General features: G+C 45.5%; 1 pseudogene; it reads left to right on the top strand.

Annotated features, from left to right (window-relative positions):
* The first annotated feature begins 68,863 nt into the window (after positions 1-68,863).
* On the top strand, positions 68,864-119,642 carry LOC123822686 (annotated as a pseudogene).
* Positions 119,643-144,179: the final 24,537 nt, after the last annotated feature.

Below are 144,179 nucleotides of genomic sequence, written 5' to 3'. Positions count from 1 at the left end.
AAACTGGTTTGTGGACTTGCCGAGGAGAAACAGCTTCCGAGGCCTGCTGCCGCGGTAACCTTGGGTCCGTGAGCCGTGTGTGATCCTGCCGCGGTAACCTTGGGTCCGTGAGCCGTGTGTGATCTTGCCCCTTTGGCTCGTGTCTGCATGCCGCCTGCCCAGACCAGCCTGCCCAGACCAGACGCCCTCCTCCCAGCCCACCTTCCTGCCTCCCGAGGAGCTGGATCCCGGACCGGAGTGGGAAATGCGGATTCTACTTTCCCAGTCGTCCCAGTGAGACCTTCTTTACATTCGTGACACATAGGAAAATGGAACAAATAAAAATAAGGATGAAAATCAAATGGAAACTTTTACCTCTAATAGGGTGGACTAGCTAGTATCAGATCAACTCTCACCTTGAGAACTAGAAAACGGGGTGAAATATTTTTAAAGACTCTGTTGAAGGTATCGGAGAGCTGCCAAGACAGCCAGGATTTGAGGAGCAGAACCGAGGAGAGAAGGGGATTACAGAGAGGAGGGCCCTCAGCTCCTCCTCTCCTGTGGAGCGTGTGCTGAGATCTAAGTGCCCTTTAGAGGCTGAGAAAGGGAGCAGAACTTCGGCAGCTCGCCGGCCTGGGAAGGCAAACTGTTGAGCTCAGGGCCTGCCTGCCGAGGAAGAGGGGGCTGGTAAACACTCTGGGCTTTGGGTCGGGGGGGAACTGAGGGGTTACTGCCGGGTGTGAGTGTGAGTCACAAATGGACCGGCCTGCACCAGGACTGACACCAGCTTCGAATCTGCGCATCCTGCTGGAGTAAGATAGTCTGTGTCCGGCCCAAGTGCTGACAAAAGTCAATCCTATGTGGAAATCATGTCACCTAGAACCTCAGATTATCTTTATAATTTTATATGCAGAATAACGAGCATTTAAAACAGGCAGGTAAGTGTAAAATCCACGTTAGAAAGCCGCTGGGGTGCTGGTCCCATGTTTTCTGTGGCTGTGCGCGCTCTGTGCGTCTCCTCGGAGCGCGGCTGCTCAGAAACAGGCCCTTGGGCTGTTCACAATAGCAACGGTGGCTGAGCTCGGTGTGAGCTGTACACATGCTCTCATTTACTCCAAACAGCAACCCTGGGGTGTCGAGATTATTTTCCTTATTGCACAGATGAGAAAACGGGCTGGGGGCTTTCCCTGAGTCTGTTTGGCTGCATCGCCTGAGCTCCGAACCGCAAAGCGGTCCGGCCTCCCCTGATGTGTTTGTGTTCAGGAATGCTTGTGGGGTGACTGGCTCATGACTTGCCAGTGCAAACACTCATTTATCAGGCCCTGAATGTGGGCTGGCAGCTCCTGTACTGAAGCAGTGGAGGGACACTGTCTGCAGGGACACTCATCAGACCATTTGGTTAGGGTTCTAGAACATCACCTCTAAACAACTGTTAGTGCTTGCTCACAGCCACCTGAGCAGGGAATGAATTCCATGGCCTCCTGGGGAGAATTCCAGGAGAGTGAAGGGGGTGCTACCACACCCTTAGGGACCCGGACATCTCCCGAGAGCCCAAGGTGTCCTGGAGTCCGTCCTACCTGCAGCCTCTTGCTGTGTCAACATTTCGTGCAGGAACCTGAGAGCTGCTGGAGGGAGGTCATTTTTTTTATTTTAAAAAAGTTTCCTACTGTTTAAAAAAATATTGGAAGACTGCTTTCAATATACTTACCCTCTTACTTGAAAGTTTCATGCCCAGAGAGAGTAACCGGGATGGACTAGGACTGTAGGGACTGGCAGACCACCAGCCTGGTTTCCCTGACAGCAGACGCTGTCCATCCAGGCAGTGCTGTAAGCTGTCCAGTGCGTGTTCACACTGACCTGGAGGACTCAAGTGATGGTCTTCTATACCCGACAGAAATGAATGACTGTAAGGCCCCCTTCACAGGTGTGGGCCAGCTAGTTACAACTCCATTTGAAACCTGGGCTGGGATGAATGCCAAGGAAGTTCCCTTTCTCTGGACTAGTTGGCTACATAGCAAGATGCCTACCAGCTCTGTTCTAGAACGTTCCTTGTCTTCTGTGGGGAGAAGGTGGGGAGCCCCTCCCCCAGCATGTGGCCACCATCACAGCTGCCCCTTCATGTTCGAGAGCTCTCCCCTGAGCTTGCTGGTACTCTCAGCAGAATATCACAACTTTAACTTTGGGGTTAGTGCAGACAGCTTGGGTAAAAAATTCTATTTTAGGGAAAAGGGAATTTCAATTTGCTCCCCTTTCACTGAGTTTTGCTCCCTGCTCAGTGGTCATTTCATGGGCAACACCATTGTGGTTTCTCAAGGAGAAACAATCTCAGACTCTTATGAATCCCAACAGTATGTTTGTCCCTGCTTTTTTCTTTTTTAAAAATATTCATTTTAGTGGGATGACATTGGCTAATAAAATCATATTGTTTTCGAGTGCACAATTCAAAAATACATCATATGAGCGGTGTGTTCACCAGCCCACACCAGGCCTTTGTTCACCACCACTCACCGCCTCACCCTCTTCTGCCCCTTTTTCCTTTTGGTGGCATTTGCCATGAATTGTCTTGGACTTTAAATATCCAGGTTTGGATGTTTTTCCTTTACTAGACTTTACCCTTCTGGAGCAGGGTGCAGCTTCTCCTTTTCTTTCTTTTTTCTTTTAAAAAAATATTTTATTGATTATACTATCACAGCTGTCCCATTACCCCACCTCCATCTCCCTCCACCCTGCACATCCTCCCCCACCCACATTCCCCCCTTTAGCTCATGTCCATGTGTCATAAGTTCTTTAGCTTCTACATTTCCCATACTATTCTTGCCCTCCCCCTGTCTATTTTCTACCTACCATCTATGCTACTTATTCTCCGTACGTTTTCCCCCTCTCCCCTCCTCCCACTCCCTTGTTGTTAACCCTCCATGTGATCTCCATTTCTGTGCTTCTGTTCCTGTTCTAGTTGTTTGCTTAGTTTTTATTTTAGGTGTGGTTGTTAATAATTGTGAGTTTTCTGTCCTTTTACTATACATGTTTTTTATCTTCTTTTTCTTAGGTAAGTCCCTTTAACATTTCATAAAATAAGGGCTTGGTGACGATGAACTCCTTTAACTTGACCTTATCTGAGGAGCACTTGATTCACCCTTCTATTCTAAATGAAAGTTTTGCTGGATAGAGCAATCTTGGATGGAGGTCCTTGCCTTTCATGACTAGGAATACTTCCTTCCAGCCCCTTCTTGCTTGCAAGGTCTCTTTTGAGAAATCAGCTGACAGTCTGATGGAACTCCTTTGTAGGTTACTGTCTCCTTATCTCTTGCTGCTTCTAGGAGTCTCTCCTTAATTTTAACCTTGGGTAACATAATTATGATGTGCCTTGGTGTGTGCCTCCTTGGGTCCAACTTCTTTGGGACTGTCTGAGCTTCCTGGACTTCCTGGAAGTCTATTTCCTTTACCAGATTGGGGAAGTTCTCCTTTATTATTTGTTCAAATAAATTTTCCACTTGTTGTTCTTCCTCTTCTCCTTCTGGCACCCCTATAATTCAGATGTTGGAACGTTTAAAGATATCCCAGAGGTTCCTAAGCCTCTTCTCATTTTTTTGAATTCTTATTCCTTCATTCTTTTCTGTGTGATTGTTTCTTTTTTCCTTCTGGTCCACTCCATTGATGTGAGACCCAGCTTTCTTTCCATCACTATTGGTTCCCTGTGTATTTTTCTTCATTTCACTTATTGTAGCCTTCATTTTTTCGTCTACTTTGTGACCAAAATCAACCAATTCTGTGAGCATCCTGATCACCAGTGTTTTGAAATGTGCATCTGATAGGCTGGCTATCTCTCGGTCACTTAAAAGGATGGGTTCTGGGGCTTTCATTTGTTCTTCTGTTTGAGCCATCTCTCTTTGTTTTTTCTTTTGGTCTAGTCATGCCTGTTACATATGAGGGGCAGAGGCTTAGGTGTTCACCAGGGCGGGGTAACTCAGTTACTAGGTTGTGATGCTGTATGTGGGGATGGGGTCTGAGAGGGAACAATGGCGCTTGCTCTGCTCTCTGCCAATTTCAGTCCCTTCCACTGCTCCCCCCAAGAAAACTGGACCTTTCTGGTGCTGATTCCCATGTGGGTGGGCTTGTGACCCCCGTAGGTCTTTCCAATGGCCTCTACTGTGATGGTGGGAGTCTCTCCCTGCGCCTCAACCCCCAGAGGTGTTTTTAGTCAGTGCCCCAAAGCTCTATTTCCCAGTGCTGGGATCCTGGGTTGCGCGCAGTGCCTGGCTTCACAATCGTCGCCTCGCTGGGTCTGCCAGTTGCCACCCCTCAGTCGGGGTTTGCTAGCCGCTGCTTGCGCACCCAGGGTCCACCCGCTGTGGTCTTATGCACCCAATCCCAACACTCTTTGTGCCTGGAGACCCCTCTCCACCCAGCTTCCCAACTCCACCCCTCCTACTGGTCTGGATAAATGTGTCTATTTTAACTCCTTGGTTGTCCGACTTCCATACAGTTCAATTTTCTATCAGTTCTGGTTGTTATTCTGTTTCTAAATTGTTGTTGTCCCTATCTTGGTTGTGCAAGGAGGCACAGTGTGTCTACCTACGCCTCCATCTTGGCCAGAAGTCCCATTTCTCCTTTTTATCCCAGGCCTGAAACCCAGGCATCACCTAGGACTTGCCAGTCTTGCTCACTTCCCACTCGCGACCACCTGCCAGCTCCTCGGTGCTTCTGGAATCTGTTCCCTTTTCTCCACCATCAACACTGCTATTGATATTGCAGGTGGCCATCATCTCTGCCAGCACACTGCCCCTCTCTAGGCAGACAGGGATGATGGGAGCCCCCCACCATGGGGTAGAGATGGGCCAGACACTGAACTCCCACTAACTGCATTGACACTCGCCCCTCTCCTGTCTGTCCCGTAGATACAAACACCCCCACATGGCATTGTACTGTGCCAGTGTCAGTGTGGTGAAGGAAACAGACTTGGACATGTCCTCAGGGTCTCTTTGACTTGCTAGGGAGACTGGTGATGACTAGGGAAGCAGGCAAATCCCTGTGTTCTTACAACACTGTCATCCCCTGGGCTAGGTGTTCAGGGTATCCTCTGTGAGGAGGTGATGTCTAGGCAGAGAAGGGCAACGGGGAGGATTCAGCCAGGTGGCAGGTGGGAGGAAGACCTGGGTGGAGGGACCCTACAAAGGCCCCGAGGTGGGCACGTCGTGCTCAGCCTGGTTCGGAAGGCCTGACTGAGTGGGCACATGGGCACGTGGACGAGGGGCACACGGTGGGAGCTGAGGCTGGCGAGCCTTTCACAGGAGCTGGTGCAGGACCTGGAGCCACACCTGTGGGTCTGACTGCCTACATCCAAATCTGGGGTTTGCCCCTCACTTGTCTGTGATTTGGAGCAAGAACCTTAACCTCTGGTGACCTCAGTTTCCTCATCTGTAAAATGGGATGGCATGATAATAGGATCTTACCTTGCAGGGTTGCTGTGAGGATTAAAGGAGTTAATGTATGTGTAGAATTTAGAACAGTGCCTTCTGAGTGGAAAGCGTAATGTTGAGAACTGAAGGATTTGAAACAGACAAGTGACCTGGCAGCCTACTTTATGCTCTCAAAGCTCATCTGATGGTCTTGTGGAGAATGCAGGGCAAAGAGTGGGAGCTGGGAGACAGTGGTCAGCTGGTGTAGACTCCAGTAGGGGGCAGTGGTGACTGGCACAGGGTCGTGGCGGTGGGGTGGGGGGGGGATGCAGGGAAGGGGGCAGTCTGGAGAGATGTCTGGAGGGAAGAATTGGCACTTGCCAATGGATTTGGTGTGGGGTGGGCTGTGGTGAGGCGGTTTGAACCCTAGGTTTTTGGCCTTGGAACCTGCGAGTGTGAGGAGACTGCATTTGGAGAGTTTCTGTAACTTGTGCAGGTCACAGAGGGTATAGACAGTGAAGCTGGGACTCAGATCCAGGTCGTCCTGACCACAGAGGCACAAGCCAGGTCCTTGAGCTCACAGATCTGCTGGTCAGAAGGACCTGGGGAGAGCCCGATAAGCCATCTGCCTTCCGCAGGAGAACAGCGACAGTGACCATGATCTGGAAGTGACCTGGTCATCTCCCTGTTCAGGCCAGCACCCTCTGTTACATGCCACACAGAAACCCTCTGCCCAGAATAGCCCACAAGGCTTTCTGAAAAGCCCTTCACAGTTCTTCTGTGACAAACAGCCTGCCTTCTCAAAGGCTCTGGGTAGGAAGGCTCCAAGGGGCCGCTCCCCTACCTTTTGGCACAAAAGTGACCTCAGGGTTAAAGCACAATTCAACCATTAGCCAACTGGGAGGGACAGTGGGAGCTGGCAGCGCAGGAACAGCTCCTTGAGGCTCAGAGGGTGCAGCCTGCTCAGCCTCGGACTTCACAGGTTGGGGGAGGGGGGAAGGGGGTGCGGGGTGCGGGAGGAGAAGCCCCTGTCTGGGTAGTCCTCGCCCCAGGTCTCCATTTGTAAAATGGAGTGTGACCTTCCAAGTCCGCTGGGGTGTTGTATTCAGAGCTGTCTGAAAAGTGAGGACAGACTGGCCCGTGTCCTTCACCACAGCTCCCTCGGTCTCGCACGTGGCCTCGTCCCTGTGCTCGGCGTCCTGCGGAGCGTCCTCTCTCCAGGTTGTCATGACAATTTCCACAGAGAAGCTGTTTCTGGAGGAGCAGGAAGAGAAACAGGGGTGAGAATGCTTATTAAAGTCAGACCTAGTGGATCTCAGGATTTCAATGGTATTAATGCATTTTGTAAAGGTTCCTTATAAAAAACAGAATTTTTGCCTTCTCCCAGCTTGCTGCTGGAACTCTGCCATTGTGTAGTAGCAAAGCAGGAGGCCCAGAATCTGTTAGATATTGCTAATTACAGCAATAATGACAATAAGAATTAAATGCGAGTCTCAAAGCCAGGGTCCCCTCTGGCATAATCCATTGAAGAGAATGGTGGAACCTTGGCTGGGTGGCTCAACTGCTTGGAGTGATATCCCATACACCAAAATGTTGTGGGTTCGATTCCTGGTCAGGTCACATATCTAGGTTGTAAGTTTGATCTCGTGGGGTGTGTGTGGGAGGCAACTAATTGATGTTTCTCTCTCACATCAATGTCTATCCCTTTCTCTTTCTATAAAATCAATAAACATATCCTTGGGTAAGGATGAAAAAAAAAGAGGTCCTGACCAGTGTGGTTTCAGTGGGTTGCGTGTCATTCACGTAGGAGAGGGTCACAGGTTGGATTCTCGGTCAGGGCGCGTGCTTGGATTGCAGGTTTGGTCCCTGGTTACGGTGTGTATGAGAGGCAACTGATCAATGTTTCTCTCTCACATCGATGTTTCTCTCCCTCTCTTTCTTCATCACTTCCTCATCCCTAAAAATAAATACACAAAATCTTAAAAAAGAGAGAGAGAGAGAATGGTGGAATTATTCAGGCAACACAGGCAACAGCTTGATTTTGCAGGGTGGTCAGTGTTCTCCTAATAACTGGCCCTTTGTCACTGGCCACCTGGCCTTACAGTGTCTTTCTCCCCGTCTGAGTTCCCACCGGCCAATCCAGAATGTCTCCCTAATCCTTGCAAACAGATCTGTGTGAGACCAGGAGCAAAAGTTACCCACCTCCATTCCACAGATTACTCATTTAGTCCCTCAACAGCTGCAAGGGGACTCAGGGGAAGTGACCCTCAGGGGAGCCTCAGCTTGTCCCACAGAAGAGCAGGACTGGGGCCTGGGGCCTGGTTTGGACCAGCCATGGTTACAATTACAAACTGAGTAAGCTTTATTCTATTTTACCCTCTTTTTCTCTCACCGCTAAACAAATACGTGTTCATTGTGATAAATCTGAAAAACATGAAAAAAGCACCCCCCTCAAAAAAAGTCAAATTCATCCACGATCTTAATATTGGTTTCTCCTACTATGGAGGAAGGAAGGGTTTCATTTTTAATCACATTATCTTTGTCCACCCAGGCTTGGCAATGGACATGATCAAGGCAGGGTGGGTCTGGAGGAGGCTGAGGACCAGCCTGGGCACAGCTGTGTGTTAATGGCCCTGTCTGGTCCCTGCAGGTCCCTGAAAGGTTGCATCTACACCCACCCAGCTAGAGCCCACCCCGTCTCAGGCTGTGTGCAGCACAGCTTCAGCTTATGAGAACATTGGACGAAGTGGACACTGCACTTTCCTTGCCAGACAATATCCAACCTTTCAACCCATTCATCTAATGTGTGTTGAGACATTGTGAGGAGACAGATATGAAGAAGCTCATGAACTAGCCTGGAAACAGATGCTTACGTTCACTAGCTAGTGCTCAGTAATGTCCTTCATTTTCACAGAGGAGCAGATGGAGGTAGAAATGTAACACAGATCTCGAGGTCTGGAAAGGGCAATTGCCAATTTCAAGATAGAATATCATGTGATGTCAGTGGAACCTAGACTCCTGGGTGGCCCCCCCTGTGGTAGCTTCTGCCCTGTGGAGTCGGGGCTGGAAGGTGAGACAGCAGGGCTCGGCAGGGTAGACGATTTGTGGCTTCGGAGGCACCAAGGCTCCTTTCTACTTGTTCTCTGGATCACTCACTCTAAGAAAAGCCACCAGCATGTCCTGTGGACACTCAGACAGCCCTGGGGGAGGATCACGTTGAGGAGAGCTGAGGCCTCTTGTGAGCAGCCAGCACCACCCCACCAGCCATGTAAGTGAGCCACCTTGGAAGAGGGGCCTCTAGACCCAGAGGCCCTTCAGATGGGACCATGGCCCCGGCTGACATCTGCCTGTGGCCTCAGGAGAGAGCCTAAGCCAGAACCCTGCAGGCAAGCTGCTCCTGAACTCTCCCCAGAGATACTGTGAGAGGGTATAAGTTATCCCCTTTGCTTTGAAGGCACTGCATCTGGGGTGATTTGCTACATAGACTTAGATAATAAATACAGTATCTCTTGTGGCTCTTTGGGAAGAAATCCCACGTAGCTTGCATTTGTATAGTACTTACTTTGTGCCATGCATTAGGCCGAGGGACTGACATTCACAGTCCTCACAGCAGTGAGGCAGCGATGCTCACCAGACGTCGTCTCTCTCTGCATCTAACAGATGAGGACATGAGGGCCCGGAGCGGGGAAGGAATCTGCCCAAGGTCAGACAGGTGTAAGGTGGCCGTGCCAAGATGCAAACACAAAGCTCAAGGTCTTAACCACACATGGTATTATATTTCCTTGTAAATGCTCAATCCAGGAAATAGCGAGACCCTGCTATGGGCCAAACACTCTGTCGGGCCTTGGAGGATGCATCCTGCCCCATAAGGCCAGGAGGTTGTCCTGGCCACATTAGTGTGGCCCTCAGCCTTTCTGCTGGAGGCCCCAGGTGTCCCCACAAGCCCATGATCTTCCTTACAACAGGCCTAAGAACTCACCTGTTTCCCTACCTTCAGGACCCCTTCCCCTCAGCATTTCCCCCATGGGTAGCAGAGAGACAGAGTCTCAGCTATCCACAAAAACACACCCCAGGCCCTGCTCTTGCTAAGCATTGCCAGGCAACACGCTGATAGTGAGCAACAACTAATAGTGAAAATAATAATAGTGAGAAGTTACAGAGGTCACAGATGCTCATGGTTTTTGAGTCCTGATCCCTCATACGACAGTGTTTGCTAAGCATCTACCGTGTGCCAGACACTGTTACCACAGTAAAAAAAAGCAAAGATCCTGGTCCTGAAGTAGCTTGACAATAAACAATGTACTGAATTAAATAGTATGTTAGGAGCGCATACTAAATTAGTAGTATGCTATGCAACCAAGAAAACAGAGAAGAACTGAAGGGTTTGGGAATGTTGGGGAGGATGGTGGTGAAGGCCAAAGTGTTCATGGATCGATCAGCGTGGGCCTCAAGTGGAAGAAGGGGAAGGGGCTGGCAGGGGTACCAGCTGTCCCAGCTTGCCTGAGGGGATGGCAGAGTTTTAGTACTAACACCCTAAAGTTCTGGGTAAACTGGGAAGAGGTGGCCATCCTAGGAGTGGGCCCAGCAGATGCAGGGGAAGATAGCTCCAGGAAACACAGGAGGTCAGCCAGGAGGGATGGTCAGCCAGGAGGGATGTAGGCCCCAGGGGACACTTGGCAATATCTGGAGACATTTTTGGTTGCCAAAGCTGGGGTGGGCAATGCTACTGTCATGTAGCAGGCAGAGGCCAGGGATTCTGCTGAACACTCCCCAGTGCACAGGACAGCCCGACAACAAAGGGTTGGTGAGCTGACCCCTCATGTCCAGAGTACTGATGCTGAGACACCTTGAGCTAGACTCTTGGTCTTTCGTTCTAGATTCACTTCTGAAATTTCATTTGCCTCCGCTTCCCTTTCTGTTCCTGGAGGAGTAGTCCTCTGATCACACCTACAGTAAAGGTCTTGTTTCCTCATCCCCAACAGTGTGCCCCCACTGTGACTGCCTCAGGGCAAGGGTGTGAAATGCCAATCCAGACAGGCCAGCAGAGCCTCCTTGCCTGGCACTGTCGCCATCTTTCCGTGCCTCTGTCTGGACATGGACAGATCATCTTCCTAAAGAGGATCGCATAGGTTACCTCAGTATCAGGCTAGGTACCTCCAGTCTCCAGGAGGGATGGTGGTGGCGTGGTGGCTTTGCTGCGGCCACAGACATGAACTGGATTCTCTTTTGCACTAGGCCTACCTCCTCTGAAATGGGTGATAGCTTTACAGTGGTGTTCTGAGACAGCCTGTGGGTTCTGGAGGCGACCAAGCTCTATGGAGAGAGTAGATTGCATTGGCCCTTTTGCTACATTGGGAATTTGAGACATCAAGATATTTTCTTAGTTCCTTAGAACTTAATTGGGGCCAAGATTTTCTGGCACCAGACATTTGAACATAACCCTTCCCCAGCACCTCGCTCCCACATTCACGGTTTCATTACAGCTTTGGACACACCTTCCTTCTACCTCTGACCAAGCCTGTGCTGCTGGCAGGTAAGGGGAGCAGGTGGGACAATGTCCTTAGGGGCGAGGCAAACTGAGTAGTTTGTCTGAGAGCCAATTTGTGAGGCAGAAGCTGGTTTTCATAGATCCCCAATTTCACTGGAATATTTTCAAGTCAAGAAGGATTTTAAAATACTCAGATGGCAGATTTCAGATTCACTGGGGTCTTAATATAAGTTCTGTGAGGGCTGAGATCTTCCTACATTCATCAGTGAAACTCAAGTTCCCAGAAAGTGCCCAGCCCGTTGTAGAGGTCTGATAAAGTCTCGATGAACAGGACAGCCCCACAACAAAGGGGCTGTTAATGAGTGTCATTAACAGACTCTGACTGGACTGGTTCCCTCCCAAGCCTCCCGAGGATGCTCCCTCAAAGACTCCCTGTACACAGAAAGGCTCAGGGAAGCTGGCCCCTGGCCTGGCATCAGTGGCTGCCTCTTCATTTTGGAACTGGGTCTGGCTGGTTCCTGATTGTGCTTCTAAAGACCCCCTTCCCCTATTCTTGACCATTCTATGTCACTGGGTCTGAGCACAGCTCTGGCACAGAGTAGTTGCTCAGTAAATACTGGGTGATTGATTGAAGGATGAATGAGTGATCTGAGCTCTGGTCAAGCTCTCCTTGCTCTATACCCATAGTCAAGGGCCAACCAAAATGGACAGGGACATAGCTCTGTGGGTTCTGGAGGTGACCTGGGGCTTAAGAATTGGTGGATTGTACATATTTTCTGCAAATCCTGCTTAAATATGAAACCTGAGACTAGCTTCTGGCCCCTCACTCCCTCACCTCTTCCCATGGTCAGGCTGGAAATTGCCACTGGTAACAAATACTGGACAGCATGGCTGACAGGGTGGGCCCATGGCACTGACGCTTCTGAGTGCCAGGTTTTTGCTTTCTGTGCATTTGGGGCCAGTGTTTGGAGAAGAGCCACCACTTAGCAGAGCAGTGCTGCAAGAGTGACAGGCAGCCTCCCTGAGCCAGGAGGGCTTTCCTGCCCAGAATGTATGGTGCATGTCCAAGGGCTCTCAAGGTGCCTGAAGCCATGCCAATTTGCAGTAATTAAGCAGTAAGACCCAAGTGAATGGGTTTGCAGTCACTGTGTGACAGCCAGATGCCTGGGGTGAGAATGGAAGCCCAGCACACAGTGACCAGCCTCATGCTGAAATCCAGCTTGTTGAAATAGTGATGAATTGATGGGAAAGTAACGATGATGATTTGATGCTAACGTGGCAGCTCACTCCAAGGGCTTTCACACATCATTTCTTTCCCCAACAACATCCCAGGAAGGCAGGGATTTGGCTTGGCCTTTCCCTCAAATTATTCAGAGAGACAGTCTGCCTCAAGGATCTCGGGCCTCAGGCAGAGTGTGTCAGCACAGGTGGGCGGAGACACCCCTGCTTGCTCCGGTGCTCTGGACGGGCCCCCCCGGGAGCTGGGCCCTGGGGAAGTGCTTCTCAAGTATCATCTGCTTCAAGCCTCATAGCAGCTCTATGGAGTAGGGTGTTAGCACCCCAACCTTACAGATGAGCTAACTGAGTCTCAGAGCTGTCACACAGCCAGTCACAAGAAGGGGTGGAATGCAGCTCCACCTGACACCCAAGCCCACACTCTGGACAATCATGATCACCACCTCCTTTACACAGACGGAGTGGACATTATGACTTCGTTTGTATTCATTTCCAGGGCTGCTGTAACAAAGGACCACCAGCTTGGTGGCTGCAGACAAGAGAGTTTGTTCTCTCCGTTCTGGAGGCAGAAAGGCCAAATCAAGGTGTCTACCAGGCTGTGCTCCCTCGAAGGCTCTCGGACAGGCTCTGTCTCATGCCTTTCTTGTAGCTTCTTGTGTTGCCAGCAATCCCTGTTCCCTCCATCATCATGTGGCATTTCCCTGAGTGTGTCTGTCATCACAGGGTCATCCTCTTTAAGGGCCAAGTCATACCCGCTTACTCCTGTGATCATATTTTAATTGAACCAATTACATTTGTAAGGATCCCGTTTCTAAATCAGGTCATATTCAGAAGCACTGGGGGTGAGGACTTGAACACATCTAATTTGGGGGACATATTCACTCCATAACAAGTGTTACAATTCTCTTCAGTCTGCACTGAACATAGAACAAGGAGGAGCTAACTTGGATTGACAGCTGGGTGGAGGTACCTGACCCTAAAGAAAGTCACACGAGCAACCCAACTATGAACGGCTATTTCTTAAAAGAGCTATGCCATCCCTTCCCTGGGCTTTACAAACACAAGTGCCAGCCCTCTGTCCATGGCCCTCAAGGGCCATCTGTCCTGGAGCCAGGACTTACTTGGACCAGGGGTGTCCAGAGGTTCCCTGGACTCCCCAGGTTCTGCAACATCTCCTCAGGTTAAAGTTAATGTGCTGGCCATGAGCTCTCTCCCAAACAGTTACTCCCCACTCCCCCACAAAGAAAAACCCTTATGAGGACCAGGATGACTTGCAACATAAGGGAGACTTATCAGAATACCTGTTTGAAGAGAAGAAAGGGATTACATGTGGAGATTTGTCACAAGTAGAGACAGGAAGGCTTGTTGGTGACACCTGTTTACCCTACTTAGGAGTAATAACCAGTTTTGCTTGGCAGTTAATCACCAGAGCCTTCTCCCTGGAGCTAGGAGAAGTGGGAAACACCAAAGTAAAGGCACGTGGGAGAGAGTGCTGAGAACCGCCACTGCAGAGGTGCCAGCACACAGGAATCATCGTGGGGCTTAAAAACATCCCTGACCAGTGAAATCAGGATGATTCCGTTGTGCAGCCTGGGTTGAACTGCTGAGCTGCAGGGTCCCATCCAATGTGCTTGGCGTTCCTTCACCCTCATCCAAAGGCAGGAAGAGTCCGAGTCAGCAGGGCCAGAATAACTGTCACTTGGTCTCTGTGGAGACTGGCACTTTTGCTCATCAGGGGACAACCAAGATGGTACTCATTGGCTTGCTCCATTTTTTAGCCCTATTTCCTCACATGTTGGGGTGAAACAGTGAGTTCTGAGAAAGTCATTTGGTTGAGTTTATTTTCAATGGCGGTTCTATTCAGAAAGACCCATAACAAAAGTATAAAAACAGGTTTTTACTACCAAGAAATCAGCACAGCAGGCCTTCCTGAACTCCAGCCCCTTCCTGAGCCTTAGGCATCCTGAGTGCAGAGGGTAGGGGGTTTGCATGGCATGAGGCGTAGGTGAGGCCTCAGCATGGCTGCACAGGGTCTGTTTCTCTTGCTACCTGGTCATAAAAGCAGTTGCAAGCTTGATGGTCTCTGTCCATATCAAAATGTCCTTGGGCCAAGAGTAAAGCAAGTGTGTTGGAATGTCCCTGGTAACAAGATGACTGTGTTGAATTGTCAAGAACACTCTTGAGAGAGTCTGTGCCCACAACAAAGAAAACCACATGGTCTATGCTGATCAAGGGAACGTTTCAAGAGCTGGGCCTGTGCCAGGGACCTACAGAGTCAACTGAAAGCAGCCAGCTGGTTGGCATGAGTCTTTGTCAACGAGATGAGACATAGTTGCTCAACGTGCACACGAAGACTATGGTCAGCCTCTATGCGTACCGAGGGTTGCCCATCACACCTGAGCCCCTTTTATGACAAGTGTCTTGTAGCTTTCCTTTATTCTCCTCAAGTTAAACTCGTAGAATTTAAAAAAATCCATGCATGTACTACTGTAGAGAAAAACCAAGGACAAGTAACTTACAACAAAATATCACACTTAGAAAAATGTAAAGGCTCAGTTACATCTGCCCCTGGAAACCTGACGAGGGACGCAGAAACTTACAGAAAGTAGACTTAAGTCGTTACCTGTGAGGCCAGACTCAGGCTGAGCTTTCCCAATGGCAAGTCGCGTGCTTTGAATGGAGATGCCTGGTTGACATGTATTTCTGAAACTGTGAACAACCCTTCGTAGAATACTGAAAAAACTTGCCAGTAGCATTCCCGAAAATTTCAGTATGTATTTAAGTAGATCAGAAAATGTTACATGTATGTTTTGGTAAATTATGTAAAATACAGTTCTTTCCTAGACTGAGAAAATGATAAACATCAATGTCTTAAGAGAAAACCCTTCACTCTGTGGGACTTTCCCCACATTTGAGGATCAGGATGTCTAACATCACAGGTCTCTACTTGCCAGTAACCCACAATGAGGTATTGTGACCGTTAAAAATGCTCCTTCTGCCAACAAATGATAGCTCTGTCCCCATGGGGAATGCACTCACTTGGACATCAAGTCTTTGCTTCCTAAACCTCAGTCCTGTGAAGGAAGGCCCCGGTGCTCCGGTTTTCATTTCTGTTTTTGTTCTTCCTCTTCTTCATTTCTCAGAGGGCCCAGCAGCTCTCTGGCTCCACTGGAGGTGGGTAGTGCTTACCTGATCTTGTCCCCTTACTGCTCTCCTTTGGCCTCACCATCGAGGTGCCCCCTGCCTTCACTGCAGTGGAAAAGGTAAGAGCAGAAATCCCTCCAGTGACAACTGGTTTCCATGTGGTGACCAGAAGATAGCAAGCCTGCACTTGAAGGCCCTGGACCAGTTCCTAGAGGTGGAGCTAGATGATTTTTGAGTGGCACTACTGGATGTCACCATTGACAATCTCCTAATCACCTTCCTTTCCTAACTCATTGATTAGTGTTCTGATATTCTTATGTTTGGCCATCTCAGATGTTTTCTTCTTCTAGTTTCTCTGAGATGGACTAAAGAGTGAATGTGAAATTTTGGTGTGCATAACAATGACCTAGACACTGTGTATAAATGTCAGATTTCTAGGACTCACCTCCCCAGAGATTCAAATCCAATGAGCCTGGTTTTGGGCTCAGAAACCTGCATTGTAATGAGCAGACCCAGGGGTGCCGAGGCAGGTGGGCCACAGGCTGCACCTGGCTGGGGCAGGAGGTGGGAGTGGAAAGTGTTTTCATTAAAACAGCTCCGTGAAGGAGACAGTATGATCACTAAGGATTCCCAAAGTGGGTATCCACTTGGGTCTTACATTCTCTGGGGGCACTGATACACGACAGGAGGAGGGGGTCTGTGGCAGGGACTTCTATCCACTCTCTCTCCTGTTAGAACTTACTTCAAATGTTTGCCGGGCACAGTCCATGTGGAATGAAGACTACATTCCCCAGCCTTCCTTTTAGCCAGGTATGGCCATGTGACCAAATTCTGGCCAATGGATTATAAGCAAAAGTAGTGACTACAACTTCCAGGAAGAACCCTTAATAAGAGGGATGCGCCTTTTCTGCCCTTCCTCTGTGATGCTGGCTGGCCTGGGGAGGAAGACACCAAGGGGAGCTTGGGGACTCATCACAGAGCCAAGCTGCAAAACAGAAGTAGCTGGGTCCCTCATGGTCCCTATTAACTGCATGGGACAAACTGCTTCAGCTTCTGTGGATGCAAGAGACCCAAGTGACTGTCTGGTATAAGCCACTGTTTTGGGTCTTAACTTCAGATTAGGCAGCATTCAACATGGGACCCTGCCCTATCAGGGGAACTGCCCTGAGGGAGGGTCAGGGGTTCCTGCCCAGAATCCCAGTGTGTTCTGGCCACACTTCTCTGCCCCCACCCTTACACACCTTAGGACCAAGTCAGAGCACTTGGGTTGGGGGAGGTGGTTAAAAAAGAAAGCAAGCCAGAGACCCCTGGAAACCCTTGGCTCAGGATGGTGGTGAAGCTTTGATTCATCAGCAGGGCCTCAGCTTCCTATGCTAATGGAGGCCAGTGACCTCCACAGATCCAGCAAGGGCCTGTGCCCCTCACCTGGGTGGTCGCCTTGGGACAACAGCTGCTGCGTCAGAAACCATAGGAGCTGAATCCTCGGAGAAAGGGGAGGGTGGACTCCATGTGCCCAGCAGACTGGTGGTGAGCACACTCACACGGCCTTGAAGACCCCTGGGTGCGGTGGTTCCAGGTCCTGCGAAACACTGGGGACCCAGAGCAAGGGAAGCCGCCAGCTGGCCCCGGGACATGGCCTGGTGAACTTGGCTCTGTGAGAGAGCACGCAGGGACCATCTGCAGCGGGGACTCACTCACGCACCACATCTGGGGGCTACCCACAGGCGACACCCGGTGCAGCTCGGTTCCCTCCCGCCACACGCTGTGCAGGCAGCGCGCGCCCCGTGCCAGTGGCGTATTTAAAATGAGCAGCTAGTTTCCAGGCCACTCTCTGGGGTGAAGAACATGGCTGTTTATCGAGGGCTTTGCGTGCCCTGGGTACTCAGGAGGTAATTTTCCTGTCCCCTCTGCCCAGGTCCGTACTCTGGGCGCAAAGCCGTGCTCCCCTGGGGGGAAGTGTTTAATGACTCATGGAGACACATTCCTGGCAGCTTCCTTTCTTCTTTCCAAGTGAAGAAAAGACCCCATGTTTTGTGAATGGAGGCCTTATAATATTATAACTTCTCCTGTTCGCTTTCTGGGGACTTACAGGCATCATGGAGCTGAATTCCAGGGCAAGGTTGCACATGGAGCTGCAGAAAGAGGTTGCTGCGAAGTGAGGGTAGGGTGTGGGGAGGCTTTGCAAGCAGGCTGGTTGGGAGCACTTTTGTGGCTCTGTGCCAAGGGCAGTGGGCTAGATGTTGCTTCTGGAAAAGGGGTTGGGGGTTCTGTGAACATTTCAGGAAACCACTGACTGCACCTCATGGCTCCCTGGCTGAGTGATTTCAAGATGAACCAGCATTTGGGCTGATGGATTCCCCTGCAAACACTCAGACAACAGAAATCTGCTATCATAGCTAGAAAAAAAAAAAAAACCCAGTACGTTCTTACATAGCCGGCCTTCTCCTCCTTAGTTCTTCCCTTCCAGCATTCAAAGCCTGGGTGGTATGCTGAGGTCACCCACTCCCTTGCAGAGTAGTCCCTTGAAAAGCCATTCCCTGGCTTTCTGAGCATGTGACAGTAGCATCTGGTGAGGATTACTCTTTTCTTTCTTCCAAACTGTCTTTTTGGGGGTTAAACGTCTAGGGAGTTGCTTTCCGGTTGACTGGGATACCAAATGATTTCATAACCCTGATGAGGCCGAGAAGGTACAAAACGGCGATCAGAAGGAGCATCTGTCCTCGAAATGCCCTCAGAAGACAGAGGAGCTCACATGCCCACAAATGCAGCCTCACGCACACTGGCTCGCCGCTCACCAGAAGCAAAGGTGTGAACGAGACTGGGCCGGCCAGAAGTCATTCTGAGTGCGAATGGGGCCACCACATACACGGAGGAAACGGGAGGCACAGCCAAGTATCTCTGAAGCCCGCAGATGTCCACGTGTGTGGTCCCCCTCAGCTCCACACGCACACATTCTTTTATCCACCCACACACCCGACTTTTTACAGACTAAAGGGAAAGATTATCTTGGTTCTAGCAACAATAAGCTTTCACTCAGGGCCAAGCACCTCTCTCTCAGGTTCTCCATTTCTTCAGGTGAAAACAAGGGTATTTGAGTAGGTGTTTTGTGGGTTCCCTCTCAGTTCTGAATGTTTTACGGCTCCAAGATTTTTCAGATTGATTTCTTGAAACAATCACATATTTACAAAGTTAAGCATAACGATAAGCATGGTTGAAAGACAGTGAGTCAGATGTTGACCCTGCTTCCAGTGAGCCCAGCTGGGGAAACAGACACAGAAATAAATTCTTTGAATACAGTGCGTTATAGAATATGCTAGACTTATGCTCACGGTGCCATGGGAACGCTGAAAAGAAAGTGGCCAGCTGTTTTTGATGAGGTCAGGGCAGGCAGTGTGTGCTGGGTCTCGAAGGACAGTCAGGCATCCTGAGGTTGTGAGCCCCGCGGACTGAAGGCCACAGGGGAGACAGGAGGTGGGGGAGGGCAGGGAGCATTTGGGACTGGTACCAGCTGGGTGCCCTACAATCCAGCTCAGTTCTGACACTGTCTACCCAGATAGCATCAGATTCTGAGAAAGGGCTCAGTCCCACAAAACCGCCCTCTACTTCGGATGCCAATCCTACTCCATGTCGAGGTTCTCACAGCCCCCTTCTTGAGTTTGGTTGATTTACTAGAGTAGCTCTCAGGATTCAGTACAACTTTGATTACCAGACTACTGGCTTCTTATAAGCTATTAACGGATTAGAATTAACAGCCAGATGAAGAGGTACATAGGCAAGGTCCCGAACAAAAGAGCTTCTGACCCTGTGGAGCCTGGGGCCCAACCAGAGAGCAAGCGCTGTCCTGGTCCCTGAGCACAGGAGGTCTCTGAACGCCAGGCTTTGGGTTTCTATGGAGGCTCCACCTCGTAGGCAGGATTGATTACATTTTCAGCCACTGGCGATTGCTTCAACCTCCAGCCCCTCTCCCCTCCCTGGAAATCCGTGGGTGGGGCTGAAAGTTCAGACACTCCAGTCCTCTGGCTGGTTCTCTTAGTGCCCAGCCCTCATCCTTAGGTAATTTAGGGGCTTTCCAAAAGTCACCTCATTAACATAACAAAAACACTTTTATAGTTCTTCTCTCATCACTTAGGGTTGAAGAACTCTGCCAAGAACAGGGTAAGACCAAATATATATTTTTATTATAAATCGCACTGCCACATAGTGGTTCTGAGAAAAGTCTGTTATGACCAGAATGAAGGAAATACCAGAGCCTGAGGCTAGGTTTGGAGGAACCTGAGGCCCCACAGCAAGGTGACAGGGCCAGGCACGTGTTCTAAGACCATTGCCTGGGCAGTGGGGGAGCTATTTTGGAGAAAGCAAGACTGAAGGTATGGAGACCCCCTGGCAAATTGTTTCGTCTATATGGAAACTAGTAAGACTTGGCCTTAAACAGTGGGCAAAGCTGGAGGGACAGACGTGACAGGTACTTAGGAAGTGGAATCCCTGGGATTTTGGTGGCTGGTGGGACTTAGGAAATGGTGAGGTGGCTGAGTCAGGGTGCTGTCTAGGTTTCAGAAAACCAGCTGGGTAGAGTCACCATCAACTTGGAAAAGGTACAGAGGAGAAGAGCAGGTTCAGGAATGGGATGGGCAACCTGCCTCATTAATTTGGCTTTGCTGGGTTTAAGGTGACTGGAGGGCGTGTAGATGGAGGTGTCCATCAGAGATCTGAGGCCCCACGCCTGCATATTGGGACACCACTTGGGACCAAAGACATAGTTTCGAGGGCAGACAGCACATACGGCTTTGCAAATGATGAGATTGCCCAGGGAGGCTGCAAAGCATGCGGCGAGGGCACTCCCGTGTCTGATCCTTGGGAAATGTTAAAGTTTGGGGGCAGTTCGGATAAGAGTGGTGGGTGAAGGGGGCCAGAAGGCGCAGCCTAGAGGAAGAAGGGAAAAAGGGTGACATGAAACTTAAGGGCCAGCTTCAGAAGAAAAAGGATTTGGCAGAAGCACCGTATTTTGCCATATATAATGCACATTTTTTGTCCAAATTTTTGAGGGGAAGATAAGGATGCACATTATACATGGGAGGAGCTAATTCTGTATCCATGTAAATGTTTTTAACTCTTTTATTTATGCTTATGTGTTAAAAGTGTAACTCTAGAAAGCAAGAATGATATCTGTAGGCAAAACAATACCCTGGAATATGATCATTGGTTTTGTTTCTAAATATAATTAAATAAAAATTGAATTAAAAAGTTAAAATGAAAGATTTTTTTTCCTGAAAGTTTGGGCCAAAAATCATGGGTGCGCATTATACATGGCAAAATGCAGTAGCTGATTTGAGTCACGGGCAGGGACCACTCTACACTGCAGTGGGTTGGGAGGAACTCTGTGCAGAGGAAAGAGAAGGGAGGGTGTTGATCCCATTTGAATGGGAAAGTCTGCAGCTCCAGTGTCATCCAATCAGAAGGCTGAACACCCGCCAGGCCTTCTGCACCAGCTCTCCCTAAGCCAGCCCCATGCCTATCCGTTCACCTGCCCCTGTCCTTCAGCCCTGAGAGCTCCCCTGCTTCCACCCCGTGGAAACTGCACTCAGGAATGCAATGGGAGTTTCCCTCCTTAGTATTGAGACAGGAGGCTTGATCTCTTCTCTCTGGAAATTCGTGTCTAATCGACTCCTGCCAGGGAGAGTCAAGGCCAACACAGCTCCAATTCTCACCCCACCTCGATGTCCCCTCACGTCCACATTTATTTTGAAAAAAACTGGAAACAGACAGAAAAGTTTTAAGAATAGTGCAATGAATATGTTGCTCACCTGGATTCATGAACGAACACTTTGCTGCATTTTCTCTCTCTCTTCTCAGAGAGCCCCGCAGGAGGTACACAGTGCTATCTAACCCATTCTTGGTGACGCTACCTTTTGATGGCAAGTAGGGGCAGCCAAATTTGTTTTTACAGAAAGGACATCTTTTACATCATGCAGTTCATAAGAAACATGAGGAGTGTGATTTAAGGTGATGTGAATATTCTGTTCTCCAACCTTCAGCAATGGTCTTAGCACCCACTGGTGATCCTTGCCTCAGCTAGTCATTATGTTGGTGGGCCGCAAAATTCAATTCCTTCGCTTTGTTTTGAGTATTACCAAGGATTTGTGGATTTTTTGTTCCATGTGTTACAATCTGTTACCATCATTATTGTTTTTGATGGACTCAGGGTCCCAGCCTTGGTCAGGGGGGCACTTTCAAGCTAGCTCCTTATACTTTTGATATGTCCCTATTGGTTGAGTACTTCTTTGCTTTATAGAACAGAAAAATGTTCTAGGCCCTCCTGGTACCCTTCTTGCTCTCATCTGGAATGGGTTACTTCTTTAAGGAGATTCTAGGAGGGAATGATATTTAGAAAAGAAAACATGGGTGCCAGTGTGTTTATTGCTATTGAAATATTACTGCTTTTAGGTCTTTCAGTAACTTAAAAAATGATCATGATGATAATAGCAAAAGATATTTGTGTGTATCAAACATGTAACTCTAACAGCAACCCTGTGAGGTAGGCACTGTTATTATTGTCATTCTACACTTAGTAAGAGCACACCTAGTAAATCAAGTTTAATTGTATGAAGTAACTTACCAAAATCAGAACCTAAGTGCCTGGCTCCAGGATTCACTGTCTTAACTGCAGCCTATTTTTCCAGGGCCTGAGATCTGCCTGGCGCTATCTAACTTTCAGTATTATTGATCTAACAATGACTCTGTAAAAACAGGTGTTCCCGTTTATAGATGGGAAACCCGAAGCCGTCAGCTAGTATGAGAGAATGGATTATGGCCTCTGGTCAGGGCCTCGGTGTCTCCTCCCCACTCAAAATCTTCCTGTTGTCTCCCACTTGGGCTCCGGGAGGAGTGTGGCTGGCAGGAGGGGGCGTGGGGAGGTGTGGCTGGGACGGTGCCCTTGGCTTGGCTCTGGCACTCCCGGGCTTCCACTCCCAGCCTTCCCAGCCTCTCCCACCTCCAGGACCACAGGCGAGGCAGAGATGCAAACCAGCACGGCCACCTTGTCTTGTCCTGATCAGAAACCTGCACCTGGGAAAATGATTCCTTGTGTTCTGGTGGCCGCAGCTGAGTAGGATGGTTGGGAAAAGAAGTTGAGGTAAAGGCTTCATTCTTTTCCTTTCTGGAGCCGCTTCAGATGCCTCGGCGGGCTTAGATCTGAGTGGGAAGATCCCATGCTGTGGATTCTGGACTTGGGTTTGAATCCTATCTCTGTCCCTGACTATCTGTGAGATGTTGGGTTACTTATTCATTCAGTCTCCAAGCCTTGGTGACTTCATCTGAAACATGGGGACAATAGTAATTACCCACCTCCCAGGGTCCTTGGGGAGAGAAGATGAGAGAAATCATACGAAGTCATGGGCACAGGCCTGATTTGTTGCAAATGCTCACATCGATGTGACCTGGCTTTACTATCACTTCATCAGGGGAGGGGCCCCAGACAGGAGCAGCAGGAAGAAGACCTGTTACAACAGTCATTTTTGCTGGCTAATGTCTCCCTGATTAGGTTGGTTCTTCTACAACTGAGCCAATGGCTTTTTAAAAAATTAATTACTTTTTAATTAAGCTTCAAGGGAAAAGCAGTTAGGAGTTGCCTGGTGCCCTAGTGTATGTAACTCGCTGTTGTCACAGGGAGAGAGGCTGAGGGTGGAGGGCAGCAGGGGCGCGTGGGGAGAAGGGCGGGAGAGGGGCGCCTCTGGAGCCCCAGTCACTGTGGGGGACAGGCCCCCATCCCTCTCTACTTGAGCAGTTTCTTCAACTTCCTACTTGACGTCTCCCTTTGGGGTTGACAGGCCTTGCTAATGTAAATAAACCGAACCCTTCAATTTTCCCCCAAATGGTGCTTCCCTTCCCCCAGTCTTCCCTGTTTCAGGAAATGGTCCTCTAGTCTCTGCTTGTTTAGGTCAAAACCACACAGGCATCCTTAAGCTGCTCATTCCTTGTCTCCCACAAGAATCAAATCAGCTTGTCCTGGCTGGCTCTCTCTCTGATATCTTTCCTAAATGTGTTGAGTCTGGTGACTGTTAGGGGCCCATCAGGACCTCTGCCTTCCCTTCCCAGTGCCGGTGGCAGGCAAAGGGGACAGACCATCAGCGGAGCCCAGAGCCTGGGCTGCGGAGAGGACTTTGACCAGCTTCCCTCGCAAGTTATCGCTCACTCAGACCCACGTGTCAGCCTTTCTCCAGACCGCGGCCAGAGTGGCCTTGTGAAAACACACATTGATCAGTTTGCTCCTCAGACTCACAGCATTCCCACCTGGGGTCCTTGCTGGCCCTTTGTCTGGAAAGGACCTGCCCCCCGATGGTAAACATTTTCTTGAGGGACTGTGAACAATAAATTTAGATTCGGCTCCACTAACTGCCCTAGAAGGCTGTGCTGCACCACCCAAATCAAGGTGGCCCACCCTGCCCTGGTGTTCTCTGTAATGTCACCTTGTTTTCACAGCATCTGCATTTACTGGATTTACCTTGCTCATTTATTCACTAACTTATCATCCGCCGCTTGCTTCCTAGAGCACAAATTCATCAGAGTCAAGGCTTGGTCTTGTTCCTGGCTGTTCCTGGCATGTAGTAGGTGCTCAGTTAAACATTTGTTGGGAAGGCAGGTGCACAGCAAAAAGGGCAAACATCATCCAAGGTCTTTCTTCTTCCAGGGGAATAAACAAACTACACCTCAGAAGATGGGTTAGTGTCTTCCATTAGGAACAGCTTTAAGGCTTGGTTGCCCTCCAGATTGGGAAATTCTTTCTGCTGGTTGCACTCATGTTCATTTTCACCACAGCCTGGTTTTCCAGTGAAAGCAGCCAAGCACAGAGTGTGGGAAGACAGTTATACTTCAGCTGCAACTCACTGGCCTTGCAAATCTTGAGAAGTTACTTAACTTCTTAGAGCCTCTATTTCCTTGCGTACAGAGTTGTGGCAATTCAGCAAAATGATACAAGTAAAGCACTTAGAAATGCTGTAGAATTTCTCCCTATTACATTATCTTAAGGGGGTGGTTGCACTGACTCATTTCCTGGAGGATCACTGGAGTATCTGTGATCACTGCTTTAAAATAACCTCATGGGTGTCCTTCTCTGCTAACCCTGAGGAAGCTGGGCCTCCAGGGTAGCCCAGAATGCTGCAGGGACCCTGCCCCTCCTTGTGGCATGTGGGACAAGCCTTCCCGGCTGGCTGGCAGGAGCACTGTCCTTCAGGAGGCTGTGTTCCCTGTGTGGCACCACGCCACCTGCCAGCCTGCCAGCCTGCCCGCCTGCCCGCCTGCCCGCTGGCGTGTTCCCGGCCTGGCTAAAGCAGGTCTGTTTCAGTCATTAGCTGCTGTTTTTTCAAGATAAAGAGAAACCACAATCGAGTCTGCTGCTCTTTACAGGAACTATTTTTAGATTTCTGGCTTCATAACAACCTTGGTATTTCCTATTTTCTCCCACTCTTCTTTTTTTTTTTAATTTTAAAAAAGGACAAGTCAACATAAAACACTGAATAACTAACCCACCAGAGATGGAGAGGTGGCACAGTAAGTATGGAGGGACAAGCTCAGGATCTGGGGCCAAGAAAGGCCTGGATCCAGTCCCACCACTTATAACTGGTGGTCCAAGGAGGTTAGTTAACCTCTTTGGTGACAGGGGTCTCGGTTGTTCAGTGACACCTCCAGGATAGTGGGGCCAGCGTCCAGGTGGGCAGTGGGGTTTGTGTCCAACCTGCGCTACCTCACCAGGTGACAGAGAAAGGCAGCCACTTGAGGCCCGTCTCTCCAAGGACAGAAAGCAGCTGCCGCTTCACAGGCACTTGGGCAGATGGTGCCAATTAAACAGTCTGTGAGTTCCGCCTTCTCACTCAAAGGGGAGATGAGGGACAGTTACTCCCCAGGATATTAATGCCGGCCCGGAGCCACCAGGCCCTGTGCCCTCACCAGGCCCTGTTCAAAGAGTGACAAAATAAAAAGAGAGGAGACCTTCAGCTCAGGCAGCCAGGAGAGCAGGGGCCTCAGGGCCTCTGAGGCCGCGGGGAGCCAGGGGGCTTGTGGAGCTCGCCCTTGAGCCTGATGGCCAAGCTGCCTGCACTGGGCTATGGTCTGGACGGTCACAGCCATCGGTGGCTTGCCAGCCTGCCCCGGGCGGCCCAGGGAGAGAAGCAGAATCATGGCAAACCCCCTCCCAGTGGAAAGAAATCGACAGGGTGGGAGGAGGGGAGAAGAAAGCGTAACCAGCAAACCTCACCCGTTGGCTCTATTAGACACAGGTGCTGATGGCAGCCAGGACCTTGAGGACATCTGGCATCAGGGGAAAGCAGACATCTGAGGGAAGGCAGGGGAGGTGGGAAGGCTGGGGGGTAGGGGACAGAGAGTAGTGGAGCCCTGGGGTCCTGCCCTAGGCAGGCTCACCCATGGAGGGGATGGACACGGTGCTGTCACGTCGCCTCTGGGCTCCCCTTGCTCTGTCCATGACCTTTAGCCCTCAGAGCAGGGCTGGGCCCATTCATCTTGCTGTCCTCACACCCCACCGCACAGCCAAACCTCAGGGAGCTCCAGCAGGAGCTGAATCACAAATACATAAGGGTCAACAGAAGCAAAGACTAGGAGGAGATTTATTTACAGTTGGTGGGAAGGTGTCTGCTCTGGCAAGCTTCCTTTAAACCTGCATTTTCCGGGAAAAGCAGTTTCCAGAGCGTGGCCAGGCTTTCCGCCTTAAACAAGGAGAAGCCGCCCTCTGCTGGTCATACTCGGTAATACCACACAGGACTGCGCTAACCAGGCTTCCCAAAAGAAGCTGGCCTGGGGGATAGTGCACAATTCCTTAGGTTTTAAAAGCTGCGACCTTATATCCCCATGGCTATTTTAATAGGGAATATAGTCCATAATATTTCAATAATTACGTCTGGTGCCAGGTGGGTACTGGCAATATCTGGGGAAACACTTTGTAAAGTATCTTATTGTCTGATCACTATGCTGTACATCTGAAACGAATACAAAATAATATTTAGAGTAAACTGTAATTGGAAAAAAAGCTGTGAGTTTCCTTTCCCATTTCTATTTTTTTCATTTTCTTTCCTAGTGGCAGGCCTCCCATCTCCTGCCAACTCCAGCTATTGACAGGTGGTTGCCAGTTGAAAGCTGACAATGTGTGCTGGATGTGATTCCACCTCAGAATACAAGAAAAAAAGTTAAACAGTGATAGGGAATAGAAAATAATCACTAAACTCGCAAAAATCAAACTCACCACCAGGGTTATGAATTTTTAGAATGATCATTTATTTCTATGTAACAGAGAAACAATTATCCTTTGAGGGCACATATCTCCTCTCTAACACAAGTGATCGTGTTTATCAGTAAAAGAGGTTTGCCAGAAAGGCATGTGCATTCTCATGCGTGGGTTTGTGGGTTGAAGTTTAATCTTCTGATAATTCTGCTCTTCCAGTTTGGGTCCACATGGCTGGAATTCTTTGGAAGAACTGTACGCCTTTCTAGATTTTATTTAGTGAAAGGTGTAAAAATTGTAAGCAATTGAAGTGGTAGAATTGTGTATTGGAAGTTTAAGAGATGTGGAAATGGTAATTGAACATTGGAAGAGAGATCAAATCAGCCATTAGAGCAAAATGCTAGCGTCACCAGCAGCATGGAGGAGTAGGAGAATGACCAGCAAGGAAAACAATGACAACTGCAGGACTGACCGCACTTTAGAAACACGGGGGTTGTCTAATGTGGACTTAGAGGATCCACGACAGGAGCTGAGGACCCCAGGCATAAGCAAGGCGAGGTATTGGGGAGAGCCTGACAGCTGTGGAGTACATACAGTGGTGCTTTGCTGTATAGCATGAGGCCGTTCTGCCAAGCCATAGGCTGCCGATGTACAGCTGCTTAGTGTTGCTATTGTCATTATTATGACAACTGCCACCTTGAGAAGTTAGGGCCTGGTAGGGAAGATATACATGTGTGTGTAATAAAAGTCCCCTGCTTTCACTAATATAATAGGTGTTTGAACAACTGGCTATGTGATGCATGAGAGGAAATATCACTTGGGGACCAGAGGTGGTTCTGGAGAAGAGGGGACATCTGAGCTGTGTCTCAAAGAGAAAGCAGGAGTGCACAAGGCACTTAAGGGAGAGGTTCTGGGTAGAGGGGGCAGCGAGTGCTGAGGTTCAGAGCCTGGGAGAACTTGCAGGTCCTGGAGAGTGAAGAGTATAGTGTGAAAGGAGAGAAGGGAGAGTGTGTGAGTCAGATCAAAAACAAGTCTAGTAAAGTAGGTTGTAAAAAGGTCACGTGTGCTGTGCTGAGGCGTTCTGCCTCCGATGCGTGGGCAATAAAGAGTAATGCTGAGGGTTTAAAGCAGGGCAATAATGGGAGCGGCATGAGCACTGGCCACCTTCCAAATGCAGAGGCTGCCCCGGGCACGTGGGGCCACCACTGCTGCCCTGGACAGGCTGGCGTCACTTTGGGCATCAGTCCCAGTCACCCATGCTCAGGAAGTGGCTTACATGTGCAGTGGGATTTCTGCTGGAGGCAGCCCCACCGTAATTCCTCAAGCTTCAGTGGTTGGCTTGCAGGAGGCCTCCAGCAGCATTTGTCAGGATGGCCCTTAAAATCCCTAGAGGTTCCAGACGTGACTTGAATCCTTGGTCAGATCTTCTGTTCCTTCTGACCAGTGGCTGGCCACTTGGTCTCTGGGGAGTTGAGAGAGGGAGTGAGGTTGGTTTGCCATTTGACTTGGTGCTCTGCTCGATAGTTGGGCCCATCCTGCTGTCACAGCCAACTCTGCTGGGCAGGACAGATGGCCAGATACTTCCAGACCACAGTGTTCCCAGGGGGTGGAAGGAGGGAGAGGGGGTGGCCTCCCTCTGCCTCAGGGAGGGTCTGTGCAGGAAGGAGCCACACGGGATAGTGGCTCACAGACTTAAACCGGAGAATCTAGATTTAAATTCTATTTTAACAATTTACTGATGACTTTACTCATGATTCCTCCTCCCCGTGCCTCAGTTTCCTCTCAGTAAAGTCATATGACAATAGCTTCCTTATTAGGTTTTGGTGAAGGTTAATCGTGACTGACTTCTTTAAGGGACAGTCTACTTAATGACAACCTTCCTCCCCAATCTTGTGCCCTTGCACCTGGCTTTGCTCCCTCATGTGCCTGACAGTGGGCTGTGATCCTGTGTAAGTCCTGGCTGCTCTGTCTTGCTGCCTGGACAAGATCAGCATGGCCTCAGCCCCTCACGAGGCTCTGATCAGGTTTGAAAGCATGAAAGGTCAAGACCTTGACAAGGAGTCCTCGAGCTTGAGTGCGGCACAGATGCTCTCAGGAGTGTTCAGCCTTCTGCTGGTCTTGACATAGGGGGCTGGGTGGATTCTGAGCTGGTGGCCATGCAGGGAGACCTCTTCAGGGGCCTCTCCCAGGGGTCCTGGTTAGGAGCTCTGAGCCAGTAAAATCAGCGGGCAAGGAGGGCAGAGACAATCCCTGTCTTGTGTTGTACCCTCTGCCCAGGCATAGGAAGATGTCATCCACAGCAGACACTGGGGTGAGCTCAGGTGGTGACATTGTTTTTGGAGGTTATTCTCAGCAGAGAATCGGACAGGCATCTGTAGGCCTTGGAGTTACATCAGCGTGCTTTTTGTTGCCTCTTCTCAGCCTTGCAGTTAGCCCAGAGGCTGCATGGAACTTACAGAAATGCCAGACTCTGAATCTGCTAGTTTCCAGCAGCAGGCAGATAAGAAACAGTGATACAAGTGAGAACCACACAAGATCAAATTCTGATCAATAAAAAGACTTTAAAAAATATAATCAGAGCTCCTTAAAGATGCACAGGACTTCTGAGGGCTAGTGAGCTCCCAAACTGCACTGATTCAAGCACAGAAGGTAAAAGAGATATGAATTTGGAGTGGGGGTGGGGAGGATGGTGTTTAATTTGGTGTTGAAAGAGTTTCTGATCTGAGAGAGGCTCTGCTTCAAGAGGTCGGTTTCCTTTAACTGGCTGTGTGTCGTTGGCCGAGTCCTCCCATCTCAGGGCCTTGGTTCTCTCTCCAGACTAGGAAGAGAATGAACTGATGATGTCTGCAGTTCCTCCTAGCTCACAGATCTTGTGATTATGTGCAGGAGTCTAAGGGTCAACAAAAGGATCAGAGAATCCTGTATTTTCCTAAGACGGTTTTTTTTTTTTAAATAGAAAGATGAAATACTTTGGATAATGAATGCTTAGAATAGCCAATGAAATATTTCAGCCAAGTTATTTATGTTTATTTCTAGTCTTGATTCTACTCAAATCACTTTGAAAACACTCAATTAGAATTTTTTTATATATCAGACCCCACAGTCCCTGGGCCCTGGGAACATTGCGTACCACGCAGCCCACAGGCTTGAGAGCAAGCTGCGTTTCTGTGTGCTTTCAAAAGCTGTTCTCATCGTCCTGCCCGTGCCCTCACTTTGCTCTGACTTACCCTTGCCAAAGCTAGTAGAGTGACTCACACCCAGCCAGCATCCTTCATCCATCCATCCCACAGGCCTTTCCCAAGCTGTGTTTGTGCAGGGAACTTGACACCCTCCTTGTGCAAGACCCAGGGTGGGAGAAGCAACTGGCAACATAGAACTGTTAGAAGTTCACGCACGTGCACACACAACCAACCTGGGGCTCAGGGCAAAATGGCTCACCAAGGCAGTTGCCCACCAGCCTTAGTTTACAAAATGCAGGAGAGCCTTTCTCTAGAGGACCCAGTACACGTAGGGCTGAGAAGCTGACAGGATGTAAGGAACAAGTGTCGATGGAGGGTGCGTTCCACACCAAGCACTGCCGGTGCCCTCACAGAAGTGAGCGGAGTAGTGGGCGGGTTTCCTGCTTGGGGACAGGAGTCATGCTGACTGTGACTTCCTCGATGCGGGGCCCTGAGTAAGTTGCCTCACTTTCCTCATCTACCAAGTGGAGGTAATGATACAGTCATCCCAACCTCACAGGATGATTGTAAGAATTAAACAAGACAGTACGTGTAAATAATTTAACACAGTGTCTGGCCCATACTAGGTACTCAGTAAATGCTAGCTATTATTTTTACAGTGTTCAGGCTTTGCAGAATCCCTATGAAGTTGGCAACATCAGCCCTACTTTATAAATAGAGAACCTGAAGATCAAGAGAGTGGGCCGAATTACCCAGTAGAGCCCGGAACCCAGAGCTTCCCATTCAGAATCCCTTCTGTGTCCACAGCACCTGGACGGGTCCTGACTGTCCGAATGGCGCAGTGTTAACAGGTCAGCTCAGCCCCTCAGTGCTTTTCATTTCTCTTCGGGGCTTGTAGTTTTATTGTTTCTCAAGGAAGGGTAAACCTAGCACCCAATGATGTTTGGCCACCTCCTCCCCAAACCCTGGTTTGGTGGGAAATGCATTGAGCATCACAGAGAAGGCTTTAGAGATTATTTCAAAAAAACCTCCATGTTTTCAGGAGAAGGAAATCAGGGCCCAGAGAAATGCTCTGCTTCAGCTCCTTCTCATGCCAGGTCCAAGCTGAAGGGGGTGACCGATGAGACACAGGGACGCAGGTCCCTCCCAGCGGATACCGGAAGCCAGAGGCCTAGCCTCGCCCAGTGCTCACGCTTAGCTTCTGCACATCCATAGGCCACAGTGAGTCAACCACATTGGCCAGAGTTGACGGGGCAGGAGGCGTGGTAACTGCATAATAATCCCACCCATCCAGGGAGGGAGGCCGCCCTGGGAGACCAACAAGGAGGTGGCTGTGGTGGCTCAAGGGTGGATAATGGTGACCCATGCCAGGGTGATGAGTGTGGATATGGACAGAAAGAGATGGATTTGGAAGATGTTCAGGAAGAAGAGTTAATATGCTGGGTGTGTGAAGGGGTATTGGGAAAGAGAAGAATCAAAACTGACTACTGGACTTGGGGACTGAGTGGACCCACACACTGAGGGAGGTTCACTGTGGGAGGTCAGTTAAGTTGCTGATGAAACATCCACTTGCAGACATCACAGGGCAGCTGGATCAGGAAGCTGGGGTTCTGCGGAGGGTCAGGGTTGGCGATTAGGAACATAGCTGTTGCGTGGGTTGTAGTTGATACTGATGTGTGCAGGCGGCGGTGGGGGATTTATCAGCATCCCATGCCACAGAGGTGGGAGAAGCTATACTTTTAAAATCAGAAAAGTAAAAATAAAAAATAGAAAAATAGAAAAAGTAGCAGGTAAAGTAAAAAATACATGGAAAGTTTTTAGAGTTATTTACAGTTTGAAGGTCTCTTTGTAGGCTTACAAACAAACAAATCAATTAGGTAAGCCTCAAGGCAGGGGGCAGCCTGCTGCATAGTGAGGGTCAGAGCCTGGCGGGGTGGTGGGGGCAGGAGAGGGGCCTCTCACAAAGAGATCAGCCGGATAAGTGAATATATTAAGGGTACTGAGAAGTCAGTGTATCACAGTCAGAGAAAGCTAGAATTCCTAGTTGAATTGGAATTGGAGGTATTTGCCTGAAATCAGTTTTCAATAAATAGATAGCTACAGAAATAAATATAGCTATATTTGTGTATGTATCTATTTATATCTACATCACGCATATTTACATCTGTCTCTCTGTCTCTGATTGTGTCTCCCCAGCTCTGTTCACTGTGAGGTCTGAGAGCAGAGCAATGACACTCAGCCGTGAGCACACTCAGTGCCCGAATCTTGGTTGCTAAGTCTTGGAAGACAGCTCGAAGGGGCTCCCAATGGCCAAACCAGGGACAGTGTAATATGATCAACGTATAAAATGCTCATAGCAAATAACTTGCTGAATAAAATAGGAAATGACGAGTGTATGTAGATATAAATAAATGAAAGAATAAATGGAAATAATATACATGAAAAATACAGATAAATAGATGAAAGTGTATTGGTGAGGAACATGGTATTTGTATAGTTTTAAAATACCTCCCTATGAAGTAGTTGTTAATGACAAAGGGGAAATCGTACAAAGGAGAAGACTAATCAGCTGATCAAAGTGAACATCATCAATAATGAAACAATTCAAAATTTTGTGCTACCTAATAAGACATAATAAGAAAAGTACAGTGTCACACTTGTGACACTCCTTCTGAAGATGTGTAACCTGCATGTAATCACAAGGAGACATCACACAAACCCACCTTGTGTGACATTCTACAAAAAAACTGCCTTGTCACCCTCAAAAGTGTCTAGCCCTGAGAGTCAAGGGAAAGCTGAAAGGGGGGCGGGGGACAGGACAGCTAAGTACAACTCATGATTCAGAACTGGATCCTTTTCATAGAAAGGGCAATTGGTGACACGTGAACAAGTTCTGAGGTACTGATGCATCCACAATGATTTCCTGATTTTGATGTTGTATTGTGGTTGTGTAGGCAAAGTTCATAGGAAAGACACAGTAAAATAGTCAGCGGGTGAGCTTTAGGCATGTGGCTCAGTTGGTTGGAGCATCATCCATATATCAAGAGGTTGTGGGTTCGATCCACAGTCAGGTGTGTATGGGAGGAAAATGATCAATGTTTCTCTCTTGCATAGATATCTCCTTCTCTCCCTTGCCTTCTCACTCTCTCCTTTCCTCCCTCTCTCTCTAAAAATCAAGAAATATATTCTCAGGTGAGGATTTAAAAAACTAGTCAGTGAGCTGTGCATTGGGTGGACTATGGTTACTTATTCTCAAACTGGTTCAGGAGCCAAAGAAGTTGTTTGACCTGTACTTATAGTTCATGACTCTTATCCAAAGTTTAAGGATATTTCCTTCTGATTTCATAAACCCTGAAGCTGGAAGTTCACTTAGTCTGAATGCCCTCAGTTCTATAGATGAGGAACCTCAGGCTCAAGAACATGAGTGCCCTCTTTGGGTTCCATGGCTACTTAGTGATGGAGCCGGGTCTGTGTCCTGTGGCTTCCTGATGCTGGGTCACCCGAGAGGAGAGGGCCCAGGGAAGATGGTTACTGGGAGCAGTTTGCAGGGGAAAGAGCAGGCATCCTGATGAGACTCCAAAAGAGGGTCCTTCAAGTTGACACAGAAGCCCAAGAGTCCTTTCGTGAAGGTCTGCTAATTGAGTTCACCTTCGTTCTATAACTTGACATCTAAATTTTAAAAAGTAAAACAAATTCAAGCAACCCAGAAAATGTAAAGAAGAAAGTTTTTAAAAATCACCCCAAGTCTCACACCCATGAAGAATAACCATTTTTGATTTGGGGCAAATGTCATTTCCGATATCTCTGGAGGCATGTACAGTCCACACATGGTTTTACATGACTATCACAATCCACATGTCAGCAGACACAGACCTCGCGCACAAGTCGACGCTCTGCCCACCTCTGCACAGGCCTCTGCCTGTGGCTGGTCGGTGCTGCTGGCTCAGTGCTCCTGCTCTCCCAGATATCACTCTGGGCCTACATGATCATTTTTAATGTTCATCAGTGTCACATTTAATGGCTCTAGATTAGCCTGTTATATGAATGCACCATATTTATTCAACTAATCCCCTATTGACAGGATTTAGGTTGTTCCTTATTACCTAGTATAAATAACGCTAAGATATTCATATACATTTATACACTTATCTTTGAACACTTGCCCAATTACTGAGTTTTCTTTAAGAATTTTTTTGAGGCAATACTAACACAAAGGTAACATAGGTGCCCTTTTGACTTTAACTCTAAGAAAGCTAGGATTCTAGAGCTGGGTAATTCATCTTCAGTTATTTAGACTAGAAGAGACATCAAGGGCTAGTCCTACTTCCTAATATCACTCTGCATGATTTTATAATGATAAAAATAAGACACAACATAACATTGCCTTTTGTTGTGGTTCTCCTCTGTACTGGGCTCTGTTACAAACATTTAATTCAGAGAAGTCCACCCTCTGAGTTAATGGCTTTTTTCTCAGATTTATGACTAAGGATGCCCAAGGTCACAGAGCCAGTAAGTGGTGGATCTGGGACTCAAACTCAGACCATCTGTCTTCAAGTCATCACCCTCCAAGGGGTGAGTCATGGATCCCCGAGTGTCTGATACAGTGGGTGCCACCAGCCTAGGCAAATCTTCTGAGGTGACAGGTATAAGCCCTTGGGAGCAGCACTTACAAGACTAGGGGGGTGGGTCTGGTGCTGGTGAAGGGTCCGAGAAGGGTACCATGGGGGTGATTGCAGATAAGAACTACATCTCCCACACTACCTAGAGTTAGCAAGTTAGCAACATCCCAAGGAAGGACTGTGACTGGCTTGGCTCATGTCCCACCTTTGTATCAATCTGGGGAAAGGTAGAAATACAGAAATTCCTAGGTCCAAACACAGCAGAATCTCTTGGGAATGAGGCCTAGAAATCTGTCTTTTTGCAAAAGGTCCTCAGGGGATTCTGATGATCAGCTAGCAAGTTTTGATCTATTACTGTAGCTATGGATACATATCAAGACAACCTGGGGACATTTTAAAAACACAAATGTCAGCCCTAGAGATTCTTATTTAGGTCACAGTGGTGGATATCTCTGCTTACAGACTTGGTCCTTGAAGTTGGTTCTCAGCCTGAGATATCCAGCCCCAAGGGCTCACCCTCCCCCGACCCCAACGGTGAGCATGTGATTTTGTAGATGCCTGTGTATACTTTTCTGGGAAGAGGGGCTAACACGTCCACAAGATTCCCAAAGAGTACCACTTGAAAACTTTTAAGAATCACAGCTCTAGGCAGAGTTAAACAAGCTTAGCTGGACTGATTTGCTTAACTAGCTCAAACAACATATCCCATACTTTTTATTCTGTCTCCATTTCTTCGCCTTTCCCACAAGGACCAGGACAATGCTTTGCTGAAAAATGCAATGCTATATTTAATTACCTTCCTTGATCTACCAATTTGGTAGCTCTATACATTAAAAAAAATTTGTGTGTCATGACTTCAACCTTATAGCCCATAATAGTCTTCTTGTGGCACCACTTTCTTTACTAATGCTCATAAAATCATCTGTTCAATATTCATGTCTGGAATTGTGTTAATAATTGATATAATGCTTAAGAGTTTTAATTTTGCTCTCAGAAGCAGAAGTTTGGGTTAATCACACTGGTCATGCACTTCATCCTTGGTTTCTGCAGAGCCCCACCTCACTCATTCACTCATTGCCCATTCTCTTCCCCTTCCCCTCACAGGCACCCATTATAACGTGATGATGTATGGTGCTATCAGTATGTGCCCTACTGACATGTGGTTTCGTAGGCATGTAGCATTAAATGCACACAAAGTCCCATAGCCCTCACTGTTTCCTGCTTTCCCGATGCACACTGTACATAAAAGCTCTATTCAAGTTGTCGTGTGTACATTTACTGCATTTCTTCTCACTCTGGCAGAGTGTTTCAGAAAGTGCTTCTACCACATGTACCCACCCATTCCCAGAGATGGACACCCACTGCCATAAACAATGGTAGCAGAGCATCTTTGTGTGTGGCCCCTGAGCACATGTAGGTGATTTCTCTGCGGTTCATGCCTACAGTGGCATTGCTGGGTCACAGAGTATCCATATGTTTATGAATCTGACCAAGTTCTGCTCTCCAGAATGTCTACAGTAGTCTACAAACCTCCAGCAGGACGGGCTCAGGAAGTCCAGTATCTCCAAGTCCTGGCCACCACTTGGCATTATCCAGCTTCCTAATTTTAGCCAATCGGACAGGTTTAAACAATAGTTCATTGTTATTTTAATTTGTGTTTCACTAATTACTGGTGAGTTTGAACATCTCTTCACATGGCTGTCATCCAGCAGGGTCTCCACTTCTGTGACTTGCCTCTTCCAATCCTTTGTTCATTAAAAAGAGGTGACTTCAAGCCTTCTGGCTGATTTGTAGGGTTCTTGCATATTCTGGATGCTGGTCCCTGGTTAGTGTTGCCATTGCAAGTATCTCCTCTAATAACCTTGTCCTTCTGTGACGTATTCGAATCTATAAGCTTTGGCCTTTTGCTTCTCACATTTGAGGTTTTGTTTAAAAGGTGCTTTCCCACCTCTTGGTACAGGGCTACCAAGATCCTTTCTGGAGACTTTGCAACCACATCCAAATTGAATGCAAAAGCAACAAAATGTTGGCTGTTTGCATCTTTGCAGCCTTTGCTATAAGTCTAGCCTTTGCATCTGGGCCATTTAACAGGATCCAGGCTATTTCTGTCATTTTCCTCATAAACCTGACTGCTGTTCACTGCATTGTTTCACCACAGACTACTTCCTCCCCTCACCCACCCCTCCACCGTCACACTGTCGGCTCTTTCCACAGTGCCCTTTCCTCTTCTCATAACTCGTTCTGGCCATCTTTCCAAACCCACTTCCTCAAAAAAAAACCAAGAAGTTTTCTGCATCAGGCCTTCTCCAACTCTTTCCTGTCTACACTGCACTGAAGGTGCTTCATCGCATGGGCACTGCTCTTGCCTTGCAAATGGGTGTCCATCTGACATTTATTTGGCTGGTGGCTCCCTGTTCAATGGAATCAGTAGGCACCTAATAAATACTCATCTCTCTCCAAATTCGAGCTGCTGCCAAAGACTGATTACTTAAGCCTCCAAATGCTTTTTAAAAATGCATTCCTTCCTCTCCATCTCCCAAGCCACATCCGTGCCTGGGTTTAATCATTGCACGCTCAGACTTTTACAACCGGTTTGTACCTTCTTTCTTCCTGGAGGCCAGGGCCCCAGTGAGAGCAAAGAGCTGCTATAAAATCACACAGGCTTAGAGTCTCTAGGTTCAAAGGGACCTGGCCTAGCATCTAATCCACTCTGCCTCTGGGGCATGAACTCCCTTTACAATGTACACATTCCTGACAAATGGCTGTTCAATCTTTGCTTGAATACTTTCAGCCACAGGGGAGTCACTATCTCACAAGGCTATTCATTCCCTCTTTGCCCAGAGAGTACTCCCTTAATTAATTGCAGACCCTAATTAATTTGCGTTGGTGCTACTGGTTGCTTGGTCCTGATTGCAAGTTAAGCCAAAACTTGTCACCTAGTAGCTTAAAACTGCTGGTCTCAACTTTCCTTCTTGGGATCATTCAGAGCAACTCTTAATGTCTCTTTTGGTTAATGTATTCCCAAAGTGTGGTGCCCAGAAGCAAGCACAGTACTTCCAAGTGAAAAATAGAACAGAACTCTTTTGTTGTTGTTGTTGTTGTTGTTGTTGTTGTTGTTGTTGTTGAACTACAGTTGTCTTCATTTTCCTGCCACCACTCCCCCAACACCCCACCTATCCCTACCTCCTACCCTTGATCCTACTCCACCTTTGGCTTTGTCCATGTGTCCTTTATACATGTTCCTTGAAAAGCTTTCCCCTTCTTTTGTCTTTTATCCCCTCCCACCTTCCCTCTGGTTACTGTCAGTTCATTCTTTATTTTAATGCCTCTGGTTATATTTTGCTTGCTTGTTTGTTTTGTTGATTAGGTTCCACTTATAGGTGAGATCACATGGTATTTGTCTTTCACCTCCTGGCTTATTTCACTTAGCGTGATACTCTCCAGTTCCATCTATGCTGTTGCATAGGGTAGGAGCTCCTTCGTTCTTTATGCTGTGTAGAATTCCATTGTGTAAATGTACCACAGTTTTTTGATCCATTCATTTACTGATGGGCAGTTAGGTTGCTTCCAGCACTTGGCTATTGTAAATTGTGCTGCTATGAACATTGGGGTGCATAGGTTCTTTTGAATTGGTGTTTCAGGATTCTTAGGGTATAATCCCAGCAGTGGAATTGCCAGGTGAAAAGGTAGATCCATTTTTAGTTTTCTGAGGAAATTCCATACTGTTTTCCACAGTGGCTGCACCAGTCTGCAGTCCCACCGACAGTGCACTAGGGTTCCCTTTTCTCCACAATCTCACCAGCACTTGTTTGTTGATCTGTTTATGGTGGCCATTCTGACTGGTGGGAAGTGGTATCTCATTGTGGTTTTAATTTGCATCTCTCTGATGGCCAGTGATGCTGAGCATCCTTTCATATGTCTCTGGACCCTCTGTATGTCCTACTTGGTAAAGTGTTTGTTCAAGTCCTTTGTCCATTTTTAAATTGGGTTGTTTGTCTTCCTGGAGTGGAGTCCTCTGAGTTCTTTATATATTTTGGAGACCAAACCCTTGTCCAAGGTATCATTGGCAAATGTTTTCCTATATAGTTGGTTCCCTCTTCATTTTGCTGATGTTTTCTTTAGCTGTGGAGAAGCTTTTTATTTTGATGAGATCCCATTTGTTTATTCTTTTCTTTATGTCCCTTGCTCTAAGGAACATATCAGTGAATGTATTGTTGCATAGAATATCTGAAAATTTCCTGCCCATGTTCTCCTCTAGGACTTTTATGGTATCGTGACTTATATTTAAGTCTTTTATCCATCTTGAGTTTATTTTTGTGTATGACATAAGTTGGTGATTGAGTTTCATTTTTTTGGTATGTAGCTGCCCAGCTCTCCCAACACCATTTGTTAAAAAGGCTATTTTTACTCCATTTTATGGTTCTGCCCCTTTGTTGAATATTAGTTGACCATAGAGACTTGGGTTTATTTCTGGACTCTCTATTCTGTTCCATCGATTTATGTCTGTTCTTATGCTAGTACCAGACTGTTTTAATTACTGTGGCCTTGTAATATAGTTTGATGTCAGGTATTGTGATCCCTCCTACTTTCAAAGAGAACTCTTTTCTCTCTCTCTGTACCTGTTTCCTGTGGCTGCTGTAATGAAGTACCACAAACACAGTGACTTAAAACAACAGAAATGTATTCTTTCACAGTTCTGGAGGCCAGAATTCCAAAATTAGTATCACTGGGCCAAAATCAAAGTGTGGGCAGGGCTGTGCTTCCTGAAGAGACTCTACAGCAAGATCAGTTCCTTGCCTTTTCCAGTTTCTGGTGGCTGCGGACATTCCTTGGCTGGCTGGTTCCTTGGCTGCATCCGTCCAAAATTCAAAGCCTGTGTCTTCAAATCTCCTTGTTTCATCTTCACATCATCTTCTCTTTTGTGTATAGTCAAATCTCCCTTTGCCTCTCATTTAGAAGAATTCATATGATTGCATGTAGGGCCCACCCAGGTAACTGAGGATAACCTTCCAGTTTCAGGATCCTCAATTTAGCCCTGGCTGGTATGGCTCAGTGGATTGAGTGCCAGCCTGTAAACCAAGGGGTTGCTGGTTCAATTCCCAGTCTGGGCACTTGCCTAGATTGCGGGCCAGGTCTCCGGTAGGGGGCACAGGAGAAGCAACCACACATTGATGTTTCTCTCTCTCTCTCTTACTCCTTCCCTTCCACTCTCTCTAAAAATAAATAAATAAAGTCTTTAAAGAAAAAAATCCTCAATTTATTCATACCTGAAAAGATCCTCCTCTCTGTAAATCCCCCCTCAAGATAACACTCACAGGTTTGAGGAATAAAAATATGAATATCTTTCTTTGGGGGAGGAGCATTTTTCAGTCTACCACACTCCCTCTTAAAGACAACACTTTCTTTAAGACAGCCTAGTATTTCATTAGGTTTTCAGACGGTCACATCATACTATTGGCTGTTACCCTGAATCTGTGTCTTTCCAGACCAAATTGCATTGGTGCTGTTGACTTCTTGGTCCTTCCTATAACTCATTATCCCAAATAAGTGACATGCTGTTAGCTTTAAGCCATTGTTCCAATCCTGTTGCTATCTTCTTACATCTATCAATGAAACATTGGGATCTCTTTCAAGCTAACTAAATCTGTACATTTTAAACTTGGTAAGCATTTGTTTATTGTATCAGCGATAGAGAGGTTCAGTGGGCCTGGCTGGAAGCAAAGCCCTGTGACATATCACCAGAAGCCTCTCTCCAGGCTCCACGATTCCCTCCTGTTTCATCCTCTCAGTTTCTTCTCACAGGCTCTCTGATGGCTTGTGCAAGATGTCTTACACTGCATAGAAGTGGGGAGTGAAGATTCCACATTTTTTCAAATGTAGGCATGCATCGGGGTCATCAGAGGGCATGTTTAAACAGTGCTGGCCCCAGGTCCACAGTGTCTGTAGGTCTAGGGAGAGACCTGGGATTTGCATTTCTAATAAATCCTTGGGTGATGCTGATGCTGCTGGCCTGGGAACCACACTTTGGGAACCACTGATGTAAGTTCTGTTACAGCTCAATGGGTGAGGTAAAGTATAATTCCATTACACCTTCAGATATATAAAGGTGTCAGGACCTCCACTGCCTCCTCTAATAATGCTTGGCCACACGTGCTTAATATTCACTATATAATGACGGAGAGATGCTGGCTGGCTGGGGTGTTATATCGCCTCCATTAGATAAGAAACATTATCCTTCCACCAATATATCCATAGCAAGGTAACTTCTTTCCTCAATTCTTTGTCTTCCAATTATTTTACATTCTTTTGAATTAAAAAACACTTTCAAACACATAATGACTTGAATAAGGGCTTAACACAAAGGCATAACGTGTACCATTTTTCATCCAAATTATGTAGATTTATGATCACTCTCTTCCCCACTTCTGAGAGTCCCTACTAACCTAGATCCATTCCAGTGCCCCAGGACCTTCTGTTTCTCCCACTGGTCCTGCCCCCATGACTGCCATGTGCAAGAGGGAGCGTGATGGCAGGGGAGTGGGCTGGCTGCTTCCAGGTGGGAAGTGCAGCCCTTGTTCTAACAGCCATGATGGAAAGAGAGCCTGGCGTTGGGTGCTGGTGCATCTCAGGAAGGGCAGGAGACGTCCCAGGTCCCCAGGTGCTGATGGAGAGGCTGCCTCCAGGCACGCACAGCTTGGTCACCCCAAGAGATCTTTCAACCGTCTTAACTTCACCCCTTCTCCTTCCCTGAGGCTTGAGGACCCCAGGCCTGAGGGACACATCCCAAACTTGTTAAATTTTGCCCAAAATGGATATGTCTGTCAATTCATTTTGCAAAGTAAATAATTATATATCTTTCTCCCCCTTTACCTCCTCCTTATCCTTCTTTTTCTCCTTCTAGTGCCAGCTGTACAGCACACCCACTGCTGCTTCAGCTTAAAGGCAATCCCACAGGGCACAAGCCACAGCAAATTACAGGCCAGGGGCCACTGCGCAGGGCTGACTGCCTGACTTAGGTGAAATTCCCGGCTGTGTTCCACATTCGTTCATTGTATTTAGGAAGGCTGGATTAGGGTTGCCGCTTAGAGTTATAAGCTTCTTTAGATGTTTGAATAAAGACATTTTACTTACCAGTTCTCTTTCCATCACACTAACTAAATGAACATTAAAGTTTATGGTGCTTTAATTTAACTCTCTTATTCATTGACTTTAGAATATGCAGCCCGTTTTCAGGCAAGTCTTTGTGAAATTCAGTGTATTATATTCGATATGTTTAAGAAAGCCAGCGCATTTGTAACACATTCATTCCTTGTCAGTCTACGAGATTCCAGGAGAGAACCCTCGGCTCCTGTTTGCAGGTACAGGTTTAGAGCATATTCAGCTGCATAGCATTCTCTGTACTTTTCTGGCCTTACCCATTTGCCATTTTTCTTGCATTTCCGCTCCTTTACACCCCAATTCTTCTGAGGCCTGCAATGGGAAATCCCACCCTCCGCCCCACCACTGAAGATGACGAACTTCAAATGGCCTGGGCAGCGTTAGGGAGCTGTTGTCCGCCAGGGGGAGCTGTCGTTTCTGTCTGGGGTACGCGAAGAGCGGGGGCGGAAGGAGGCACGTCAGGGGCGTCAGCACCTGGATGTGACAGCCGCGTGGGGACGCGCCGTGTGCACTACATTCACTACCAGGGGACTGAGGCTTACAAGGACGAAGTGAGCGTCTCCGGCCTCGGCCCTGCAACCCGAGCGCGGGGATGCCGCCAGGGGCCCGGGGCCTGCGGGAGAGCCGGGCTACAGGCGACAATTTCGGCTCTGTTGCCCGCACTGCCCGGGACAAACGGCGCGTTGCTGGGCAGAGTGTGCCGGGTGGGGGTGGTGGGGAGACAAATTCTGTGGGCGGGTTACAGAGTCGCAGATGGCCGGTGCAGCCGCGGGGCAGAGGAACCGGACTGACTTGATTTTTGATCAGGCTTGGAAGTGGGTGACTTGGCGCTGCGGTAGCGGGAGACTGGCCCCGTGCAGATGCCCTTTGCACGTGCACCAGCTGCAGCCCTGTGCTTCCTTGCCTTTAAAAAGAAAAATCGTGTTTGGGGGTGGGGGACGGTGGAGAGTAGGTGGTGGAATGATTAGGCAAAAAGGAAAAAGGACTCTTGGACAACACTATGGTGATGGGGGGGTGCGGGAGGCGGGCGGGGGGGGGTGCGGGAGGCGGGCGGGGGGTGGAGGGTGGGGGATGGATGTACAAGGGGACTAAGCGGTAATGGGAAAAATAAAACAAAAAAATAAATACAACTAAAAAAAATTATGTTTCTAAATGCCCAGCCCAAGGCCCCTATCCTCAATAGGGGCTCTACCTTTCATTGGGGTTCTTGAAATAAAAATCACTGGGAGCAATTTCCTAAACTTGATTTTCCCCCCCTGGGATGTGCAATGGGGACTGCGGCCCAGGGTGAACAGGGAGATTTGAATATCCTCCAAGCGGGAGGGTTCTAATGTTCATGTCCCCACTCCCGAGTGGCTGGCAGAGAACTAGCAGTTCTGTTCCAGAAGCTGCGCTAAGTCTCAGATCAAATGAGCACATTTCATTTTCCTGGCAACCCCTCACCCTCATTTTACAGAGGGCAAAGTCAGGGCTCACAGAGGCCCAGTAACTTGCCAATGCTCACACCCTGTTGTCAGTCACCGGCAGACCTGTCACCCACTTCCCCTGCCGAGAGAGGGTCTTGGTTCCCCTTATTCTGCAACCAGAAGCCCAGTTTCAGGAGAGATTTGACCTTTACTCTTAATGGTACTGGGAGGAGTGAGGAGTGGGCATAGGGGCTCCAGAACTACCGCCCAGCACTGCAGGGGTCAGGACTCGCTGTGTATGAAATGAAAGGAGGCAGCCCCAGTATCCTCACCGTCCCTGTGACGAGGCTCCCCTCCTGTGTCCTAAAATTTGCCCAGCTTCTGGAGGAAAGGGTTCAGGTGCTGTGTTAGGGTCACCCTAACAAAATACCATGGACCGGAGTGTTACACAAAAGAAATGTGTTGTCTCATAGTTCTGGCAGCTGGAAGTGCGAGATCAAAGGCTGCTATCTGCAGAGGCCTCTGCCCTCGGGCTGCAGATGGCCGCCGTGGCCTCCCACAGCCTTCCCTCTGTGCCTGTGCGGTCTATGTCCACATTTCCTTTTCTTCTAAGGGCACCAGTCAGAATGGACTAGGGCCCACTTTAAAGATCTCATTTTAATGACTTCATCTCCAAATTCGGTTACATTCTGAGGTACTGGGTGTTAGGACATATTCTAACTTCATTTTAACATTTTTGGGGGGCAAAATTCAGCCCATACTAAGGACTCAAGTATGATTCCCCCTCCAGAAAGATACACACTGCTCTTCCACATGCAAATAAGGCAGCTTTTTATGTCTGCACACAGCCCTCTTTCCTGTAGACAGACGGCCATGAGAAAACTGCCCAAAATGCTCTGTCCTCTGCTTATTCATTGTTTTTAAGAGTCATGAGTTTTTGGTTTGGCCCAAGAAAAATCATGTGTAAAATCCAATAAATGGGAAGTCTTTATTGCTCAACCACTTTTGAAAATGTCTATTATAGAGGCCAATTTTTTTTGTTTCTCTATCAAGTCTCCTGTTTCTGTATGAAACCAGCACTTTACAAAAGGCCCAAGAAGCATTGAAACCACAGTACAGGCTGGCGGCCACTAGAGGGTGCATTCAGTCATGCTTGACTGGCTTCCTTCAATCAAAATGAAACCAGTTGCTCTGATTCTAATAGAAGAGTCAGTTTTGTTTGTTCATCCGCTTGCTTTTCCGTGGTAATGAGCCTTCTGTAATCTAGGCATCCTAACTGAGTGAAGCTGAAGCGGTAATTATTATTCGTATTTTTTACTCCATCAGAAAAGCAAGGCATCTTCTGTGGCTGTTCTCAGATGAAAAGTGTCTTTGAAATGGATGTTAAGGATGTCAGAGTCTCCAGGCCGCCACAGCCGAGCTGTGAGTGCGATATCACAGACTCACATTCGTTTGTACTCCTAGGGGGCTGCAGGTGGGCCGGTGGGGGACCCTCGCTGGCAGCCACATCTCATCCGGCTGGGAGGATGGTAAGAAAGGACAATAGGCAGTTTATGCACCAACTGAAAATATTCTCCTGGACGGGCCCAGCCGGCAGGGTCTGAGCCCTGTGGGGCTCACTTTTCCACACCCAGTGCTCTATGTCCTTACGTTCCCAGGGGAAAGCTGGGTGCTACACTCATTTCCAATCCTGGCTCCACTTTTACCATCTGTGCTGCATGGCCTCCTGTGGTTCCCCAGCTCCCACCTCATTCTCAGCCCTTGTCCACTTTGCTCAGTGCCCCAGAAGCTGTCTGGCCCTGGAACCCCAGCTCTTCTGCCCTGCTGCGTCCAGCTGGCCTTGGCCATGGGCTGGAGGAGAGAAAAGTTCCTCTGCTCCTTTCCAGCTGGTAGTGGTGGGCGTCCTCGGGGATCCCAGCTTCTGTTAGGGGCTAGCCTAGACTGAAACAGCCTGCCTCATTGGAAAGCAGGTTGGGAAGTTCTAGACCCGAAGCTCAGAGTCTGCACACAGGCCAGACGGAATGGCAGATAGGTGGCAGGACTAGATGGCTGTCACTCCTGTTTGCAGTGTGGAAATGATACTGAGATAATAGCTTTTTTGTGGGTTTGTGACAGGGTGGTGGGACTGCTCCGCAGATGAAACTTGCGTTAATATGTTACCTCAGTGCTTTACTAACTTGATCTCCCAGGATACAGTCCAGAAAGACCCCCGAGTGGCACAGACTCAGCAGCGCCCTGCCTGGAGTGTGAGAACACTGCAGTGCTCTGAGCACTGGACCCGCTCACCTGCTTCAGAAGTGCAGGTACTTCAGAATTCCTTACCCCATCTTCATTAGTCTAATTTTCCATCCCGGTGGTTATTTGTTCCCTCTTCACGGGTCCTGTTTAATTTTTTCATGCCTTTCAAAAATTTATATTCTTAACTCCAGAAAGATTATTTCTTGGTAAATTCTTTTATTTTTAAATGCTTTTGCCATAAACACACATTGATTATGCTGGAATTTGTCTTTGTTTTGTTTTAAAATAGTATTTTTTTACCGAGTGTGTTTGATCCATTATTAATAATTGGTGTCTCTAGCTTTCTGCACGTTCTCCTAAGGGCTGCCTCTCCTTGTCCTTGCTGAATGTCATCTTCTTTTTTTTTTTTTGTTAAGATTTTATTTATTTTTAGAGATGGGGAAAGAAGGGAGAAAGAGGGAGAGAAACATCAATGTGCAAGAGAAGCATCAATCAGTTGCCTTTTGCATGTGCCCCAACCAGGGACCTGGCCCGCAATCCAGGCATGTGCCTTGGCTGGGAATCGAACCCGTGACCTTTCACTTTGTGGGGCAACACCAAACCCACTGAGTCACACCAGTCAGGGTGTCATCTTGTTTTACACAAGTCATTCCTCTGATCTCAGAAAGTCTTTGGCATTTCAGCCCCTTCTCCTTGGGCTCCCTGCAGTGGAATGGTCCCCGAGTCCCTTACTTCAACTGCGGATATAAGTACAAAGTAGCTCATGTTCCAGATCTGAACCCTCTGTAAGGACCCCCCAGATCAACTCTCTGGACTGAGCCCTGTGACTTGACCTTTCCTTCTTGCTGATGGCTCCCTCTGTGGCTCCCTCTGACTCATTTCCCATCCAGGCTAATCCTGGGGCCTGAGGCTCAAGAGAGCACCACCTCTTGAGTTGTGCCAAGGGAAGTGTGCTTCCGCTGGGGTTTATTACCTGCTGACACCTGAGGGAGGAAGGCCAGATATTTCCAAACGTCATGGAGCTGAGGCCTAGGTGACTGAGCTAGGTCAGAGTCTGCAGCGCAGCAGAGACCACAATTGGCAGGTAGGCTCTGGGAGGGAGGCGTGGCCGTTAATGAGGGCCTGCCTCCTCCCAACAGGCTTTGTATCTCTGCCCCGCCTGTGATTTCATCATGCACACCTTTGTAAACAATCCATTTAGCAACCAAATTACACACTGGGTAATTATAGCTTCCAGCCTAATGTCAGGAGTCCCCAGCACAACAACCTGCTCCCGGCAATAGCACAGCTGGGAGCAGGGCACCTCTGCTTCTGCTAGAGCCCTGATGAGCTACCCTGAGAGAGATGGGATGGTGGGGTTGCCTTGACATATGTTAATTGTCTGTGTCAGGTATGCAGGTCTTGCTTTGACAGTCCCCAAATCGTGTTTGGACTCCTGATTAGCTCTGCGTGGGAAGCTGGGCCAGAGCAGTTGTCTTTCAGGAAAGAACAATCAGTTAAGATCAGATCCCATGGTGAGAAGGAGGGAGTCTCTCTTCACAGCCCCTCTCACCTTATCTCTGTGAAACTTCCCTTCTGTGCACCAACCTCTTACAATGGACCTAGGAAACTGGGCAGAGGGTATGAGCTATATAGGTGGGTGGAGTAACAACAGGACAAGATGTCTTCATTTAAGGCCAGCCCATGCATTAAAAAAAATCAATTCAAATGTTTATTCTGAGCCCTCCACAGGAAATTGTCTTCATAAGGCATGATGGGAAAGGGGGGGCACAAGGTGGGAGATGGCAGCAGTGGGGGTGGCTGGTGGGAGTAACTGCTCTGGAAAGGAAACTTGGCTACGGCCCTGTATTTCTCAGATCTATAAAAATCATATCTGCTGGTGATGCTTTTATTGACAACCTTGACACTCAAGCTTAGATCTGATGATTCTTTACACCTCTGGAGACAGAAAGATTTCCTCACAAGAGCACAGAGAGCCCCCCTGCTGTCTGACTTGTTGCATTCCAATACCGCACCAATCTAAGCAACCTGTCAGTCTGTGGCTGGAGTGCCCTCTGCAGACCCAAGGACCACCGCCCCCCCCCACCCCACCCCACTGCACAGGCTCCTGGTCTGACACACTGATGAAAAGTAGGGGATGACACAGTGGGGATGGGATGGAAATGACTTATGAGTGTCCAGGCTTCCCTGCCCCTCCCCATCTCAGAGGGCTCTTTGCTGCAGGCACCTGGCCAGCCTCAGCCGTCATCGGAGCGTGTTTGTGCTTGCTCATCCTGTGGGCTGGGGAGGAGTTCTTCAGGACAATTTGAGGAGAAAGATGCTGGAGATCAAGGAAACTAGATAGGAAAGGAAAGAAGATTTTTAAGAATCCTTCTGTGGGCCAAGTATCTCTATTACTGAGTTTAAGAAAAAGAACGTCAATAACTTTGAAGTTACTCGGGTTGCTGGATAGAGTTTCTTGACTCCAGCGCTGGTTGGTGATGGGACCTCATGGGTCCTGGCTTCAGTGGGGTCATGGAAATATCAGTGTGAGGAAGCACATGAAAATTCACATGGACAGCAGCCATACTTACTTGTCTTTCTGGAGAGCCTGGGAATCACGGTCTTCTGGCTCAGCCCCCCTTGGGTCCTTGGCAGGTGCAGTAATCCAGGCTCTGATCTGAATCTAGAAGGCTCAGAAGGAACTGAGGGTGAATAATCATATCTTTTCAAAGCTCTCAGCACACATTCATGAACTTCCTCCGACAGCTGTGTTTCTAGGGCCACGGTGACCGTGCACTTAGGGGACTTTGCCCATTGTTTCTCAGTGCATTGCTGGAAGTTTTTGACAGAACTGTGATCGTATTTTAAAATTTGCTGGAGTGCTTCCTCAAATGCAATGAATAATTTGCTTAGCTATACTATTAGCACATATTTGCATATTTGTGTCAAAATTAAAAGAAGCAAGAATAAAAGGCCATGTGTATGAGTCACCATGGTTAAAACAGTATAGAATAGTTTTACTTACTGGTTTCAAAATCCTGAGTAGTCTGTTATTTGTCCTTGCATACTCCCTCTTTTCATGCTTTTACTGTATCCTTAGTGCTGTGGTGGAAACAGCCCACGTGCTGTAGAGTTGGAGTTTGAAGGCATTCCTGGGCCTCAGGAAGACTAGACTCAAATGGAGGAAAGAGTCATCTTATGGATGCATGCTGAAATGACACCTGAACCAGCAGAGAATGGAGCACAGGCAGTGTCAGTGGTCTTGCTAAGACTCTAGGTCTCAAGGTAGGTGGTGGGTTTTACTATTATGCTTCATACTAACATAATATTATTGGATTTATAATCACATAAAAATATCCTTTGGAATGTGCTGAATATAACTCACTTTTTGTTAAAGGATTCTGAATGCAGGTGGACACAGCCCGAGTCAGTGGAAGACATCCCAGTGCTCTGAAATCACTCTCTTGTCCATGAGCGAAAACTTGGGGGCTTGGTGATCTTTCTTCCTCGTAAAGGGCCCCATTTTCCTGAGAGTACAGAGTTCTAAAGAGTTGGCTTTAGGGGTATGGAAAACTGAAAGTTAGAGTTGGGACACATTTTTCAGGAGGTGCCTGGAGGAACTGTTTGCTCAAGTGACTCTACACAATTAAAGTAAAAATCCCAGTGGAGTTGTCCTCCTGGCTTCAGGGACTCCCGGTCCACGAAGTGACATAAACCTGGGGACAGCTGAGGCTATCTCCACGGCAGCAGGTGAGGGGTTGAAGCTGTCACAACCCGCACTGCCTGGGCCTTTGCAGTGCACTCCCAGCTCTGCCCCTGCATGCACTCCGCCACTCCCACCTCACCTGGCAGCTCCGATCAACGCTACTGAGCACTTACTAAAAGTAAGAAGTGGTTCTCACCCTCAGTCTGTGCAAGCCCAACTCAAATCCTTTCTCACTGATTGACTGACTCATTTATTCAAGATATAGGTCTAAATGGGGGAAACAGCTGAGTGAAAACTAATTTTTCCCTCCAGAGACCCCACACTAGAAATCCCTCGGGCTTTCTCTATGACACTTTATGCTGCCCCTTCCCACTCAGGTCCATGGAGATCCAGCTTTTCTCTGAATTCCTATAGCTCCACATTAATCAGGATCTCTGGGTGGCAAGAAGCAGAAGGTGCCTCAAGTGCTCTTATGGTTTACTTGCTTATTGAAGTTTGGACAAGACCTAAGGAGGAAAGGAACCTCTACCCCATGGCATGTCCAGAGGCAGGCGTGCCAGCCCCACACACCAGACCTCTGGGAGCCGGAGGGTAGGCGGGGAATGACAGGGTCGAGGCAGGTCTGAGACCTGGGGTTGGGGCTGCCTATCCTGTGAGTCATCCTGGAGGCCTTGCTTCTGCTGTCCCGCACGGTCAGCCCCGCCACCTCCCCCTCCACTCTGTGGCCGGCTTTTCTCTGCCTTAGGGGATATATCACTCCCCACAACAAGGATCTGCAGTGGGAGTCCGCTAGGAGGGGACTGTGTGCTGGGCCAAGCAGGCCAGTGCATCCTTCCTGTCAAACTCCTGGGTGTCCTGCATCCATCATTCTTTTCTATGTGCAGACTTCTGTCCCATGCAGTGGTAAACCCCCTAATGGCAGGGGCTAGATTCTGATTGTGGAAGACAGGAACTCACAGACTTGGCACCTGGGAAGTTTTGAAAAATTGATTCCTCTAGAAATCATATAGGCACAAAATTTAAAAATTTGCCCATATCAGAACAGAGCAAAACAAAAACCTTCTTTATAGCTAAAAGAAAGAGACCCAGGAACCAATCAGGAGAAATACTAAACAAGGGAAAAATATTTGGAACGCAGATACTCAAGCACTGATGTTTTTAATTTGCAAAGAACTCCTAATAAATGAAGTGATGGAGCAAGAAAAGGAAATACCAATAAACATACGAAAAGTGGTCATTTACTCAGAAGTGAGGGAATTAAATCACAACCATACCAGGCCATTTTTCCTGAATCTGATTGGGAAATCTTGAAAAGTTTCATCATGTCCAGTGCTGACAAGAGAATGGGGGCGGGGGAGCCACCCCTCAACAGTCTTGGAGGGACTGACAAGCACAGCTTCAGTAGTGCCTGTGAAACACGGTGGAGCAGTGGTTCTCCAGACTCACATACTGAGTTTTGAAAAGCACAGGTTCCCAGACCACACCCCCCACAACCCCCGTACTGATATAGACAGCGATAGCAAGCCAGCAGATCCCCTGCCTCCAGGCAAGATGGCACAGGAGCAAGCATTGCACTGAGTGAGTTCAAGGTTAGCCAGACAAATGGGGGAAGGGAAACCTTCCTACCCACTTCCAGCACCTAACTGGGGGTGGGACCAGGGGGAGGCAGGCACATGCACCATGGATGACAGAATGGCAGCAGGAGGAGGTGCTGTATCAAAGAAGCCTGTCAGTCTAGCAGGGGGAAAAGAAGGGGTTGGTTGGGGGATGGACACTCCTGGTGAGCATGGAAGTTTGGGCTGAGAAAGCACCTGGTCTGGCCCACATGGGAAAATGAATATAAACCCAAGGGAAGGAAGGGACATGTCTCTTGCCTACCTCATGAATGTACTGGCTGGTGTATTTGTGGGACCTTCTGGCCCAGGGACCTACAAGGCCAATGGTGGTGCTGGCCCCACATGTGAGTTCTGGGGAAGGAGCCTGAAGCCTGACAGTGGCTGGGAGAAAAGGTGAGCTGCCTGGATGAGCACTCAGAGGCCACTGGCAGCTCCCAGAGGTTGGTACTTGGAATGGGGGAAGGAACTCTGGACGCTGTCTTTGGTTTTGGTCTGGCTGAGGATGGCTGGGCTTTCCTCTGGGTTTCTGAGAAGAAATGGGATTTGAGACAAGAATCTGCTGTTCTCTCAGACTGTGCAGCTTTTGAATAAAGATTTCATTCCTTTCTCATCAATTTCTACCTCTGGAATTTGCCTATTGGTGGTGGAAAGCAGTTGAACCCCCATTTTGGTTTGGTAACAATATCACTATATAAACCCCTGTGTAATTAAGGGCAGCATTTGGGAAGTTTCCAATGAGACTGGAGTAGCAGCACTCACTCGAAGGCCAATCTGTACCAGCATTGTTTAACTGTGCATGACTTTTGATCCAGGAGTCCCACTGTTCAGAGCCAGCCTGGTGCCTTCTCCCACAACAGAAGGTCAAGATAGATGAAGAAGGATCACTATGACATTGTTTGTTAAACAAACAACATAAATGCCTATCAACAGAGAACCTGTTAAATAAACTGGTCATATCCTCATATCTTTCAAAAAGGTTTAAGAGGAACTTCATTTGCTAATATAGCACAGTCTCTGAGTTACACTGTGTAGTGATAAAAACAAGGAGACTATAGTTAGGATGCTCCCTTTTCCATCAAATTTTTTAAATGATGTACTTTGTATTTTGAAAATGCATAACATCCTTTTTGAGGACATGTTTGCATTGATTTTAGAGAGAGAAGAAGGGTGAAAGAGAGTCACGCATACATGTCGATGTGAGAGAGAAGCATTGATCGCTTGCTTCCTATATGTGCCCCAACTAAAGACCAAACCCGCAACCTAGGCATGAGCCCCACCCGGGAATCAAACCTGCAACCTTTCAGTGCATGGGTCAATGCTCCAGCCAACCAAGCCATGTGACCAGGAACACAGATTCTTTTTTAATGGAAAATATACAAAAAACTGATAACGGTGACACCTTTGGGGGAAGGGATGGAAAGAGAAACTTTAACATTTCATTCTATACTCTGATTTTTCTTTGTGCATTTGTGACTTTCACTGGAAACTTCAATAATTATCTTCTGAGTAACGGAATTATGGAAAGAAATTTTGGTTTCTCCTTTATAGTTTTCTGTAAAAATTTTCAAAAATTACAGATTCTCAAGCTATCTGGCAAATATACTAAGTATGGAGGTAGAGGTTTGGGGGCGGGGTTCAAGGAATCAGTTTGAAATGGGAGTCTGCTGATCAGTCAGGTTGAAGAATTGCTACAGAATCTCTGGAAGAGAGCTGCTCTTCTATCTCACTCGGGAGTGGGGGCTCATGTGAGGTCTGGACAGCTGCAGCCCTCTTGTTTCCATAAAATGAGAACCAGGGTGACCATGTGCAGCAAAGGACAAAGCAACCTATGGAGGGCAGGTCAGAGACGGAGAGGAACTGGGGCCCCAGTGTCATCATAGGCCACAGCATCAAGTCTTTCCCAAAGAAAGACAGTCTCGTCTTTGGGCTTCTCGGTTATGAAGCCAATAAATCTGTTCTCTTGTTGAAGGCAGCTTGAGATGGGTCCCTTGTCACATACAATATTAAGAGTCTTGACTGATAGACCTTCATTAACTGAGACAAACTGAGCATGTCTTTATCCCTTACAGCCTGAAACAGCCAAATTTATAAAGTATTTAATGATGTTTTCAAAGCAATTCCTTATCTGGCACCCTGGGCCACTTCCATGGCTGCTATATTTCTACTTCTGGCAAAAACTGTCAAACCAAGAAGTATGTCCTTGAAATGTATCCTCTGTATTAGTGAAAATATCTCAATGCATTTCTTTGTTATTTAACTCTTGAATAAATTTGGATGTAATGATGAAGGACATAATCAGGAAATAGGTCTTTTGATTTCACTGATATCTAGGTTTGTTCATTTCATTATTCATTTGAAAACTGTGTGTGGAGGGTTCACTATGAACCAAGACCCTCGGCAGGCACTGCTTGGGTTCACAGCGATGAGCAAGACAGACCGGGCCTCTGCCCTCAGAGAAGGTGTAAACCAGTGGGAGAGGCAGACATTAAGCCAGTATCAGTAATCACACAGATAAACAAGAAATGTAACCACTCAGGGAACTATATGAAAGAAAAGTGCTGAGCACTATTAGAGAACATGGCAGGGGTTTCTACCCTAGATGAAGAGGTTAGAAAAGATCCTTCTAAGCAGATGACTTTAAGCTGAGAGCTAAAAATGAATTACTGTTAATTAGGCAAAGGGTGGATAGGCAAACGTTCTAGGCAGGAAGAATGGTATTGGGAAAGGCCCTGAGGCAGGAAGAACTGGAGTCATTTGAGAACTTGAAAGAAGGCAGTCAGCACCTGAGTGACTCCATTGTCAAGAGAAGGGCTGAGGGGCAGGCAGGGGCTGCATGTGGGGAGGCGTGCAGTTCATGTTAAGGATTCTGTATTCATCCCATTGAAGGTGACTTAAAGTGGAGTGACATCACCTGAGCTGTGTTCTTAAAAAATCCCTTTGGCTATTGTGTGCAGAATGGATCAGGGAGGCCAGGGGTGGAAGCATTGAGACCAGGCAGGGGTGTTGCAAGAGTTCAGGGAGAAGTTTTGGGGGCCTTGGATTCAGATGGTGGCTACAGAAGGGAGAGAATGGAAGGACTTAAGACACACACTTTTAGGTAGACTCGATAAGGCTGGGGGATAGGCTGGTTGTGGATATTGGGGAGATTGAGGTAGGGAGCTGTCAAGTCAGAGTAAAGGGACTTGCAAAAGGCCATTGACTATTAAGAGTTCATTTGGGTTTCATTTGTATAGATACATTTTGCCAGGATAGGTAGAAATTTTGTCTTCTTGTCTCAGCTGATTGACCATACCAGACCTTTTCCAAGACAAGTTTTTCTAAACTTGTCTAGAAGTCACCCAAAAGTGGGAAACAAGTGTCACTCCTCTTCTAAAAAAGCAGAGAAAACAGCAAGAAGCCAGTGCAATGGTAGGGAAATCAGAGTGGAGACATCGGGCACAGAAAATGAGAACTTCCCTCAGATCAGTTCCTCCTGGCCACCCACATCACTGTCTTAGTTTGAACCCTCCCCATGTCTCACCTGGATCTTTGCATTAGCCTCCTGCTTGTCTAGTGCCTGTAGCCCTGGAACAGTTGAAGAGCAGGTGCAGCCAAGAGAGAAAAGTCAAGTCCCATAGCCTCTCGGCCCTGGGGACATCCCGGAGTCAAAGTTCTTTTATTTTGTATTTTTTTTAAGATTGTTCTTCCCTTAGCATATGAGTTCTAAGGCATCTAAGATGCTTTTTTAAAATTTATTAACTTATTTTTTAAACAAACTGTAGTAACAACTATATAGAAGAAATTTTTGGAGAAAAAAAGAGGAAAACATACTTATGATTCCATTATCCAAGTATGACAATGGTCTTTCTTGTTGTTTTTTTTAGTTTTTTGGTTCTGTGTGTAATCTTCCAGTTCTTACTATATCCATTCAGTTCAATGAGTTTTTATTGAGCATGTTCTGTGTGGCATCCATATAGAGGTGAACACAAAGACCAAAGTCAGCAAGCACACGTATTTCAAACAGTGAGTATAGTTAAGTATAGTGGCTATGCCATTCTAAATTAGCTTTCATGAATTTTAAATGGAATTTATGCCTTTCTTAATTATCACTTAATGCCTGCATGTTATTCAACACATTAAGACTATAGTTTATTAAAACATTCACCAGTTGGGACCTTTGGCTCTTTGCACATAGAGACTAGAATGATTTTTGCCACTGCAACCCCAGACTCTGCAGCACAATGCCCTACACAGAAAAGGTGCTAAGTAAATATTAGCTGAATAAATAATTGGCTCTCTGTTTCTAGTCTGGGAATAAAAATTATGCTTCAGAAATCCTATTTGTACCTACAGGTTTCAGCTTCTCTTTCTCTGCAAAGTTCTCCTAACAGGAGTAGAAAATGAACATTTGGGGACCTGAGGATGTATGTACGTGACTAAGGCATACAAATATATTGGAATAGAATTAAAGTGACTTGGATTCAGAAGAACTTTTGCAGCCTGTAGTTTTGAGTACTTCCTGCTCCCTCTGTCACTCTTAGGAAGAATAACACTCAGATTTGACCTACACAGAAGGTTCGAGTAATGACCACGGGTCTCTTTCCTGGTAATTAGTGCTGTACCTACCAAATCGCTTCCCTAACATTTTGTAGTTGTTTTCACTGTGATAAACATGACTGTGTAAGCAGAATTGTTGTACCCAATCTTGTCAGTGTTGGGTATCATTAGAAGTTGAACTGTGTTCCCCCCCAAAAGATATTGAAGTCCTAACCCCTAGGACCTATGAAATGTATCCTTATTTGAAAATAGGGTCTTTGGAGATGATCAAGTTAAGATGAGGTCATACTGGGGCCTTGTGGTCCCTAAGCCAGTATGACTGGTGTCCTTATAAAAAGGGGAAATTTGGGCACAGAGATGGGGACCCACGCACGGGAATGTTGTGGAGATGAAGACACAGATAGGTGTGAAATATCTATGTGCCAAGCAAAGATTTTAGCAAGTCATCAGAGGCAAAGAGAGGGAAGAGATTCTCCTTCACAACCCCCAGAAGGAAACAACGCTTCTAATACCTTGACCTTGGACTTCCAGCCTTCAGACCTGTGAGGAAGTCAGTCTCTGTTGTTTAAGCCATCTAGTCTATGGTACTTTATTATGGCAGTCCTAACAAACTAATATATATGTTTTATAGAAATACTTTTTTAAAACAACCTAGTGGGTACAAATGCCCACTTCAAGTCTGCTTTCATTTTTCATTTTATGAGCTGAAAGAATGAACACTTTCCTGAGTTTGTTTGCTGTTGTACTTGTACTTGACTGTGTGTTGCCTGAGGTGGGGTCAGTATGTGCTCATTAGGTGAAGAATTAAAGAATCAATGTTCTAACTGAAGGTGATTCACTGAAGCATCTGTTCAACTAAGTCTGATCAAAGAAAGTAGATTCTTTGATTTCTGTATTTTCTGTCAGCACCTATGACTGCTCTGAATTTGCTAAAACAAGAGCTTTGAGACAAGTCCTCACAGCTAATGATTTTGTTCATGCCATCTTCACAGATATATTCTGGAGTACTCGTTGCCTGTTTGCCGGTCTTGCCCCAGTAGACTGTATCGTCTTTAGCACAGCTCCATAATCTGAGGCTCAGAAGTGCCTGCGCATAGTCAGGATTCCATACAAGCATGAGAAGTGAGCTTGGGATAATGAGCTGCACCAACAGCTTACTTCCAAGAACATGCAATGGGCTGAAAGTGAGCGACTGACTTCTGAGGAATGTCTGAAAACTGATCCTATATTGTGTGGGTTACTACTGCCAGTGGCCACAGCAGACAAATCGCCACATGGCGGCTTTGTATCTCAGAGTCTGATGTGGGTCAGGTGGCCCTTCTTCAACCTGCAGCTACACCACCAGCAGAAGATGAGAGAGATGGAGGCCTCCAGGACAGGAAAAGAAGAGACGAGGAGTTACAGCAGTTCTCAACTCTCAGGAAATGAAAGAAGAGGCTTCTGCTCTCATCTCATTGGCCAGCACCAGTCATGTGGCATCACCCTAGGTGAAGGGTAGGAAGAACATGATGTACAGCAGCGCCAGTGAGCATCTCTTTGCCACGGCTTTCCAAAAAGCAAGCAGCCAGACAAGTGTATTTGTGTGTGTGCAAGGATGTTCATAATGAAAATTTATTTAAAAACTGGCTTGAAACAATCCAGAATTTTCACGGTTGAGATTTGTAAGCTGTCAATTTCTTCCTTTGAAGCAACTCTCTTGTTCCTCCTCTGGAGGACAGAAATGGAGATGTGCGAACTGAAACCCACTGGACCGCTGCAAACCAGAATTGAGCCTAAGTATGAAAAACCACAAAAATATTCATGTGCATTTGCAGGCGCTTGGACAGGACACAGGCCGCTTTGGGAGGGTGCATGCCACGTGCAGTTGGGTTGGGTGTGCATGAGCTGAGGATTGGGAACTCCTAGAGCTCTGATTCCTGGGCTTCTGACAATGCATTTATCCCATGGGGGCTTAATGCAAGCCACGAGGATAGCACGTGAACATTTGTTCGGTTGCAAAGTAGCTTTCTAGGAGAAAGAATTGAGAAGATAACATTCTGCCATGTCAGATGGTCTTGGTTTCCAGAACAGGAAAACGGAAGGCTGGCTTACTATTGAGATCTCACTGGAAATCTCCTCAAGAAATCTGGCAGAGCCCAACACTTCCCAGATGGGGAGCCACTGGGGCCTGGAAGGGTTCCACTGGAGTGGCTTCTCCTCACTGTGGGGGAGGGCTCAGGGGTTTCCTGCTGTGAGTGTGGAGCTGCTGTCAGCACCCACCAGCACTCAGGCTGAGAACTCGGGACACATTCCCGATTCCAAATGCCCTCTGAAACTCTCCTTTCCTCTCTTCAGAATAAATGGCCGCATTGATCAGCCGAAGCTTGCTGTTTCAATCAAGGCCCTCAGTCACTTCTAATTATGGCTCTGACCTGGATGTCTTTTTTAAACTCACTTAACCAGGAGGCAGTTGGTCTGGGCAATAGTACAGGGGTCAGGGGTCAGGACTCCAAGGCAGATTTATCCATGATTAGCCCCAGGAGGCATAGCACTCTGTGACCCTAGAGTTTAAAAAGTGACAGTGTTGGCCTGTTCTCAATTCTGTCACAAGCCCGAGGCTCCTAAACTAGAAGTGATAACAGAACATCTATGTAGGAGCCTGTTCTGTGGCCTTTCTGCGCCAGGGGCTTTGTGTGTGTTATTTTGAAACTGTACAAAGTCAGGACTCTTATCATACCCATTTTATAGATTAGGAAAACTGTAACTCTGGAGGTTAAAGGTATAACTAGCCCAAAGTCATAGAATTAGCAGGTGCTGGAGTCAGCTTTCAAATTCATAGGCTACTAGTGGGCATCTAGCTCAAGCTCCTCTTTCACACAAAAAAGAGGTTCTGGGATGTTGTGGGATCTACCCCCTCTCCACTTCCTGAAAAGTGGCCTGGTTTGTCACTGACAAGCAAGAACCAAACCACCCTGGGACTTAGACTCTTAGTTCTCTCCCCTTCCCTCTCACTTAAAGCATATTTGCCAAGATTCCCTCATCTGTGGACAAGAGTAGCTATATGTCCGGTGTGCAAGTTCAGGTGCCCTAGGGTGGGAGGCAAGTGGACAATTGTCGCGCAGCCTGTGGAGTGTGGTGACCTCCATCCAGGGAGAGCACAGCCTCCACCTGGAAACTGCCTCCTGTGCAGGCTGGGGTCGCAGGGCTTGGCTGCGTTGTGCAGGGCGTAACCCTGGACTCTGATGGCCACCGTTTAAGGTGAGTCGGGTTTATTTAAAAAAAAATCAGCAGAAAAGGGGAAAAACATAACAAGAAATAAATTCGTGTAAGACTACCTTCTAGTCAAGTTCATAATATCCTTGCCTTGTGTTGAACATGGTGATGCTCAGCTACTGGGTCCTTTATACATCTTCGCACGGTCATAACAGCGATAAAATGTTAGGCTATTCCATCACAGATGTGGACAAGGAAGGAGCCCAGAGCTTGGCGCTTTCACTCAGTGGTCAGCAATGAGATCCATGTGGTCAGTGCCAAAGACCTTCAGTGGTGCCTGAGAAAGGAGTTGAAGGCTCTGTGGGCTGCCTCAGTGCTGGGTGTGGAGGCACCGGTAGGGTGGTTCAGCTGATGAGACTGCTTCAGAGCCATGTGGTTGGCATGAATTAATTCATTTACTCTGTAAAATGTGGTGAGGTGGACACAGTGTTTAACAGAATGCCTGACTTATAGTGGCTTAAACAATAGAGATAATTATTATCTAACCACATAAGAAGCTTGGAAGTAAGCAATTCCAGAATTGCATCAGGGGCTCAACAACGTATTGGTGTCTCTGAGATTGCTCTGGTTCCTTGTGGTGATAAAGTGCCTGCAGAAGGACCAAGCATCTGGTCCTCACATGGCAGCACCCGTCTCTGTCTTATCAGGAGGAAGCTGACTTCCTCTTACAGCTCCCTGGCCAAATTGGGTCAAATGACACCTTGGACCAGTAACTGGCAAAGTGAAGGGAATTTCCTCAAGGGCTCAGACAAGACATGATTCATCGTCACCCACCGCCCAAAAGCAACCTGGGCTCTGTGAGCAAGTGAGGTTGCGTGGCTGCACAGTAGTCCATCCATGGGGCCTGCCCATGTGGTCCTGCTTTTGAAGTGTGCACAGTTCAATGGAGACAACAGGGGGATAGGGTGGGAGAAGGCACCACATAAAAAATTATAAGCTAACAAAGGTATGTAAACACAGCAGCAACCAACTCTGCTGTGCAGTTTGTAGGGCTTTTGGAATAGAGGTTTGTCAGGTGGACGTAAAGGGGGTGTGTGTGTGTGTGTGTGTGTGTGTGTGTGAAGTAAAGGGAGAAGCACTCTGAGCTGAAGGACCTGCTTGTGTAAGAGCATGTCCGAGAGTTAAGTAGGAACATGCATGGAGTGGACTAGCACAGAAAGAAGCTGTGTAGGTCGAGGTCCAACAAATGGTCTTCCAGACAAGCTGGGGAGGGCCAGGGATAGCAGAGTGAGAAGAGGGAAGAGACAGGAAGTCATTTTAACTCAGGCATCCAGTGCCCATGTGGACTCCCGAAGGCACTTATGTGTCTCATGTAACCCTCCAAATAATGGATGAGATGCAAATTAAAATCCCCATTTTGCAGATGAGAAGGCCGAGGCTCTGAGAAGCAACAGTGCGTCTGAAGCCATCTGGAGGTTGTTGATGGAGCTGGCATCCTAAGGCAGGGGCGGACTCCCCAGAGCCTGGGACTCCGGGATCTTCTGGTGTTCCTGGATTCATGGAAGTGCCTTAGGGCTGAAGTGGGGGTTTGGGGTGGTTGTTGCAGTGAAGTAGAGAGGCTGACAGGTGGGGGGTGGCTTGAGGCCTCTCTTCTTGGGCTGTGGGGGACAGCCGTGGCACCATGCTATGGGCACATGAGCTCCCCTTTCATAGGTTAGGATTCCGCAGAAAATTCCTTTTGACATACAATGAGTTCCACTACTTAAAAACAAAGTTTGTGAAACCACTTTACTCTTCTCTGTTGCCTCTTCAAATTGGCAACCCATCATATTTGAGACCAGGAAGGGCTGTGGAGACCATCATACCCACCCTCCACACTGCCATCGTGATGTCACTGGAGAGGCCGAGGGCGAAGGAAGAGCTGGGGCCCGGCCCGGAGCCAGTGCTCATCTGTGGAGGATGGACCAGGAGCCTGTTCCCTGAGCCCAGTCTGGAGCCTTCTTCAGGATGGGTCCTGAGATCCAGGAGAGGTGGTGTATTCGTTTCCTTAAAAAGTTACCACAAAACAAAAGAAACTTATTCTCCCGCAGTTCTGGAGATAAAAAGTCTGAAATCAAGGTGTCCTCTGCAGAGGTGGTTCCTTCTGGAAGCCTGAGGGAGAGTCTGTCCCTTGCCTCTCCCCTAACTCCCTCGCTCCTTGGCTGTGGACGCACCACCAGGTCTTGCCCTCCCATGGCCTTCCCCTCCAGGCCTTCTCCCTGGTGTCCCCTTTCTCAGATGCCCCTCTCCTTCTCTGGTAAGGATACAAGGTGACCTCATCTCCAGATCCTCAGCTTAGTTACAACTGTGCAGATCATATTTCCAAATAAGGTCACATACACAGTTCTGGGGGCTAAGACCTGGACATATCTTTTGGGGGGATGTAATTCAACCACCGCCGTTGGTCCTCCAACTTGCAAAATCACTGGCCAGTCACGGGGAGGCCAGAGAGGGGTCATTTACGACAGTGTGCTTCCTCAGGCCCTCCATGAGGTCGCTGCCTAAAACAGTCTGCATTTGTCTCCGTGATGCGGAACTCACTTTCAAGAGCCAAGTTCCTTCCGACCTTCTGGTTGGCTGAGATCAGTGAGAGGGCTGCCGAGGAGAGGAGTGAGGAGAGGAGTCCTGGAGCGAGCTGAGCCTGCAAGGTGAGGGGCCCCGGGACCGAGATCCCAGGGCGGTGCTGGGATCAGGGACCTGACAGAGCACAAAGCCAGTAACTGCAATTTGGGCTCTTGCCTCCCACATCCCCCAGCGCCTCCAGGTAGCACGGCTGAGCAAGTCATCGGAGCCCAGTCCTGCCTGGGATGAGTACCCAAAGCGAGAGAATAAGGAAATGCAATGAAGAGAAAGGAAATTTTCATTTGAGCGCCAAATTGTTTTTCTGGATGCACAAATAGGTGGGGGGTGGGAAGGGCTGTGCTTCCAGGCAGGCTGTGGCAGAAACACCAACCAGTCACAGCCTGTGACCTCGGGCCCTGACAGCTTCCACAGGAGGCCACGCCAGTTTTTGCTTCACTTGGAGTCCAGTGGCCTGAGACAGACATCCCCTTACTTACCTGTCCTCACCTACCTTCCTCTCTCACCTTTTCAGAAGCTTCGTCACTTCTCAGGAAGTCCTGGTGTTTTCCCTCTCATGCAGGAAACGGCTGGTGTGTGGAGACTCTGGGTCCAGGGCAGAGAGCAGGGAAACGGGGAGCAGGAAGACCCCCCCAGCACATCCTCCTTCCCAACAATTTTTAGATGACTTTCTTTTATCAGCGTATTGAAGTACAATTTATACAAAATTAAAAAAATCAATGTTAAGTGCGTATGTAAACAATTGTACACAGTCACAATAGGGAACCTTTGTGCCACCCCCAAAAGTTCCCTCACCACCTTGGCAATCAACAGCCTTCCCATAACCCTGGTGACTGGCGATGACTGATCAGATTTTCCCCTGTACTTTTGATTGTTCTGTAATTTTTTATTCATGCAGTTATGCAATGTTTGCTATTTTGCCTCTGGTTTCTCTCACTTGCCACACTGCCTGCTGAGGCTCCTCCATACTGTTGTTTTTATCAATAGCTCCTTCCTTTAAAAAAATGTGTAAAACACACAAATTTATGATTTTACCCATTTTTCAGTGTCCAGTCCAGTGGCATTCAGTACGTTCACTTTGCTGTGCCACCATCACCATCATCCGTCTCCAGAACTTTTCAGAGGCAGAAGATGACCAGCCTTTTCCAGCCCGGGTCCCTGTGAGGGGTGCAGCTTCAAGGACACCCTGCTCAGGCCTTCTGTGAGGTTCTTAGCCAAGGCCAGTTTCTGGGGCTTGCAACTAAGAATCCAGACTTGTGCACCAGGAGTAAAAGTTATCTGCCTACAAAGAATCTATGTGATGGGTAAATTGCATTACTAGCGCGGAGCGTGGTGACCGGGGTAGCTGGTTAGTTTAGACAGCACTTGCGGGAGCTGTTAGCACAGTGTTACGGGCGGGTGGCTGTGGCCTGTGGCCTGGGTTCATTCTGGCTTTGGAAAGCGTGTCTACCAGGACAACAGATTATATGCCAAACAAGTTAGACGGGTTTCCTCAGGAGGGGAAGGGAAGCAGAGATCGGGGAAGATGGGGAAAAGTAGAATAAACAATAGTAATGACCGTACAAGAAGCACATAGCATCTACTACCCACCAGTCCTGGCTCTACGTGTTTTCTGCACAGTTAGTCATTTCAGCCTTATGACAGCTGAGGGTGTCAGGTGTCCTTTTGTTCCCAGTGAACAAAGTGAGCATGCTGCCCAAGCCACGTGGCCGCCAGTGGGAGAATGAAGATTTAAATCGGCCCGCTCTTACTGTGGCAGCAGACGACAGTGAGGAGCTAAGGATTCTGATCAACTCAATTTTCTGTCTTTGGAGTATCATCAGACAAATTCACACAACTGAAAAAAACATAAAGGCTGGTAACATCTGGCAGGACACTTGGAATAATTTGCCCAAGGCACCTAATTTTCCCACAGATATTATCGAGAATCTTCCTCTTATAGGTGATTTTGGGAGAAGACTTGACTGTGGGAGGTCTCTCAGAGTAGTTTGAAGTCTACGGGTCCCTCTGCACCCTGGCTGTAGGCAGAGGCTCTGTCCCCCACCCCACCTCACAGTACACAGACAGGAAGCCTGCCCAGGCATTTGCAGGGCTCTTCACCTGCAGAGGTGAAGAGGTTGTTGTTCCAAACCCTGGGGAGCCCTTTCTCTGTGAGGCTGAAAGAGTGGCTGTAGCTGCCATTGGCTTGTCACAGAGGTGGCAGAGAGAAACCTTTGCAGGAGGGAGGAGCTCTATGACACTCATTTTTTAAGAGTCATACAAAATGACGCTTTCCCTGGGACCTAGGCTCTGGCATTGGTCTGTCCCAACACCCTGCATTGGCCACTGGAGCATTTCCTCTGGGGCCATCTGGCAAGGAGGGGGGGATCCTCCCCCTTCATCTGCAATGAGGCACCTGCTGCTCTCACAGGGACAGCCTCTCAAAGGGCCAATGCTCTTCAGGTTCAAAGATTTGTGAGCTAAAGCCTGGGCTGTGGTCTCTGCTGGAGGCTCAGGTTCTGTCTGAGTGTGTTGGAGCCATTCACAAACTTCAGCAGGGGCAGCTGAGGAGGAAACCCCCCTCCACCCCCTCTTTTCCTTTACAGCTGCCACACTCCACAAATGGAGGCTGAGCCTCTTCAACCTTTCCCAGGCCCAGAGCTCTTTATTGGAAGAACCCCAGACCTTTGTGGCTACTCACTCCTCCCTGTCTGTATCGCCCCTGGACCTGGTGCTGGGAGCTTAGAGCTTCAGAGCATCGTGTGATCTAAGAGACGGGGCTCTGGAATCAGACTGTGAGGAAGGGAACCCAGGCTCCTCCACTTCCAGTTGTGTCATCTCTGTTTTCAGTGCTCTGTGCCTCAGTTCCCTTCTGATACAATAGTCGTTGCTTAGTAAGGCGGTTATGAGCACTGTATGAGTTAAGGAGTCGGAAGCCCTTGGCACATGGTGTGTGGTAATTGCTAGGTTAGGTGTTGGATGCTATTGTTAGGGTAGCCTTTGTGAGCAGCAGGAGTGCAAGAGTAAATGAATGAAACAATGACATAAATATTAACAGCCCACACGCCCCTCGCTGGCTGTGTCTGTCCTCTGCCTCCTTGGCCCCACCTTTGCTTGGTTAACTCCCCTCGTTCTTCAGACCCCTGCTTAAGCATTTTCTTCCAGTCTGGTCTGTCCTCAGAATACCCCTTATTTAATTTGAATGTAATGCCCACCACTCTGCACTGTGTCCTCACTATTCTAAGTAAGCTCCTGGGGGTGGTGGGTAGGGCCCGGGGGCATTTTCTCGTCACATCCCCAGTATCCGGCATGGTCCGGATATACAAGGCAACTAAAGGAATTAGAATCTTTCCAGCCCCATCGTTACTCAGGTTCCCAGAAGGGATTCCATGAGTCAGGGTTGAGTGGTCAGAGGCTGGGGGGGCCTCTGAATCCACAGGCTTCCTGCTCTAGGCCATGGTCCTGTGAGCAGCAGAAGGCCTACTGACTGACTTCTAAACTGCTATGCGGGCTTGAGGCCATGCAGCCCCCCAGCACCTGTCACTGGACCTGGTCACTGAGAGTCAGAAATCAAAGCAGGTCCTCAATGCAGGCTTCAAAAGAGAGGTGTATTTCCGATGGGGTTGGGGTGGGTGCAGAGGCAGTGGGCCTCGTCAGTGCGGATGCCAGTTCAGTCTCATCCCGCTGTCAGTGTCAACCTCAGGGCCTGCCAGAATGGAGAAGACCCTCCAGCCTGCTCTGCGGCTCTCGTCTTAAAACTTTGATGTAAATGCTTATGTTAAAGCACAAGGCACATTGACACTATAAGTAACTGAGCTCGGACCAATGTAAGTAACTGTAGCACTGACACAGGCAGTGCTACACTGTCCTCAGCACTGAATGAGGCAGCCACAGGTACCTCATCTCCAGAGATTCAAAGACAGGATTTATGGGAACACAGCACAGCCCCTGGCACAGTGGCACCCTTCACCACCAGATCCTCAGAGGAACTTTAAAAAGTAGGTGATGCAGGCAAGATAATGGTTATCCCTAATGCAGTCCGCACCTAATCCCTGGGGCCTGTGAGTGTGTTACCTCGCACGACTAAAGGGATTTGGCAGATGTGAGGGTAAAGACCCCGAGATGGGGAGACTGCCCTGGGTTATCTGTGTGGGCCCGATGCCAGGACAGGTCCTTGTAAGAGAAAAGGGGAGGCAGCGGAGTAAGAACCAGCGGAGCTGTAGTGACAGTATCAGAGGTTAGAGAGGAGAAGGTTTGTAAATGCTATGCTGTTGGCTTTGAGGATGGAGGGGGAGTACAAGCCAAGGAATCAGGTGACCTCTAGAAACTGGGAAAGACGAGGAAATGTACTTTCTCCTAGAGTCTCCAAAGAACACAGACTGCCTATCTCTTGATTCCAGCCCACTGAAACTAGCTCCTGACTTCCGACTTCCAGAACTGAGAAATGATAAATTTGTGTTGTCTTAAGCCACTAAATTGGCGGTAATTTGTTACAGCAGCAAGAGAAAATGACTACAGTAGGCAATTGCCCTAAAATGCTTCTAATTAAACCTTTCTTCATCCTGCATTCCTTTCTTGCTTCCTTTGTTACCAGAGCGGGTCGGGGGCTGGAGGGATGTTTCAGGAGGGGAGTGAAGTTAACCTCCACGTTTGCCGAGTACTCATCCATCTGTGGTATGGTTGTACTGCTTGGCAAAATTTTCAACAGCAATTGTTGCTTTTTAAATTTTTTTTTTTTGGTGAGGAATGATAGCTGGTGGGGAAGGGGTGCAGGTTCTTATTTCTTACAACTATTACATTTAAAAATACTTCTGTATGGCTAATGTCTCCCATCCCTCTTGTTGGCTGTGCTGCCTGATGAGACCCTAGCTTTTTACCTACTTTTTGTTGTGACCCACCAACCTCTTTCCAATGGGGAAAAGTGTGAGTCACACTGGGAGAGTGCATTGGGCTTCCTGGGCTAGAGGAGGTGCTTCAGCGACTGGCTGCCTACCATGTCCAACAGCATCAAAGAGTATTTGTCAAACTATAATGTTGCAAATAAGCCCAGGATCTTATTAAAATGCAGATTTTGTTCAGTGGGTAGGGTGATGCCGAGATTGTCCATTTCTGACAAGCTTCAGAGGATGTTCTGATGATGGTGATGCCGCCGGCCCAGGGACCCGCAATGAGAACCACTGTGTCTGGGCAAGCCCATACCTCAAGACTCGTGGCCATCAGAGCCAAACAGACATTCAAGAGTGGACCCTATGGACATGCTTACTCTACTGTTTGGATTCTGAGGTCTACCTCAGATAACGATAATTTTTTGGTGTGTAACACAACAAGGAATATAAATGTTTGGTTTTGTGTCAGAGTGTCTTTTGTATGCTAATGACATGGTGGCAGTTGGGGGCTCCTACATAGCACAGGATGGGGACTGGTGGCCAGAAAGACCTCGGCTTGTGTAGAGGATTGAAACTTGTAGCTCCAACCTTTGGACTCCAGGATGGGGAGAGGGGCAAGAAGTCAAGTTCAGTTGCCAGTGATCAATGATTTAATTAACCACACCTGTGTAATGAAACCTCCATTACCCCCTAAATGATGGGGTTTAGAGAAATTCCTCCTCCTGGGAGGGTGGCACACCCAAATTCTGGGGGGACAGAAGCTCCTGTGCACGGAACTCTGCTGGACCTCACCCTTTGTACCTTTTTATCTGGCTGTTCATTTATATCCTTCATACTAATCCAGTAATAGTAAGTGAGGCACTTTCCTTTTCCTGAGTTCTGTGAGTTGCTCTAACAAATTATCAAACCCGACAGGGAAGTCATGGGAACTCCAGACTTATAGTAAGTTGGTCAGAAGTGCAGGTGGCACCTGGGACTTGTGACTGGCATCTGAGGTGGGTGCAGTCTTGTGTAACTGGCCCCAAACCTTCAGAGTTTGTGATAACTCTGGGTACTTAGTGTCAGGATTGAATAGAATTGTTAGACACCCAGCTGGTGTCCAGAGGATTGGAGAAAAGGGACCCCATGTGTATGGGCCTCCATGTCCTCAACAAGAAAATGAGGGCATTGAATGAGGATCATACGATTCTGTACTTTGGAGCCTACTTTCAATATCTTAGAACAAGCCCAAAGTTTAAAATGACTAAAGTTTAAAATTACTTGTTTTTTTGGTCACTTATTGGTGATATCCCTGATATATTGAAATCAGGAATGCAATCCTTAATGATAAAATGGTGCAATGGGATAACAATATCTTTTTCTTTCAAGTTTATTTATTGTAAAACAGGAATATAAAATAGTTTTCCCCCATACTTATTCATTGTAAAAACGGCACAGATTAAATTTTCATTCCTCCCTAATCCAACAGTTGTATTCGTTTTGCCATGCTCCCTTCATGCACATGGATGATCTTAGCACACATACATTTGTATTCATTCTCCTTCCTCGAGAGTGTGATCTTAGAAGCACCACCAGCAACATATGAAGAAACTAGCTTCACTTTGAAGTCACTACCATCAGCATTTAACTTTGTTTGGCTAATGTGGTAGGTGTAATTGGTACCTCATTAATGTTTTAAATTGCAATTTTATATTATTAGAGCTATTGAGCATTTTCCCCATTTTTGTTTATGCATTTCCTGACTTTCCATATGTGTAAATTGTTTGTTTATGTTTAATTGAGAAAACTACTGAAAAGTACCTAGCTTATGGCTGGCAGCTAAGAAAAATCTCAACAAATATGAGTTTGCCACCTTTCTAAGCCTCATTTCTTCCTCTGGAAATGGTGGGGTGGTAGGAAGGTCGAGTGAGACACTTTGTGACAAGGGTCTAGCACAGTGGCTGGCGTATAGAAAGTGGGGCTCTTCAGGTCTTCTTTGGCCATCTGTCAGGGGTTGGCGGTCTTCTAAATTTAACTAATATCCACTTTAAAGGTGAGCTTTCCATGACCACATTTGGGGGAAGAGTGAAGTCTCTACTTGAATTCTGTACCTCACTTTTCCTCATTTGCAAAATGGGGACAATAATAGCTACTGATTGGCTTGTGAGGATGAGATGAGATGATCCAGGCAAAAACGCTTGGCCTTGGGCCTGGCCCACAGGAAGCACACATCAGTTTCATTATGTGCTCTGTCACATTGATATCCAAAGAGATTATTATTTTTTGCTTTTAATAATCTGTGCCAGATTGCTTTCCAAAAATTTAAAGTGGATATCATTTAAATTTAGAAGAAAAATCTGAATTTAGAACTCAAAGGCTTATTTGCATTTTAAAAGTGCCAAGCAACCACATTCTACTAAACCTGTTCCCAAGGCTCTCATTTAGAAAACAAGGAGAAAACATTGATAAAATAAAGGCATTTGCATAGTGCCAAGCAGAAATAACTATGTTTGGGAAGAAAGCATCTTTTAAATATTCCTATTTGTTGATAGCAAGCACTGCCTTTTTCTTTTTCTTTTTTTTTCTTTTGTACTTGTATCAACAGAATCTCCTGAGGGAATTTCATTCAATATCATAAAAAGATTTACGAGGAAAAAAAGGAAACTTGGACTAATCATGCACAATTTAAAACTGAATAATATGTACCTGTACATTATATATGTGTATATTTTTCAATGTGCCTGAAAATAAGAGACCCTACAGAGGAGACTTCTCATTTCTTCTTATGACATACCAAGCCAATAAATGATACCTTGTAAGTGCTTTATGATCTGCAAAGCACTGTCTCAAACATTTTTAGTTTGAGTCTCACAGTGATCCATGAGGAAGGTGTAGCAGGTTTTACAGTCTTTAGACTAGAAATGGGGACACTCACCCACCAGGAAATTCTGACTTGATTAATATCTCACAGTGGGAAGCGGAGCGGAGTCTGTCTAGAGTTCCATCAGTTTTTGGTCCAAGCTTCTGCTCCTCCCCACATCACAACTAGAACTATTAAAACTCATTGGTCTTGATCAAATTCACCAAATCAATATAGATGTGAAAAGTCCCAGTCCATTTTCATAAAACAAGCATTGCCCAGAGAGACAGGAATGTGCTGCCACGGAAGATGATGAACAAGTGTGCTGATGCCAGCTAGACTACTTCCACCTGGAGCTCCTGCTGTGATTTATTTGGCCATGTCACAATGCATACTCCTCAGTTTTCAGGGACTTGAAGGTCTGTTAAATAAGCACAGAGCATGTGCGATAACAATGCTGATGTGGTAAAGAAACAGTGTACAACGCCATGCCCTGTGGAGGACCTACTGCAGGTGAGGACTTGGCAGTTTTCAACTTGATATCCTTCTTGTGGATCAAGCAGAACGGGCTAGGAAGGGACCTTGCTGATGTCGAGGAAGGACACGTCACACACCACTCCCTCCTCCCTGCATAGTTGAGAACTAGGAACATTCCTGTGGCCATGTGACCTAGAGTAACCCTGTGGAACTAGTACTGAAGATTCCAGGCGATGTGATAAGATTACTGGCAAATGCTGACTCTTTCAAGCAAAGTTGGACAAACAGCCTTCTAGATATTCATGATCAATATTGGTGAAGGCGTATTCAGAGATGTACTACATCATAGGCAGAGTTCACCTCTGCCTGCAGAGTTGTCCTTGCCCAGAAAGATACCAATGGTCACTTTGGGTGATGCTGCTGCCTTTCTCCTACCATATCCACTTGGAGTGTCTGCTCAGACTGCTGGGCTGTGGGTCAGGCCTGGGTGGGATACAGGGCTCCATCATTAATAGTCTTGCTATCTTGGGCAAGGCCGTTTGTATTTCTGAACTCTGCTTCCTTAACCATAAAATAGAGATAACAGTGTTTATTATTGTCATTCAGTTGGCAGGTGCCAAGGTGATAATGTATGTGAAAGATGATAGACAATTGGAAAAAAAAACTATTTCTTTACTGGACATTTTTTATTTGATTTTTTCAAACTATAAAAGTACAACACGTTGGTTGTAATAGGCGAAGCAGTCAAAAATATATGGAGACCAGCTCCCTGTGACTCGCTTTCGTTTTTACCCTCCTGACAGATGCAGAGTCGATACTCTCACAGCTTTGGTGTTACCCACCCACCATACGCTGGCAAATACACACATGTGCTGGGGGTTAGGTTTCTTTCCTTTACTGAAATGGGATCACACCAAATTATGGCTCTGTAACTTGCTTTTTCATTTTATGATATATCATTTACTATTCAATTTTTTTTAAGTTGTAAGTTTAAAAATTTTCTTCGGTTTTGAAATCTAGGGATAGTCAAGTCAAGGAATGTATATAAAAGACCCATGGATAAAGACAATGGGGGTGGGGAAAGGATTGAATGTGGGAGGTGGGAGGGTAGGGCAGGGGAGAATAATGGGGGGAAATGAAGAAACCTGTAATTGAACAACAATAAAAAAAAAAGAAAAAAACACTTCTGGTCAAGATGGAGGCATAGATGAATACACTTTGCTTCCTCACACAACCAAAAGGACAACGACAAATTTGAAAACAAAAAATAACCAGAACTGACAGAAAATCAAAGTGTATGGAAGTCCAACAACCAAGGAGTTAAAGAAAAAACATTCATCCAGACTGGTAGGAGGGGCAGAAACAGGCAGCCAGGGCGGAGAGGACTCAAGTCAATGCAGTGGCTGGAGGTCTGGGGTGGGCAAGGCAGTAGCTGGTGGAGCAGGCGGTCCCACATTTGCATGTGGATAAAATGGGGGAACAACTGAAAAGCAAGACAGACTGCTCAACCCAGGTTTCCAATGTGGGAAAAAAAGCCTCAAAACCTCTGACTGAAAAATCCTGTGGGGGTTCAGGCAGTGGGAGAAACTCCCAGCCTCACAGGAGAGTTTGTTGGAGAGACCCACCAAGTCCTAGAATGTAGACAAACCGACCTGCCCAGGAATCAGCACCAGAAGGGCCCAGTTTGCTTGTGGGTAGCAGAGGAGGTGCCTGAAAGTCAGCCGGGAGCCAAGTAAGTGGTAGTGTTCCCTCTTAGACCCCTCACTCACACACATAACTACAAAGCAGCAACGTGGGTTGCCTCACCCTGGCAAATACCTAAGGTTCTGCCTCTTATACTTAACAGGCATGCCAAGACAAAAAAAAAATGGCCCAAATAAAAGAACAGATCAAAGTTCTGAAAAAAATACAATGAAGTGATGAAGAGATAGCCAATCTATCAGATACACAGTTCAAAACACTGGTAATCAGGATGCTCACAGAACTGGTTGAGTGTGGCCACAAAATAGAGGAAAAAGTGAAGGCTATAAATGTGAAATAAAGGACCAACAGTGAAGAGATGGAAACTTGGAGTCAAATCAATGGTTCGGAGCAGAAGGAAGAAATAAGTATTCAACCAGAACAGAATGAAGAAACAAGATTTCAAAAAATATGAGGAGTGGCTTAGGAACCTCTAGGACAACTTTAAATGTTCCAACATCTGAATCATAGTGGTGCCAGAAGGAGAAAAGGAAGAGCAAGATATTGAAAACTTATTTGAAAAAATAATGAAGGAGAACTTCCCCAATCTGGCAAAGGAAATGGACTTCCAGGAAGTCTAGGAAACTCAGAGAGTCCCAAACAAATTGGACCCAAGGAGGGACACACCAAGGCACTCATAATTACATTAGCCAAGGTAAAAATGAAGGAGAGAATCCTAGAAGCAGCAAGAGAAAAGGAGACAGTAACCTACAAAGGAGTTTCCATCAGACTGTCAGCTGATTTCTCAAAAGTGACCTTGCAGGCAAGAAGGGACCAGAAAGAAGTATTCCAAATTATGAAAGGCAAGGACCTACATCCAAGATTACTCTATCCAGCAAAGCTTTCATTTAGGAGGAGCAGACAAAGTGCTTTCCAGATAAGGCCAAGTTAAAGGAGTTCATCATCACCATGCCCTTATTATGTGAAATGTTAAAGGGACTTATCTAAGAAAAAAAAGATAGAAAATATAAATAGTAAAATGACAACTTTAAATGTTCCAACATCTGAATCATAGGGGTGCCAGAAGGAAAAGAGGAAGATCAAGAAATTGGAAACCTTTTTGAACAAATAATGAAGGAGAACTTCCCCAATCTGGCAAAGGAAATAGACTTCCAGGAAGTCCAAGAAACTCAGAGAGTCCCAAACAAGTAAAATGACAATAAACTCACAACTATCAATAACTGAACCTAAAAAAACAAAAACAAAAATGAACTAAATGAACAACTAGAACAAGAACAGATTGACAGAAATAGAGATCACATGGAGGGTTATCAGTGTGAGGGGTGGAGAATTGGGGGAAAGGTACAGGGAATAAGAAGCATATATGATAGGTACAAAATAGACAGGGAAGGTTAAGAATAGTATGGGAAATGCTAAAGTCAAAGAACTTATATGTGTGCCCAATGATGGTGGGGGGTATAGGGTGGAGGGGAATAAAGGGAAGAAGAAAATGGGACAACTGTTATTGCATAATCAATAAAATATATTTAAAAATAAAAGAAAGGAAAAAAGTGAAAGGCAAAATTCAAAAATATGGTAAATGCAAAAAAATAATACATTTTAACAATTACTTACAAAAGCCTTTTAGAACTTAATTAATTTCTCTTAAATATTTATAAATAATTCTATTTTCATACTCCAAATAGACTAAGAAAACCTATCTCCAAATTAAGTAATTCTTATAAATATACCTGAAACTTATAAATATGGAGACTCTTAAATTCTTTTAGGTGTTCCAATATTGTTTACCAGTTTTATTCTTCTACCTTTTCACCTTAAAATCTTAAACATAAACTGATTACTCTGTTACACATCAAGTTGGAATCACACAGCTAATCTGATAGCTGCTCTAATAGATCAACTTGTCATAAAACTGACGAAACTTGTAAATACCAAGCATACATAGGTTATTCCTAAATTTATAAAAAGACAGGTGGGTTGGAGTTCCTCTATTGTCTCTATAATTAATCCTTGCCTTCTCAGGGTGAACATCACTTACCTGCTAAGGACACACTTATCTCTAGTAAGTTGAAGTGCCACCCCGAGAGACTGAGGTTAAATGCTGTTCAGAAGTTTTTGGCCAGAAGACGGAGTTGGCTTGTGCCCAAGACCCTGGTGGGACACTGAGCTGTACAAGGACTAGGTCACCTATTCTTTTTCCTGATCTCCCTCCCTCCCTTCACTGATTTTACATGCCTTTGGATCTCTGCAGACATATTAATATATTCCCCTCTGGCTCTAAAGCCTCTTGAAGCTATTACCCTCTCTGCCATGCCTTTATGACTCTTTTGTAACCTCTTAATCTTACTGAGTATTTGGCCAAAGAACGCTACATTCCTTTCATATTTTCCCATCTGACAGGCCATGACTCTTATAGTCATTAAAAAAGCATCCAGTTAAAAGAGTAAAAAAGAAAAATAAATGTAAACATCCAGTTAGATTCTTAGTGTCTCTCATGTTTTTGACTTTAGGGTCATGATATTAACATCATGCCAACAGCAAGGTAAAAAGTTTTGTTACTTTTTGAGGTGTTCTTTCTGACTTCTAAAAATCACTTAATATTTGAATAGATAATATATGCATATGTTGGAACATTCAAAATCATAAAAGAGCAAGGAATTAAAGTTTTCCTCCTTCCTCAGTCCCCTGCCTTTAGGACTACTTCCCAGAAGCAAATGCTTGTCAGCGATTTGTGTCTTTTCTTCTAGACATAGCCTGTGCATTTAAAAGAGTACATACACACACACATAACAACATGTTGTATGTGTGTGTATACATATTGTGTACACATATATAGTATACATACCCATAGTATATACACAGGATATGTTATAGTATACATTTAGAGCATGCTACACATACTGCTGCATACTTTGTTACCCAGTATTTCTTGGTGACAGACCCACAGAAACACATACCAAGCTGACTTACTCTTCTTCATGACTCTTAGCTGCCATTTCTTCTTTCAAACCAACCCAACCTCAAGTTCATTGGAAGCTGCAGTTTGCAGCTTCTCTTGTGCATGAAATGGCCATATAACTGGTTGTGGTCAGTGAGGTATAAGTTTGAGTTTATTAGATGGTGCTTCTGGGAAAGCAGTTGCTTTCCTGGTAAAAAGGGAGAGCTTCTGTCTTTCCTTCTTTTTTTTTCTTTCTGCCTGGAATGTGGCTATTGTAGCTAAGCCCACAGCAGCCATCTTGTGAGCATGAGGAAAAAAACTAATGTTCAGATGACTAAGAAGTAGAGTAGCAGGTGGCTGGGTAGAGCCATTACATCTGCTCTGGGCCACCAACCGCTGACTTCTTATTACCAGGGGAAAAAAACTTCTTTATTTATTAAGTCCAGAGTAGTCAGATTTCTGTTACATGCTGTTAAATCAATCTTAAATGATGTGATGTCATTTAATTGCTCGGATGTATCATTATTTATTTAACTAGCATTCTATAGCTCAAAACTGCTGTGATTTTGAAATGAAAAAACTGGTACTAGTTGTTTTCCATATGTGACAATATATCTGTAGGAAAAACTCCTAGAACTAAAATGACTGGGTCAAAGAGTACATATATTTTAAATTTTGTCAGCTACTGCTGAATTTCTCTTCATAGAACCTTATCAATTTTGGGAGAATTCTTAATGTGCTTGGGAAAAGTCATCCACATTAAAACTTCAAGAACATATATGATCAAAAATTTAAATGTATTTTAGAATTTCTCTCAATGAAGTAACTTATTTTTTTAAATATATTTTATTGATTATGCTATTACAGTTGTCCCATTTTTCTCCCTTCACTCCCCTCCACCCTGCACACCCTCTCCCACCCATATTCCCCCCTTTAGTTCATGTCCATGTGTCATAAGTTCTTTAGCTTCTACATTTCCCATACTATTCTTACCCTCCCCCTGTCTATTTTATACCTACCATCTATGCTACTTATTCTCTGTGCTTTTTCCCCCTCTCTCCTCCTCCCACTCCCCTGTTGTTAACCCTCCATGTGATCTCCATTTCTGTGCTTCTGTTCCTGTTCTAGTTGTTTGCTTAGTTTGTTTTTGTTTTTATTTTAGGTGTGGTTGTTAATAATTGTGTGTTTGCTGTCCTTTTACTATACATGTTTTTTATCTTCTTTTTCTTAGATAAGTTCCTTTAACATTTCATATAATAAGGGCTTGGTGATGATGAACTCCTGTCACTTGACCTTATCTGAGGAGCACTTGATCTGTCCTTCCATTCTAAATGAAAGCTTTGCTGGATAGAGCAATGTTGGATGTAGGTCCTTGCCTTTCATGACTTGGAATACTTCTTTCCAGCCCTTTCTTTCCTGCAAGGTCTCTTTTGAGAAATCACCTGACAGTCTGATGGGAACTCCTTTGTAGGTTACTGTCTCCTTATCTCTTGCTGCTTCTAGGATTCTCTCCTTCATTTTTACCTTGGCTAATGTAATTATAATGTGCTTTGGTGTGTTCCTCCTTGGGTCCAACTTATTTGGGACTCTCTGAGTTTCCTGGACTTCCTGGAAGTCCATTTCCTTTGCCAGATTGGGGAAGTTCTCCTTTATTATTTGTTGAAATAACTTTTCCTCATGTTGCTCTTCCTCTTTCCCCTTCTGGTACCCCTATAATTTGGATGTTGGAATGTTTCAAGATGTCCTGGAGGGTCCTAAGCCTCTCCTCATTTTTTTGAATTCTTGTTTCTTCATTCTTTTCTGATTGTTTCTTTCTTCTGGTCCACTCCATTGATTTGAGTCCCAGTTTTCTTCCCATCACTGTTGGTTCCCTGTGCATTTTCCTTTGTTTCATTTAGCATAGCCTTCATTTTTCATCTAATTTGCAACCAAATTCAACCAATTCTTTGAGCATCCTGATCACTAGTGCTTTGAACTGTGCATCTGATAGGTTGGCTATGTCTTGGTCTCTTAATTGTATTTGCTGTGGAGCTTTGATCTGTTCTTCCATTTGGGCCATTTTTTTGTCTTGTCGTGCCTGTTATGTATGAGGGGAAGAGTTGTAGGTGTTCACCAGGGCGGGGCAACCCAGTTGCTGGGTTGTGATGCTGTATGTGGGGGTGGGGTCCAAGAGGGAACAATGGTGCTTACTCTGCTCTGCATCAGATTTAAGTCCCTTCCGTTACTTCCCCCAAGCGATCTGGGCTTTTCTGGTGCTGATTTCCGTGTGGGTGGGCTTGTGCACATTTTAAGACCCTGTAGGTCTCTCCAATGAACTCTCCTGTGATGCTGGGAGTTTCTCCCTGTGCCTCAATCCCCACAGGTGTTTTCAGTCAGTGCCCCAAGGCTCTATTTCCCAGCACTGGGACCCTGGTTTGCATGTAGTGCCTCGCTTCACAATCGCTGCCTTGCTGGGTCTTCTGGTTGCCACCCCGTGCCCGAGGTCTGCCTGTTGCGGTCTTGCGAGGCTGGGATGCCTTAGGTGCCCGGTCCCACCGCTCTTTGTGCCTCAACCCCTCCCCGCCCGGCTGCCCAACTCCGCCCCTCCTACTGGTCTGGATGAACGTGTCTGTTTTAACTTCTTGGTTGTCCAACTTCCATATGGTTCAATTTTCTGTCAGTTCTGGTTGTTATTCTATTTCTAAATTATTGTTGTCCCTATCTTGGTTGTGGGAGGAGGCACAGTGTGTCTACCTATGCCTCCATCTTGGCTGTCAATTAAGTAATTTCCTTTTCTCCTTTGGAAGAAAATAGTAAAATTCATTTGTTAATTGAGAAGAATTACCAAAAAATGTTGATAGTTATGAGCTGCAAAATCCTTTCTCCGAATTGACCTTAGGACCACATGTGAGGTGCAAATCATAATCTTTAAGCAAAGGCCTTCATCTCCCCTTTTCTGATATCATCATAGGCAGTGATGTGATTAAGTAAACAATATTTTGAGCATCTATTGGGTACCAGGCACCCAATAGCCTGGTGCTAGAAAGAGATGGATACTGTAGTGGGTGGAATTGTGTTTAATCCTTGACACCTGTGAATGGGACCTTATTTGGAAATGGAGTCTTTGCAGATGTAATCAAGTTCACATGAAGTTATATCAAGTTAGAGTAGACCTTAAGCCTGGTTGTTTTTATAAGAGAAAGGAGGAGATTTGAACACAGAGACATAGGGAAGAAGGCCCCATGAAGATGGAGGCCAAGATATTGTCACAGAAGAGGGAGAGAGGAATAGGTTCTATAAGCAGGCAATACCAAGGAAAATAATTGCTGGGAACCACTAGAACTTAGGAATGGATAAGGGAGGATCCTCCTCTAGATCCTCCAGAGAAAGCATGGCCTGTCTGACACCTTCATTTCAGACTCCAGCTTCCAGGAACTGTGAGAAACTACATTTCTTTTGTTTATAGAACAACCAGGTACCAAGTTTGTGGTACTTTCATATGGAAACTCTGGGAAACTAATACAGATACTACAGTTGAACCCCTTCTAGGAAGTAGAAGGGCTACTCCTTCCTTCATGCCCTCAGTAATGTGTCCAGCATATACACTTGTGTGTCTGTTATTGACCAAGTCACATTATATGGCTCATTATTGGCTGTTTTCATGTCTATCTGTCCTCTGTATTAAATTTCTCTAGGGAGTAGCCATGTCATCTTTATTTTTGTTTTCAGAGTAGGGGACAGTGGTGAACATGTGACAGGTGTTCACTAAATATGGACAGATTTGATTTGTTGATTGTTCAATCATTTGTTGATCTGTCCATCAGCTCTCTGTCTTTGAAGGAGGAGAAACCTGGTAAGAACCTCAGTGTTGAAGAGGGAGTCATCATACAGCGTGTCCTCGCTGACTGGCTACTATTGATGGGGCTATGGCTCCTCACTTTCTTCTTCCTACTGATTCTCCCTGGCACCCAAGACAATCTAGTCACCTTTACATCCCTCCTCTCTCTGTCCTTTGCAGCTAGTTGGATGTCCTTCATCAGCTTCTGCCCAGTCTTCTTTGACTTGTTTTTAGAACCCCTTTTAGCTCTAAACACCCTCCCCTGGCACCTCTTTTTTACCTGTGGCTCAGTTCTCCTTGTGACCACAATTTCCACCTCAATGTTGATAATTTTCAGGTCCCTTTCATGGGCTCAAATGATGTGAGTTCCAGACTCAGCTCAGCAACATCCTCCTGAAATCTCTACTTGTTTATCTTGGAAGTGCTGGACAAAACCTGTCTAAACTGATCTCAGAATTTTCTCCATCAAACCTGTTCCTCTCCTAATGATTCCCACCTCAGTAGTTGATTCTGTGACCTACCTACTTGCTGACACCCAGGAGCCCAGGCTCATCTATCATTTTTCTCTCTTCCTAACCTCCCACATCTTGCCTATTACCAAGTTTTGACCAGTCATCCTCTTCAAAACTTCTTGAATCCATCGGTTTTTCCCCACCACCACTGGGTTGAGGCTGCTGTGCATGCTCAGTTGTACATGCTTGCTTGTACATGCTGTTCTTTCCTCGCTCCTTTTTTGATCTGACAAACCCTATTCAATCTTCCAGTGTCAGTTTATAAGTCCCACTTCCTTTGAGAAATTTTCCTAAATCATCTACATGCTTTCTCTTCTGCCATTGTGTAGCTCACTGCACCTTTTCCTTCTCCCTCCTCACATGCACCACACTGGTAATTATTAGTTTCAATATCTATATACCTTTCTGGACTACAGGCTGTAATTAGGATAGGGAAACTCTATGTCTCCAGAGTCTACCACAGACTCCCACATGTAATACATGCTCAACAAATATTTGTCTAACAATTGAAGAATGAATGAATGAGTGAATCTCCAGGGTACAGAGTTGATGCTCAATAAACATTGGTTGAATTCATGAATGCAAATTAAATTTTTCCTCTTTCAGTTGTAATCACCTTACTTCAAGCCTTTATCAACTCAATATTGGATTTTTGCAGTGTCACCCTTACTAGTCTCTCTGCTTCAGCCTGCACTGCATAAAACATCCATATTCACTGTTGCAAAGCATTACTTTCCTCAGGTAACTCCAAGAAGAAAGTTTATTTATAGCACCCCAATAAATTCAGAGCAAAGCCCAAATTCCCTAGCTATGCCAGGACCTGCAGTATGTCTTCATAGATTCTTTAGGTATTTGTTGCTAGAGTTAAGGTGTGTGCTAATAGGCTTCTGTGGGCTAGTATCTAACCAGCATTGTTTATTTGGAGAAATACCTCCCTCATACCAAGCACCCTATTTACAAATGAATGTTTGGAATCTTGGCCTGTTATTAGGGTGCAGTATAAAAGTGCATTGGTTGTGACTTAAGGTCACCAGTGGGATGTTCCAAGCAGTCAGTAGAGACAGACCCATGGGCTTTCAATAATCTTAAATTAATGACAGTGTTTGGGAGGGCTTAACAGAGCAAAGGGATATGTTGAGTGTATATTTGGAGGGCTAATTATCATGAATTATTCAAACCTTAAGTGAGATGATGACTTGTTTTTCAGATGCTTTTTAAAAATAGACTTTATTTATTTATTTCTAGGTAGGGGGAAGAGGGAGAGAAACATGAATGTGTGAGAGAAATGTCTGTCAATTACTTCTCACACGCCCCCCTACTGGGACCTGGCCTACAACCCATGCATGTACCCTGACTGGGAATCGAACAAGCGACCTTTTGGTTCTCAGGCTGGCACTCAATCCACTGAACTACACCAACTAGGGCATGGCTGACTATTTATTAAAAGTTAGAAAGCCCATCACCCTTGAGCTTGGAAATACCCTGATCTGGCCTTTCTTGATTTGCCACATGCTGACTCAGACCTCCTTCTTTAGGAAGACCTCCTTCTTTAGGAAGATCTCCTTCCACCTCCATAAGAAGGTGGTTAGGGGATTCTTGTTAGTCCAGGGTGCAACTGTTGACCTACAGTGGACGCATCTGGTAGCCCCTAGCACAAACCATGTCTGGTACCCCCTATTCCAGGACCCACCTGGCTGGAAGTGAACAAATAGTAAAGCTGGAGCCTTTATCTTTCACATTCCTGCCTTCATTTTCTTCCTACCTCTAGGCACCCAGCATCTGTGCTATCTCTAGCCCTTTCCCCATCAAGGGAGGGAAGTCCTCTGGGCTGAGCCCCCACATCAGACAGAAGGAGAGAGCTGTGCATTCAGGGAAAGCTCAGAGTCAGTCAAACCTGGGCTAATTTTCCTCTCATTTCTATCATGTCATTCACTGTGGATTTTGGGCAGTTCATTTTACCTCTCTAGCCTCAGTTTCCTCATCTGTACAATGTAGATTGCATGAGTTTTCATAGCTATTTGAGGATAAAATTCAAGGATCCAGGAAAACATTAGTTTCCTGGATATAGTAAGTGCCCATTCAACATCACTGTTGTTAGTGCATATCCTGTCATTGAGATGAACTGTGCTTGAATCATTAGCTTGGTTGCTGACTCTGTCATGAGAGTACATTACAGTTGCTTGAACTGCTGGGTTAATACATAGGTAGCTGGAAAGGAGGTGTGATGGGGAGGGCTTCTCTTAGCTTAGCCAACACTGGCCATTCTGTTTCTGAAGCCTTATTACCAGGAGTTGCTGGGGCCTGAGGGACAGACACAGGACTTGCCTTTCCAGGGGTATACTGTGACATGGGAGCTACCCACTGGCCCCTACCCCATATTAAGACAGATCTTCCTGGCTCATTTGCCAAAGGCCACCTTCTCCATCTCTCATCCTTCTCTTTTTCTATGACCTCAAATGTCAGATGTTTGAAATTCAGTATTTGTCGTTGTTGTACCCTGTGCTACCATCCCTAGTTGGCTGTCCCTAACCTAAGTACTACTGTGACCATGCTGGTAACCTCACCCCAAGCAACACACACATGTGCAGTCTTTTGGCCAGTGTTTCCTTCAATGCAAATGCTTAGTGTCAATGGCAGATTTTTTTTGAAACTTCACCCCAGAGCAGGAGCTGGGCACTTGGCGTCTGGAATTGCAGATATCATAACAAGGGTGAGGAATGCTGGCCATATTGTAGGGTGATTTAATCGATTCTGTTTTGTGAAAAACTCCCAGGGTTGCTTGTAAAAGATTCCCACCCACAGCACCTTAAAGGCATCACCTGGCACCAGGTGTCCTACTGGGCTCCCTCTTACTTCCTAAGTTGGACCTACGTTGGAAGCCACACTCAGGTTTATTGTTAATGAAAATAGCACACATTGTTTCCATTTATCAAGCATCAACTATGTGCTAGGAGTTATGCAAAATACATTTATTAAGCATTTGGTTCTTTAATCTTCACAATAAACCAATAAGGTAGCTACTGTTATTACCTCCATTTTATCAGGGAGAAAAAAAGGCTGAGAGAGCTTAAATAGCTTAAGGTTAATTGAGGTCAGCGAGGTAGTTAGCTAAGCTCTGTCTGGAATCTGTCCCCAGCTACACCTTTGTCCTGGCCTCCTTCTCTAGGCTCCTGGTCAGCCCAATTATTCTCCGCCATCTTCATCATTCCTGTGGTCCCTGATTGTGGCATCACCACGCCCTCCTTCCCAACCCAGTCCTGGAAGATGTGCTCTTCTGAAAAAGTCAATTCTCTGCCTCCAGCAGACAGAGCCATGGAGAGAGTGAGGTACATGGGACCCAGGTTTATAGTTTTCATTATACCTTTGCCTTTTGCTTAATTACAACAGTGCACATTATAGGAGAAAAAATGAGGCCACCATGTTTGCTTACAAATACATAAGAAAATTACAAACATTTGTGGGAGGTCAATCCTTTATTTGTTAGTGTACCCATTATATTAATAAATTGGATCTCTGCACAATTATCATGCAGAGCAATGAAACATTTGCCCTTGAGTGTAACAGCATATTGGTTTTTTAGATTAATTTTTATTTATGTATAACTCTTATCTATAACTTTTGGAACCTCATGTTTCCTGGATAGAGAGTGATTAACCATATTTCTCAGCCACAGCTAAAAACAACTAGGTAATGTTGGTGTGCATGACATATCTGTGTTTTGCTTGGGAACTTTGTCCAGAGAGAGTTCATGACCCTGAGAGAGAGTCAGAGGGAGGAGGCTCTCTCCATCTTCTCTATAACCAGAAGGTCTGTGCAGAAGTGAAAGTGGACTAAGAAGGGCAGCCCACCCAAGCAAGACGTGGAGGGGAAGTGTTTTCTGTGATTCTGACCTAAGCTTCTTCTATTGGGGGAAGAAGTCTATATTCTTGTATGATTGAAGTGGACCAAGTAGTCAGGCTTGAATAAGTTGATTTCATTTGTTAGTATAGATTTCTCCTTATGAAACAACAAAAGAAATTCACTTCAGTATTTTATTCTCAGATGAAGAAGCAGCCTGCAGAGATGGCCACTGTTCAACATGGATGGAAGCCATCCAGTCACCAAGTCATTCCTGAAGATCATGGATGAGGCTGGCCAGGCTGCCCTCTTATGAGAGGTTGCTGAATGGGGTACAACACCTGGGAGGGAAAGAGCCCTTCTCTGAGACATCTTGAGGGAGGTGCACTGTCCAAAGGGGAGAAAAATGGAAGGGACCTCATTAGAGGCAGAACGCTAAGGGGTCCAGGGTGGCTCACTGCCACCTTGTGTCTGCCCATGACAGGCCTCAAGCATGCTTTCCGAGGTACTTGCATACCTGGCATAAAGGTCTGCTTCACTGAGCCCACGCTTCATGAATTGATACTTAGTGATGACCTGATTCTTCAATCCTCTTTGATCCTGGGTAGTGGCCTTTTGACAAAATGAGAGATTACAAATATGAGAGAAAAATTAGGCCGAGTGCACACCATCTTCAAATATCTGTTTGTTCTTTTCCAGCTCTGGTCAAATTTCTCAATTAGAAGGGAAGCAGATGGCTTCCTGCAAGTAAAAATAGATTTTATCCCCTAAGTTTTATAGCCTGTTTTGGGGGAAGTAGCTATAGCTAGTGTTTGAAAGATACTCTCTGAAGATGCACATTGGTTTTTATGTTGCATTGAGACAGACAGCCAGAAATCTGTGAAGAATGTTGGGTAGGACTCTACCGCCATTCCCATGGCAGACCTCTGGAGGGAGAATGAGACTGTACTGTCACCCCGCTGATACCTGGATCATTGTCTCATGAGACCCTGAGCTACAGGACCCAGCCAGAGTTCACTGGGATTCCTAATCCTCAGAGACAGTGAAAACTAAATTACTCAGTTTGAGGGTGATTTGTTATGCAGCAGTGGATCACTAATACACATTACTTCATCTAGTCTTCCCAACAGCTTTTTTCACAAGTGAGGACACTGAGGCTCACACACGTAAAGCAAATAGATGGAGATCACACTATTGCTAGACCCAGATTCAATTGCAAAATGGCCTGGGACCAGTGTTCAGGAGAGAGGGAAGGAAGTCCCAGTTTTTCTTACATAATCTAAGAAGTGATATCCCATCAATTCTGCTTGTATTGTAACTCACACTAGATCCAGCCTACCCACGACAGGAGGGGATTGTGCAGAGTGTGGGTGCCAGGAGGCAGGGGTCATTGGCAGCCATTGCAGAAGCAGCTGCATGATGCATACATAAGCTGCCTGTTGCTGCTTTACACAGCCGGTGCTCAATTGCCATAGCAGCGTGTTCCTCTAGTTTACATAGACATCTAAAGCTTTAGTGCTGCAATGTCAACTTGTATTCTTGGGAACCTTCCATGGGCTGTCCAGAGCTGCACAGACTTTTTAGCCTTCCCCAAGTTGGACCCCCCGCCCCACACACACTATGGGAGCTTCTGTGTGGGGTGTGCGCCTAGATGAGGGGCCAGTGTTGCACGCAGAGGCTAGCAGGTCCTTATTAGGCAGCCCCTGCTGGAGCTCAAGGAGGCCAGAGAGGTTTCCATTAAGAACTTGCTGACCTCCTGTTATGTGCTGGGAGGTGACAGGGAACAAAACAGACTGAAGGCCTTGCTCCCACGGAGCTCACAGGCTAGTGAGGGCAAATAGACCTTAAGCAAAACAAATAAGGACAAACACTATGTTAAATGGGAAAAATTAGGATGTGTAATAAGTCCACAGAAACCTCTAGTCAGTTTCCTAACATGCAACCTAAACACTGAACACCTATGAAGTACATAATTACCCATGTTCACATTGTCACTTCCTGGTCTCTGATCAATTGGTAATGTTGAGTCACCAGGTGGGCATAACATGTGCAGTTTTCATGTCATATTATAAGCACCATGTTTAAGGTAAGTGATGGCAAATAAGTAAGGGAAATATCAAATAATTAACAATTTTTAGGTAAAAATGCCATAAAATTTACAGTAAATTTTTATTTTTACAGTAAAAAAAACCCACAAAGCAATTTTGCAAAATGAAGTGTTATTCACCAAGCATACTCACTCAAAACACCTTTCAAAATATGTGCACATGCCTCTGACATTCTACCAACTGTGTTTGGATTGTAGCTAAAGACTGTCTTGTATGTCATTTTATTAAAGATGGCACTGGAGCTAGTGAGATGTAAGTATACATTTCCCCCACATAAACATCAGCTGAAGAAAATATTGCTTTTAGAGATGTGCATATTCTTTGAAGTGTAAGTATGAAAAGCCAGAGGTATCTTACTGATAGAATATCAACTCAGAGAGGGTGTCCTGAGGAGGAGGTGGGGAGAGGCTAGAGAGAAAAAGCAGCCAGGAGCAGCGAGTAAGTTGCAATTTGAAATAATGGGTCAGCAAAGAGGCTGGTATTTGAATGGAGTCCTACAAGAGAAGGAACAAGCCTGGTGGACCTCGGAGGGGGGGAAATGCACTGGGACAGAGGAAACAGCTAATGCGAAGTCCTTGAGGCAGACGGTGTTCTAGAATGTTCTAGGGGGACCAAGGCGCCATCATGACTCTCTGCGAGCACCAGAGAGTGTAGGAGCCAAGGTCCCAGAAGTAAGAAGAGGAGGGGAGGGGTGGTGGGCTCTACCCCAATTTTCCTCTGAATGAGAAGCCACAGGCTTTGCACTGTGATCAGCCTTAAGTGTCACTGGAGTTCCCTGAGTGGAAGGGCTAAGTAGCTGTCTGTGTATTTCTAATCAATTAAGCTGTGGCCACCACATCTGCCCCCTGAGGCAATATCTTCAGCAGGAGGGATGGAGCAGGTTGAGGGGGTGGCAGATGAACCAGAGTGCTGAGGCTGAGAAACAGGGCGGTGTGGGAACTGGCCCTGACCTGCTTCAGAGACTGGCTGGAGGTGCAGGATGTCAGGAATAAAGATGGGGAGGAGTGCTCCCAGGGAGGGACACACCTCAGTCTTTGTCCTAGGGAGGGGGAGAGGCAATTAACATGCAGGGATTTTAGAGGTGCTAAAGGGGCATCTCTTTCTTCATTTCCTAAATATCACCCCCTTGCAGTCCCCTGTAATGCTGAAACCAGCACCCCTTCTCACTGCTTTATGTACACGGACTCATCTGCCTCAGCTCAGCAACCCAATAAGGTCATTATTTTTACCCCCATTTTACAGACAGGAAACTGAGGCCCAAGGGATAAGTAACATGTCCAAGGTCACAATGCTAATAAGTTTTTTGAGTGGGATTCAAACTCTGGACCTTCTGATACCAGAGCCAACATTCTTAACACTATCCTGTCTGGACTGATATGTGGCCAAAATCCACCATAAATATCATGAACACTTTGTGAAATTAGGCAAGGTCAAAAGAAGGGCTATAAGTGGTCAGGTGCTTTCTACCTGACAGGCAGGTCCATGTGGAATCCCTGCAGATGGAGAATAGGCTTGTTTGTTGGAGAGGGTCTTGGGAGTTTAGGGGTGGGAGTGAGTGGTGTAGGGGTGGGAATTGAATGTTTCCTGCCCTCTTGGGAGACCAGGGCCAGACCACTGTTTGACTTCCCCAGTGGATGGTCCACACTCCCTGTACTATCCCCTATATTATCATTATATTTTGCCTAGCAATCATTTATATTAATAATGTAGAGATTCTTAAAATGATTCCAGCCACAGACATGGAGGCATTTCATTGAAAGTCCATTGCTTGGCAATTACTGCTGAAGAAAGGCCATTTTACAAGAAATGGTTCCATTTTCCATGTAAGGGAAAATGGCACAGGAGAGGGGACTGGGCATTCTTCCTTCCCCTCTTTTTCACAATAATAGGGTGATTCCAAATAAACACTGAAGGTAAAATCACAGCTAATTTTTGCTTTATGCTGAAGTATGGGAAAATCTTTCATTCTTATCAGTCTTGGGGGCTGGAGGTATGAAACTTTGCTAAATAGGGTGCACCCACCAAGCTCATTTTATTAGCTCTACTATCCAACAGTGCTTTCAATATCTGACACAGTGGCTTTAAAGAGCCTCTTGGGACCTGCACAGTAATTTCAGTTAATCCCATTATAATAAAAAACCAGCAGCCAAAGTGCTGCTCTAATAATAATGACCAGCACACGGACTTCAGGATGAACTGAAAGGAGGATTTCTGACAAAGAGTGTTTGGGTTCCCCTCGGACTCCCTCCTTCCTCAGCAAGCAGGACAAGGCTCATTCTTCTTGTCAGGCTCTGCTGAGTTTGCCTGAGGCAGAGACAGATGAGGTGGCCTCTCTTCATCCTTTTCCAGCTTACAGTCTGAGGACATCTCTGCTGACCTAGCCCAGTGGGAATTGCTTTTCCATTCTGGGCTTACTGAGTGAAAATTCAACAAAGTTCATTCAACAAATATTCACTGGGCAGCTACCATGTGTAAAGCCCTGGGAAGTTTTGGAGATGGAAAGGATGAGAAATGGACCATTTATGCCATCCTCAAAGAACTGACATCCACTGGGAGACAGAAGGATAAGCATGGAAACCTAAGGCCAAAAAGAAATAGGTAATATGTTAGAATTGCAGCCAAGTGTGGAGGGGGTTGGAAGAAGAAATAATTTATGACAGCTCAGGAATGAATAAAATCTCCCAGAAGATGTGGCAGCTGGGATCACTCTTTGAAGATGAATGGGATTCTGGTAACCAGAGAAGGTGAAAGGGCCTAAAGCTAAGGACACAGAATGAGCAGGGACACAGTGGTGTGGCCTTATGGGTTTGCTTAGGCTCCTAGTGAAAGCAGGACTGAGCAAGGAGAAACACGGAAGAAAGATGGCTCTGGAAGAGGACGGAAGAGCCAGGACACAGATGGTCTTAAAGGGCACTTTCAAGAGTTTGTTTTTTACCCTGTGGATGATGGGGAGGTTTTGAAAGGGAATGAGCTAAGCTTCAGAAAACTAACTCCAACTAAAAATAAACCTCCAATTAAGAAGAAAATTAATATACATCTTTTTAGGTGTGTATTACATTTTGTCTTGTGTGTACATTTTAGGTGTGTCAAAGGAATCTTGTCTTGTCAACCCCACATGAGAAACTCTTCACCTAGGTCCCAAACATCATAGCATCTTTTGGGTTCTTTGATAGTCTGGGAAGTAAGGCATTCAATGGTACTTCTCAAAGAGGTTCCATTCATGTGTGGTCCTGTGATAGTACTGCAAACAGAAGGCTGACTTCCAGGCCCAGAGCTTGTGAAATGCCTTTGCATGGTCTGGCCTCACCTCTGGTTTCCAGCTTTATATCTACTGACTTCATGAGGGCCTTAGGTGTTCTGAGGAAGCCAGGTCAGCTGAAGCTGCCATGGTAAGGCGGAAGGAAAGCTAAGTTTCTGGGGTGAAAAGGGGAGCATATCTGTACAGTTCTAGACAGATGCAACAGGCCTCCATTATATTTGTCTCATTGGTTTTCATACAGGTTGAGCTCTATTTGCAAGGTGCTCAGAGCCTGCTTTGTTTTCTTAAAAAAAAAGAAAAAGTACCATGTACTTTACTATCTTGGTCATCTTGCACAAACTGCACTCTACCTTTGTTAGTTAAGCACATTGTACTTGCACTCATTCTGGGTGCTAGCATTTGGGTGGCTGCCCCTGGAGAAAGGAAATTCCTTCTCCCTTATAGCCATCAGGGGTGCAAGGGCTTGGATAGACATGGAAACAAAAGCAAACTCATCCTCTCAGGCCATGTCCCACCAGTTCATCTCTTCGTGGACTTATTCAACAAATACCAACAACCTGCTGTGTCAGGCACTGCCTCAGGTACTTGGGGAGAGTGAAGGAGAACCTGGCATGTTCCTGCCCTCCAAGAAGTTCAATTTTCACACATAATTTGTGTGTGGCCAGTGAGTATTGGTAAGGATAGGGGCTGCTGGAGGGTGCACCACTGAAGGAAGGGGATCTGCTATGTGAAATAAGGGTGGGAAGAGAGGTCAGGTCCAGGCAGACAGAAGAACAATAACAAATGTCTGCAGGTGACAGAAGGTAGGTGTGTTTGAGGACCTGGGAGAAATTTGGGTAGGTGAGCAGGAACAGCCAGAGAGTGTCATAGCGAAGAGGTTGGAGAGAAAGGCAGCAGTGGTTTGGCATGGACTTTGTTTTGATATTAGTAATTGTTCAGCTGGTCCTGGGAGGTATTTCTTCACTTCTTGAGCTTTCATTTCCTTTTTACTTAATGAGATTAAGGTAATACACCCACTCAGATGAGGTTAATGGAACAATGGAATATATATGCAGAATTTTTGTAAACAAGAAGTTATTAATAATGTTAGACAAGCTAATGTGTAGCACTTAGTAACTCCAACTTACCTAAAACACATCTCTCACTATACAACTTGTCTACCATAGAAAACATGCCCACACATGCTCCAAAACCAGCAAACACAGAGTCTAACTCTTAGTGTTGGTTAACTGAACTGAAAGAGAAATTAATTATTGATGTCAGTTGCCACAGATGGTGGGAGACAGTGGGGGGACAGGGGAGAATTTCCCATAGGAGCCACAGAGTTCAGCTTGTGTGGTGCCATAGGATAGTCTGGTCTTAGAAATCATAGTAGACCAAACCAGAAGTGTTGTGACTTCATCATGAGTCTGTAATTCAGATGAAATAAAGTTTCTAAGTGGACTCATTCAAACCAAATTTACTTCACTTTGGTATATTTTAAACTCGATTTAATACCCTCAACTCAGTATATAGCAAGGGTATTATTTACAAATCTTATTGCACATATATGATTTCTATCCCCATAGATAGTACAAAAAAACCACCCCAAGCTTTGTACATAGGGTATTCATAAATATTAGAGACAGTTTATCATTATATTGACCAAAAGAGAACCCTTGTGAGCAATATATAAGTAAATCATTAACAATTTATTTGTATTTCTCTTCATTTGTTTAAATTGTATGAAAATTACATATACTCTAAAGAAAAGTATAGAAAACTAGCTGAAGCTATTTTAAAATATTTAAAACAAAGCATAATTTAAGATGCTCAGGAGGTCTATACTTCATCTGAAGAAAAACCAAGCATTAAACAGAAATACCTTTTTTTCAACCCTTGTTGAAAAGCCTTTTAAATTGTTTATTCTCAATGAGTAAAAAAAGTGAGCCTCTCTTCATCTGTCTTTGACAACCGAGGGTCTTGACTAGGGTTGGGCAGCATAAATCCAATAAACATAGGGATGGAATCACAGAATTGTGGACTATCAGACTGAGACAGTGCAAGAGAGATATTATAATCCTCTTTTGTCAAAAGGAAAACAGATGGTTAGAGAGGCAAAGGGACTTGCCTCAGATCTAGCTACAGCCAGAACCCAGGTTTCTGCCTTCTTGTCCCAGGCTTGTCCCACTGCTCATGGTCCCTGCTTGTGTGGATCATGATGCACATCTGTGCCAGAGCATAACCCTGCAGGATGTCTTTCTATATAAACTTTGATCCGTGTGTATGTTTAGAATGTAGCTTTACAAAACACAGTGACTTAAAGATTCTTCTTAGTTATATTTCTATTGAGTATAGTGATTTTAGAATAAATACATTTTACAGTAAGTTCTTTTTTCTCTTTTTTAAAATATGTTTTATTGACTATGCTATTACAGTTGTCCCATTTCCCCTCCACCCTGCACACCCCTTCCCACCCACATTCCCCCACTTTAGTTCATGTCCATGGGTCATACTTATAAGTTCTTTAGCTTCTACATTTCCCATACTATTCTTACCCTCCCCCTGTCTATTTTCTCCCTACCATCTATGCCACTTATTCTCTGTACCTTTTCCCTACCTCTTCTCCTCCCACTCTCCACTGATAACCCTCCAGGTGATCTCCATTTCTGTGATTCTGTTCCTGTTCTAGTTGTTTGCTTAGTTTGTTTTTGTTTTAGGTGTGGTTGTTAATAATTGTGAGTTTGCTATCATTTTACTGTACATGTTTTTTATTTTCTTTTTCTTAGATAAGTCCCTTTAACATTTCATATAATAAGGGCTTGGTGATGATGAACTCCTTTAACTTGACCTTACCTGAGAAGCACTTTATCTGCCCTTCCATTCTAAATGAAAGCTTTGCTGGATAGAGCAATGTTGGATGTAGGTCCTTGCCTTTCATGACTTGGAATACTTCTTTCTAGTCCCTTCTTGCCTGCAAGGTCTCTTTTGAGAAATCAGCTGACAGTGATGGGAACTCCTTTGTAGGTAACTGCCTCCTTATCTCTTGCTGCTTCCAGGATTCTCTCCATTTTAATCTTGGGTAATGTAATTATGATGTGCTTTGGTGTGTTCCTCCTTGGGCCCAACTTCTTTGGGACTCTGCACTTCCTGGACTTCCTAGAAGTCTATTTGCTTTGCCACAATGGGGAAGTTCTCTTTGATTATTTGTTGAAATAACTTTTCCACTTGTTGCTCTTCCTCTTCCCCTTCTGGTACCCTTATAATTCAGATGTTGGAATGTTTAAAGATGTCCTGGAGGTTCCTAAGCCTCTTCTCATTTTTTTGAATTCTTGTTTCTTCATTCTTTTCTGTTTGATTATTTCTTTCTTTCTTCTGGTCCACTCCATTGATTTGAGTCCCAGTTTCCTTCCCATCACTGTTGGTTCCCTGTACATTTTCATTTATTTCACTTAGCATAGCCTTCATTTCTTCATCTAATTTGTGACCAAATTCAACCAATTCTGTGAGCATCCTGATTACCAGTGTTTTGAACTGTGCATCTGATAGGTCACCTATCTGTTCATCACTTAGTTGTATTTTTTCTGGAGCTTTGATCTGTTCTTCCGTTTGGGCCATTTTTTTTGTCTTGACGCACCTGTTACATAGTAAGGGGTGGAGCTCTAGGTGTTCACCAGGGCAGGGTAACACATGTTGCTGCATTGTGATGCTGTATGAGGGGGCGGGGTCTGAGACGGAACAATGACGCTTGCTCCACTCTGTCATACTTCAGTCCCTTCTGCTGTTTCCCCCAAACAGACTGGGCCTTTCTGGTGCTAATTTTTGTGTGGGTGGGTTTGTACATTCTGGGATCCTGTGGGTCTCTCCAGCGAACTCTCCTGTGAGGCAGGGTGGGTGGGGGGGGGCACCTCAACCCACACAGGTGTTTTCAATCAGTGTTTTGAAGCTTTATTTCCCTGAGCTGGGACCCTGGGGTGTGTGGTCTGTCTCTCTTCCCAGTTTCGTCTGGTTTATCTGTATGTGAATGTGGGACCTCCCGGTCTGCCAGCTGCCTAGTGTGTTGCACCCCTCCATAATCTGCCACCTCACTGGGTCCACTCTCACATCCAAGGGGTCACCTTGCACATCCAGGGTCTGCCAGCTGCTGCCTTGTGCTCCTGGGGTCCACCAGCCACTGCTTTGCCACGACCCCTCCTCTGCTGGGCCATCTGACTCTGCCCCTCCTACTGGTCAGGATGAATATGTCTCCTTTAACTCCTTGGTTGTTGGACTTCCATATAGTTCAATTTTCTGTCAGTACTGGTTGTTTTTTGTTTCTAAATTGTTGTTGTCATTATTTTGGTTGTGGGAGGTGGCACAGTATGTCTACTTATGCCTCCCTCTTGGCCAGAAGTCCTCCACAACAGTCCATTTTATAGTAAATTCTTAATGTGAAATGTGTGGATAATCCTGCTTCTCAGTGTTAAAGGGTTGAGATAATGGACACTACACAGATGGAACGTGCCCCAATCCCAGAGACAGACTTATGTTTATATGACAGGGATGCAGAGGGCCAAATGTGGATTCTGAAGTAAAGATAATTTTTTTTTAAAAAAGACAAATTGACTTTCTTTTAACCCTCAAAAGACACCACACACAGTTGTCATTTTCCTTAATCAGCCTCATCTTTCCTTCGATTACACACATCCTATATGCCAGGCACTGTGCTAAGAATCCCACCCACAGTCAACCTTTTCGTCTTGAAAAACTTGACTCCTTGTAGCTTGCCCAGGTTGGAGTGGCAGAAGGATGACTGGGAGAATCCCCCAGGCCACTGTACATCAGGTTTCAACAATGTGGGCTATTCCAAGGGAGGGAAAAATGTTCTCAAGACGATGCTTGAGGCAGGGAGGCACACTGGTGTCTATGTAGGCAGTGGTCCCCTGGCCAGAAAATGGGTTCTTGGTGGTGGGAGAAGAAAATTGTATTGAATTTTACTATAATTTTTTTACTTAAAGTTATTTATTTTAGTTGTGGTAAAATATAACAAATTTTACCATATTACAAATTTTCGAGTGCATAATCCAGTAGTATTAACAACATTCATATTGTTGTGTGGCTAACCTCTAGAACTCTTTTAATCTTCCCAAACTGAAATCCTGTGCCCATTAAGCAATATCTCCAAGGTCCCCCTCTCTCCAGCCCCTGACAACCCCCTTACTTTCTGTCTTTGTGAATTTGACTAGTCTAAGAACATATAAGTGGAATCATATGCTGGTGTATTACTGGCCTTTTTCACTTGGCATAATGTTCTCAAGGTTTATTCATGTTGTAGCATGTTTCAGGACTTCCTTCTTTCTTAAGACTGATTATTACTCCATGGTAATGTGTACCATATTTTGTTTATCCATTCATTTGTTTATGGACACTTGGATTGTTTCCATTGCTTTATGAAATTTGAGGAACTGTTATGGGGGGTTGAATGTGAGGGCAAGTGCTACTTGGGAGCTCCTCTGACCCCCATATATAGGACCGATAAGGTAAACTAAATCTAGTTTTAGAAAACAAAGCACCTGTTCTCCTGCACCTTAAAAAGATCTACTTTGCTTTAACATGAAATGCTATAGTCACAAGCTGGACACTAACTTTTTCCCAAGGTCACTATGTACAACCTTAAGTAAAAATACAAACATTACAAAGACTAACTTAGTGAACTCTCAGAACCTCACCATCTTTTTGAGCATTTCATGATTTTAGGGTAGTAGTGGTGTTACTGTAGACAGTTGGAGCATTGGGGAGTCTCCCTGTTAGCCAAGATGGAGGCAGGGAGAGGTTCTTCCACAGAGAACGTTGAAAGCTATAAATATGAATGGATAGGGCCTGAAAGGACCAAAGCTAGCAAAATTATTGGATAGAGAAAAAAAACAACCCTCCCCTCCCTATCCCTATAAGAACTTCTGTCTTGAGCAGGGAGATTGAGATGGTCTTTGAGACAGTGGTCCACCATTCTCCCAGGTCATATGAAACCTGAATAAAACCTCTTTCCTTTTGCACCGGCACCTGCCTTATGAGTTTGGTTTTTGTTGTGGCAGGCAGTCAAGCCTCCATTTTTGTTTGGTTATAGTGGAGCAGGAGATTTGCACATTCAGGGACTCTGGACACAAATTTGGGTCTTAATTTTAACTTAACACCCAGGTTCCCCAGTTATTCCCCAGCCATTGTGAACCTGAGAAGAGCAGGTGTTCATCCTTTCATTACCAGGAAGCCAAGAATTCCTAACCTCCTCCTCCACCTCACCCCCAATTTGATGGTGCAATCTTCACCTTCCTTCACTCATTCATTCATTCATTCATTCAGCAGTTGTTCATCCATTGCCCATCATGTTGGAGTCTGCATTCATGCTCCTGGTGAACTGACTTGACCACTTTGCTCATTATATCAGACAAAAACATTGTCAGGGCTTTGCCTATAAAAGGTAGTGAACCCGAGCCAACTTCAGCCTTTTGTGTGTGTTGGGCTCCAAGCGGGGAACCAAGGCAAAGATCCAATAAAATTCTGTCAAAAGTACTCTTGCCTAACCTTCACTGAGCACCCTTCTGTCATTTCCTCCACTGTTGGAGTGTTTCTCTATATCCCTTACCACACTTTAAACTTGTGCTCCCTCTTAAAGATATTATACTATACAAAAGTAGTAGAGGAAGACATTGTTCAGTAGATGGTGCCCAGGTATTCTCTGTTTCCAGTAAAATGATACCAAATACGAAAGATTTGCTGTATTCAAAAACTGATGGGGTTGTAGGGAACAGTTCCTTATTGACTGTGGAACCAGAATGCTTGAGTGTGAACACCATCTCTGACAGTTCCTAACTGTGTAACCCAGGGCAAGTTCCTGAACCTCCCTGAGCCTTGAAGAGTCATAGTCTGAAAAAGTAGATGACAATAGTATCCAGATTGTGGTTGCTGAGGATTAAAAGAGTTAAGACATGCAGAGGGTTTAGAGTAGTGTTTGGCAAATTGATCAATCAATTGATAAATAGGTTAAGAGCTGGACAGACACTGTAACAAAGGAAGATCTTTAAAATGATGTGTATTACTTGGGGGGATAATGAAATTGTCTTCCTTGAACTATCTGTAATAGGATTGGCTCCCAACTTCCCAGCTCAGTATAGATGAGATTGTTCCTGAGGAGATAACAGATAACATTATAAGGCCCACAGAGGCCACAAGAAGAGGTTTCCCTAATGGGGAAGTGAATGGGTAATAAAGATCATTATATGGCACCACTACTGTGAATCCAGGTACTGAGACTCTAGTGGGGCTGATATGGCCTCTGACCAACATTCCTTATCCTTGTTGTACGTGGTGTTGTTTTAACACATAACACCCCCCACTCACTGATGTGAATTCAGGAGCCTGTTAAAGTGGATGACAAGCCTGCAGTGAGGGTGCAGTGCCTGTAGGGCTGAAGAAATGAGGCACTGCAGGGATTAGACTCAATTTACCCTAGGAGCTCATGTCCCTTAGTACAGAGTAGGAGCCTGGTATCTTCTTCCTAGGATGATTGCCAAGTGGTGTCACTGGAGTCCTCTATGATGAAATAGGTTCAATAGTTATCTTGACTAGGCCACAACACACACAAAAAATGCCCACAGAGGATCCTTACTTGAAAATTATTTCTTCTCCTAGACAGGAAATATGGAACACATGCATGAGGTTTCATGTCATGAATTTGGTTTATTCACTCTTAAAATCTGCCCTCTTTTTGAGCAGGCTATGCACAGCCGCTCTGGGAGAAGCCAGAGAACTGGCCTTTCAGATCTGATAGCATCTTTCCTTCTCCCTTCACAGCCAGTGGGTGTCTCCTTCTCTTCCCCTTTCTTTCTTGTTCTGGATACAAAAGGAAACATACCCCCTTCAAGTGCCTTTCACTTCATGGTTAGTGTTTGGGAGGAACAGAGTGTGCCAGGAAGCTTGAGGGTGTTTCCAACAACTGTCTTCCTGAGGCCTGAATGAGGGACTCTGACTGTGAACTGCCATAGGCTTCACTGTCATGTGTTTGGTTGTGTGACAGGCCATGGTTATCTGAGTCAAGCGTTCCACTTTCCTTCCTATGAGAACCCTTCTCCTCATCACTGGGAATGGAGGGCTGCTTTCTGCTATTGTGCAATGAGGCATCACTGGCTTATTACCCATCGTGGTTACCAGACCATTCATTATTGTAATTTATTCACCCTTCATTCATTCAGTATTCCTTCAACAAATGTCTACTGATGACTTATATATGGGCCAGATACTCTGCTAAGCTTTGGGGATCATGATGAATCAGACAGATCCCTGCACTTGAGGGTCTCACAGTTTATGGCTTTGTCATTAAGGCAGAGTGGCTGGTCAGAAGAAGGGATGACACATTCAAAGGAGCCACCCAAGAGAAGGTTTATGAGTGGATTAATGTTCAGGGTGAGCAGGGTTAAGGGTGAGGGATATGCAGGCCCTCCATATAATAATGGGAAAAGCCATCACTACCCCAGTCAGAAGTTGTAAAAGGATGAAGTAGCGTTTTAGAGACAGTGAGGACTAGAGCCTGGGGAAGGATTCTATATAGAAAAGTACCCGGAAAAAGTTCAGCCTCTGTCAGAATCAAGTCTAGTGGCGTTGGGGTGTGGTGGTGCAAATGCCTTGACCTCTCTCTCTCTCCCCACCTTTGGTCTCCCATGGCTGAACCCAATTGGTAGCCAGAGGGCCAGAGAGCCCTCATGATGCAGACCTTAGAGTAGCATCTAGGGCACAGAACAGTCAAGGAAAGGTGGGGGCAGGGGAGAAGAATCAGCTGAGTGGCCCCCTGTGTGTCCCCTGGATGTGGGGGTGGGAGGACTGAATGTGTGCACATTGAAGCCTCAGCCATGTGTACCACATCATACAGAAGTGGGGGGCCTAGTGGAGCCATCTGCTGGGCATCATTGCCAGAACCCACTCTCATACTAACAGCTGGCTACTGGGGTCTGGACCCTTCTGCACCATCATGGTCAGCAGATGTGATCTGGCTCACTTAAAGAACCAAAATGAAATGGCAGTGGCATGATCAACTAGGGTTGGGGAGAGTCAGAAAAAATATTGGGGGAGCTGCCTTAGAAGTGCCTTAATTTATAATCTCACTTGGGAGAGAAAAACTATACAAAAAAATTAAACAATTACAATGAAGGCAGCAAAACCAAAAAGCAGTCAAGGTGGAGGCTCAGCCACAAACAGCCAGGTGACAAATGTAGCCTGTTCCTCTGCCCAGCAGGTAGGTGGGGCGGCCACCGGCAGTGGGCAGCATCACTGTATTCTGTGAGTTTGGTGGGTGTACACACACACACAGAGATGCATGTGTGCACATGTACACACATGCAGACCCATGCACACATACCTGTGTACACACACACAACACAATCCATTTCCATTGCCACCTGATCACTCGTGATGCATTCTTTAGAAGCCTTTTGTGAAAACAGGATGGAGAGATGGAGAGATGGGAGACAGATTGTCATTGTTATTGGTGCTGGGGCTCCTGTTTCAATGGCCATGTTTCTTCTGGGTTCTGGGTCATCTTAAAAGAAAACAAAGGCCTGTATGCCTTGCTGGATTCTTGGTGATTTTGTTGATATTATACTGTCCAACTGAACACCATGGGATTTAGGGCATGGAGGACTCCAGCCTAGCCTGAAAATGAGCATCCTGATCATCTTGTATAAGGTGTACCTCTTATACAAGAGGAAAACACCTTCATTTAGTAGTTTCCTTCCCAATACTTGAAGTACCATTTTCCCACGATGGAGGGTGCAGAGGCCCATCAACAGCTTGGGAGGAAGAAATTGATTTGCCGCAACTTTCCTTTCTCTGAGAGGTGTTTGCCTCTGGACACTCCTTCCCATGTCCTCCTCCTGACATTCAGTTCAGCATCTCAGTCCTGGGCAACTCCCCAATGCCAGAATTACTGTCATGAGGCATGCATTGAAATTACACAGATACTACATGCCAGGTACAATGGTTGAATATTTTAAGGCAGGGATTGTAGGTTATCAGTGTATGGATCTCTCTGACTGGTAGGGAGATGTGGGAGCCTTGGAGAGTAATGAGGAAGAAACTCCCCCATGAGCAGTTTTAATGCTGAGACCAGAACACATCTTGGTCCTTATTTCAACCATCTTCCAAGACAGCCAGAGAGTTCTACCATCTGCAGAAAAGCTACCGGTAGGGTGGCTGCTCTACTACAGCCAATTGAAATGATCCTGGTATTTAAAAAAAAAAACAGTTTTATTTGTGAAAATGCCTAAGGCTCCACCATATTTCCAAAAGTAGCACATTTCCTTGGGCTGATGTAATATCTAGAAGAGTAGGCTTCAGAAGTACAGAATTCACAAAACACCGGAAAATGTTTGGGTGCTTTCAGTCATATGACTTCTTGTACTCATACAGTTTCCATCAGCAAATATGGATCCTCAAAGCCTGGCCAATAAATTTTGTATAGGGGCCTCTTATCAGCTGGCATCTTATCTGGAGACTTGAGAGAGGTTAGCTCCAAACCAGACCATCCTGTGTGACATCTCTTCTTTCTGTCATCTCACCACTCTTGCTTACCTACTACTTTCATTTCATGTCTTTACCTGAATGCCCTCTGAGCCTCACAAAGGGTGTGCAGTGGTGAGAAACACCTAGAGATGTAACATGGGTATGCATTTGGCCAGTTTGCTGGGGAGTGGGGGAAACCCCGATTCAGTGAGAGACTGTACTCCCCCAGAGAGGGGAGGTGTTGCAGGAAACCCCAAGGCAGTGGATTGAAACAGCAGCCAGGGAAAAAGCCTGCCTTCCCTGGAGAAGGGAGGGACACCCAAGAGGGGTTGGGAAGTGCCAAAGGCAGCCCGGAATTGAAACCAGAACTGGGACTTGATAGGCTTCCATATTGCCAGGGAAAAATAAACAACTAATGCAGCTCATAACACTGTTTTCACAGAGCATGATTGGGACTGGAAAAAGTCACAACACATGTGTGACAAGGTGACGCCACATGCCAGGCAGAGGCGTGGTGTTCTCATGTAGCTAGAAGCCCTCCTACTCATGTCCAGATCATGGCAGCTGGAGGAGGCACACAGACACAGTGTCGACTGATGCTCATGTTGGCTCAAATTGGCTGGGAATTTATGCCTATAGCGCATAGGATTTTGGGAGAAAGATTTAAAATAGAGGGCAAATCGAAGCTCTTCTCTTTTTTTCATTACTCTCAATTTCACAGTTGGGAGCCAGCTTGTGAAGGCTGAATTGTGCATGCAGGGTGTATGCCCTGCTAGTGGTGGGACTGTGGGATGCTGAGCCCTACTTGCAGCTCTTGCGTTGCCCTGCTCCCATGGTCTGGAGCAGCATCGCGTGGCATGTGCATCTCACCAGTGATGAGTTTGGCTGGGACACTGTGGCCCTGTGCTACATGGCACGGGGCCTGGACTGCTCCCATTCTTCACCCTGAGAGCAGCACTCAGATGCATGGGCAGGGAAAGTTCACTGGTCCCAGGCAGCCCTGGATGCCAGGGTCCAGAGGGCTGAGCCCCTGGCACAACCAGCTGCAGTGATCTGGCAATGCACCCCAGGTCCAAGAGAGTGAGAAAGCTGCAGTGGGGCAATAGAGATGCTGGCCTCACAAGTGCGCACTCCAGAGAGGGAGATAACATGGAGCTGGAGAGACAGAGACTTAACTATGTAGCAGCCTTGGGCACAGATAAGAAGCAGAGGTGTTCTCTGGGCATGGATTTGGATTTCAGTCTTTTTGGGGACAAGGGAATTTCTGTGTTTTGCAGAAAAGAATGGCTTGGAGCAGGAGAGCCCCCATTCCCCCAAATTGGGCACTTCATTAATAAAAACATTTTCCTCCTCCATCAATTATTGTGTTATGTTTATGTACCACAGCAGGTGGCCAAACCTTATTTTGCTCTGTAACAGAGAGGCACAAAATATGTGCTGATAACAGAGATGTGCCTGGGGCACATCACAGAGGAGATGCCAGTGGTAGTGGTCACCTGCAGCTGGACCAATCTGTCTTTCATCTTCTACTCCAGGGCCATCCTTCAGAATTACAGATGGTTGGCTCCTACTGCTGAAGGTAGATAATCCTTTCTGAGAATGTTTCACCTTCTGCCTTCTCCCTCTCAGTGCCACCTTACATCCCCAGCACCCTTGACTCAATGCTTTAGTATTTGAACTAGTATTTGATGTAACCAGAGGCTTCCTAAGAAAGCCATACCCCTCTAGTTGACTCACCTTAGTTACTATGTTAATTAAAAAAAAATGATTCATGGTCCAAAGCCTTTGGGAATTATCCAGGTCACACCTAGCTGTCACCAAACGCTGCAGTGCATTACACATGACAGTGAGAGGAACCAGCCCCACTAGCTACCCCCTAAGGTCTCATTTGCACACCAGCCAGAATTTTGTGTGAGGAGGGCCACACCCCTTTCAGTCTGTGCAATTTATATGTCCTCTCTGGGCATCTCACATTCAGCAGGAGACCACGGCCACCTCTCCTTCCACAAGACCCAGTTTTCAAAGCCCTTATCTGCTTGCCCAGACAAAGCAGGATGGGTGGAGGAGGCAGGGGAAGTGATGCCAATGTATAAAATGAACAGAATTGTAAAACACGTATTCATGTTTTGGAGGAGATGTCAAGAAAGCCTTCTTCAGTTATGGAAATTTTTTAAAATAAAACCAGTGGGTTGCATTCTTTTGTGAATTCCTGCTGTTCTTCTCCTCCTTTTCATTTTCACTGTAAGAATCCATAACCAGGCTAAAGAACAGGTCTTCCTTCAAAATATAAAAGCAGTGGCACTACTGGTGATGTTAATAATACTTTACATTTATAGAGAATTTTGTACCTTTAAAGCCCTTTATAAATATTAACTAATTAATCTCCTTAGCAACAAACTACTTACTTTGTTTGCTTCTAGGCATAAAGTCTGTAATGGAATGAATTATAATTCTCCCTGGGGAGTTATTTGGCATCTTTTTCAAATATATAACCTTGGCTAAGATGCTTTTTTTGTCTAGTTCTCAAGTCAATTTTTAAAAATCACTGTAAAAAATGGAGGAAAAATAAAAATGAATTCACAGCCAATGTACCCTGTGTCAGCCTGCCTGTGCAGGGAATGTTTTCAGCACTGAATCTCATCTACAGCTCTCTGGGCATCCACCATGCCCTAGATGCTACCATCTCTAATGGCTTAAATAGAAAATTCTAGAAACAAACATCCTTGATTCCATTTCCCATGTATATAAATATAAAACTGACATCAATAATAATATTTCTGTGGGCTTTTACTGCCTCAGGTGTATTCTCCTCTGCCCTTTCTGAAGCTTCAATCAATAGACCAGCAAGGACAATGGGTAAAATAACACCTCCCTCCTCTTTCCCATCCTTGCCCTGTCTACACTTTCTCTGTTTTGTGTTAGTTCCTCTGGTTAGCAAGGTCTCTGGCATATAGTAGCTTCTCAGTAAAAACTGAATGAACATGTGAACCTTTGAGAACTTGAGAAGTTCAGTATTGTACAAAGTACAGGCATGCCAGCCAAAATCACTTGTTCCCAAGGCACCCCCCACCCACTGCCATGGCCTGTACTGCTGGAAAGGTAATTAACTAGACTTCATGCAGTCTCAGGGCCACCTTTTTTAACCCACCAGCTAAGGCTGGCAGTCTGTGGGCAGAAGCTGGTTCCCTCAGATGCTACAAGGGGGAAAAATTACCGTAAAAGTTCTTACCCAACACAAGGCCAGATCAGTGGTTCCACCTTCTGTGCTTTCAGGTGTGCCCTGTAAGATGCACAATGCTCTTTTCAGAGGCCCCTTTCTTTTTTCTTCCATCCATGATTCTCTTCTCCAACATCTCAGGGGCTGCTTTCTTAGTCCTCCCTGCAACTAAAACAGAAGTCATTTGGTCCAACCACTCAGGCACCTCCATTTGCTAATTCTGTAATAAATATGCCTTATTTGGAGTTTTCTACAGACAGGAGAAGAGTTGCTAACCTCTACTGAACACTTAATACCAGATTCAGTGTGGTGCATCTCCACACTTGGAGACACTCTCATTTAAGTGTCACAGCTACTGTGCAAGGTAGCATATGGCAAAACCACCTCAAATCCAGCATGTCTGATGCAGAACCTAAATCTGGTGCTCCATCAGAACCTCTAGCTCAGTGAATGGCACCCCATTCTCCCAGTAGCATGAGCCAGAAACCTGGGTGTCAGCCTCCATACTTGCCGTCTTCTAACCCCGTGTCTGAATGCCATTGTCTTGACCTCTCAAGTATGTCTGGATACCACCTACTTGTTTTCCCTAGCCATGGTCAAAACTTTCCCCACTAGAACATAAGTTTCATGAGAGCAGAAGCCTCATCTGTCTTGTTCACAGCTCTGCCAATAGGCCTAGACCAGTGCCTGGAACACACTGAGTGCTAAGTGAGTGAATGCCTGAATAATGAGTGATTGCCCTGGCTTCAATCCTGGTGACTGTCACCTCTGCTGTGGTTGCTGCAGCAGTCTCTTGCCTGGTCTCTTAATCCACTCCTGGCCTCCAATGTTGTCTGCAGTCTGTAGCTAGCTTGATTCTTTAAAAACATATGTAACTCCTTCTCCTGTTTAATAGCCTCCAAGGGTTCATGGTTCAGACCAAATTCCTGTAAAGTCAAGCATGGCCAGCCCTCGCCCACCTCTCAGAGCCTGTGTTCAGGACATATTCCTCCACCAGCCTGACCCTCCATCCCTTCGCCTAAAGTGGCTTCCACATATGCTTCCAATCCTTTTTTCCCCACATTTGTTTATTGTTGTTCAAGTACAGTTGTCTCCATTTTCCCCCACCATTCCCCTTCATCAACCCATTCCCACTTCCTACCCTTGATCCTACCCTCCTACCCCCTTTCAATTTTGTCCATGTGTCCTTTATAGTTGTTCCTGAAAACCCTTCCCCTCTGCCCCCCATTCTCCCCTCCCACCTCCTCTCTGGTTACTGTTAGATTGCTCTTAATTTCAATTTCTCTGGTTGTATTTTGCTTACTTGTTTGTTTTGCTGATTTTGTTGATTTGTTGTTCCATTTATAGGTGAGATCACATGGTATTTGTCTCTTACCACCTGGCTTATTTCACTTAGCATAATGCTCTCCAGTTCCATCCATGTTGTTGCAAAGGGTAGGAGCTCCTTCTTTCTTCTACTGCATAGAATTCCATTGTGTAAATGTACCATAGTTTTTTGATCCACTCATTTACTGATGGGCACTTAAGTTGCTTCCAGCACTTGGCTATTATAAGTTGTGCTGGTATGAACATTGGGGTTCATAGGCTCTTTTGGATTCATGTTTCAGGATTCTTAGGGTATAATCCCAACAGTGGAATAGCTGGGTCAAAAAGCAGTTCCATTTTTAGTTTTCTGAGGAAATTCTATACTGTTTTCCACTCTGGCTACACCAGTCTCCATTCCCACCAACAGTGCACTAGGGTTCCCTTTTCTCCACAACCTCTTCAATACTTGTTTGTTGCTTTGTTTCTGATGGCCAGTCTGACCTGTGTGAAGTGGTATCTCATTGTGGTTTTAATTTGCATCTCTCTGATGGCCAGTGATACTGAGCATCTTTTCATATGTCTCTGGGCCCTCTGTATGTCTTCCCTGGAGAAGTGTCTGTACTAGTCCTTTGCCCATTTTGTAATTGAGTTGTTTGTCTTCCTGGAGTGGAGTTGTGTCAGTTCTTTATATATTTTGGAGATCAAACCAACTTACACCATACACAAAAATAAATTCAAGGTTGATAAAAGACTTACATATCCTTCCAATCCTATCCATCCTCAAAGTGGTATCTTTCTGCACAGTTTCCTGAGAACTTGGTCTGGGTCTCAGCACACTTTATCATTTATTTTTATATGGCCTGTTACAGTTTGTATAACAATTTCTTCTTTTCTTAAATAGCCAACTAACTCTTCTGCTAGGCAGGAGTACCAAGTCTGTGAGCAGCCAGCTCTTTTCTAGCTTTAGGCCTAGCACAGACTATTTGTTTAAAGTATTGACTCATCCTCCACCCTCCCCTGTCCTGCCTCATGCCATGGGAGGCTGATCTGCATGAACTGCATCCCTCGGTCCCATCAGACCTCTAGCTGTCACTGGCTTTGGCCCACAGGAGGCACTGACAGGAGCTGGGAGGATGGAGCAGGGAGATCTGGGTGGTGTTCTCTCCCCACGTGTGGGCTGCCAATGGCAGTGTGTATACTCTTCCCTAGCCTCTGCTCTTCTGAGCAGCTTCCAGCAAAACACTTATACTGACTTCCCACTGTAGGCAATACCTGAACTGGGTGCTCCCTCACCACTCACATCTTGGTAAAGAGCCTGATTAAAGCCTCCCTAGTTCCACTTGGACTGTGCCATTGCTCTCCTGCCAAAACCCTGAGGTACCCAAGGAGTGATTCTGCTCTTGCCCCTTTCTCCATCCTCTCTCTGGGTTAGCCATCCTGGTTCTGGGGCTGACTCATGCTGCCAGCCTCTCTGTCCAGCCAGATAGGGCCTGTTCTGGTCTTTCCTGGTGTACAAGTCTTCTCATAGTAGCTCTGCCTGAAAACAGGCAAAGTTGGGTCCTGGGGGTAGAGTGCAAACATTGCATTTTTCTACTATTTTTAACCCTACCATTTCTGGCCTAATTGCTATTTCCTCAAACCAGGATGCCCAGGGACTGCAGGGCACATTCCCCAGTGCAACTCCACACTTTTCACAGACACACTTTGTGATGCCATCTGCTCAGTGCTGAGAAGTGTAGAGCCATAACAGCTGTCCAGCTGGCTCCAGAGGTCTCCAGCATTCTCCTAGGTTCTCCTGGCTTCTATGGCTATGTCCACTTCCTCATCTTTTAACCTCCCCTTAGCAATGCTTGTGGTTTGAAGTCTCTGTAATAAAGTTCCTGCTACATCTAAGTTACAGTGCCAGCCACATGTGGAAACTGGGTTTCTTCTAACCCTTGATAATAACTGGCCTTTGGAAACCCCTGCATGATTTGGAGCACTGGAGCTGGGGGAGAAGTAAAGATAAGAGCGCCATGCCCATGCAAGTGTCTCGGCTCATGGTGGGTGTGGTGGGCTGTCATGGCCACTGGACTTCGATGGACCTGGTTTTACTGGATGCTGTACCACCCATGGGGTTGCCCCAGGCATATAGCTGGAAGTGCGGAGTCAGCACTGAACCCTTGGATTGGATGCTGGATTATTCTTAAACCTTGAGTTTCTCATCTGTGAAATGAGCTAAGCATATTTACCACAGAGGATTGTTTGGGGGGGGGCAAATGATTAGAATCATGTGGCCATATAATGACACTACAGTCAACAACAAACCACATATAGGACAGTGGTCCCATAAGATTATAATGGAGCTGAAAATTCCCATCACCTAGTGATGTCATAGCCATCCTAATGTGGTAATGCAACCTATTGCTCAGGTGTTTGTGGTGATGCTGGTGTAAACAGACCTACTGCCGAGTCAGTTCTATGCAAGTACAGCACATGCAATTACAGTAGTGGGCTACACCATCTATGTTTGTGTATGTGCCTCTATAATGTTTGCACAATGACAAAATTGCCTAATGACACATTTCTCAGACTGTATCCCATTGTTAAGCAGCTCAGGACTATACCTGAGGATGCATGTTAAGACCTTAACTTGGCACTTAGTAAATATTCATAACAGCCAGTTCCCCTTCTTCCCTTTTCATGATTGCAAGTGTTCTCAGGTTCTTTCTCTTTGGATGCCAGCCAAGTTTTCATGTGGAGATTCAGGTCCACTGGAAGAGGAGCCAGGCCCACCCCAGGTGCAATGAGCCCACAGCCACAGAGGTCAAACACATGCTACTTACCAAACAGCATACCCAACACAGCTCTGTTGCCATGGACAACAGTGACCGTCCTGTTAATCGAAACATTGCAAGGGGGACATGTTCTACTGAGGAGTGGGTATGAAAGAACTCGTGCATCGGGCCACCCCGAGCACCAAATGTGAATGCCAGTGCTGCCAGAGGAAGCACATTGAAACCAGCATGCTATCCAGGTGACCCCATCATCAGCCCCTTGCTAGCTAGGCTAGGAACATCCCAGAATACTGCTACCGCAGAAATTTGGAGGAGGCTCACAGAGCCCAGAGCCTGACCTCTCAAATGGCAGAGTGGCTGGGCCTTTACCTCTCAGTCTTGGGCTACACTGATGTGTCTTAACTCTAGCCCCGTGACTCCCCATGCCCCATGGCAGGCAGGCAGGGCAGGAACGAGACGGCTGCTCCTCAGGCTGAGTCAGGGAAAGTCATCCAACTTCAGAGAAATAGCTGGTTCCAGATGTACAGCTGGGCAGGGCAGAACACACTTCTGGGGTAGTTCTGTAGCCTTAGGAATTCCAGAATAGAGAAAAAGAGTCCCCTCAAAGTGAAGAGCACAGTGACAGGGACCTCAAGCTGAGGTCGAGAACCGAATGTCAGGCAGACAGGGTCTACCTGAGACAACCTGTGAAGGTGCTGACAGAGAAGCAATGCTGTGCTCTCAGAAAGGGGATAAGCAGCCCTGGAGGGGGAGGGGCTTGGGGGCACCCAGCCTCCACGTGGGAGTCAGGCAGAGGGTATTGTAGCAGGGGGATTGAAGGGCCAGATGGGGCCAATGGTCTAAACCCCAAAGCCAGTATGGAGGCCATCACAAGGGTGGTAGGCATGGGAGAGCAAGGACTCGGGCAACATGGCTTGTTTATAAGACAAGACCACAAGGTGTCTCTTTCTGGTTCTAGAGGCAGGAGAAAGAGGGAACCCCTGCCTGGCCCCAGATTCCGGTGTGGGTAATGTGCACCTCCTGGAGAAGGCACAGGGAGCAGGGCCTGAGGACATGAGACAGACCGAAGCTGGGAAGGGGAGCAGCTCCCTTCTCTGGTTCACTCCTGCTGTCCAAGCCTGCCCAAGAGAAAGATGTCAGAGAGTCAGGGGACCCAGCTCATCATTGGACAGTTTGGGAGAAGGGATGGTGAAGGACAAGACGAATAAAGATGCCTCACATCTGCCTTCTGCTTCCCAGGGGCCTGCAGGGCAGGGGTTGGCATGGAGACCATTCTAGCTACACTGTGGTGACAAGAAGTAATTTTCTGTCAAGAGCACTCCCAGGATGAAGGGGAGGCTGTGCTGTGGAGGAGGCAGGTCAGCTAATGGGAACATGGGCCCACGCTATTCTGGGATGCAGCCCACGGGCTTTGAGGAGGCCCTCCTCTGCTCACCTTCACAACCGAAAGAAGAAATATTTGTAGAAATCAGAACACCTTTGTGAAAATCAGTAGTTCCTGATCAGAAATGGTCAGAAAGAAGCTCCTACTTAAATAGTTAACATCAGGAATAAATTTACAAACCAAAACCAGTTAGTAAGTGTGCTGATGAACTTGAGGTTGAACTCTAGTTTGTCTTTGGCTGTGAACAAATAACAAATAAGCAAGTGTCTCAGATCTGTGGGCTTGGTGTGTTCCTAGAATATTTTGTTTGAAACCACATTACTTTGTAATTATAAAGAGCTGGCAAAATCTGGCACTTGGAGCTAGAACCTGGGAAGGGAACATTTCTTACCTGATACTTGATCCTTTAACTTAATTTTCTCTTTCCTAAAGTAAAAACAGTCTTTTAAAATGCCAGCCTTTTAGCAGCTCCTCTCTGAGTGGTGTTTATCTTTTGGGCTATTAATTGACCATTTATTTAGCAAACCTACTTTGACTGGGACTGACAGATCTGTTTAATATTCCTCATGTAGATAGATCTTTCTTTATAAAAATGTTATCAGGTGCCTGCTCCAAGGGCCATTACCTAGATATTTTTTCCTCTGCAGCAAATACCTGATAATGGGTTTTTCTTAAACTGTACTTCTTTTTTTCTCCATGCATTTTCAGTGCCTTTTTTGTCTCTATTTCTTAAGTGCTGTGGGGGCAGGAAGTTAAAGGGCATTGGGGATGGCGCGGGAGGAAGGTAGTACCGAAGACTGTGACATTTGTCAGAGGATTGTGGCTCCGATCTCCATAGCCCCAGGTTTCTGTGACCTTTGAGAGGACCTCCCAGGGTGCATCAGGCAGGTGCCTGGAGAACACCCTAGGCAGAGCCACGATACAAGATTGGTCAGGTGCGAGGTACCAGCTGAGCACCATCCACCATCTACCAGGAGAGTAGGGTCAGGCGACCAGGGGGTAGTGAGACCTGAGCCAGCCTGGGGGGCACGGATGCCCCACAAGTAGCTCCTACTGGGGACACCAAGCCTTCACCCAGAGTTCAAAGGCCTGAGAGAAGTCATTCCTGCCCTGGTTTGTTCTTAGTCTCAGTGTTGGAATGAATCACCACTCCCTCTTTGCCTTCCACTTTTAAAATGAATGTATGAGTAATACTCTTAATATTTTCCATTTTAAAAGAAATTCAGAAAGTTAAGACAGACTGTGGGCTGTTGTGTGGTTTTCAGCAGATTTTTTTTCTTAAAAAAACCCAAATACATATAGTTACATCTCTTTCTCTCCCTCTCTTTCTCTCTCTCCCTCTCTCTCTCCCTCTCTTTCTCCCTTGGGTGGCACATTAGAGGTAAGTACTTCCAATGTCAAACTTTAATCTAGTCACATGAGAGGACAAAAAAAATACTGTTATATTGATGCTTTTGAACAAGATTCCTTTGGAGAAAAATAAAGACAAGAAAAAAATGTAAGGAAGTTTTAGCTTTTCCTAAACTGCAGAAAGATCCAATACTTAATTACCTCTCTTGAAAATTTTCTGGAATACTGGAAATATAAAATATGAAAGAGCAGAACAGAATTTTTTGTGGTGAAATAAACCAGGCTACAAGGCTGTGGTGTGTGTGTGTGTGTGTGTGTGTGTGTGTGTGAGAGAGAGAGAGAGAGAGAGAGAGAGAGAGAGCGCACGCAGGCCTCCCATTCTGAGACTCTAACACTAATTGTCAATGGCCCAAACTACTACTGACAATCACCTTGGCTATGAAGCTTCATCATTCATCACTTTGTAGTATTTTTGCTTGTGTTTTTCAAGAGGGTTGACAGTACTAAGTCCATGGCATTCTTTTTGCTGTTGTTTATTGGGATTGAGGAGAGGGTGGGAATGTGGGGGTAGAGCCGCCCTCAGTATGTAAATCTGAGCCCTGCCTTTTCTCAGGGCTGCTTGCTTGAGGAGCATGTGGGTTGTGATCCTTTTGTTCCTTTGGAAGAAAAAAATGTACTCTGGGTAAAAATAGTATTTTTAAGTCTTTTAAAAATAAGAATGCCACATTAGAACTGATGACAAGGGAAGCTGCTTTCTCCCTTGGGTGGCACTTGTGAGTAACTGAGTTGGGAAGACTGGCGTTCTCCCTGCACCCCTCCTTCCCCAGGCGTCTCCCCTGCTCAGGGTTTCCCTCAGCAGCAGCACTTGGGAAATGAACCCAAGACACCCACTTCTTTCTCCTCTCCTTTGCCTTTAGGGTCTCAAGGAAGCTCCCTTGCTCAGCACATTTAACTGGAAGTAGGGAGACAGTGTCTGAGCCTCCCAGGACTCAGCTCCCTCACGTCTGCTCCTGCTCCTCAAAATGTGCCTCACTGTATCCTCCGTTGCTCTCTGGACTCTTTGCCCCTGTTCGGTCTCCTCTGATTTCACTTTGTAATTCCAAACCTTTTCATTACATCTCCCTTTTCCTAGTTTACAGGTGTTGTGTGCCTTCTTTTCAGCAACATCATATTCCTCATTGGAATATGGCATTTTACAAAGAATTTCAGCTCCATCTGGGAAAACAGGCATATCCTAGAAACAACCATTTCTCTATTATTCTGGACCAGGAAGTACCTGAAGCACTGGGTCTAGGTCTGTCCTTTCTTTGACCTTCAAAACGTTTATTTCTTCCTTTATGATACTTCACTTTGAGGCAGGAACTGGCTCTTACATTGAGGTAGAATAGACATAAGTTAGGAAAAATCCCAGTAGGTGAAATGAGGAATTAGGAGTGGACATCATAGGCTGATAAGCAGCTGGGTCCTCTCACCAGAGCCCCCACCTCCTCATGTGACCAAAGGGAAACAGTTTATGGCAGGAAACTCCTGCGGTGGTCACAAAAGTACACAACAAGGACTGGCTAACACCAGGTCAATCCAAGATGGAGGAAAAATTGACCAGAGAATACCCCAAAGCTCATTAGACCATCATTATAGTGAAAACTGACACCACAAGAAGAAGGGAGGGCCTGAGGAGGATGAACACCATGACACTTCTGGAACGGACCATACTAGAAACAAGATCCTATCCCCAAGGTTGAGTCAGAATTTGGTGCTGTTGGAAATACTTCAAATCCTAAGGACAGACTGACCCAGTGTGCAACTCACTCTGGAGTTCACTCATGTTCACCTGGACATGTGCTTCCACTCTTTCGCAGTGGAGCCTTGTGAGACTTGCAACCAGGGAGCAGCGGGTGGCGGCAGCTCCTCCTGGGCTCACCTCTCATCCTGTTCCAGGAACCCGCATCCTAGCCTCTTTTTCTCTACATAAATAAAACTCACTTTTACTCTCACTTACACTTATTCTTGAGTTCTTTCTTGCACAAGTCAGGGAACTAGAGGTCCCAGACCATGCCAGGGGAAGGCCACACCAGCTCGGAACTTCTCAGGTGACAATCAGTAAAAATAATCAGAGGTTCCAGCAGTTTCTAGGAACCTCTCCTCTGCACACTGTTGGGTCCTGGTTTATTCCCACAGCACTTGGCCCAGTTCCTCCATAGCCTGGGTGCTCAACCAAGGGGCTGCTTCACTCCTAACTTTGGAGGAAGGAGGATGGGGACCATGCTCTCAAAACCCAATCACATCATTTTAGAGGGTCCCGCTTATAAATAAAATCAGTAATAACTACCCTCAGAGCTCTTGTAATCCATCCCTTCTTAGTTTTGTAGATGAGGAAAATGAGACTCGGAGATGTGAAGTACTAGCTCAACATGAAGTTAGTTGGTCTAAGAGAGGGTGCTAGAAGGCAGATGTCTGGTTTTTTGCTCATGGGCCTGTCCACCAGGCCACCATACCTTCACCACAGTGTGCTAAGACAAAAGCCATTGGGTCACTTCAAACATCTTTTTGTGAGAATTGTCTGAAGGGCTTAATTGCACTACTTTACAAAAGAAAATATCAATATGCGTACATGTGTGTATTTTTTAACAACTTTAAACTCAATGTGACAGTATGCAGAATTAGTTTGGAGACCATAGTCTCTAGCTCCTTTGTGTTACTAAGTAGGGGACCCAGGGACGGCTTAGAGCCACAGTGGAGCTGGGACTATACAATGTCTTGTTATCAACTTCACTGGCTCCCAAAAGTGGCCCTGAAAATTCAGAATAAATTCCCTTTTCTGTTGTATGATTCAGAATGGATAGGGTTTTTTTTTGATAATAGCCCCCCTTTTAATGCATCTGGAGCATTCAGTTCCACAGCCATTCATCACACACCCACTATGTGCAGGCACGAGTGTGCTGCTATAAGGTCATGGCCTGCAGCCCTGTCTGCTCACAGCTGGATGTGGGAGCCCACTGTCAAACTGTGTGCAACTTTCAGGACTGCCTGTGGCCATATCCTTTGTCCTGGCCTTCAGTTTTGAGTGATGGTCAGCCTGCTAAAGTTGAGAACTGTTGACCAGAATCAGGTGAGGGATCATCATTTTAGTTTCTGGGCTTGGGCAGCAGATTCCGCTGCAGGCAGAAGCTGACCCTCTGAATATTTCCCTCCACTCTGTCTCTGAGTCACTTAGGGAGAAATATTAATGAATATCGCTTACAGGTTTGAAGTCCTTGCACATTAAAGAAATGCCAATGGCCTGTGGAGTTTCTAAGTCTTAATCTGAAAGTCCCAGAGTGACTTAGGGAACAGGCTTGGAGCACCCCTGTGGTGGGCAGAACATGTGAGCAGCAGGAGCACTGGGATGTGGGTGGCCAGGATGGAGCAGCAGGAACTGGAACACCATGAAGGAGAGGCTGGGAGGGATGGGGGTCACCAAAACTGAATAGCTGAATACCTAAGACCTTTACAGTCCCCAGAGAGATGGGGCCTGAGGAGACAGGAACAGGGCAAACATGTATGACTGTCTTTGACGTAGTACTTATGCACAGAACCAGCCGTGGCCATCAGTCTTCTTCTGTCGATGTTATCTGGCTCAGATATGGCCCCAGTTGTCTGCCATCCTAGTACTTATTGTGCACGCTTCTGCCATGGCTACCAAAGCATATAAGACACTTTTCAAAGGCCGCATAGCATGATGGCTCACCCTCCATCAGAAGAAACTCATGGTAACATCAACCTTCCTGCTCCGAGGTGAATGGTAACAATCATCCCCCATTGTGTGGTGTTCTAGGAATACCCTCCATGTTCGCCCACACCACCTCATTCCCTCCCCATAACTCATTTGAGGAACAGGTTTGGGGCAGTGGAATGAGCTCAGGACTTTGGAACCAGACCACTCTAGCTCTAAATCCCAGGCTTGCCAGTTACTGTATTTTACATTGGTTAAAAAAACTAGTGAGCCAAAATTTCCTCCTGAGAAAAATGGGGATTATAACACCTTACCAGGACAAAGAGGGCTTTGGGGTACATATGAAGCTCTGGGGCAAATGAGAGCAAGATGCCTTTTCCTCATGACCTTTCACTTCCATTTGTCAGAAAGTGACTGTAACCTGTGATGACCATGATGTGAATGCTGCCCCTGAGATAAGGTCCCTGCCTGGCCCCAGGGAGACTTCTGGCCTAGGGTGGCATTGAGACACTTTGTGAAGTATCAGGTGCACATGGGCCCTCAGCCGTCACCAGGCAGAGAACTCTTGTCTCCAGTCTGTCTCAGGAGGAAACCTGAGATGACAGGTAGGGCAGGTAGGGCCAGGACTGAGCCCCAAGTCTGCTGACTTCTCCTCCAATTCCTTTTCCTTTGTGCTTTAAATTTGTCTTCAGAAAATATTCCTACCTTTTAATAGGACACTCAGCTATTTCTCTAAGCCGAAATACTGTGTTTTTGGAGACCAAATACAAGTATGATTCTAAACACACAGTTCTCAGGAATATGGTGAACAAGCTCAAAATGGGGCTCCCAAACTGCCAGATTCTGCCCACTCCATTAGTAATCTTGATGGAATGACTCAGCCGCTAGTGATTCAGCTCCATTATATGTAAAATGGAACAATACTCTTCTTTCTTGCAGAGATATTATCACATGGAATTTATGAGTTTTTCAAAGAACATTGAGTGAGAGCCAAAGATATATGGTATACAGCACCATAGAACAGCAGGTTAGCATTGCTGCTGTTATGAAAGAATCCTCAGTGTGCATGTAAAATCATTCTAAAGTTCTCTTTCAAAGAATCCTATCTGATGGAAATGATTAAATTTGCCCAGGGAGTAAGTATAAAGGGCACATAATGCTTCATTCATTCAGCCATTCAATTAATTATCACTGAGATTCTTCTATGTGCCTGGCAAGGAGGGTGCAGTGATGAACAGGCAGCACACAGGCCTTTCCCCTAGGAGCTTACAGACTAGTGGGCATGTAGCAGGGGACGCAGAAAAATCAGATGGGAAAGTCCCAACATTATTGGGAGTAACAGAGAGCATGCTCATTTGTTTGAGCCACATTTTCCCTTTTCTCTTGGTCTTCTTGCTGTTCATGGAGTAAGTTATAATGAGCATCTGTTGTTTCGTCTGCCCAACATGCAGCCCCTTTGTGGCAAAGCATCTGGTCAGTGACCATTCCCTACTCCCAGTCCATGGGGTTGGGATGGGGAGACCTCACTCCCGGGATCCACAGTATGGACACATGTCTCAATGTGAACCAAATATGCTCTTCATCTGTCTGGCTACATGGACTGGTGAAGAGATAGGGTTTCCAGACAAAATATAGAATGCCTTTTTAATTTGATTCAAAGTTAAATTTGGATTTTAGGTAAATAAATAATTTCTTGTGTATGTCCTCCAAATTATATGGAATATACTTATACTAAGAAATTATTCATTGTTCATCTTAAATTCCAATTTAATGGGCCTTTCTGTATTTTTATTAACTAAATCTGGCAAGCCTATTCAGGATGCCATTGAGAACCTTTCATGGGACAATTCTGGAATTATTAGCAAAAAACCCCCAAAACAAAAACAAAAACAAAAACAAAACCATTCTATCCCTACTAGACTCATGAGAGTTGTTACCAGTCTCTGGGAGAGCCTTCCTAAGGAAGGACATGGCAGCTAAGCAGAGCTGAGAGACGGGAAGAAACATGTCTGCAATATCTTTAGAGTTTCTGGATCTAGCTGTCCTGCTAGATGCCTGGCCTTTCCAGTCAGGTGAGCCAATACCATCCTTTTGCCTCTTGTACTTGTCCTGCATATACATTCTCAGTGCTGTACTGCTGCTCCAATATCCCCAATTTTAAGGGACTTTCTTTCTCTCTATCAAAATCTTTCCCATTCCTCAAAGAAGTCCACTCAATTTTAATCTCTCCAGAAATCATTCTCAGGCTTTTCCAAAAAGACTGCCCCCATGTTTACAGGATCACAGAGATGGGTTGTTTTCTATCCTGAAAAAATAATATGTCTAGTCCAGAGACTTCACTTAGTTAAAGCCCTTGATGTTCATTCCCTGAGCTTCAGCTCTCTTGGTGTCACAGGAAGTCTCAATAGTGTCCTGGAGTAGATTTATGTAACAGATGTGAGCAAAAGTAAGGGCCAGTGACTAGGAGTAATCATGGTCTCTCTCTAAGTGGCAGCACATTTTGTAAACCTCCTACTGTGTGGAATCAGGAGCCTAGGCTTTGAGTCAAGATGCTGTCACAAACTGCCTCCCTGCCCTGGATGTATGAACACTCGTGTGAGTATTTGTGCAGGTACTGTTAGTGCTTGTGAACATTCCTGTGGGGACTTGTGTAAGTACTCATTGACAGTACTCATGTGGGTACTCTCACCTTCTATTTCCCCATCAGTGAAATACTGAGTTGCACAACATCTAACATATGTTTCCAAGTCCATGGTTCAATGATACAAAATCATGCTGGTAGGTCCAAGGATTTCATGGAGAGAAAGCACATCTGGATTTCTGGAGGTGGGGGTTATTTTACAAAGTTCTCTTGATCCCTTTAGGATAAAAGTGGGAAATAGAGAAAGAGAAATTCAGTCACAGTAACAGAAGATTGGCATTCCTCTCTAGAGAGACAGGCATACTTAAATGCAAGATGTGGCCTGTTGCAAGGCTGTTTTGTCATCCTGGTCTTTCTTACCAACTTTTAGGTGACACAGATCTGGGAGAAAGGGCCAATATGTCAGAGGTAGCAACAAGATTTAAACTAATTTAATATTCTGAATTGATGGTTTGAAGCTAAATCACTCTGTCTATCCATTCACCCATCCATCCATCATCTATCTATTTATTTATCCATTTATCATCTATCTTATCTATCATCTATTGTCTGTCTATCTATCTATCCATCCATCTATCTATCATCTACCTGCCTATTCATCTGTCTAAAAGATTAATGTCCACCATGTTAAAAAATGTCAGCCACTCAAATGCACAATAGCAATGTGTTTCATGTGAAAAAGATAAGAAAGGTCTGGTTTATGACAAACTGAATACACATCATCAGTAACAGTCCAAAAGCAAATACAATGCTTGTTTGTGTATCAGCTGGGAGTACCTCACTCAAGGGGCAGAAGAACTTCTTGTGCTTAACACTGCTGCCCCAACCCCCACCTTCTGTAATTCTGGGACTTATCTTGAGGAAATCAGGATGTGATGGAGAAGGTCTAGAAATTACCCATTCATTTTCTCATTCATATATACATATCTTTATTCACTCAGCAAACACATTCAGCTTCATAGGCAGTGGCCTCAAATCCTTTTTGAAAAAAGATAGAAATATAAATGAATGAATGAATGAAAAGACAGAGTTTCTGCCCTCAGGGATCTCAGCCTGCAGAAGGGAAAGTCCATAAAGTGAAGTTGGTCTGAAAGCTGTAGGTTGTTGCTAAGCTGATTAACACAAAGCAGAAATTCCAGTCGGTGGGAGCTGTGAGAAGAGTGCTGGGGGTGAAGGTGGCATGAAGGGAAGGGCACTTGCGGAGAGCAGTGAGTTTATCACACTCAGTTCCTGGCACTGCTGCCTCTCCTTATATTTGCTGATTCATTTATTTCCCCCTTTTGCTCTCTCTTACCCAGGAGGCAATCATTGGAATGGATTTAATGTGTATTCTTTGATTTGTACAAATTCTCGAAAAGCAAGAGCTGCTGCTTTGTCTACACTTTTACATAAGCAGTATTGTACTAGTATCTGATTCTCTTTCTTGCTTTCTTCATTCAGTTCTAAGTGGTGAGAACTAACCAGGTTGTTGAGTATATAACCAACCCTCATTATTTGTGGATTCTGTATTTTCAAATTCACCCACTCACTAAAATTTATGTATGACCTCCAAATCAATACTCAAGGAACTTTCATTGTCATTCATGTACCTACTCACAGCAATGACAAATTTGAGTAACTACTCATGTGTTGTCACCTGAGAAGGACCAAGGTAACACTCTGCTTTCTTGTTCCAGTTCTCATATGATAAATAAATGACCATTTTGCAGCTGTTTAAAATGACTCCCAAGGCTTGGTACTGAAATGCTGCCTTGTGTTCCTAAGTGTACAAAGACTGCCATGTGCCTTCCAGTAAAATCTGTTAGATTGAGCTTCCTTCAGGCATGTGTTACAGTGCTGTTGGCAATGAGTTCCATGTTAATGAATCAACAGTACAGATTAAAAGATGTCTTAAATGAAAAAAACACATAAAATAAGCGTATGTATTGATGATTTGACAAAAATGTTGTGACCAGAGACTTGCAAGAACCTAATCCTGTATCTTCTTCCCCTGGGAACAATGCTGCAATATTCCCTGGTTCAGTAATTTCTATGACTTTATAGAACAGAATGACTGCAATTAATAAGAATCCATTGTATTTCTGCTTCATAGCTTCTCACTGCTTCATAGTATTCCATACCACACTTCATTTCTCTGCTCCTCTCGGTGTGGGAGTGCCTCCAATCAAGGCTATGACAAGGATCTTCACGCATCTTCCCTCAGAGACCAGTGCGAGAATTTCTCTGGAGGCATTCCCAGAATGGACTTCTGGGTCTAGAGTAAGTGAATTTGACCAAGAACTGCTGGGTGACTCTAAAGAAGGGCTGCCCTCATTGACATTCCCACCAGCATCACTGAGGGTCTTGTATCTCCTCAGCCTGGCCATGACCTGCTGTCATCCAACTTGCAGTTCAACAGGGATAAAGTCATAGCTCATTGTAGTTTTTATTTTATATTTCTAATTAAATGAGCAACAGCATTTCTCCATTTGCTTATCACTTGGGTTTCCTCTTTTGTGAGTCACCTATTCGTCATTTTTTTTGCCCACTTATCTATTGTTTTTTTTTAAATTGATTTACAAAATTTCCCTATATAATTTCTATATTTGAACCATGTCAGGTTTAGACATTTTAAATATATTCTCCTGACTTGTCATTTGCTTTTTTACTGTGTCTATGACTTTTTCATTAAGTGGAAATTTTTAATGATGACATAGTCAAGAAATATAACTTTGAATGGGTGGATGATGTCTAGCTGAGAAGGCATTTAAGAGTGAGTTTCCATATGAAGGGTCATGTCATTTAAAGAAAGCATAAAGGAAAAAAAAGAGCATAAAGGCAATTGAAAGTGTTTGGGAGGGTGGGGGATGATAACATAAAAATGGCAGGATTGCTACTATATTTTGCCATATATAATGTGCACTTTTTTTGTCCAAATTTTTGAAGATAAGGATGTGCATTATACATGGGTAATACTAATTCCATATCTATAAAAATGTTTTTAATTCTTTTACTTATGCTTATGTGTTAAAAGTGTAACTCTAAAAAGCAATAACAATATCTGTATGCAAAATAATAGTCTGGAATATGATAATCTGTTTTGTTTCTAAATATAAATAAATAAAAATTGAATTAAAAATTAAAATGGAAGATTTTTTTCCTGAAAGTTTGGGCCAAAAATGGGGGTGTGCATTATACATAGGTAAAATATAGTATTTTATCTGTAGAACTGCATGTCAAAGAACCTGTAGACTTCGTCCATTCCGAAGTAGTAAGGACTGCTCCTTGTTCTTTGAGATGGCCAGGCAGAGGCTAGATAAACATCAGGAATGCTGCATGGAACTCAGATCTTGACTGGGTAGCTAGAGTCAGGGAGTGCTATCACCTCAAAGAATCTATGAATGGCATGGAGATTGTTCTTAAATAAGCAATTCATCATATCAGTGCTGAGGCTCACTTGGCTAAGCTCGTCCTCCCAGTATCTGTCAATGTTTTCTCACTGTACTTTACTCCCACCTCTTACCTACATGGGCACAACTTATTAACCATATGGACATGACATTAGGCAAACCCATGCTTTGACTTCTTCCTCTTTTTAAAACTCACAATTATGATATAGACTTTAGAAATAATTTAGACTTTCAAATGGCTTCCTTAATTACAGGTCTGAGATTGAAGACACATAAGAGGACGAGGGAAGGTAAAGGGTTGAATATACCTCAATGCAGTTATGAAATGGGCAAAAAGGGTAATTTCTGTCTTTTATTCATCCTTTAATTAATTAATTCATTCATTTTATTATACACTGGTGAGTGCCTTGTTCATGTCAGACACTGGGCTCAGCATTGGAAGTACAAGAAGTGAGCAAAATAGCCACCGTCCTACCCTCATGGAGCATAGACTCTGCAGGGACAAACGTCTACTTCCCACCAAATCTATAAAATTCTCACATTTCTACTTGTGTTCTCCCTTTAGAACTAGTGAAATGAGTAAGAAAAAAATGGAAATTAGACATAAATAACATACCACTTTCATCTGTTGCAAACATTTCATCTGTGGACGAACATCAGAGGGTTGACAGACACCCTGCCAGGGAGGCTGTGGGACAACAGGCATTCCCAGGTATTGCTGCCCTGAATGCAGACTGGTTGAGTTACTGGGGGTGGGAGTGGAGCGGGGATTTGGCCATGTTCAACAAAATGACATATGGATTTAGCCCTTTGACCTAGCAAATCCATTCCTGGCAAAATCTCTTTAAGATAGGCTGGCAAAAATAAAATAAGATTTATGTACAAAGCTATTTATTACAGTATTTGCTGTGATATCTAAAGACTAGAAAAACAACACGAGTGTTCACCACTACAGGACTAGTTGAAGAAACCTTGGCTTAGTCAAATCAACACAATGGAGAACAATGCATTATAAAAAATAAAATAAAATAATAAAAAAACCAAAAATGAGGGCCACTGCTACATCCTACTATAGAGAGATCTTTAAAATACATTGTTTAAAAAAAAGCAAAGTGAAGAATAATGGGGGTAGCATGATACATTACATCTTAAAACATGGTACATATGCCTACTGTTTAACATGTCTAATGTAAGGAGAGACCAAAACTAATAAAAATTGTTATCTATGTGGGAGGGAAGGAACAGGCGATGAGGAAGACAATATAAACTGGATTATCTGAATGGACTTTATTTTATAGATTAGGCTTTGGTGCCATCTGGATGTCTTATAACACAAAATTTAATCAAAAAAGAAAACTACAAGTGGAAGCCGAGCTGCAGCCACGCCGCGCTGACCCCGGAGTGGGCCTGGGCAGGAAGATGACCCCTTGCCCCGCTGTCCTCCCGCAAGAAAGACCGTGGGTAAAAGGGAGCGAGTACAGAACGCCAGACTCCCGAGCAGGTTGAGCACTATGATGATACTGGCGCAGCCAGGAAGGCTGGCACAGAACAGGGGCACGAACTCTCCAGTGAAGATGGAGACCTGCGCTCAGTCGCCCCCAAGAACGCTCTTCTCGGCGTGTCCTCTCCAGCACGGCACAGCTCCAGCACTGAGCAGAAAACAGAGGAAAGAAGCAGCAGCAGGTGGGCTGAGCACCTTGAGAAGACAGAGGCAGAACTGCGGGACAGCTGCAACAATGTTCTGGAGGCGTTGGACAACTACCTCATTCCCAATGCAGCACAACCAGAAAGTGAGGTGTTCAACTTGAAAATGAAAGGAGATTATTTTAGATGTCCTTCTGAGGTGGCATCTGGAGACAGTAAGCAAAACCACGGTGGCAAAGTCTCGGCAGGCTTACCAGGAGACATTTGAAGTTAGTAAGAAAGAAATGCAGCTTCCACACCCAGTTCAACTTGGCCTGGCCTGAAAAGACTGAATTTCTCAGTCTTTTACTATGAAGTTCCAAACACTCCTGAGAAGGCAGCACCCTGCAAAAATGGTGTTGAATGGAGCAATGGCTGAATTGAAAACAATGAATGAAGAGTCATACGCAGACAACACCCTGATCATGCAGTTGCTCGGGGATGGTCTCCCTCTGCGGATGCGGAACACCAGGAAAATGAATGAGATGTGGAAGAGGGAGAGAACCAATATCTATCGTGTTTTCTGATCTGTTCACTGTCACTCTGTACCTTCCACATATATCCCTTTGAGCGACTTAAAAAAAAGAGTTGTATGTCAACTTTTTGATTTTTCACAGCCTCAGCCTAGCAAAAAATGGTCCATGGGATAAATAGCTGGTATTTGTATCTCAAACTTAGTTTGGTGATGTAAATGCCATGGCAGTATGAAGCTTTTATTTTTAACATTGGCAGAATTACTGAGCATTTAATTTTTTCAAAAAAACTGAACACTGTGATAATGGGGTTTTGTAACTCAGCAGAACTCTTAGTGGTAGAAAAAAAAGACCTCAATTATCTGTAACTGTTGAAAAACTTTAATCTGATATCAAAACAGTCACTGAAATAAAGAACCATTGTAAAGTTGTTCAGAAAGTTACAAAGCCCTGGCTGGGTGGCTCAGTTGGTTGGGTACTGCTCCCTGCACCAAAAGGTTGAAGATTCAATCCCCAGTCGGGGCATGTCTGGGAGGCAACCGATCAATGTTTCTCTCTCTCTCTCCCTTCTTCTCTCCCTCTAAAATCAATAAACATATCCTTGGGTGAGGATTTCAAAAAGGAGAGAAAATTATAGAGATTACATTGTGATGCTGGGGCTTGGCATGAGACGCCTATTATTTCATATTCATGTTTGATCACAATTCTGCCTGTTGTTCAGGGCTTACAGACACTTGACCAAGTTCGAGCCATTGCTGCTCAAAAGTTCATGACTCAGATGTTCAGTGTCTTCCTCTGAGGAAACTCAAAGTCTAAAGTTGAAATTCTTTGTGGCAGATAACTGGTTATGACACCATGAGAAGGTCCAGTGCTCATATAATCATAACACTTGTGACTAAAACCCTGACCTACAACAATGTCACTGATTTGTGCTTTAGTCGTGGAATCTTTTTTTCTTGTAACCATGAGCTAAAGAAGAAAGAAAGCCATGTATCTTAAGAAGGGCCTTATCTGTCTCCTGGGTACCTTGAAAAATAATGTTTTGCAGAGGTTGCCTTTCACATGAAGAATATTCAATCTAAGTTCTTCCTAGCTCAGGGCTTTTGAACTTTGAAATCTAAACATTCTTTCACACTCCTCTTTTTGATTGTTGCTTTCTCTTCCTCCTCCCACTCCCTGCTCTTTAAATGTAGGTCCTTCTGCTTCTTTACCTTTTTCTTTTTTGGAAGTCTATCTGTATTTGTCTTTTGTTCATGGTTTAATACTCTATGGGCAGGGATGGGGGCCTGAGGGGATAAGAAGTGACACCGGGGAGCACTTTGGTGAGCAGGCCTGCTTTGAAGAGTCAAGAAGAGCTTCTAGCACTACAGCTCTGTCTTCTTCCAGTTCTCAGCTTGGTTGCTGCTGTTCAATCACACCAAGAAATGAACCAAAAAGTATTTTTAAATATCCGTGATTCTCCCTGTATTACAGCCAGCCCTGATAATGCTTGCTAGTACCTGTCACCAGATCTCCCAACTGGACTCATCCAGCCAAGTTCACAGATGTGTTTAAACAAGGCCCTAAAATGCAGGGAAGTTGCATGGGGAGAATTCACAGTACCCAGGCCTACCAGTCTCGCAGTATCTCCCTTCTCTCTTTAACATTCCTTACAGCTGCAGTATCCATCTGTTTGTCCATCTGCTGGAATGAGAAAAAAACATTCATGCACTGATGAAAACAAACCAAAAAAAGAAAAAAATATCCTTCCTTTCTAGCTGAACAAAAATGTGCAGTTAAATACTTGGCACTTGAAAGTGCAGTGCTGAATGTGGAATGAGCCTGTCTGTATATCTGGTGGCTCTCTCTTGCTTTGCTCTTCCTTACCAGTATTTGGCCTCATGTTTGCTTCTGTGGTGGTTATATTGCCTAGCAAGCACACCCATGGTTGTGAAAACTGTATGGCAAAAAAGAAAATCTAGATGTACTAGATTTGTGTACCTCTTTTAAACAGTTCTCATTTCCACCTTACACTGAATGATCAGAAAATGTGTAAAAATTCAAAAGTGAAATAAAAAGTTATATCAGTTAATAAAAGAAAACTATACTTCCCCAAAATGTTGAAAGAAAAATAAAACAATCCAAAGGTATATAAATGTAGTGGCTTAAGCACATATAGAGAAATTATTTCAGATGATTTGAGAAGCTAGTAATCAGAGTGTGCATCTTCTGTAGGATATATATTCAGGTGTCCTCAGATTACAATGGAGTTATGTCCTGATAAACCATTTTGAGTTGAAAATATCATAAGTTAAAAATGCATTTAATACACCTAACCTACTGAGGAGCCTACCTCAGTAGCCTACCTCAAATTGGCTCAGAACACAGTATCCAGAAAACACTAGCCACATAGACCACTGTAGAGTATCGGTTGTTGACCCTCATGACTGAGGGCTGATAGGGAGCTGTGGCTCGCTGTCCTTGCACAGCATCTCCAGTATCTTACCACATATCATTAGGCTGGAAAAAGATCAAATTCAAAACTTGAAGTATGGCTTCTACTAAATGCATATTGCTTCCCCACCATTGTAAAGTTGAAATATCTCAAGTCAAACCATCATAAACCGGGACCACTATCTGTCTATCCCAAAGACTAAAAGGGTTGCAAAGAAAACTTAAACTCTTTCCAACAGTATAATTATTAGTAATAGCATTAGTGTTGTTATTTTGAAGTTATCATACATATAGAAACTATTCTATATTTTAACCATATATATACATATATATAAAATTATAACACAGACACAGATAGTAAGATAAACCAAATAATTTATTAGAATAAAGATAATGACTAAGAACTAAGATTTTTGGTGTAAAAGAAATAAGTATTATAAAATTATGATGTATTTTCTCTTAAAATGTTTTTTTCTAGCTTTGTCCACTGAAAATGACTAGAAACAATAATCGACTTGGTAACAATGAGTGCCCCCAACAGCCAGATTGTGACCTCTAACTGTCATTTCCCACTAGAAAGAACCATTGAAGAAATGGTAGGTCTTGGGGCAAGATAAACCAGGAATATCTTACTGTATGAAAAAGCAAGAAGGACTTCTGGCAAGATGGAGGCATAGGTGGATGCACCGTACCTCCACGCACAACCAAGATTAGAACAACAACAATTTAGAGGCAGAATAACACCCAGAACTGATAGAGAATTTATCTGAATGGAAGTCAAACAGCCAAGAAGTTGAAGTAGACCTGTTCATCCAGACCGGTAGGAGAGGCAGAGAGAAGCAGCCGGGCTCGGGTCTCAGCTCTCGGAGAACAGGGTGCAAAAGGCAACCGGGAGTGAGTAAGGCATCCGGGGTGCACAAGATCGCAGCAGATGGACCCTGAGTACGCAAGAGGCAGCTGGCGGACCCAGTGAGGCGGCGATTGTGGAGCAGGGCAGAACGCGCAACCCAGGATCCCAGAGAAAGGACTGAGGTCCCAGGAGAACAGAGCCCCCACCCCTGCACCCGCCTCCGCCCCCACATACAACGTCGCAATCTAGCGACTGGGGTGCCCAGCCCCGGTGAACACCTAAGGCTCCACCCCTCACCATAACAGGAGTGACCAGACTGAAAAAAAAAAAGAGAGAGAGAGAGAGACATGTCTCAAACAGAAAAATAGATCAATGCCCCAGGACTCATCCTTTTGAGTGACCAAGAGATAGCCAATCTATCAGATGCACAGTTCAAAACACTGGTGATCAGGAAGCTCACAGAATTGGGTGATTTTGGGTGCAAATTAGATGAAAAAATGCAGGTTACCATAAAAGAGATGAAGGAAGATGCACGGAGAACCAATAGTGATGGGAAGGAAACTGGGACTCAAAAAAGTAGAGTGGACCAGAAGGAAGAAAATAACAACCAAACAGGAAAGAATGAAGAAATAAGAATTCAAAAAAATGAGAAGCTTAGGAACCTCCAGGACATCTTTAAATGTTCCAACATCCGAATTATAGGGGTACCGGAAGGGGAAGAGGAAAAGCAACAGATTGAACACATATTTGAACAAATAATAAAGGAGAACTTCCCCATTCTGGCAAAGGAAATAGACTTCCAGGAAATCCAGGAAGCTCAGAGAGTCCCAAACAAATTGGACCCAAGAAGAAACATACCAAGGCACATCATCATTACATTAGCCAAGGTAAAAATGAAGGAGAAAATCCTAGAAGCAGCAAGAGATAAGGGGACAGTAACCTACAAAGGAGTTCCCATCAGACTGTCAGCTGATTTCTCAAAAGAGACCTTATAGGCAAGAAGGGGCTGGAAAGATATATTCCAAGTCATGAAAGACAAGGACCTATATCCCAGATTACTCTATCCAGCAAAGCTTTCATTTAGAATGGAAGGGCAGATAAAGTGCTTCTCAGATAAGATCAAGTTAAAGGAGTTCATCATCACCAAGCCCTTATTTTATGAAATGTTAAAGGGACTTATCTAAGAAAAGAAGATAAACAAAAAACATGTATAGTAAAATGATAGCAAACTCACAATTATTAACAACCACACCTAAAACAAAACCAAAAGAAACTAAGCAAACAACTAGAATAGGAACAACCACAGAAATGGAGATCACATGGAGGGTTAGCAACAGGGGAGTGGGAGGAGGAGAGAGGGGGAAAAGGTACAGAGAATAAGTAGCGTAGAATGTAGGTTGAAAATAGATAGGGGGAGGGTAAGAATAGTATGGGAAATGTAGAAGCTAAAGAACTTATAACTATGACACATGGACATGAACTAAAGGGGGGGATATGGGTGGGAGAGGGTGTACAGGGTGGAGGAGAGTGAAGGGGGGAAAATGGGACAACTGTAATAGCATAATCAATAAAATATATTAAAAAAAAAGAAAAAGCAAGAAAGCCAGCAAACTATTGGAAATTCTTCCAAAAGACTCAGAAGTCGTCTGGAAGGAACTGTTTTTAGTCAAAAGTGGGGCAATTTGAATATTGAAAGGATTAATAACTGCAATGGATTAAGACATATTAAGTATATTTAAATCTATAGTTTATAATAATACTGAATTTATGAACCTCACTGGTCACCTTTGAAGGACACCAAGGGGCCATTCAATACTAAAAATTGGTAAATCCAGAGTAAGAACCAAGCATAAATCCTGCATTTCCTGTACAAACTGGATAGTTCCCCAGAATAACCAAATACTTGATGAAGAGAAGCCCTTTCCTCTCCCTTCAAGGACTCCCATCAGAATCTGAAGCAATGTGTATTTGTTTCCTAGGGCTGTAACAAAGAACCACAATTTAGTACCTCTAACAATAGAAGTTTACTGTGTCCTGGTTCTGGAGTCTGGAAGATCAAGATGTCAGCAGGGCCGTGCTCCCTCGGAAGGCTCTAGGTGCAGATCTGCGCCTGGCCTCTCCCAGCTTCTGGTAGTTCCGTGGCTGGCGGCAGCACAACCCAGTCTCCATGTGGTGCTTTCCCTGTGTGCGCATCTGCCTCTGTGTCCAAATTTCCCTTTTCTGTAAGAACGCCAGTCACATTGGATGAGGGGCTCACCCTACTCTAGTATGACCTCATCTTCACCAATTCTATCTGTAATTACCCTATTTCCAAATAAGGTCCAATTCTAAGATACTTTGGGTTAATATTTCAACATACTAATTTGGGGAAGGATATAATTTGACTCAGAATGATCAAATGAGAATAACATCATTTGGTAATTTTTAATGAAATAATGGACCTAGGCAGTGGCCATCAGTAACCACTAAAACCATTAAGCAAAAAGCTAGTAAGGAACATTATATGAGGGGGGATACCCCCCAAAATGAAATTATCTTCTGGAGGGTGGGTTTCTTGTAGTACAGGCTTTGCCCGCTAGGTGAGTGTTCTAGGAACACATCTGTATCAGTGTGCCAGCTGGTGTTGTGGTGAGAGGCTTCATTTGGCATCAGTGAATTTTTTTGACTCTTTCAACATGTTTCCCATTTTATGATAATGTATCTGCCCACACTGTGTGGAGGGTTCATCAGTTTTTGACAAAAAATGACATGACCCCCATGTTCTACCCTCCCTATTCACCCGATCTCGCCCCAAGAGATTTTTTTTGTTTCTCCAGATGAAAAAGTACTTAAAGGAAACATTTTACCAATGTGGAAGAGGTGAAACAAACAAACAAACAAAAAACAGCAGAAACACTAAAAGGCATCAAAATCAATGAGTTCAGAACTATTTTGAGCAGTGGAAAAATGTCTCGATAGGTGTATTGCATCAAATGGAGAGTGCTTTGAAGATGACTAAACTTTAAACATGTAAGAATAAATACAGAATTTTTATAAATAAATGCTGGGGCTTTGGCATCCCCCCTGGTAGTGAATGGAGCGGGCTGACAGCACCAAACCCACTGACTAATCTTAACCTCATAAGGCATGGAACAACCACGTGCCTCCTGGTGTGATGCGGCAGGAGGACACAGCCCCTGCCGTGAGATGGTCCTGCCTCTCCCCCTCGAAAAGGTCAGCCCTGAATCTGAATAAAGCCTTTACATGTAAGAGGAGAACTAACAGTTTAGGGGATTTACAAGTGAGAATGTGTTAAATGTCATCTTGGGTACACAATCAGCGAAATTCAGAATGTGAGAAATTCTATAGGAAAAAAGACCTAGTTTCTTAACAGATATTAAGGGGAAAAAAGGGAAGGGCAACCTGTAGATCAAAAGAAACTTTACAAAGCATATGGACCAAATTCAATGTGTGAACTTTGTTTCGGTTTTGATTTGAACAAACTAGCTGCGAAAAATAAAAGCATATAAGAGACAATCAGAGAAACTTGAAAAGTGACTAGGTATTTCACGATGTTAAGGAATCACTAATTTTTCAGTGTAATGGTAGTGTTGAACAAACTCCACATGAGTCTGGAGGTTTTAGCTAGAAACAAAAAAGATTTATTCAAGGGTCTTAGGGTTTGCAAACCAGAAACACAACTAGGTATCACTCAGAGTGTTCCAAAGAAGGGGGTGGAAAAAGTTGGAGGTTCTTATGGTAAAAAGTACATTCTTGAGAGCAATCAGTCCTGCATTCTTAGAAGGTTGTTTTGAGATACTAATCTTCTGGATGACCTGTGATCTTGTAACAGGGTGCAGTCATGGGGCCCCCCAGACAGGAGTTTGTAATGGGGCCCAGAACTCAGGGTGTCCAGGAAATATTAAAAATATGGGATGTCCTCACCCCTACAAGTCTGAAGTGGGGGATGGGACACATGGAGCAGGACCATTGAGTTATTTTGCATAGCAACAGTTTTACAAATAACCTCAGGCATGGTCATTTAACATATCATTTAACTTTTAACTGGTTTCATGGATATGTTAAATGGTTGTGACCATGCTTTGAGCCAGGGAGATGGGAGTGACTTCGACCCATGATGTAACTGGGAGGCAACTCCCCCTGGTTACAACGCCTGTGTGAGAGCTTGGAGATGATTGGCTCCATGCCACAGGGCCATGCCTGGCCGGACTTACTATGGCAGCTCAGAAAAGCTGGAAAAATATGGAATGCTGGCAGGTGTAGCTGATGGTGAGAGGAGTCAGAAATGGGGGCGCAGAGGAAGATTGGCACTGGGATTTAAACCCAGGCTCGGCGACCATGCAGGGAGAACCACGTGGCTTTGGGTGTTCCTTTGCCATGTGACTTAGGAAGCAGGGGATACCTTGCAGGGAAGGAAAGTGGTGAAAGGACTCTTGTTGGTGAGCCATGAGAAGGTGCCACATGGGTTTGGATTAAGAACTGGAGATGGTGGCAGTGACACAGCTGAAGGTGCTGGGAATAGAGGGAGGCCTGCCAGCCAAGCACTGATTACTGGGAAGAAAAGGGGGCTACCTGAGCCATGGACTTCTATTTCTCTTCCTGAGACATGGTACCCTGGACAGGGCAGAGGAGGGAAGGAAGGACTGTGTGTGTTTGTGGGTGTTTTAAGGAACTTTGAGATTTTTTAATGAAGACATTACTCTAAGTTTGTATAACTTTTAAATAAATAGTTCCTTTTCTTTTCACCAGTCTCTGGCATTGAGGGCTATAATTTGGCAAGACAAATCTAGTACAGGGGGACCACAGAAGAAGGAGGGGTCCATTTGGTAATAGTATATTGTTCCCCCCACAGGTCCATTCTGTAATAATCTGGACACTGGATGTCAGGCAGTCTGGTTAACAAATGCCAGACAGTCTGGATATGTGAACATTCTTTCCTTGGTCATTAGGGGGTTGGTGTAGATCCAGGTACTGATGCAGGACTGGAAAATTTAAAAGTTTAAGTTCTTAGACTAGTTAGAACAAAAATAGAATAATTTTCTGATACCTCAACCTACTTGATATTAGTAATTTAGCAGTTTGTCTACAGTCTTCAGATATATTTCTTCATTCTATTCCTCAATAGTTTTGTTGTAAATTTTAAAAAGCCATTGTTTTTAGGGATGCTACTGAGGTCTTTATGGATGAAAAGTTATAGTGTCTTGGATTTGTTTCAAAATAATCAGGGAAGGGGGTGATAAATCAGTGGGATTGTAGATGAGATGCCACTGGCCATGTGTTGAAGCTGGGGTGATAGGTTCCTGGAATTTTATTACACTATTCTCTCTACTTTTACATGTGTGAAAATTTACACAATAAAGTGTTAAAATAAATTGATAAAGTGGTCCTGGCTGGGTGGCTAAGTTGATTGGAGTATCATCCCATACACCAAAGCATTGAGGGTTTGATACCGCTGTCAGGGCACATACTGTTGCAGGTTTGATTCCCAGTAGGGGTGAATATGGGAGGCAACTGATCAATGTTGCTCTCTCATATAGATGTTTCTCTGTGTGTGTGTGTCTCTCTCTTCCTCTCTCTCCAAAAATCAATAAATATATCCTCAGGTAAGGGTTAAAAACATGATAAAGTGGCTCTCCTCCTATAAAATCCCTATCTCTTTATCTTTTCTGGGTGCCATCCCATCTTCTCAAGGACTTAGCTCTCCATTTATTGCCTCTCTGAGCACTGACACTCTCTCTCTCCCTGCTGAATCATAAACATTCTCTACTGTCTCCCACCTCCACCCCCCTCAAAAAGGAAAGAAAATCAAGAAAACCAATTCAATTTCTCCCTTGGCCCATCTTATCTTATTCCATTTACCAAAATTTTTCTATTCCCCTACACAGACCAAACTTCTCTTCTTATGCACATACCTCCTAATTCCTCACCATCCATGTGCTCCTCAACACACTGCAATCTGGATGCTGCTGGAGAACATTGTAAAGGTCACTGCTGACTTCCACGCTATCAACTCCCATGGTTATTTTGCTTCGTCTTAGCTGCTTTAGGCATGGTTCTGTGGCTCTCTCCTGCTGCCCCCACTGGCCCTGGCCACCTAACTTCCCCCATCTAGTATCCCTGTTTGCTAACACACAGCACTTTCTCCATGCCCCTCAGTTCTTCCAACTCCCCAGACAGCCTGTTTTTTTGTACCTTCACATATTTATTGGCTCTTTTGTATCTCTTTCTTCTTAGTTCTTTGCACAGTTGGTTCCTGTCACTATTCCAGTCGTTAAGATGGCCTTCATAATCACTGCCTGAATGGGCCCTCCACCAATCCTTGCCGTGGCACCTGCTTTATTCCTTTTATAGCATTTCCTTACAAAATCTGATTTGTAATCAGATTTCAATCTGTTTATTTCCCACTGGACTGTAAACTTCACAAGGAAAGAAACCAAGTCTGTTTTGCTCACTCGCATAATCCTAGCACAGTTCCTGGCACACACAGGCACTTTAAAAAATATTTGTTGAATGAAAACATGAAATGATACATTAATCAAATGATTACCCAAATTAGTATTACAAATTGTTAAAGAGTGCTGTAGAAAAAAGCATACTAGGGGTGTTGAGCTAGTCTGCGAGGATGGCAAAAGCTTCCATGATGACATCACGTCTGAGTGGAGATCAGAAGAGTGGAAGGGAGCTGTGCAGGAGAAGCAGGGCAGACACAGCAAGAAAGGGTCGGCAGACCCTGACGCAAAGGCTCAGGAAGGATGTCTGAAAGGACAACTTGCATGCAGCCAGAAGTCTGTGGTTTTCCCTCCTGGTGTGGGTCAGAGTATGTTACTCAGGAGTAAGTGACATAGTGCAGGGAAGTCCAAAAGTCAGTCTTGTCCAGGCTACATTTAACCACTTGCATACCAGCAGCCAAGGAAGCTTAGCGAGCTTTCACTCTCTTTGCTCCTTCATAGCAGAAAGTATGTCTCATGCTTTAGTGGGCAGCCAGGGCTGAGCTGGGTCGGCTGAGCTGGAGGAGAGCTTAAGCTTAACCTCACACCTTCCTGTGTGATATAAGCCACATTTACACAAACAAAACCTCTGACACTGTTTAATTCGGTTTGCCTAACAAACCTCCTTTGCTCAGACATCCAGGTTTGGGCTAAGGGATGATCAGAGTTCAAATACATCTTCCCTAAAGGCAGTTACCAGGGGCCAGGAATCTGAACACGTCTCAGTCAGAACAACCAACAGGGGGTGAAGATTCCAGGCACTTAAAGCTGTCCCCAGAGGAACGGAGAATAGTTAAAGGGCTTCTGAAACTAGGTCAAACACATACACACACACACACACAAATAGTAAAAAAGTTTTACAAATATATAACCTGTCCTTTGACCCAGTAACTCTGTTTCTGGAAATCTGCCCTAAGGAAATAATTAGAGGTAGACAAGGGCAGGTTAGTATGCGTGCTTTAATGCTATTCATAAAATTTAGAAATGGGAGAAAGCTAAATATGCAAAAATAAAATAAATTACACATGAACTAGTATGCAGACATTACAATTATGTTTACAAATAACTGTAATTGGAAAATGCTCATAGTATAACATTAAGTAAAAATAAAATAAAATGAATAAATAACTGCTTATGCAGTGTGAACTGAAGTATTTGATTTTCTCTATATACATGATAAATAGATGCAGAGGAAAAGGATTGGATAGAAATCATAATTATAGTTAAATCTGGCCTGTGAATATTGTGTTATTTTATTTTGATTTTTATACTTCTTTGTATTTAATTTTTTTAAAGAAAGGGTGTATTATATTTTTTAAAGATTTTATTTATTTATTTTTAGGGAGGGAAGGGAGGGAGAAAGAGAGAGAGAGGGAGAAACATTAATGTGCGGTTGCTGGGGGCCGTAGCCTGCAACCCAGGCATGTGTCCTGACTGGGAATCGAACCTGCGAATCTTTCGTTTGCAGCCTGCACTCAATCCACTGAGCTATGCCAGCCAGGGCCGTATTTAATTTTTAAGAAACACATATTATATAGTTATAAGTAAACAATCAGAATCTTTTTTGATTAGCTCATTTATTGTTTTTATTGTGGTAAATATATATATATATAATAACATTTACCATTTTAATCCTTGTTAAGCGCACAGTTCAGTGGCAGTAAGTACTCTCACACTGCTATACAGCCGTCACAGTCATTGCCCATCGCTGGAGCTTTTCCATCTTCCCAAACTGAAGCTGCACATCAGACAGCTCCTCCTTTGCCCTGTCCCCAGCCCTGACACCCACCATGCCCATCTCTGTCTATGAAGTTTGACTGCTCTGGGAACCTCATGTAGGCAGAGTCATACAGTATTCATCCTGGCTTCTTTTATTTGGCATAATGTCTTCAAAGCTCATCCATTGACTCATTTTTTTTAAGCTCCTAGAGCAGTTTCTATATTCTGTTAAGCTGCAGAACTAATCTACAAAGAGTTCCACCAAGGTCTTCTACATGGGACCTGGTGAGCTCAAATCTTTTGTTTTAAAAGTGAAGGCTCCTCCCAAAGGGTCTCAGGAAGTGGTGTTAAGAGACAGCATTTGAGTGTTAAATGTCCACATCTACTGTGCCTCCAGCAGCCTTCAGTAGCCAAGGATGCCACCATTTTGTACTAAGTCTTGAGTACCTGTGAGTAGAAGAAGCCAGGACTCAGGTTGATTAAAGAAAGGCCTGGAAGGAACTGTTAAAACATCTACTAAAACCCTTTCGTTTTACAGAGGTGAATTGAAACTAACTGCCCCCCGTGCTAGAGGGAGGCAAAACAGTGTCCTTTCCTTATGTTATGAAGAAGATAAGGTTTCACTTAAATACAGCTGTATAAAGACGAATTTTAAGCACACTCCTTTTAAACCAGAAATTAAGAATTAAAAAAATGGTAGGAGTGAAACACTGAAGAAGATGAGATTTCGATAGCTTCTACACGGCACGGCAAGCTGGGCAACAGAAAATCAGCAAACCCTCTGGGCTGGGCAAACACAGCCAGTCTGATCTGCCACATTTTTACTTTAGTTCAGAAAAGGACCTGCATTAATCAGCGTCCTCCAGAGAAAGAGAACCAGTGAGATATGTATTATATGGAGATTTATCATGAGAAATTGGCTCCACGATTGTGAAGGTTGAAAAGCCCCAGGACCTGCCCTCTGTCAGCTGGAGACCCAGAAAGCAGGTGAAGTGACACAGTCCCAGTCCGAAGGCCCAAGACAACGGGGAGCAGACGTCCAAGGGCAGAAGATTAGAGGAAATGTCCCCTCTCAGTGAAGCAAGGAAAAAAGGGGCACATTCCTCCATCATCCTCTTTTTGTTCTCTTCAGACCTTTAATGGATTGGGTGATGCCCACCCATTTTGGGGAGGGCCATCTACTTTACTGAGACCACTATGAAATACTAACCTCATCAATACACCAAAATCTGTGTTAGGGTTCTTTAGAGAAATAGAACCAGTAGATTTATTTATTTAATAAAAAAAACCTTGACCCTTGAACACTTCCTTTCTTTTCACTCTTCTCTTTAGAACTTTGGACTTTGCAGAGGAGAAAGGGCAGGAGGAGGGAGCAAGGAGGTAAAAGGGGATGGGGGGGAAGAGTGGAGATAGGAGGCCCCATCTATAAGAATTTGCATCTGCCCAGAAGGAAAAGAAGAAACAGACACAAAATTGTTATTTTGCATCTACAAATAAAGCGCAAGGCCCTTTCCTACATACCGGTGAGTAGATGTGTCAAGAGACATCTATGTTTTCTTTCTCTCATTTTTGAAGATAGGCCAACCCTCATTCCAACAGGTAGCAGGTAGAAACATCTTGGTTATGACAATCTTGATTTATTTCAAATAATATGTAATATGAAAAAAGCCCCTAGACTTCCAGAACCTTCCATGCATGATAATTCACAAGATTAGCTATAATTTTCTTCAAAACCCTGGTGTGTAACTTTTGGTTCCTGTTCCCTTCTTCTGAAGGTGGCCTGTGTGATTCCTTTCAGTTTATCTGAGCGGCACTGCCCATAGGGAAGATGCCTTTCCTACTGCTCTTGGCCATATGCTTAGTCTGGCTGAGGAGGAGACTCCTGACTTCTTCCACCCACATGATCTTGTAGCCAAAGACCCAAAAGGCAGTGAGTGGTCCAATTAAAAACTGGGCACACAAGGAAAGGCAGGCATTGAACAACAGCTCTGTTCTCACTGAAAAAGAAAAAAATAGGAGAAAAGAAAAAATAGCATATAAATATGTTATTTTGAGTTCTCTTGTGCTAATTAAGGAATATGGACAACTATTCTTAAAGACTTTAGCAACTACTCATTTTGAGGGGACTCTTCTTAATGGACTGATATAAACAAGAAAGAATGCCTTAAAGAGAAGACTCGTTCATTCATTATACAGGCTCAGCTGACAGCCATGTTCCCTCCAGGCATCTGTGAGCTTCCAGGATGAGGTGGGTGAGCTGAGATGTGCCCAGAGGAGGTGCCTCTCTCACAGGGCATCAGTGACAGCAGATGCAGGCAGTGCCTGTCACCAAGTGTGCACTTCAAGGGTGTCATTTTCATTCTCCAACGTTCAAGTGTCCTGTTGAATGCTGAAAGCGTGTGCTAGCTTGGTGTCTAGCTCAGGGGACATAAAATAAAGCAGGAGGAGGAGGAAAATGTCAAGAGCCCAGATTTTCAAACTACGTCTCTTTTCTCTCCTCTCCCCATCTCATCGCACTCCCCCCAGCCTTCCTCTCACTACCATTAACCTGACTGATTTGGACACCATTTTTACTCTGTGCCTCCTTGGCATCTCTCCAGGTTCTGCGTTTGTCTGCTGCTTAAGAATTCAGGCTGCACGGGCTGTGCATGGGTGTCCTCCCCAGCTTGGCTGGGACCACCTGGCTTGCTTGATGACTTTGAAATATGCAATCCAGAACAGGAAGCAATCTCTCTGTTCAGAACAACTGCCCTTGGCCTGAATTAGTCAGGCAGCATTTATGGGGCAAGGACAAAGGAAAGGAAGAGGAGGGAGACAAGCACAAGGAGTCTATTAAGTAAACACAAGCTAAGGTATGGCTCAGGGTCACAGGGCAATGACACCAGCGAAACAGGAACGCCCGACCCCCCAACACGGCCTGTTTTAAACACAGCCTGATGCAAAGTTCTACTTCAAAGTGAGTAACAAATGTACATAGTCAACAAGGGTGCCAGGCATCATCCTGGGGGCTTTCATGAACCAGATGTCATTTAATCCACCCAGGACTCTGAGAAAACAGACCTAGAGGGGTCCATGCCCCAGGGTTCCTTGAGCCGGGTCTGGCGGCAGGACCAGTGCTCATCCACACTGCGCAGGGACAGAAAACCTAGCCACTGTAAAAAGTGCCCTGATCTCACAATTAGCTTCAGTGATGTGGATGTTAATATTAGGGGGAACTGAGGAAGAACTTGCTGTGCTGTCTTTGAAACTGCTCTGTACATCTAAAAGCTATTCCAAAATAAAAAAGATTTGAAAGAAATAGGCCGTAACCTGGAAGCATAAATACTTCAGAAAGGGATGTAATGCAGCAGACCACTGTCATTCCCATCTTAGCCCCTCCCTAAACTGGTGGCGGGTGGCACGGTTCCTACGCAGGCCACACATCTGTTCTGTGTTACACGGGTGTGCGGACACACACGGGAAAGAGAAACGAAGGGGCTGTGCTGCCGTGGAGAGCACCCCGAGTTAGACTGAGGAGTCAGAGGAAATGACAGGTATGAACTGTAGCTTAATGGTGCATGGGTGTGCCAGTACATGATGAATACTGAGTTATGTGTCGAAACTACTGAAAGTAGTTTCTTTGGCTTTATCCTGTCTTCTTTTTTAATCCTCACCCGAGAATATGTTTTATTACTTTTTTATTGATTTTAGAGAGAAAGGAAGAGAGAGAGAGGAAATGGAAGAGAAAGAGAGACTTGTTGCCTCAGAATGTACCTAGGTCAAGCCTCAAACCCTCACCCCAGGTATGGGCCCTGATTGGGGAATCTAATCCGCAACCTTTCTGGTGTGCGGTATGATGCTCCAGTCAACTGAGCCACCTGACTGGGGCTTGCTTTATCGTGTCTTTGTGATAAAAAAAAACTTTAATAAAAAGTTACAATTAGCAGCCTCCCTCAGTATCTAAAATGAAAAACTTTGGGGTAATCTGATTTGGGGGAAGGAAAAAGTATTTTGGAGCCACAGAAAACTGAGTTCCACCCACAGTTAAATGGCTCTTTGGCTGTGTGATCTTGACTGAGTCACTTGCAATCTCTAAACTCCAGATTTTTTATATGTAAAATGGGGACTATCATACCTACCCAACAGGATCATGGCATTAAAATATGCAGATATATGGTGTTTAGTGATACATTGTAAGTGCTCAGGAAATACATATATGAACAAATGATTAAATATGGATTATGGCTTAAAATGCAGTATTCATGCCTAATTTAACAAAAAAAATTTAAGCAGCTATAAAAGGAAAATGTATTTGTTTAAAAAACACACAGATAATTATGGCACTATCTCTGAACCCCACTCAGGCAGAGTTTTCAATTGGTCTTGGTGCGGGGTCGGGGGGGCATCCAGGCTCCAAGTGTTGAATACAAGCAGATTTGGAAGTAGCTGGTCCCTCCCATGTATGTGCTCCATCGGTCCAGAGCCCAGTGAGACACAGGCATGTAAGTCAGAGCACGGGGCTGTGGAAAGTCCTTGGGGGGCAGGCAGAAGCAGTCCCACTCATAGGCTCGGACTATGGCTGTGACATGTCATGAGGCTCTAAAAGTCTTTGCCCTCTCTCTTTGAAGGGGCCTAGGGATGTCAGGAGGGCTTTACAAGGAGGGACTGCCATGACCTGGGCAGTGCCCTGTTGCACGAGAGGAGTGGGCAGCACAGAGGGGCATCAGGTCCCTCTTCCAAGCATGGTAATGACCGTCTGTACAAAACCTCCTTCTCCTCCAGCTGGCCAGGCTGTAAATCTTCACTGTCTCATAAAGTTAGCATATCGTCCGAGGAAAGCAAAGGCAGACACCTAGCCTGAATCGATTAGCCAGAATCAGGGTCCCAACAGCTGTGACCTGCACGAAGGTCTGCCTATCACTCACAATTCTTTCTCTTTTTTCTCTCTTACTCAGCCCTCACAGCTGAAAAATGCCAACATCATCACAGAGAAGCCCATGCCTGGGCCAGCTTCCCCTTCCATAAAACGTGTCTGTGTGAGGGGCAGGGGAAGGGCTAGGTCAGTGGTCCCCAAATCCATCTGAACTTAAATTGACTATTTAAAAATACGCTACATGAACTGCTATTTGAGTGGACCCAGAAATCTGAATTTTTTACTTCTCCCAGGGTTACTCTAATAATCAGCTGGGGTTGGGAATCAGTGGACCCATGGCATACCAGGTCCCTGTGATCTGGAACCTCATTGATGGTAAAATCCAGATCCTCCCCTAAACCACTGTCATCACTCCAGTTACAAAAGTGTATGTAGGAAGCTTAGAAATCATTTCTCAACAACCTGGGGACAGTTCTACCATTAAAGGGGCTTTCTTGCTTTCCCCTGCCCATTTTTGCCTAAGGTGCCTTTAGTATTTTCTGTCCTCCCTTCTGAAATCACTTGGCATCAGGGGGCAACAAATAATACACCTTGACAGAGTCTATTCAAGGTGTGATCGGGCTGCAGATGAGCAGCAAGGGTGTCACTGGGGCACTTGTGGAACCACAGACTCTGGAGCCCCACACCAGCCCTCCTGAACCATCTGTACTTTACCAGGTTCCCAGGGGACCCGGGTGTGCATTGAAGTCAGACAAAGCACCAATTCAGATCACTGGCTCTCAACTTGACTGTACCTTAGAATCATCTGGGATTTTTAAAAATATTGACGTTTGAGTTTTGATGCCCAGGGTTATTTAAAATTTTACACGGGATTCTAACGTGCAGAAAAGCAAGAACTTGATGAGTGGTTTAAGATAAAAAGTCAAATGAGACGTGCTTAGGGGGAGGGTTGTAGCAGGGGATTCTGTGCATCGTTGCTGGGTTCGTCTTTTTCTGTCTTTAAATGGATGGGCATGTTTGGGGTGTGGGTAAAACAAAGAACTAAAGAATTGTTCCACAAACAGGGTTGGCTCTGAAATCCCCCCTCAAAGCAGGAGAGAAGAGCAGAGGACGTTGGGTTGTTAACTGTCTCGATGGAATCCCTTTTCTTCTGGAGCCCACACACACGGACGGCATGTTCTGGAACAGCACTGGTTTCCCTCCTTCCTTGAGAGGGGCACCCAAAAATCATTACAGACCCGAGAACATGCCGCATAACATGGTGTCTCTCTCACTCTAACAGAAAGTTGTTTCTTGTACTCTAATTTAAATGTGTTCTTTTTCTGTCAGAAGCTAAGTATATGCTATGTATCTAGTAAAATATAACAGTAATCCATTATGGAAAATTAACAAAAGATTCTATGTAAAATTTCAGTTCTGTGGCTTTCAACTGAACTTGATTCCCAGTGCAGCCAAACTCTCCCTGAGCCCTTACCCACCCTCAAGGTCAGTCTTGACAGCATTCAGGGGTCAATGATCTGGGACCCATCTTTCCATCCGGGCCATAGAGGGCTGGGGTGTGCGTGGAATGCTCAGGCTTGACGTTGGTTTGAACAGAACTCTGCTGCCCAATTTTCTTGCCTGCGTTTTATCCACCCCACTTTTTAACTCACAGAGGAATAGACTGGGAGAGAAGATCGGTGAGACAAAGGTACGAGGCAATCCTTCACAACCCCATGAGGGACTTCTCCCAAGTCTGCCTGGCCACACAGCTGTCCCTGAGGTGTGGGCCGGCCCCTCAGCATGGTGGGGATGTCTCTCCGAGACTTGGCCCTGGGGCAGCTCTGGGGCAGTGGAGATGACCAGTGGCCTTCTCACAGCCTTCCCATGGACCCCAAGGAAAAGGTGAGGCTCAGAGAAGCCTCAGCAATTAAACTGGCCCCAAGCAGGTGGCAGCTCCGGGTCCTCAAGCCTCAGTGTGGGTATTGCCCTTTTCCACATTGCTCACTGGGAGGCTCTTAGGAAAAACATTTGCAGCACCAAATAGAAAGTACTGACTGGGTTAACCTTCCTGGTGCAGCATCCCTGGAAAACGGTTTCCCCCATTCTGTTTCCCTGACTGCCTTCTTTGGAGGAGCTGTGCCTTATTCCAAGGAGGACGAAGAATCTACAGGCTATGTCAGCGGGGAGGGAGAAGAGGCATGTGGAGGGCGAAGAGCTGTGAGGAGGGTGCCGCCTGGGCCCCCTCGGGCAGGACCTCCCATCTGAGCTGCGGTTGGCTGTCAGTGTGAGTCACGTGGGACCGAGGCCCAGCCAGGGGTCTGGTCACTGTGTCCTGGGGTCGCCCTGCCGGGCATCTCACCATGACCCTGAGGAAAGTTCTCCGTCTCTGGCTCCAGTGGCTTCTCAGCAGGTGTGTGGTGACATCTCAGAATGCTCTCACAGTTTATGATGCCGTGACTTCTTGGGAATTTATAGCTCAAGAGAAGGAAAAAGAAAAAAAGTGCTAGTGAGAGTGTAACACACTATTTTAGGACAAGAAATGGTATTTTGGGTGATAGTAGCATTTAAAGGAGTGATTTTGTGAAGTTTCAGACAGCAGCGACAAAAAAAAGACTGTATTCAAATACAGAACACAGAAAAAGTTGGCGTGGCCAAGCTGAGATCAGGTCTGCCTTGGAAGCTGTCACTAGAAGCACGAGCAGCAGCTCCAGGGCCCACCCCGCAGGAGGGAGGACGGGGATCCGCAGAGCAGCCGCTGGCTGCTGCCTTCTCCGACCAAAAGCACGAAGGAAACGTGACTGGCTCCAAACCCAAGGACATAGCAGAGGAGAGAGGCAGACAGAGACAGGAGGAGAGGGGGCCATGTATCAGCTGGGGGACCTTGAATATCACCATTCTGTGGCTCAGTTTCTTCATCTATAAACTGGGAATAGCAGTAGTGTCTACCTTCCAAGATTTCTGTGAAGATTACATTGGCAATACTTATTAAGCACCTAGGAAAGTGATTGGCATATAGTAAGCGCCTTATAAGTGTTGGCTATTATTACCCAGAAAGGCCAACCCCACAGTAGGGAAGCTGGGCTCTGAGTCAGGGCTCTCTAAAATATCACGGCAACACTCCAGGCAGGATTATCCCCAAAAGTTTGTTATTTGGGGTTATTGTCAATATTACCTGTTCCAGAAGTGTGTGCAGGGCTTGTCTGTCACCTTAGGCCACCAGCAGATAACCCGTCGGCATGGGGTTCCGGTCATGGCCCTGGATGGAGAGCAGCACTCACCGAGACCCAGACAGAGGTGAGTGCTGTGTGGAGCTGTGTTCCAGCTCGGGAAGCCGTGGACGTCACAGCACTCCTCGTTTGCAGAATACTCCAGATGGCTAGCACCTCCAGAACCAGTAGTGCATGCCGGCATTCCAGAAACTTCCCTGTGCTGTCTTGGGAATGATGTTTCCCTGTTGCCTCCAGGTCTCAAAAATTCTGTTTTAGAAATAACTTTGGAAGTATTGACACCTGGCTCTAATGCCCCGATATTCTGAGGTAGCTGGCCTGAGGCATGGCCTGGGCACCAACATTTGTTCCAAGTTCTCCAACTGACCGGAATGTGCGGCCAATGCAGAGGACCACTGACCCGGGTTGTCCTCTTAGAGCAGATGTGACTGTGTGCCCAGTGTCCCTTCTCTCCTTTCTAACCTCCGGCAGGGCTGGCTGGCTCAGGGGCCCGGGCCACAGACGGCATCTCCCAGCTTCCCTCACAGCAAGGTGTGGCTGTGTGATTTATTTCTGAGAGTGGCCATGAGGTGTGCCTCCTTTGGCCCCTTTCCACAGGCTGCAGAGGAGACACAGAACAAGGGCTGCAGCCACAGCCACACCGATGAGAGCCTCTCCATGAAATGGAGTGATGGCCAGGACCACCCGGGGGAGGGGTCACCGACAGGCCCCGCGTTGCCCACCTCCCTTTGTACTGTTACAGGGAAGACAAATGAAATTCCATCAGCTCGGACCTCTGTGGTTTTCGGTCTTTTTGTTGAAACGGCTAAGCCTATATATCGCAGGAAAGGCCTCGTTGTTGCTTTTAAATATAAGATGAAGGTCACAGTCCCATGAGGAACCAGAAAAATGCAGATGCTCAGGACCCACCTCAGCTCTCACCAGTCGCCATGTCTGAGGACAGAAAAGGGCCTCTGTAGTCTTTACGGAATTTTTGTTTGCTTTCTTTTAAATTCTTTATTCACTGGTAACTACAGAATGAAGTTAATTAATTTTTACCAAATTAATTTGATAGAGACTCAAAAAGCCAATTCATCACATGCTTAGGAAATGAAGCACCAGTAGGGTAATCACTAAGAGAGATCAGAGGAAATGCTAGGTTTGCTCACTCACTGCCTTCCTAGTTATTTCCTGAGCATATACTATGTGATCCACTATTTTTTTAAGACTTTATTTTCTTAGGGCAGTTTTAGGTCCAAAGCAAAATTGAGAGCACAGTGCAGAGATTTCTCAAAGCTCCCTGCCACCACACGTGCACAGCCTCCCCCATTATCAACATCCTCCATGGGAACGGTCCGTCCATTGTGACTGATGAGCTTACAGTGACATGTCAGTATCGCCCGAAGTTTACTGTTGCATTGCAGTTCACTCCTGGTGGTGCACATTCTATAGGCTTGGACCAATGTGTCGTGACATGTATCCACCATACAAGTATTCTCACTGCCCTAAACATCCTCTGTGCTCTGCTTACTCATCCTCTGTCCTGACTCTCATCCCCTACAAGCCCTGGCAACCACCAGTTTTTGTTTTTGTTTTTGTTTTTTTACCATCTCCATAGTTTTGCCTTTTTCAGAGTGTCATGTAGATGGAATTATACAAAATATAACCTTTTCAGATAGGCTTCTTTCACTTAGCAATTTGCATGTAAGTTTCTCCCATGTCTTTTTGTGGCTGGATAACTTATTTCTTTTTATTGCTAAATAATATTTCATTGTGTGGATGTATCAGTTTATTTACCCATTCATCTACTGAAGAGCATTTTGGTCACCTCCAAGTCTTGGCAATTAGGAATGAATTACAAATAAGCGGCTATAAACACACATGTGCAGGTTTTTGTGTGGACCCAGCTTTTCAACTCATTTGGGTAAATATCCAGGGACAGGATTGCTGGATCAGACATCTGTCATTTTTAAAGCTCCACAGGTGAATTTAATGCTGGGAGGGAAACAGCCAAGACTACTGGCTCCACTGGACAGACACCCCAGAGCTCAGGCCTCTCATGGTGGAGACACACAGCATATTGAGCCCAGGGATGGGTGTACCCTCACTTCTGTTCCCAGCAGCACCTTGGGTGCCATTGGGCCCAACAAGGGAGCTCAGCGTGCATTGCCAGTTGATCCCAGTGAGCCAAGAAGTGAAGGGCCATGAAGAAACAGGGAGAGGCAAGTGAGAAACTAACATGTTCTCACTTCCTGCAGCAGGACAGAACTGTCAAAGCAAGCCGTTCTCAACAGGGTGGTATTTGAAAAAAAAGGAGACTTAGAAGATGCATATATATATATGTCCTTCTTTGATCTTTTTCTTTAAGAATGTATTTATTTATTTTTAGAGAGAGGGGGAGGGAAGGAGAAAGAAAAGAAGAGAAACATCAATGTGTGGTTGCTTCTTGTGTGCACCCTACTGGAGACTGGAGTCATGTGCCCTGACTGGGAATCGAACCAGCCACCGTTTGGTTCTCAGACTGGCACTCAATCCACTGAGCCACACCAGCCAGGGCTAAATGTCCTTTTAGTATAAAAGGTTGCTATGGAGACCTGTGACTGGGACACCAATTTATGGCTTAGAAGTTTGTCAGTCTCTTTGTATTAAGCTAGGTATACTTCTGGGCATGCGCTGGTTCTGGGTGGCAACTGCAGGTCCCTGGGGATGATGGGGAAGTTCCCTCAATGTAGAAACCCATCCAGGACTGGACACTCTACATTCTCTTCCAAAATGGCTAATTAGCCAAGGCAAGCAGCATTTGTCTCCTAGAGATCAAATCCTCTCTCAAAGCCTTCACATATGTGAGCCACCCCAGCCCTAATCTGGCTCTGGCTGTCAGGACTTGGCCTTCAGAATACCCAAACTCAGACCACCCTCCATAGTCCAGACAAGCAGAGGAGATCCCTGGGCCTTTATCCAGCACTGATGCAGACACCAGCCTGCAGTGTCCGTGTTATTATGGTTGAAATGGGACATTCACATGGACTACCGAGTCTGGTGGAGGATAAGGGACAGTGCAGCTTTTCTCTCAAGGGGAGCAAAAGCCTTGGCCCTCGCTGTGACTGCCCTTTATTGGGTTTCTCAGCACATTACATGATGGTCCTCACTTATTATGCACAGGTTCACTTTAGGTGGTTACCTTTTACAGAAAACAAAGGAGCCAATGCTGCTAATCACATCACTGAAGAGGGATATTTGCAAATGAAAAGGCAAAAGTGGTTGAACCAGTTACACTCATCCTTGGAAGGTTTAACATAGATTTTAGGAAGTCACTTTGCAGTAAATGTCCTCAATTCAGGGTGAGGGAGTTTTTTAGCAAGAGCAAGACTCATAGTGGCCTAGGCACATTGCAGGCCTGATTCCCCACGGGAGAACCTATCCGTGGGTGTGGGTCCTGTGCATCTCTGAGTGGGAGCTGGGCCCACGCCATGCAGAATGGTCTCCTACACAGCACATGCCTGCTCATAGAAACAACCCAATTAACAAGAGCATTGGCACTGCTGCTGCCTTGCAGGAGGTCTCCACAATACTAATAACTACATGTCTCACTGAATGGAGCCCTTTTCTAAACTGTGAAGACCTACACATGCCAAGTTCTACCTGCACTGCATCTTCTGAAACTCAGATGCCTAAGACGGAAACAACAGTAAAACTAACACGAGAGAGACGATATCAGGGAAGAAAATACTGCCTTGGGCTCCAGGGAATGTTTCCTAAACTCCAAAGCCCAGAGTGTCTGCTTTCAGGCCTGATGGCGGAGTCCTTGAACGTGTCCTGATGGGTGACATGGAAGTGAACCTCACCTTGTGGTGTGTTATTACACCAGCTGTAATCCAAGTTTCTTGGGTTACAAGTTTCTTGAGGTAAGGGATGGGTCTACAGTTTCTCTCTCAAGGACTATTTCCTATAGGAAGCTGATTGGCTGATACTCGGTGACACATGGCCGGGCCTCTGGGTCAACTCCTTCCCTTCTGAGGCTGTGATCAGATTGTCTCAGTGCCTTTGAGAACTTGGCATCTCTCATTCCTGGAGCATTGTTTTCTGCTCAGAGGGGACTGTTTCCAGGACACATATTGAAACAGCAAAGCTCACCCCAGAGACTGGGCTCTCAGGGCCTGTTAATGCCAAATTCTTGACATGTTATACAAAGGCTCTTCCCTTGTCCTCCAAAACAGAAATCAAAGTAGATTAAGAGGTGTGTAGGTTGGGAACTGGCACGAAACACTCAATTTATCCAAAGAGAGCCGATAAAGAACACGTGCCCGGGAAGACTACTGAACTTGCCCTCCTGCCCACCCCTTCCCTAGTTGATATTCTAATCTGGTCTGAGAGCTCTGTTATGACAAAGCCCTAAACTGTTGCAGAGGAGGAGGCTGAAGCTCACTGAAGCTTCTTCAAAGGCACTTTCCCCTGTGGGTGAGAAGCACAGGCTGGCTGACCTCCTCAGTCAACAAATGAAGACAAGAAATAAGAGCATGCCCAGGTGAGCTTGAATACAGAGGCAGTTCAGCAGTTGCCACTTCCTTCTTCACCTAATTTAGGAGCATTCTAACAGAACAGGACAGCGCTAATGGGAGGATGCAGCTTGTGACTCCCTTAGACAGGGCCCCTTGGAGGCTCCTTCTCATGGTGGCCCATGACGTCAGCTCTCGGCCCCATGACTGCTCACTGTGTGCAGAGGCTCGGCCATCACTGAACCTATTTACTTGTTTTCTAGATGTTGCTCTGTCACAGCAGACGTTTCTAGCAATGTCCCTGAATTTGTCAGTGATTCATTGTCATTTTTGTTTCTCAAAATGGTAGCTATCCTTTTTGACTCTAGGTAATACCCTACCAGGAAATTCCTTAGTTCTCCATGCCCACAACTAACCCAGATCCCGCAAGTGACCCTCTGCTTGTGGCCTGGTGGACCCAACCACAGTCTGGGCTACTGTCCTGTGGAGCACAGGTGGCAAACACAAGGCTCACGTTCGGCCCTTTGAAGGCAACCGAGAGGCTGATGTGGCCCGCGGTGAAAATGAGTTTGACACCCCTGCTGTAGAGGGGATGGGGAGGCGTGGGGGGTGGGATTAGCACAGGGCAGAGTAACCACAAAGATT

This window comes from Phyllostomus hastatus, unplaced genomic scaffold (assembly GCF_019186645.2).
Source record: "Phyllostomus hastatus isolate PE091 unplaced genomic scaffold, TTU_PhHast_1.1 phas_contig_41, whole genome shotgun sequence".
In the NCBI taxonomy this organism is placed as follows: domain Eukaryota; kingdom Metazoa; phylum Chordata; class Mammalia; order Chiroptera; family Phyllostomidae; genus Phyllostomus; species Phyllostomus hastatus.
Note: the sequence above shows the minus strand (reverse complement) of the source record. Positions and strands in the feature narration are given on the sequence as shown.